The 140,955-nt window shown below is 51.3% G+C and overlaps 4 protein-coding genes and 1 pseudogene across 6 annotated transcripts; 2 read left to right on the forward strand and 3 right to left on the reverse strand.

The window, feature by feature from the left end:
• Nucleotides 1-2,340: 2,340 nt before the first annotated feature.
• Nucleotides 2,341-3,001, forward strand: LOC129151768 (uncharacterized). The gene has a single exon (XM_054727695.1). The coding sequence runs from the start codon at nucleotides 2,903-2,905 to the stop codon at nucleotides 2,999-3,001; it is 99 nt and encodes a 32-aa protein (XP_054583670.1). The 5' UTR covers nucleotides 2,341-2,902.
• A 534-nt stretch (nucleotides 3,002-3,535) lies between these two features.
• Nucleotides 3,536-99,171, forward strand: ABL1 (ABL proto-oncogene 1, non-receptor tyrosine kinase). Of its 3 annotated transcripts, none has more exons than XM_008152514.3 (11): nucleotides 3,536-3,728; nucleotides 71,723-71,896; nucleotides 72,666-72,961; nucleotides 80,233-80,505; nucleotides 87,981-88,065; nucleotides 88,876-89,053; nucleotides 90,759-90,943; nucleotides 92,646-92,798; nucleotides 93,932-94,021; nucleotides 94,385-94,549; nucleotides 95,579-99,171. In XM_008152514.3, the coding sequence occupies exons 1-11, from the start codon at nucleotides 3,593-3,595 to the stop codon at nucleotides 97,291-97,293; spliced, it is 3,450 nt and encodes a 1,149-aa protein (XP_008150736.2). In that variant the 5' UTR covers nucleotides 3,536-3,592; the 3' UTR covers nucleotides 97,294-99,171. The 3 variants fall into 3 exon arrangements, with proteins under 3 accessions (XP_008150736.2, XP_027982876.2, XP_027982875.2); XM_028127074.2 differs by lacking the exon at nucleotides 3,536-3,728 and adding an exon at nucleotides 55,430-55,673; XM_028127075.2 differs by lacking the exon at nucleotides 95,579-99,171 and having other exon boundaries at nucleotides 3,583-3,728; nucleotides 94,115-94,424.
• LOC103296015 (40S ribosomal protein S26-like) lies at nucleotides 44,616-45,021 on the reverse strand (annotated as a pseudogene).
• Nucleotides 99,172-104,146: 4,975 nt separating the features above from the next.
• On the reverse strand, nucleotides 104,147-104,557 carry QRFP (pyroglutamylated RFamide peptide). Its single transcript, XM_008152512.3, has one exon. It carries the CDS (start codon nucleotides 104,555-104,557, stop codon nucleotides 104,147-104,149), a length of 411 nt encoding a protein of 136 aa, XP_008150734.2.
• Nucleotides 104,558-111,397: 6,840 nt separating this feature from the next.
• On the reverse strand, nucleotides 111,398-132,824 carry FIBCD1 (fibrinogen C domain containing 1). The gene is made up of 7 exons (XM_054727435.1): nucleotides 132,753-132,824; nucleotides 125,609-126,088; nucleotides 122,073-122,232; nucleotides 121,539-121,675; nucleotides 113,182-113,278; nucleotides 112,117-112,296; nucleotides 111,398-111,657 (listed from the first exon to the last, which is right to left on the reverse strand). The coding sequence occupies exons 1-7, from the start codon at nucleotides 132,822-132,824 to the stop codon at nucleotides 111,398-111,400; spliced, it is 1,386 nt and encodes a 461-aa protein (XP_054583410.1).
• Between the last annotated feature and the right edge of the window lie 8,131 nt (nucleotides 132,825-140,955).

Consider the following 140,955-nt stretch of genomic DNA (forward strand, 5'->3'; position numbering starts at 1 on the left):
ATTAAAAAGACTTACCTGATTGTCCAACTTTAAACTAGAGAATGAAGAATGAAGATGAGCAGGAAATTGTGAAAACATGAATAGAAATAAAAAGAAAGCAAGTCTCCAAAAAGAAAAATTAGGATGGTACTACTCAGGATGAGATAATCCTATATAATAAAAGGCTAATATGCAACTCAACCGAATGGTGGAATGACTGGTCACTATGACAAGCACTGACCACCAGGTTGCAGACCACGCAGGAGCTGCCCCCTGGTGGTCAGTGCACTCCCCCTGTGGGTTCACCAGGCCTCTAGTGCTGTGGTTCTCAACCTTTTTAATGCCTCGACACTTTAATACAGTTCCTCATGTTGGGGTGACCCCCAACCATAAAATTATTTTCGTTGCTACTTCATAACTGTAATTTTGCTACTGTTATGAATTGTAATGTAAATACCTGTGTTTTCCGATGGTCTTAGGCAACGCTGCTAGCAGTTCTCAACCTGACCATCGGAAAACACAGATATTTACATTACAATTCATAACAGTAGCAAAATTACAGTTATGAAGTAGCAACGAAAAATAATTTTATGGTTGGGGGTCACCACAACATGAGGAACTGTATTAAAGGGTCGCGGCATCAGAAAGGTTGAGAACCACTGCTCTAGTGGGTAAATAAATGAATATGGGTCTTGAAGTTTTAAGAGTGATCTACAAGCCAGGACCAAGTTTGTCAGCCAGATTGTTTTGTGACAGAGCAAAGATAAACCAATTAACATCTGAATATAAATTCTAGCTCTGAATCTGCACAAATTTTTTCTCATGTGCTTCACATTCACTCCCTCCAGGTGACTATTTCTTAAGCCTATGTAAAAACATCATTTCCCAATCCAGCAGAAATATTTCCAAAATACATAACAAGATAATGTATAAGACCTACAATTTGGCTGTGGTTTTCCCCTAATATCAGTGGCAACTTATTAAAAAATCAGTGTCTAATTAGGCCAACAGTTGTTTGATACTGAATGGTACAGTGGAAAACCATGGGTTTTGGAGCAACATCAACTGGACTCAAATCGTGACTGTCACATACTAAGCAAGTGACCTTGAGTAAGTCACGTTTCTGAAGCTTTTCCCAGCTGTATAACGGGGAATATTTCATGCCTCATTGGGCTGTAGTGAGAATTCAATGAGATAATACGGTTTATGAAAAGCATAGCAGTGCCTGGTGTAGAGTAGGCGCTGTGGTGAGTGGATCCTCTTAGAAACGGGTATACAGTTTCTTGGTCAGGTGCACCATGGGAGACATGGAGAGTAAAGAGGAGGGAACCAGGGTGCTTTTTAGTTGTAAAACATGGGTTCTGACAGGTGTGGGTTTGTGTGTGGGTAATTGGGCAGTTCTGTAGGCCTGGTGCCAACAGTCCGCGCCATTTCTCGGCTTACACAGTGGATGTTGAATACCTGTACACCTGTGAAGTGAGGTTTTATGGTAAAGGTTCCGCTCAAGCATCTATGGTTGCGCCTGGCTTAGCCTCCGAGAGGCTCCTGATGCCCCAAAGAAACAATGAATTCTCTAGCAATATGTCGGATGCTTTCCAGTCATTTTTTTTTCGCTAGTTCTAATATTTATGCTTCTTGGGGAAACGGTGGAAATTTAGGGTCGGGGAGTGGGCACCAAAAGCCTTGGTTTCCAGGAGCGAGCCAAATTTTCTCCCTGAAAGAGCCTCAAGGAAGTAATCCAATTCCGGTTCTGGGAAAATCCAAACCATAGTTTTCTACTTGCTTTGGCTCCTCGCGGGTCTTTCAACCCGCGCAGGGGAGAAGTTGGCCAGCCCCGAGCGAGACCGGCTAGAGTCCACCGGCTCCCGGGAGGGTGGGACCGAAACTCAGGAGCCTGGGCAGAGGGCAAGAAGTCGCGGGTGCACGCGGACAGGTGTGTGTAGGGGGGGGCGGGGGGGGGGGGCGGGGGGAGGGATAAGGGACCACAGTTCCCGACATGCCCTGCGGGCTGCGCCGAAAACGGTTGGCTGGGAGCTCTAGCTTTACTGCCCCTATCGGCCAATAGGACGCAGGAGGGAGACATGACCCGGATTCTCGGGGACCAATGGTGAGGCCGGGGAGGCGGGCGCTTCCTTACTATTCACCTTGCCCTCGGAAAAATCCTATTTCAATGGTTGGGCCGGGGCGGGCTCTGGCGGGCAAGGGGAGCTGAGCGGGAAGGTGCGGCGGCGCCGCGAAAACGGCGCCTGGAGGATCCCGGTCCCCGTGAGGCGCGCGCGGGACGTCGCTGGGGGCGGGGCCGGGGGCGGGGCCTGGCCTCGTTGTGGAGCGGCTCGTAATCCATCATGGCGGCCGCGGGGGTCAGTGTCCGTTCCTGAGCAGCGCTGGAGCTGGAGCCGGTTCCCAGGTCCTGCAGCTGAGGAGCGCCGCCGTTGTCCACGGCCCCTACCTGCGGGGGGCGGCTGGGCCCCGCGGCGGAGCTCGGGGGATGTGACTGCCTGGCGGCTGCGGCAACGTCCGGGGCCGGGGGAGGGGGTGTCTCGGGCAGAGACCCCCGGGCTCGGGGCAGCTGAGGCGGCCGGGCCTCCTCCCCCTTTCGCCGCCTCCCCCCTGCGAAGCCCCGCGAGTCTTTCGTCCCTCAGAGCCCTGCGCCGGCTCTGGGACCCTGGGGGTGGTCTCCTTCCCCCCTAGACCTGGGACGCCGGCTTCCTGAGGCGTGGAGGAGCGTCGCCCCGGAGTAAGCCGCCCGCGCCTCGCCCGGCAGCCTCCCTCTCACCCTCCCGCCGCCCCTTCGTCCGACTCCCAGCCCCAAGTTTGGTCTCGGATCCCCCCCACCCCATTCAAATCCCCTCCCTGCTGTCAAGGGGCCTCCCCTTCCCCCCAGGTTGCTCCCGGGAGCCTCTTAATGTCCTGACTTCTCCCAATGTCACCGACGGCCCCCCTCGTCTCAGCGCTGCCAAAAACTTCAATGCAAAGGAAAAGTCTGGACTCGTTTCACAGGCCTTTTAAAAAGCGGACTTAAAAGTTGCTGGCAATGCATTCCTCCTCGTCAGAGCCGAGGGCGCGCTCTCGCTGAAGTCGGGGCGCCCGTGCGTGTCCTTTTCCGGAGAGCAGGGTAGACGAGCAGCCTCGGCAGCTAGTTGGGCAGGAAACCGGTCCGACGATGAAGCAGCAGCCAGGGGGTGGGTGACTGCCCCCGGAGAAGTTCTGGAGCAGCCTCCGGAGACCATCGACACTTCCTCTGTGTGTGGGAACCAGCGCGATGACGAGTATATTCATCTCCTGTGAATCTCTCTGGCTAGGTGTCTCTCCTGGGAAGACATTTGTCGTTTAGCCAGTAAAAGACACTTAACAATCAAGCAACTTTGGGGGGGGGAGCATTGCAATGACTTCAGATTGACAAACTGCAAACATAATCGGACCTCCTGTTTACATAGGTCAGCCTGAAAACGGCTGGCTCCCTCGTGTCCCTTTGTGATTGACCTCAGTTGCCGACTCGCGGACATGCGGTGAATGTGAAATCCCACGTGGACGTGGGCCGTTGTCCTAAGCTCACGGACCATTCTGAAAGATCTGGAACCCTCTTCTGGAAAGGGGTACCTATCCTTACTTTATGGGGCAGCAGCCTGGAAAAGTTCTTGGGGACCAAAGGAGGCCGAGTTTGCCTGCCCTGCACTTCATCAAAGTAGCGGGGAAGAAGGAGTCATCCAGGCACGGGGGGCCACACTGCAATGTGTTCGTGGAACACGGTGAGTGCTTGTCCAGCTTCGTGGTCACATTTTCCCTCCTGGATTCAGCTCAGGGAATGCATGAGGGCGGTGAACAGCAGCACTTGTGTTGGTTCCTTCCTGTTCTACTTAAAACTTCTGTTACTGTAGCTATCTTATTAGCTTCTTTGTAGGAGGAAAAGTTGCGTGGCGAGGGTACGTCGTCATTGAGTATTTTTTTGAGTTACTTCTTTCTTGTCTGACTCTCACCGGCTGTCGGTTGACCTTGGACAAGCCATTTTACTCTAACCGGTTTCCTGAGGAGGTTGGACTTGAGTGCTTTCCCAGGATCCACAGTCCATGATTGTGCTCCAACCCGAGGCGTGGGCTCTTCCCCTCAGGTGCACAGATCCTTGTCTCCTTCATCTGCAGGGAGCTTTTGTCCCGTCCTCCCCCAAAGCTGAAGACTCGCAGGTCCTGGTTGGCACTGATACCCTTGCCCTTCTCAGTCATAAGCACCCACTTGGGAGTCTGTGGGGAAAGTCAAGCAGGGAGCAGCATTCCATGGGAATTGATATCCAGCTTCTCGTTATTTTGCTTTGTACAAGGGGTCATCCTTTCCCATGGACGGAGTGAAAGTTCCCCCTCCACTCTCCCTGTTTCAGATGACATTTAGGGCAAAAAAGTTGTCTTTGACATTTTTATGGACATAGTTGGCGTGTGAGTTCTGACAGTACATGTTACACTGTTCACGTCTAGTAATCCTGTGTGAAGTTTTAAGTAAGGGTCAGCTTAGAAGATGTTTGTAATGGGTGGACCACGAACCAATTAATTAGGGTCCTCTTTGTACACGTGCGGCCTGACATTTTTCAGTCTGGGTACTTTATATTAAAACTAGAGGCCCAATGCACGAAATTTGTGCAAGAGTAGGCCTTCCTTCTCTCTGGTACCCTGGACCGGGGCTTCCCTCCGGCCTGGCCGCCAGCAGGCACCTGGGACCCAGGCTTCCCTCACAGCCCCGGCTTCATCTGGAAGGACATCTGGAAGGATGTTCGGTCTGATTAGCATATTACGCTTTTATTATTATAGATATTGGTTGAGCCCACTGACCCTATAAGCAAAGGTGTGTGCAAGTGGCATATACTTTAAAATTCAACCATAAATACCTCTTAACAATGGATGACTACAATAAACAAAGGTCTCTGTTCATTGAACTTGCATTTGACAGTTGAGGTTTGACTTTCTTACAGAAAAATATTCACCTTATCTAAATGTTCTGGGTACTTGGATTTTACTTTGCCTGAAAACATTTGGTTATATTTTAGCATTGGTTTTAGACAGGCAAATATGGTAATGTGTTATGTTCTGGTGCTTCCCAAATTCAGCATTTGTAAAGTGAATTATTTACATTTTAAAATGCTAGTGAAATAGGAAAATTGGTTCAGACTTTCAGGAGAGCTACGACCAAACTTAGAATTTAAAGTGTACATAGCAATGACCCAGTAAGATCTCACTCTTGGGAAACTGTCCTGGTACGGAACAGTGTAGTCCCTAGATGTTCCTGACATACCCCTTTGGGGGCCCAGGGTTAAAGCTGTTTGCATGTTAACGCAATACCAAGATGTTATTTGTACTCTGCACGAATGGTGCAAAAGTAATGCGTGAATCAGGGCTGTGGTACCTAACGGCTAGTTTACTGGTAGCCATGTATGCATGCTCTGCACCAATAGTTTAAAAAAAAAAGGCTTTCACTTAAGAATGTCCTTGGTGCCGAAACCGGTTTGGCTCAGTGGATAGAGCGTCGGCCTGCGGACTCAAGGGTCCCAGGTTCGATTCCGGTCAAGGGCATGTACCTTGGTTGCGGGCACATCCCCAGTAGGGGGTGTGCAAGAGGCAGCTGATCGATGTTTCTCTCTCATCGATGTTTCTAACTCTCTATCCCTCTCTCTTCCTCTCTGTAAAAAATCAATAAAATATATTTAAAAAAAAAAAAAAAAAAAGAATGTCCTTGGTGAAGTAGCAAAAACTATTAATTTTATTAACTCTTGATCCTTGTGTATATGTGTTTAATATCCTGTGGGATGAAATGGGAAGAATGCATAGCGCTTTTCTGTTGTGTATTGATTATGTCTAGGCAGAGCACTGGGACTGTTTGAGTTGCAATCTGAACTAGTGCTTATATCATGGACTATCCCTTTTACTTGAAACTATGATGAAAAACGACGACTGACAAACGATGGTTATTCAGAATTAACATATAAAGGAGTCTTTCAAAGAAAACAACTGGTAGTATCTGTTGCCAAAGATAAACATTTTAGCTTTCGCCAAAACCGGTTTGGCTCAGTGGATAGAGCATCGGTCTGTGGACTGAAAGGTCCCAGGTTCGATTCCGGTCAAGGGCATGTACATTGGTTGCGGGCACATCCCTGGTAGGGGGCGTGCAGGAGGCAGCTGGTCGATGTTTCTCTCTCATCGATGTTTCTAGCTCTCTATCCCTCTCCCTTCCTCTCTGTAGAAAATCAATAAAATATATTTAAAAAAAAAATTTTAGATTTCCAGCAAAAAATCGATTGTGGAAATAATCTTATTTTGTAGAGATTGGTGGTCCTATTTATAAATGTGGTATTTTGATATCCTCCTATATAATAAAAACTTAATATGTTAAGTGTCCAGTCGACCGGTTGGCTGTTCAACCAATCAAAGCGTAATATGCTAATTATATGCTAAGGCCGCCCAACCCCTTGCTATGACGTGCACTGACCACAGGGGGGCAGACAGTTGACTGGTCAACCAGTTGCTATGATGTGCACTGACCACCAGGGGGCAGATGCTCTGACCAGTAGGTTAGCTTCCTGCTGGGGTCCAGCCGATTAGGACTGAGTGAGATGGGCCAGACACACCCTGGAGCCCTCCCTCGGTCCCTTCCTGACTGGCTAACCTCCTGCATCCCTCCCCAGTCCTGATCGCGCACTGGTGGAGTCCCTTGGCCTGGCCTGCGCCCTCTCGCAATCTGGGACCCCTCGGGGCATGTCGGAGAGCCAGTTTTGGCCCAGTCCCGCAGGCCACGCCCAGGGACCCCACTGGTGCACAAATTCGTGCACCGGGCCTCTAGTCTTATAATGAAATGTGTTATTTGGAAGATCTACATAATTCAGTGAATCACTCTTTTCTAAATGATCAACATATGATATTATAAAATCACATACAGGTAAAAGATTCATTCAAGGTGCAAGATGGACCAATGAATTTTTATGTAACAATACAAAAGTTCGTTGTTACAGTTTTAGATTCTACATTACAGCTAACCTTAGGAACCTACCAGTTACCAAGTTTTGGTGTAGCTTCAAAGAATATCTACAGTTATTTAAAAATAGGTTGAAATAGTTATTTTCCAGTTACAATAAAAACATTTATTTTTAAATGAATAATTAAAAATTTTCAGTTTAAACTTTTAGTATGGTAAATAGTGATGAGATAAGCTATATAAACAAAAACTCGTCAGGGTCCTCAATAATTTTTCAGAGTGTCAAAGAGGCCTTGAGAAAAAAAAAGTTTGCCTTTGCCCTGACCGGTTTGGCTCAGTGGATAGAGCGTCGGCCTGCGGACTCAAGGGTCCCAGGTTCGATTCTGGTCCAGGGCATGTACCTTGGTTGCGGGCATATCCCCCGTGGGGAGTGTGCAGGAGGCAGCTGATCGGTGTTTCTCTCTCATCGATGTTTCTAACTCTCTATCCCTCTCCCTTCCTCTCTGTAAAAAATCAATAAAATATATTTAAAAAACAAAACAACAACAACAACAAAAAAGTTTGCCTTAGCTGGTTTGGCTCAGTGGATAGTGCGTCGGCCTGTTGACTGAACGTTCCCAGGTTCGATTCCGGTCAAGGGCATATGCCGGGGTTGCGGGCTCGATCCCCAGTAGAGAGCATGCAGGAGGCAGCCGATCAATGATTCTCTCTCATCATGGATGTTTCTATCTCTCTCCCCCTTTCCCTTCCTCTCTGAAATCAATAAAAATATATTTTAAAAAAAAGTTTGAGAACTGCTGCTATATAGAGTATATAAAGAGGGCACTAAGGATGTGTATCGACATACTGTAAAGTATTAATATTGAAAGTTGTCCATGTAGTGGCAAAAGGGAATTTGAAGATCAGTCTCCATGGTGTGGCTCTCTCTATGTTTTTATTGATTTCAGAGAGGAAAGGAAAAGGAGAGAGAGGTAGAAACATCAATGATGAGAGGGAATCATTGATTGGCTGCTTCCTGCACGCCCTATGACTGGGAATCGAACCGTGACCTCCTGGTTCATAGGTTGACACTCAACCACTGAGCCATGCTGCCCGGGAACTCATCATGTTTTTGATAGTCTATTGAATATTCTTACCCTTTGGTGTTTGGAGATGGTTTTTTTTTTTTTTAATCATTCCGGTGTGGGTGTGGGGTTTTTTTTGTAAATACAAACAATTATGCATTTATTATATAAAATATAGCATACGATATGTACTGTTCTGTACTTTTTACTTTTTTTGTCTGTCACTCAATATATCCTCAGGATCTCTCAGTATGGGAATATGGGAATCTTAGTTTTTCTTACGGCTGCATCGTACCCCACTTCTTGGAAGTGTCATTGATTTTTCAACTAGTCCCCTCTTTCTGGACATTTGGGTTGTTTCCAACCTTGAGCTGTTACAGTGCTGCAAGAATAACCTTATATCTGTCATTTTAACTTGTGCCAAGTTTAGGTGTGGGAGAGATTGCTAAAAGTGGGAATGCTGGGCTAGAGGGTTAATGCATTTGTAATTTTTATGAGATGTTACTTTGTAGATTAATAGTAGTAGATAGATATTAATATGGATACTGTTTGGTAGATACTACTCCCAAGTTCCCTCCCATCTTGTACTAGGTTATACTCCCATCGCTAGTAATGCACAAGAGCCTAGCCAAGAGAGCGTGTTGTCAAACTTTGGGACTTTTACCAATCTGATAAGAAATAACATCTTAGTATGTTTTTATTTTTTTATTTCTTAGTATGTTTTTAATTAGTAGTTCTCTTATGAATGAGGTTGAGCATTTTTAGTATTTTTAAGGAACACATATATTTATCTTTTTGTGAACCATCTCACCAGGTTCTTTGTGTGCCAGATACGTAAATGGCCCCTTCACCCCTGTGTCTCACAGGAACGCCCCCACCCCAGCCTCTGGAGTGTCCTGATGAGGTCGTTTTCAGCCTGGCTGCACTTCAGGATCTCAGGTCCCACTCCCGGGGATCCACTTAACTGGTCTGGGAGATGCCTGTGCCTCGTTTTTTGTTTTGTTGTTCAGTAAGGAGTGACTTCATTCAAAAGGAAGATCCAAGGCGGGGAGGGACTGTTGCAATAGGGAGAGCACTCTGACCATAAGATGAGGTCTGCAAGTGTCTCAAGTGTCTCCTTGTTTTGTTTTTGTATTTCTCTTTCTCTCTCTCTCTTCTCTCTCTCTACTCTCTCTCTTCTCTCTCTCAACTTTCCCGGTTATTCTTAACAGGCACCTGGGATTGAGCATCACTGGCGTGAGCCAGTCATAGGCATCCTAGACTGACTCAGTCTGAGGGAAATCTAGGCCCTTTCCCCCTTGTGTTGGGCTTGGGGGGGTCTTTGCTTCTGGAGGCCAGCGGAAGCCATGAGGGCAGCTGGCCGGAGGCTGGAGCTGAAACTCTGGGGCTGCGGCAGCCACCTCCCCTCTGGATTTGAGTTAGGTGACGTGATGCATTTCCCTTATTATTTAAGCCATTTTGATTTGGGTTGACTATTATTGCACCACCAGTTTTATCGAAAAAGTAATACTTTTTAACCTAATCAGTTTTCCCACCTCCCATTTTTTGAAAGAAAAGTGGCAGCTTCCATTGACAAATGATATTACCAATTCTTTATATCTGTTTTGCTCTTTAGTTTCATACCACTTTCACACATATTGTTTTGTTTTGTAAAATTGGCAAAATCCTGTTTTATGAAGATAACCTTACTTCTTCCTACCACAGTGAACTAATCATATCCCCAAGGTATATTGTTGGGTGACCTTGTGATAACATCACTTGTTAGAGATAATACGGTATGTGTGTTGCCTTGGAGCACAGTCCTGAGGTAGTGTGTCCTAGTCATTGCTGCTGCCTCTTCTAGGGGATGGACTGGATTGGCCAGTACCACCAGCCCCCCTGCTTCTCCTGGATTTTGGCTTGTTCCTGCAGTTGGCACCTCAAGTTAATGTGCTAAGCCCCAGGCCGTGTTTAAAGAACACAGGACCTGTGGTTTAGGGAGCTTTTATTGTTGCAGACTGCATGCGAGGAAGCCAGAGGCAGAGCTGTAAAGTCTACTGAATGCCAGCCAGTGCTGGTTCTTGCTGCCCAGGGAGCAGAGTGGTGAAAAACTCAGCTCATTTCGAGTCTTCCTTGAAGCCTGCGGTGGCCACTGTTCAAATAGCTTTGACCTCAGAACATGTCCATTCTTGAGGAATGATGGTGGATTAGGAAGAAAACAAAAAAATAAGTCCCAATGCAAAAAATCTCCTACCTACGATAGCCAGAACATTGCCTAAGGCAGTGGTCGGCAACGAGTTTGCCTGTTGACTAATGAGTTTACCGACCACTGGCCTAAGGGGAAAGAAATGTCATGATAGTGTTCGTCTTTCAATTGCCTTTCCTTATCTAGGCTAGTAATAATAACAGGCAACACTTGTTAGTGCTTTCTATATTCAGGCACTGGTGCAGATTTTAAAATTGACTTTTAGAGAGAGAAAAGAAAACATTGATGTGATTTTCCCCGACCTGCGACCTGCGGGGTCTTCTAACGGGGGTACCGAGGCGGCGCACCTAAGAGAATGAGAAACAGACAAGGGACGCAAAGAATGGAGGCAAGACAAAAGGGATTCTGATCAAGCCTCGAAACTTTATTTTTACAGCGTTCCTTATATGTGATTTCTAGAAGGGTGGATGCCTAGGAGGGGTGGGGGCTGACCTAGATAATCGGCTAAAGTCGTAACTATAGATAAAGGGTGTGGCAGTTGAAGGGCGGCTACAGAAGAAATGCTTTGTCCTCAGGCAAGAGGAAGTGGGCCTAGTTTCAGTAACTTACTGAAGGTCAGAGTTAATCCTTTGACCGACTCTTGGTTCCTGACAGTGATAATGAAATATCGATCGGCTGCTTCCTGCATGCCCCCTACTGCAGATCGAGCTTCGAACCTGGGCATGTGCCCTGACCAGGAATCTAACAGGCAACTGTTTCGTGTGTGGGATATGCCCAACTGACTGAGCCACACCAGCCAGGGTCCAGTCACTTTTAAAAAATATATATTTTATTGATTTTTTTACAGAGAGGAAGGGAGAGGGCAAGAGAGTTAGAAACATCGATGAGAGAGAAACATCAATCAGCTGCCTCCTGCACACCCCCCATGGGGGATGTGCCTGAAACCAAGGTACATGCCCTTCGCCGGAATCGAACCCGGGACCCTTGAGTCCACAGGCCGACGCTCTATCCATTGAGCCAAACCGGTTAGAGCAGGGTCCAGTCACTTTTAATATGTTAAGTTATTTAATACAACAACAATTGTAGGTATTTTTAGTAAGGTGCCCTGGCCGGGTAGCTCAGTTGGTTAGAACATCATCCTGATACACCCAGGTTGTGGGCTTGATCCCCAGTCAGGACACATACAAGAATTAACCGGTGAATGCATAATAAGTGGAACAACAAATCGATGTTTGTTTTTTCTCTCCCCCTCTCTCTAAAAATCAATTAAAAGAAAAGTAATAAAAAAAAGTTGTAACATGATATTATGAGTAACTAGAGGCCTCTTCATGAAATTCGTGCACAGGTAGGGTCCCTAGGCCTGGACAGCAATCAGGGCTGATTGGGGCCTTCCTTTGTTCCGCGCTGCCCCCTGGTGGTCAGCACACGTCAGAGAGAGGTCAAACTCCTGGTTGGTCCAACTCCCGAGGGATAATTTGCATATTAGCCTTTTATTATATAGGATAGTAATAGTGATTACTTCCCCCTCCCATTCAAAACAAAATCTATTGTTTAGTGGATACAATCTAAGACAGTGGTTGGCAAACTGCGGCTCGCGAGCCACATGCGACTCTTTGGCCCCTTGAGTGTGGCTCTTCCACAAAATACCATGTGCGGGCGCGCATGTACAGTGCGATTGAAACTTCGTGGCCCACGCGCAGAAGTCGGTTTTCGGCTCTCAAAAGAAATTTCAATCGTCGTACTGTTGATATTTGGCTCTGTTGACTAATGAGTTTTCCGACCACTGATGTAAGGAAAATGTTTTTCTTAGAGAAATGTGATACATTCTTTTTTGGTGATATATGAGCCTTCCAAAGGTCTGGCAGTGAAAACAGAGCTCTTTAATTACAAGAAAAGTGTATTGTTTATGTGATTTGTTAGCACTAAGCCCACTGTGTAACTTTATGTTACTTTGGCTAGGCTATGATGTGTGACATTTAATTAGCATCCTCCTTGGCATTGTCTAATTCATGATTATGCCCTTGTCAGTTAAACTAAATGCATGGTGTTTCCAGAAAAATGTTCAGGGCTTTTTATTTTATTTTTTTAGTTTAATTAAAATATGGGTATAATGCATGGACACAGACAATAGGGTGGTGAAGGCCTGGGGCAGGGTGAGGGCAGTCTAGAAGGGGCCAATGGGAGAAGAAAAGGGTGATATATAATACTTTCAACAATAAAGACCTAAAAAAGTTAGCTACATTATTGCCTGTCTGGTGTGGCTCAGTGGTTGAGCGACAACCTATGAACCAGGAGGTCACGGTTCAATTCTTGCACATGCCCAGTTGCAGACTAGATCACCATTAGAGGGTGTGCAGGAGGCAGCTGATCAATAATTCTCATCATTGATGTTTCTATCTCTTTCTCCCTCTCCCTTCCTCTCTGAAACCAATAAAAATATATTAAGAAATAATAAAATAGCTACATTGTTTTTTATGAAAACAACATACATTTCTGTAAATTATTCAATTAAGGAAGATTTGATTTACAAAGTAATTTGAAGTTCAATTAGCGTAATCAGTGCTGCTTTAATTCCTGTTCAAATGAAAAGTAATCCTCTCCTACTGAAAGTGGACAAGCAAAGTAAGGAAAATGTGGTGGAGGGAGGAGAGCAGGAATACCAGTTACCTGGTTGGAGTGCTTGATTTGCCCGAGACCTATGGCTTGTACCGGAGAGGCAAGACCACAGCTGTCCTCAGGCCTTTCCAAACCAGTGCAGAGGAAAACGAGCAAGAGAAGACCAATGTAGTGAAAGGATGATTGCTTAAGGAAAGGGATAAAGTGGGTTGGTTATATCACAGCTACTTGCCACTGCATAGCACCAGTGAGTGCTGCGGGGCTGTGGTACATCTGGCTCAGACCTTGTCTAGCGGGGAAGTCTTGTGCCTTCACAGACCAATTGTCAGAAGGGAGGAACCTGGTCATTTGCCCCATAGTGTTAATTCTTTGCTGTGGTGCAAGGCTCATTCCTTGGTCCTCCGAGGTTTCAGTGTCCTGTATGTTGTCTGGTTGTCCCTGGTTTTGGCTGAACTCAAAGGATGACCATTGTGAGGAGCACTGATGCTTTTTACCACTTTACGTGCTCCAGCTGTGGTGGGCGTCATTTTGAGGATGTACACTCAGCAGTGAGTCAGATGGGGCGCACACACGGCTTTTCAGTTACTAACCCAGTGCACTTTCCTAATGTGCTTCTGAGAAGTCCTGATGACAGTATTGAAACTTTTTACTGGCTAGAAGTTGAGGCCCATTTCAACAAGAAGGACTTCCCTCTCTTCTGAAGTACGTTAGGAAAACCAGAGGCTGTTGACTCACAGGTGATGAGTTATATATAAATAACCCATCTTAGACATACACCAGGTATCTATAATAATAAAAGCATAATATGCTAATTAGATCGGACATCATTCCGGATGAAGCCGGGGCTGCGAGGGAAGCCCGGATCCCAGGTGCCTGCTGGTGGGCCAGAGGGAAGCCCGGGTTCCAGGTGCTGGAGGGAAGCCAGTGCCGGCAGCCGGGGGAAGGAAGTGCTACTCTTGCATGAATTTCGTGCATCGGGCCTCTAGTTGTGATATATTACTTGCCTAGTATAGCTGCTGTTGGAGTGCTTTCTCTGTGCTAGGCTCTATGCAGAGCCCTTGACATACTATTTTAAAGGTTATGAAATAATGCCAGAGCCCTTTTCTACAATGCAGTCTGTCATTTGAAACCCTCTCGTAGTTCCTATTATGTACAGAAACAGTCTCTATTTTTGTATCCTTATTCCTAAAAAAATTTTAAGTAAGCAAATTACACACACACAGGCACACGCGTGCACATGTGAAAGTTGTGTTTGAAGTTTTGGAGTTGAATGTCTTTGCTTTTATGGAGTCAGAGTGGGCAAGGACAAGGTAAGGTGGTGAGAAGGTACTGTCCCTTCCTTGGAACCTTTTCATTATGTGGTGCCTCGGCAGTTTTATGCTGGCCTGCCTAATAGAGCACCCTGCTGTTAGATTTGCAATTTTCTGTGGAAGGAAAAAAATATCAAACAAACAATAGCAAAGCTCTTCATACCTCCTGTTCTCCCTCCCTTCCTTCTGACATCTATGGGTTCTGATAGGAAATTTTCCATTTCACTCCCGGAGTGAGGGGAAAATGACTTCCACATTTTGGTTTCTAATTCTAAAATTCCCCAGATTTCAGCCTGGATTCTTTGATAACAGACACGAGCTCTTATTCTTTGAAATGCATGTGGAAAAATGTTTATCACTGTTGAAATTTGACATTTTTGATCTCATGGAACTCCAGAATTGATTTTTAAATTTCTACTTGTTTGTGGCTAAAATTATATTTTTAAAAGAGTAGAATGTACTCCCAGCAAATGGAAGATCAAATAAATAAAGAGGACCTGGACCAGTAAGGCTTGACAGTGTGACAGTGTATGTTAAACCAAATCTTCCCAGACTATAGAATAGCAGTTCTTTTGTCCCTTGACAATTTCCTCCTTCTGTGTCTATCTCCCAGTCAAACAGGGAGACAGGCGAGAATCATGGTTTTATATGAATTCACATCCCAGCTTACCACTTCCTAGCAGTGGGACCAGCATTAACTTAGTAGGTATTAGTTGAACACATCCTCTGTGCTACACACTTTGCGAGGTGTGGGGAGTACAGCCAAGTCTTTTTAACCTCTTGAGTCTCTGGTTCCTGATTTACAAAATGGCAATCATAGTGCTTCCTTTGATTGTACAATTGATGAGGGAATTAGATAATGAATAAAATATGTTTAACAGTGCCTGCCACTTCGTTAGCCCCCTAACAAAAAATAATTATTGCCCTAACCAGTTTGGCTCAGTGGATAGAGCATCGGCCTGCGGACTGAAGGGCCCCAGGTTCGATTCCGGTCAAGGGCATGTACCTTGGTTGCGGGCACATCCCCAGTGGGGGGTGTGCAGAAGGCAACTGATCGATGTTTCGCTCTCATTGATGTTTCTAACTCTCTATCCCTCTCCCTTCCTCTGTAAAAAATCAATAAAATATATTTTAACAAAAAATAATTATTGCTGCCATTATCTTACCTAATAATAGACAAACGTGTAAATTGACCGTACCTCTGCTATGCCCACAGCCAATCAGGAGTGAGTATGCAGATTAACCCAACAAAGATGGCGGGTTAATTTGCATATGCAGTTGCGGAGTGGCTGGGCGGGGTAGGGCGCCTGCTATGGGGGCGTGGGGTGGGCAGAGGGAGCTACAGGAGCGGTGTTCCGGCCGGGAGCAGAGGACTTGCAGGCTCCTGGGCGGCCCGGGAGCAAAGCCAGGGGAAGGAAGGCCTATTCTTGCACGAATATCATACAACAGGCCTCTAGTTGTTTATAATTCTAGAATAATATACCTGTCAGTAAGCAGGCTGAAAAGAATTAAACCAGAGGACAATTAAGAAATAAATTCTAGCAATAATACCATTGAGATGAGCAGTTTACCTGCCATAAGGTTGTACAATGTTGATAATTAAGGATTATCCATAAAACCCATGGGTTACATCTCAACTTATGATGACACTGGAATGCAACTATTCAAAAAAAAAAAATTCTAGAGAAACTGCTTGAACTGTCAACACTTTTTTTTAAAAAAGTACTTCCTATAGGGTGGTTGGAGGGTGTGAGCTGTAGAGATCTTCCATCCCTGGGGCATGAACTCAGCACTTCTGATGCTGCCCCTGAGGATTTCCTTGTCTGGGCCTTCAGGCTGTTGGTGCTGTGAGGCAGCAGCCTCTGGCCAGACTCCCCTTTCCTCCTGTAATTGACTATTTCTTTAGGGTGGAGTTATCTAATCTTTAAATCTACTGCACACTTCATTGTTTAGGCTCTTTTGTTAGAGTCTGCATAGGTTTCCTTATGAACCTGTGTGGATTTGTGAAGCAGTTTGATCTGTGATACATTGAGGTTAGTTTGCTGGAGGTAAGTTCTGAGATTTATGTGGCCATCAGTCCAACCTAGAATTACACAGTAAAGCAAACTTTTAATTTTCCCTGGTCGGAAGGAAGGATTCACTGTATGGACAAAAGCCTAAGACTGTTTACTGTTCCACCAGACTATTTGCGTTATTTTTCCTTTATGTTTGTGTGATGGATAATTCTCCTCATGACTTTCTGGGAATCTGTCAATTTAAAGGAATTTAAAGTAAATCTTATGCTGTGCTAGTTATTTGGCGATGGGTTTCCAGGTTCTTGCTATTGGTCTTCCTTCTTATGTCATTTAGCCATGTTATTATTTTTTAAAATTATTATATTTTTAATTGTGTTTAGAGAGAAGAAGGGGAGAGAGAGAGAGAGAGAGAGAGAGAGAGAGAGAGAGAGACATTGATTTGCTGTTCCACCTATTTATGCATTCATTGGTTAAGGATCAAACCCGTAACCTTGGTGCATTAGGACAAGGCTCTAACTAGCTGAGCTACCCAGCCAGGACTATTTATTCCTCTATTGAAGGACATTGGATTGTTTCCAGTTATTGATGATTATGAATAGAGTTGTTGTAAACCTTTGTGTATCATTTTGTGTGAACATAAATTTTCAATTCACTTAGCATATTAGTTTTCTATGGCTGCTGTAAGAAATTACCACGAAGTAGATCGCTTAAAACAGTAGAAATTTCTTTTTCACCGCACTAAAAGCCAGAAGCCTACAATTAGTATCACTGGGGGAAGTCATGGTGTCAGCAGGACCTGCTCCCTCCAGACGCCACCAGCATTCCTTGGCCTGTGACCCCTTCCTCTAACTCACTGGTTCCCAATGTGGGGCACACGCTCCATAGGGGGGGCAATTTGATTTAGAGCCTACCAGGATAATCTTTTTATCTCAAGATCCTGAACTTAATCACACCTGCAAAGACCCCTTTTTGCCATATAAGGTCGCATCACCAGTTCTAGAGCGTGGGGTGAATATATCTTTTGGAGGGCCTTTCAGCCCACCACATGTGCATATTACTACTGGGTCAGGTGATCAGTGTACATTTAATTTTATAAGAAGCTGTCCAGCTATTCTGTAGAGTGACTGTTATTTTACATCCCTACCAGAACCCTTGCATGCCAAAATTAATGGCATCCTTGCCAGAACTTAGTACTATCAGTATTTTTTATTTTAACTGTTCTGGTGGGCACACATTGTGATTTTAATTTGCATTTCCCTGTGGGCTGATGATTTTGACCATCCTGTCTCATGAAAACATTATGCCTTTTAAGTTTCCTTTTTTATTACCTTCATTAGTATGAGGAAGAAAAGAATGAACTGAATCATGGCTAAAAAAGAACATTACTCTTTTACAGTAGAATATTGCCTAACAGCATTGTTATACAGTGTAGTACACATTACAAATCTCTTCTTTCCATTTTATCTTCTTTAATTTCTTCATAAACTTTTGTTTGAGTTAATGATATGCTTGATTCTAATTTAAGAGGTGACTGTTATAGAGCTTTATAATGAGTAATAAAAAATCCCTATCATACTGTTTCTCTTTCAAATTATCTTTTTAAATGAAAAATCTTTAACAAGCCCCCCATGACTGATTACCCCAAGCATGATATGGATGTATCTTTTTGTCTGCTATCAGGCTGCAGTTCACACTGGTTAATGTTGCTGTAGGTCACTTTTAGGGACATTTAACCATCTTTTAGACTAGATTTTAAGCACTAACCATTTATTTTCTCTTGAAGCAGTGATTTATAGTAATAAATTATGCAAAATGCTTTTTTGGTCCTTGATTAAGTCTAACATAGTATCATTTATTACTTGAATTCTTATAGAGTTATGAGGGATAATTACATGAATGCCAATGAGATTAATAATTATCTGAGCACATACCTGGGTTGTAAGTTCCATCCCCAACCCCAGGTCAGGGTACATGCAGGAAGCAACCAATCAATGTTTCTCTCATTTTGATGTTTCTCTCCCCCTCCCTCCCCCCCCCTCTCTCTAAAATCAATGTAAAAAGTATCCCCGGATGAGGATTAACAATAACAAAAAAATCTAGAACAGAGATTTCCTGCTGTACAGCTCATTTTAACGGGAAGGGATTTATTATAGAGTGTTATATAGTAACAGAGCTATTGGAAGGGAGAGGGTTCTGGGTCACACTTCATGAATGACTCCCAAGGCCACTCCACAGACCGGGGCCGCCAAAGAAGCTGTAGCCCTTGGTCATCGGGAAGTTGCCAGCGCTAGAACCATTGCCACAATCAAGAACATCATGTCCTGGCTCCAGAGCACAATAGATGTCCTCCCTGCTGCCACTGGATACCCATGAAGCTAACGCCTGGACACAGGACCCCTAATTCTACCCCTGGAAACCCATGGCTCCACAGCTGGACTTGCCTCTGGCAACAGCAGAAGCAGCAAAAGTGTGCTGTGCTTCTCATCTGCTTGCCGAATCTCATGTGATTGTATCCAGCTGGTGAAACCTACATCACGTCCAAACCCGAGCTGCAGAGAAAATGGGGAGTGTCCTTTTCCACTTTCCAGCCCTGCAATATAAGGACGCCGGGAGGAGGGAATGGATGCTAAGCATCATCCACCTTTTCATCACAGGCTCTTACCCTGACTGTAAGATGTATGCGTGGAATTTAGGGGGTCTTGGACTCCTGGAGCTTTATGTGCCCTTTGTGAATGTGCATGGGACATTTTTCTGTGAAAGGAGCCGATGCTTCCGTTAGATTCTCAAAGGGACAACGACCGGACGGAGGGCAAACGCCATTGCCCAGGTAGTTTCGTGATTAAGCACTCAGATTCGGAGATCAGACAGACCTGGGTTTGAATCCTATCTCTGCTACTTACTTGGTATGAGACCTTGGACAGATTATTTACTTCTCTAAGCCTTAGTTTTCTCATCTTTAAAATGGGGATATTAGTGCTTATCTCCTAGGGTTGTTATGAGGGTGAAGTATAGAATGCACGTATATTAAATGCCTACTATATTGGCTAGCTCAGAATAAATAACCAGTAACTAGTAGTTTCGTTCAGTCATTCTTTAGAAGAAGGTGGCAACATGAAAATTTTGTTGTGCTGCTGCCTCTGTTAAGAATCCCCCCTGGTAACTCCTACGTGTGATAAGCTTATTAAACTTAAGAGGATGTCACTTCTATTCCCACTGTGTCTTGTGCTGACCACTGTAGTATTTATTACACTTTTTCAATACTTGCCTCTCTGTTACTTCCTCTGAAATGTCTTTAGAGGTTGTGCTGCGCCTGTCACATAGTACATGTTCAGTAAATATTAATGAATGAATGAATAGTGAATGGTTAAAAAACTGGGTGATGTTTTTAGCTTGAAGAGGAGACTAAGGGAAGCTGTGTTAGCCATTTGAAAGTATTTAAAGAACTATCATATGTAAAAGGGAATTGGTCTCACTGTGCACTGCTTTGGACGGCAGAATTGGGACTAGTGGATGGAAGTCACAAAATAAGGCATATTGGGGCTCAGTGTGAAAAGAGCTTGCAGACGATGAGCAGTGAAGCAACAGGACGGGTGTCTGGGAGCGCAGTGATTAACCTGTCACTGAGGATATTCAACAGGAGGCAAGATGGAAAGATAGGATCAAACCCCCTGGGTCTCTTCCAACACTCTCAGGACTCTTCCTTTTCTAAGTGCCTTTATTGAATGCACGAGGGAGTGCTTCAGGGCGATTATTGCCCGGGAGAGAGGGTACTTTAGGAGTACTTGGGCTGGGCTATTCTGGGGAGTACATGGGTTATGGCAAGAAAGGCGTATTTGGGCTATTTTAGAGATGACCTTGAGTACCAAGCCACAGATTTTGAAGCTGTTTGGTGGGCATTGGGAGTTATAGATAGTTCCCAGTAGGATATTGGCACTTTGAAAGTATCCCCAGTGCTTAGAACAGTTCTTGGCACATAGTAGATGTTCAGTAAATATTTGTTGAAAAAGCTCATTAAGGATCAGAGTTATGATTTAGCAATATTAATTTGTAATTTGAGTTTAGATTGGGAGTAGAAGGAAAGACGTTTAAATCGGAGGTAAGGAGAGCTTGAAGAAAGGGAGATGCTACCAAGAGCCGTCTTGGATATGGGAGTGACTAGACTGGGCAGAGACGGGGAGGAGGTAAAGATGATTCCATGAACTTCAGTCTGATGACTAGAAATGGGAGTGACATTCACAGAAATTGGGTGATTCTTTGTAGTTCTTCCTTAAGGAGAAGGTGAAGCTTTTTGTTCTGGACATGCTTTAGTAATGGGATTGGGTTGTCAGTTTCCATTCACCCTTTCCCCCCAGTGGGTTGTATTTTTGTGTCACTCACTTATCACTTATTTGTATGTCATTCATGGTTCTCACCATGACTTAGAAGTCTAGGTCTCTAGATAGAATCCACTGTAATGATCAGAATAACTGCCTGGTAGGGCTTATTTCCTGTGGGCTCAGCAGGACACACCTCTTCATATAGCTTTCCTGTTCACACGTAAGGTGTGTGATGTGTTAGCTGTAATAATGTGTAAATTAGGAGGCCCTTTTGATCAGTTCCCGTTTTCCCCATCTTGCATAACCAAAGCCCTGTTTTCTTGAGACCTTGCCGCAGGCCTAGCGCCCCTTTCCCTGGGTTTGTGGGGATTGTGGGATAACGGTAGTGTGTGCAGACACCCGCTCCCAGGCCTCTGCTTGAATGCTGCTCTCTCTGGTCTCCCAGAGCCCTAACGGTCTGTGACCTCCGTCTTAGAGGTCTGCTCCAGCTGGGAAGGTAGTGACCGAGGACAAGGACACTTGCCAGGACGTGTGCCTGTCAGGAGCTTCATTGTGTAGAAAGAACACTGCAGTGTCATGGATAAGTTTTTGTCAAAGCTCAGAAAAGTGATCACACTTCTCATTCATTAAACAGACGACGTGTAAGGATTGTAGTTGTCCCATTATGTACGTCAGTATTTCACAGAAGCACGTCTCTGTGAGAAAGGGGCAACCACGTTTCTTACAAAGAAGAACAGGTTTATCGATGCGAAGGTCAACACACACACATTCGTTTCCCGCTGTAGCCTGCTTCCCAAGTTACACTGGCTTAGAAAAGCAGCTGAATCAGGGAGGCTTCGTGGCTCTCACTTCCTTGTTGTGACTTCTGACAAACTGAGTTAGCACCGAGGCTTTTTCCCATTCCATTCTCCTGAGATAACTGCTTCCCGGGCTTTCTGCATTTGGGTGGGTGTTTTAGTGAATTATTAGTCAAATGAACGATGGACATTCCCCTCAGGTTTCTTACATGCTATTGCAGCAGTCTTTAGATTTCAGGTTAGTGCAGTAGGTCACTTAATTCTTCCCGACTTTTAAAACATTTCACATCTCCCAACACAGTAACGTTGGTGCCTCGATCAGCTGTCTTCCAGCAATGCTGTAAGTGGGCGCTTTTCTCTCCGAGGCCACGGAAACACGTTTCACTCTGACGTTTTCTCTTCGCCTGTGGGAGCATGCTGACAGGGTCTAAGGCAACCCGATAGTGTTTTGCCACAAAAGAAAAGGAGTAAGGGCTGTGGGAGTTGAGAGGAAAGTTGCTGTTTCTGTTGTTGCTGCTTGCCAAGTTAGAGTTCTCTTCGGATGTCTAGAAGAAGCGAAAAGAAACGTTTGTACGCGGTGCCAGCCTGCTGCTGGCCTTTGCAGCGTCAGCAGTGGCCGGCTGCCGTCCTGCTGTGTGGTAACGGATTTGAATCCACTTGACATGATTGTAAGAAGGTTTTGAGGTGAGTGTGTCTGGGAGTGTTTTAACAGGGAGTGAACTCAAAGCTGCTTCTTGCCTTGGGCACATGATTGTGGAATTGGGCATTTGGAGTCCTCCAGGCCCGCAGCCCGGGCAGAGCTGGGCTTCCCCGGTGCTGCTGCTGGGGATGAGGGCAGCTCTGAACACTGGGTGCAAAGGGGACTCACGTCATTTTATTCCGCAGAACTCTCTCCTGAGCCTGCGAGAAGGCAGTGTGGAGCCCTTTGAGGAGCGTGCTTTATAAGTGAAGAAACTGAGGCTGGCTCACGTGTACACGCTCAGAACAGTGAGAACAAGCTGTTCAGGGACAGGCTCTGAGATCAGCCCATTTGGGAAGGGCTCGGTCCTGGAGGAGAGCGCCAGATGGTGGGAAGTGTACAGGCGCCGCTTTCCTGTTGAGAATCTAAACTTCAGGCAGAAAACTGGGGAGCTTGATGAGGGTTCTGAGGAAGCTGAGAAGCTATCGCCCCTCCCAGGCACCCCGCCTGTCCCACCCCCAAGCACTGTATCTTTCCCTCCGGAGTTTTACCTCAGTTCCTTCAACTGTAAAAATGGGACTGATAGTGCCTTCCTTGAAGGGCCGGTGCAATATTGCTTAGATGTTCTGCTGACTTAGATTGAGTACTTCTGAGCGGGATGCTGTGCTGGGTGCTCCGTTTACAGCGTGGCTTCGAAAGCCAGACCTGGGATGGGGTTCTGACTCAGTCTTTACTAGCTTTTCTGACTATAGAGATGTAGTAGTAGCTTTTCTAACTATAGAGATGTAGTAGTAGCTTTTCTAACTATAGAGATGTCGTAGTAGCTTTTCTAACTATAGAGATGTCGTAGTAGCTTTTCTGAAGAGAGATATCGTAGTAGCTTTTCTAACTATAGAGATGTAGTAGTAGCTTTTCTAACTATAGAGATGTAGTAGTAGCTTTTCTAACTATAGAGATGTAGTTGTAGCTTTTCTAACTATAGAGATCTAGTAGTAAATTTTCTAACTATAGAGATGTCGTAGTAGCTTTTCTAACTAGAGATGTAGTAGTAGCTTTTCTAACTATAGAGATGTAGTAGCTTTTCTAACTATAGAGATGTCGTAGTAGCTTTTCTGAAGAGAGATATCGTAGTAGCTTTTCTGACTAGAGAGATGTCGTAGTAGCTTTTCTAACTGTAGAGATGTAGTAGTAGCTTTTCTAACTATAGAGATATCGTAGTAGCTTTTCTGACTATAGAGATGTCGTAGTAGCTTTTCTGACTATAGAGATGTCGTAGTAGCTTTTCTAACTATAGAGATGTCGTAGTAGCTTTTCTAACTATAGAGATGTCGTAGTAGCTTTTCTAACTATAGAGATGTCGTAGTAGCTTTTCTAACTATATATGTCGTGGTAGCTTTTCTAACTATAGATGTCGTAGTAGCTTTTCTAACTGTAGAGATGTCGTAGTAGCTTTTCTAACTATAGAGATGTAGTAGTAGCTTTTCTAACTATAGAGATGTCGTAGTAGCTTTTCTGACTATAGAGATGTAGTAGTAGCTTTTCTGACTATAGAGATGTAGTAGTAAATTTTCTAACTATAGAGATGTAGTAGTAGCTTTTCTGACTATATATGTCGTAGTAGCTTTTCTGAAGAGAGATATCGTAGTAGCTTTTCTAACTATAGAGATGTAGTAGTAGCTTTTCTAACTATAGAGATGTAGTAGTAGCTTTTCTAACTATAGAGATGTAGTAGCTTTTCTAACTATAGAGATGTAGTAGTAGCTTTTCTAACTATAGAGATGTCGTAGTAGCTTTTCTAACTATAGAGATGTCGTAGTAGCTTTTCTAACTATAGAGATGTAGTAGTAGCTTTTCTAACTATAGAGATGTAGTTGTAGCTTTTCTAACTATAGAGATCTAGTAGTAAATTTTCTAACTATAGAGATGTCGTAGTAGCTTTTCTGACTAGAGAGATGTCGTAGTAGCTTTTCTAACTAGAGAGATGTCGTAGTAGCTTTTCTGACTAGAGAGATGTCGTAGTAGCTTTTCTAACTATAGAGATGTCGTAGTAGCTTTTCTAACTGTAGAGATGTCGTAGTACCTTTTCTAACTGTAGAGATGCAGTAGTAGCTTTTCTAACTATAGAGATGTAGTAGTAGCTTTTCTAACTATAGATGTCGTAGTAGCTTTTCTAACTATAGAGATGTCGTAGTAAATTTTCTAACGATATAGCTCTAGTAGTGATCTCAGACAGAATCATACCTATTTCATTGGATTTGGGAGGTTGGCTCAGAGAGGGCATTATCTTGTTCATCAGAGTGGAGGGAAGATGATAAGACACTTTGCAAAGGCTCTCCAGGGCTGAGGAGGCCTGGGGGCAGCTGCACACCTTGCAGGCTCTCCTGTTTCCCAGGATATCAGCCATTTACTCTAATTGTTGAGTGGATGTTGTGTGTCTGGGCTTCTCCTAAGGGTTTGCATGCAGTCTCTTTGCTTAAGCCTCCCTGTAGCCCCACAGGGCCCGCATTCCTAGCCACACTTCTCACCTACACTGGCTTGTCTCAGTGGTGGGCAGGATTGGCGCCCAAGGCTCACCCCCAGGCCATGCTGTGTTTAGTTTCAAAGATTTAACCTGGTGTCACCTTACCTTGGTCATGGAGAGATTGGGGTTAAGTTTGTTATTTCCTTGCCCACAGGATGTCATGTGCTGCACCAAGGATGGACAGTAGCAGTGTTTGGTCTTGTCCCCCTCCTTAGAGTCAGCCCTTTACTGTGGGGACTTTAAGAACTGGACTGTTGTTATCAATTACGATTCCTGTTCCTCTTGGGTTTGTAATAGAAGCCCCTGTCCTGTAATAAGAGGCCTGTTGTTCCTGCATTTCTTTCTGTTCTCTTAACATATAGATCCTTCCAAGTCTTACAAATATCAGGGGCTCTGGGAAGCAGGAAATACTCTGATCTTCTCTAAGTGGCTGTATAACTGATCCTTGTAAAAAGACCTGAAAATACTAGGAAATGACTTTTCTGCTTAAACGTTAGGGTAATAAGTTCTTATTATACTGCTTCTCTACTTTTTAAGGGAGAAAATTTCTCACAAAATTTGGGGGAGCTAAATTTATTTCCCTCCCCTTTTTATGACCATTCATGATCTTTTACATATCATTCAGATCTGATGATTGACTTCTGGATGGGAGGGTGGCATCTGTCCTTTCTCCGACCTGCCAGTCCTTCCCTACCCTGAAGCCTCTCACAGCCTTTTCTCTTTTCTTTGTGAAGGAAAGAGCTCTCTTTTGAAGCATTATTAGGACTAGGAGAACAAGATCAGAATTGCTGAAATACCCTGTTTTAGGCCCCCCCACCCCCTTTTAAAATTCATTGTTAGACATTATGCAGTGAGAACCCATTTACCATTACCAAGCATGAGGGCCTTCCTTCCACATCGCCTCACAGACGCTGCTGCAGTGTGATCAGGAGACTCATCTGTTAATATTCTTTTTCCTCTGAAATAGTTTAAGTCTTCATTTAATGGACTATCCAGCTATTTCTTTAAATTTTTTTTTTTAGTAATGTAAAAGTTATTTTTTTTCCACAAATGAAATTTTATATTTATCTCTGTAAAAGAGATAAATGCTCATTATTCAAAAAGAAAATTCAAAAGTATAGAAAGGGATACTGAAGAAAGTATAAATCATCCACAATCCCACTACTTAGAGATAACTACTGTTTATTTTGTGGCAACCTTTCAGATTTATTTCTCTGCTTATAGCCGCACCCCACTTACACAGAAGGGTTCATATTAGATATGCAGTTTCTGTCCATTTGCTTTAAAAAGCTTACTTAACAATAGGTTGTACACATTTTTCCATGCCGCTGAATGTCGATGGTAATTTTTTATTTTGTGTTGTGTGCATTTTATAGTTCATAGTGATTGTGTATGTTTATGATGATTTTCAAACGAGTAGTATTTACAAAGAAAACAATTCGTGGTAGTTGGGTGCATAGTGTGCTAGGCACTTTATAGGAATCGTCTCATCAAATCCATCACTTCCTCTGGATTTATGCAATACCCTCCTTACTGATATTCCTGCTTTCAGTCTTTCTGCTTCACAACTTCTTTTTCATACAGAAACCTGAATAATCTTTTAGGAATGCAAATGAGATCATATTGCTCCTCTGCTTCAAACCCTGTAGTAGCTTCTTTTTTCACTTTAACTAAAAGCCAGATGCCTAACTGAGGTCTGGCCTGTGTCCCCAGCAGCCCCTCACAGCCACGTTGGCCTATCTTTCTATTCCTTAAATATGACTAATCTGTTTTAACCACAGGGCCTTTGCACTGCTTTCTAGTTCCTCTGCCCTGGGACATTTGGATAATTGGCTCTTTCATTCAGGCTCCAGTTCAAATTGAATTCATGAAAGGCAAACCCTATTATACATATACTTTGTAGAAATTTTTAAAAATTTAGCGAAGTATAGAATAGAATATGTCACTTATAATCTCACCATTCACTCAACATTTTTGAAATTCTTTTCTTACATTTGCTTCAGTTATTCATTCTTGTGACAAAATGTCTGCGATAGATATGGCTGGTGTATTGTACGGGTGTTTGGGGAGGTTGCAGCATTAAATTCTTGCCTTTGTGAGGTCTGTTGGGGCATTCACCCTTCTCTGGAGGAGGTTGCATGATGTAATAGTCAAGAACTCAGACTCTGGAGTCAGATGGCAGGATTCAAAAACTTCGGGAGCTAGTTACTTACACTCTCAGTCTCAGTTTCCCACCAGTGTTAGTATCTGTTTCTGCATGACAAATTGCCTCAAAATGGAGTTGCTCAAAACAGCGAATATGTATTACCTCACAGTGTCTGTGGGCCAGGAATCAGAAGTGGCTTAGCCGGTGGTTCTGGCTTGTGGTCTCCACTGAGATGGCCGTCTAGCTGTCGACTGGGGCTGCAGTCATCTGGCAGCTTGGCTGGGTGGAGGGTCCACCTAAGGGTGGCTCAGTCACAGGGCTGGCAAGGCGGTGCTGGCTGTTGGCAGGAGGCCTTGCTTCCTTGCCTCGCAGACATCTCCACAGGTTGCTGGAGTGTCCCCAGAACAAGAAGCTAAGAGACCACCACAGGCAGAGGCTACATACAATGTCTGTGGCCTAGCGGCAGGAATCCTAAGGACACCGTCATTTCTGCAGTATCCTGCTAGTTCTGCAGGTCCGTGAGGGAGGGGACCGAACTAGTCAGGTGGAAATCCCTGGGGCCATTTAGGATGCTGGCTACTATGCTGGCTGCAGCATCAGTGGTAACACATCCTTGGTTTATAGTGAGGATTCAGTGAGATAATACATATAAAGTGAATGCAAAAAGGCTCTCGAGTAAGCACTCAGATATCTTCGTTTGAATGTGATTGTGTTGTCATTACAGTCACTGCCACCTGCTCCACCAGCACGAGGGGAAAGTGAAGCTAGCATGGAGGGGCAGGAAGACGGCGGGAAAGGCCTCCCCAAGGAGGGGACATTGATGCTGAGAAGACGGGACCTACAAGCAGGCTTTGGAGAAGTTAAGAACATTCCAGGCAAAGGGGCAGTGAATGCGGAGGTCCTGAGTGGCAGGCAGCTGGCTGGAGCAGGGAGAGTGGCAGTGAGGGGGCAGAGGCCAGGAAGCGGTCATCACTGTGTCCTGTAGGGAGATTTCCTTCTCTGGGAGTAGAGCTGGGCTTACCCAGAAACCACAAGAAAATAAGAGCCGAGGGTTCTGGAGTCATTTACCCCGTGAAGTGAGGCTGTGCGCCACAGCTTTCCCAGAACTCTCCGTTGTTTTACTTCGTTCCCACCGGGAGCACACACCTGGGTCTTCTGGGCTTCCCTTTCCCCAAGTCTGTTACTTCCTTTTCAGGGGTGACAGACTTCCTCTTCCTTCGGGGGGTGCTTCTCTTGTTTCACATGCGAATTTCTTTTATTTAGCAGGATCAGATGCTTGTTCTGATGAACGTTATTTGCAGGGTGATGTTTTTATTGTTAAATGTGACTGATATGCTTCTCCTCGGACTTTCTAGGCCGTTCCGAACGTTTTTTCCACCACGACACCACTACCAGCGATGGGTTCGTTTGGTCAGTGCCAGGATTGGGAAAACCGGTCGGCTCTCATGTCCCAGCAGATTTGTGTAACTTGCAAAAATGTCAGCATTTGTTAAAACAGTAAGCCTGTGGCATAAAGAAGAAAGCAAAAGGGGCTTCCCAGGTTTTTTATTTTATGGGTTTTTTTGGTGAGGAAGTTCAAAGCCTTTATCAGCTTCTGAAGGGGTTAGAGGTGCAAGGGGAGGCTTTGATGCAGTTGTGATAGTGCTGTAGGCACCCAGCTGGGGGACACCTGGGTGCTGCTCGCCCACTTCTCTGTGGAGTTCTGACAGGAGGAGGGAGCGCCATACGAAAATGGAGCAGGATGGACACTGAGTCCACATGACAGATGCGGCTGTGCCGTGGTTCAGTCCCCTGGCCCTCTATTGCTGGACGCCAAGTTGTTCGACGTTTTTCTCCCCAGAATCATCTTCATGATCCATTTGTACATTTTTATTATTTCCTTAGGATAAAATTCTACACGTGGGATTTCTGCATCAAAAGAATAGGTTCTGTTAAAAGCCTTTGAACATATTTCTAACTGCCCCTCTGGAAGGAGTATCTAATTAGTCAGTTTATTGTGCTCTGACAATAGCAGATCAGTCTTTATTTATCTTTATCAGGGAAGAAATCCCGTTACTTTGTAGCCTAGAGATGAAATTCAACCCCACAGACCCCGTGTTTCTGATCTGTCTGCTAGGCCCCCAAAGCCCCTTCGCTTTCTTCTTTAGGCCACAGGTTCAGTATTTTAACAAATGCTGACATTTTTGCAAGTTACACAAATCTACTGGGCAGAGTGGACAGGTTTTCCCAGTCCTGGCACTGACCGGACGCATCAGTCGGCAGCAGTGGTGTGGTGGGGAAAGCGTCACCGCAGGCTGACCGGAGGTGAGGAGACTGTCACAGGACGGTCCTGCTCTCCTTCCGAGGGTTTCCCCGCGGAGGGGAAGGTGCAGCCGAGCAGCGGGTGAATTCATCAGGTTGTGTTTGGCAGCATGGAGACCAAGTGGGTGCAGGTCATCGCCCACGACACGTTTCCCAGGGTGTGGAGAGACTGCTGCCCAGGCTTCCGCCTGGGAGGGCCCTGGGGCCATGGCTGGCGTTGGTCGCTCTGAGGAATGTGGCCCGTGGCATTCCACAGACACATACCAAGCACACTTGGCCTCCGCCAGCGCCCTCCACCAGCTTGCTCCCCGTCATGCTGAATAACCAGAGCAGCCCACACGACCACAACATGGAAAGTGAGTCTAGCCAGGCAGGACAGAGGCCTGACTGTGGGCTCAGGGAGAGAAGGGATGATGGTAGACAAACCTCTGAGCAGGGCCCTGAGGAAAGAATGGGAAAACCGCAGTGAATGTGGCCTTCTGACAGGAATCGGAGGGTCGCGTAGGCGGATGACCGGGTGGCGGTGTGAGATGTTGCTCACCAAGGTACAGATGAGAATGTCCCCTCTGGTTATCAAGATGGAGAAGCACAGGTGCTTTCAAGGGCTTTTTCCCCGAGTTAATGGGGTCCCACTAAGCCTGGTCTTCACATTCCAGTCCTGTCCTTTTCTTGATGGCTTAGCCTGTGGCCATGGCATCATCTTCTCAGATGCCCTGCCACCTCCTCTAGGTGTTCTCCTGGATTCCTCCCTTCCCCTCACTCCCCACATCTGACCTCGCAGCAAACGCTCCAGAATAAATGGCAGAGGAAATCAGTACCGCCCTGGCCCTGTGCTCTGCCTGTACATTGCCGTCTGTCCTGACAGATTTCCCAGCCTGGTCTTGTTCCTGTCTGTGTCCGCTCTCCTGCTGCCACGGGAGACCTTTCCTCAGGCATCTACACCAATCTGTTCACTGCCAGGTTCCTTCCAACCAGTACCCATCTCGGTTAGAATGGAATTCCCAGCTTCTCTCCACAGCCTGTGGCCCCGCATGGTCTGAGCCTGGTTTCCCTCTCGGACTTGACTTCCCATCACTCCCTTTGTTTACTGGGGTGCTTTTCCCTGTTAGTGCCTGCCCCAGGCTCTGCCCTGCCTCTGTGGGGTCCTCTTCTACCACATCTTCTGTGCCTGGCTCCTTCACATCATGCAGGCCCCAGCTTCCGTGGCGCCTTTTAGGAAAGTCCTTCCCTGACATCCAGTCCAGAGTACCCACGCTGGCCGAGTACCCACGCCAGCACCACCTCTTTATCTCCTTCCCCGTGTAATTTCTCCACAGCACATGCCATCTGCAATCACCTCACGTATTTATGGATATAGTTGTTTGCTCTCCTGCTGGGATCCGGGCCCCTCAGCGATCCCCTTCTCCTGAAGCCAGGTGGGGAATGTCATGCCACAGGCTGTGTACGGCCTGTGAAATCATTTGGTCTGGCCCTCCCAAGGCATCAGGGTGAGTTCATTACATGTTTAATCAAATAGAGCAGGCTGAGTTTTAAGTTGATAATTTTGTATGGCCCACTGAAAGATGTTAAAAATACTCGAATGGCCCTTGGCAGAAAAAAGATTCCCCACCCCTGTCCTAAAGGCTCACCTGGCCTCAGAGTCCTGGGGAGTCTGACCCCAGATGGGAATATTAACTTTTAGTTCTGGAAGAGCTGCAGGTTGTATGAGAAAGAAACACATTTGATTTCTCAAACCAGCCACAGCATAACTTCCAAAACTGAGTGCATGCCTGTGTGCGTGCGCACGCGCACACACACACACACAGAAATAGGCATCTCTTTTAAACAGAAATGGTCATCTGTATTTGAGCAAAGAAAGTTTCAGACGGAGGAAAACATTAAAATGTAGCTCCTAACAAATTAAACTCAGTCATCAAAATTTAGGCTGAGGGGAACTCTGTAGAACAAATAACTTGGTTTCATTAATGGGTAAATTGAAAGAAAAAAATTAAGTGGAACTTGTAAATTAAAGGAGACATAATTGCAATGTGTGGAACTTATTAAAGTCTGATTCCACACAAACCATAAAAATTGGGAAAGTTCACTTATGAGCTGATTGGGGAACTTTGAACTGACTGCATATTGGATAATATTAAAGATTTATTGTTAATTTTTTAGATGTGATAACCAAAAGAGTCATTATGTTTAACAGTTAGTCTTACAGCCCTGGCTGGGTAGCTCGGTTAATTAGAGCGTCATCCTGATACACCGAGGTTGAGGGTTTGGTCTCTGGTCAGGGCATAGTCAAGAAGCAACCAACGCATGCATAAACAAGTGGGCAGCAAATCCATGTTTCTCTCTCCCTCCCTTCTCTCTCTCTAGAAAATCAATTACAAAAGAAAATAGTCTTTATCTTTTAGAGTCATGTTGAAATATTTCCAAATGAAATGCTGTAATATCAGATATTTGTTTCAGAATAATCTGTGCAGGAGGAGTGAGTGGGGATGTAGGGAAAGCCAATCAGCTATGAGTAGACCAGGTGGGGTGGTACATGGGGGTTCTTGGGGTTCTTAAACTGCTCTCTCTACTTTGAGATATATTTTTTAAATTTCCATAATAATATTTTAAACTAGGAGGTTGTACCTCCAAAACCCTGGTTTTCACATGCCAGCTGTCTGCTGGAGCTGAGTGGCTGCTGCTCTTCTAAGGAGCATTTTCAAAAATGGGAGAACCCTCCCTGTACATTTAATTCATGTGTACAACTGCCCAGTCCCCTCTGAGAGTTAGCTTCCTCTTTTTCTGTTTCCTTCTTTTTTTAAAATATGTTTTTTTGATTTTTCACAGAGAGGAAGGGAGAGGGATAGAGAGTCAGAAACATCGATGAGAGGAACATCGATCAGCTGCCCCTGCACACCTCCCACTGGGGATGTGCCCGCAACCAAGGTACATGCCCCTGACCAGAATCGAGCCGGGGACCCTTCAGTCTGCAGGCTGACGCTCTGTCCACTGAGCCAAACCGGTTAGGGCTTCTGTTTCCTTCTTGATGGAAAGACTGGTGGCAGGATTTACTTGGTTGCTACATTTGTGAACATATAAAATAATTCATGCTTTGCTAAGTCTACAACTTCATGGGAGGCTTGGTGACCTGACCTTTAGGAGCAATGTGGAGCTTATGGAAGACTCATTGGCACGAGCAAAGCCTCCCTACGCTAGAGCCAGTGGGGACTCTCCGTGTGACCTCAGCTCGGTGGGAATGGAGGAGAGGCAGCACCAAGTAGCAGAAATAGGAAGCTTTTACCTGGGACCACCCTGTCTGCTGCCAGGGCTGAGAGCCCCTCTGCAGCCCCCACAGCCCTCCTCAAGTCAGTGTCAACTTGCACTGGTCCAGGGGATTGTTGCTTGTTACAGCCGGTGAAGAAAGGTAGTGAGATGTATGATGGCTATGGTTTTCTGACCTTGGGGGTATTGTGTTCCTGGCAGTGCAGTGTTTGCTGAAGGAACAAATCAGTGCATCTTTCCAAGCCTTGGGGACTTACCTATAACTAGAGGCCTAGTGCACGAAATCGTGCGCGGGTAGGGTCCCTAGGCCTAGCCTGCGATCAGGGTCATCTTTGGCCCGTTCGCCAGACTCCAGTCCCACCCTGCCACCGACCCCCAGTTCCCCTTCGCCATCTGGCAATCTCTCGGAGCCTGCGGGCTGGGGGGCGGGGAACCAAGAGATCGGCCATTCCACCCGCCTGCCAGTCCCCAGTCCCACCCCACCACCGACACCCACCCTGGTTCCCCTTTGCCATCTGGCGATCTATCGGAGCCTGCAGGCTGGCGGGGAGGGACTGAGAGGTGGTCATTGCACCTCATAGTGACTGGTCGATTGGTCGTTCTGGTCGTTGCGCCGTTATGGTCACTGGCCTTTTATTATATAGGATAGACCCACCCCATAGGTCATTGGGAGAATTAAATGAGCACCTCTGTGAAAACCTAACTCAGAGCAATTAAATATTCATTAACAAGGAACGACAAAATTAATTGTGGCCACCATTCTGTGCAATACTCTTAAGTTGAGAACTTTTACCTTTTCACTTAATGCAAGCACTTTATAACTTCTCATTGGCATATCTGGATCGCCAGCAACTCCTGTACTTTGGGGTCATTGGTAAGTAAAATAAGAGTGACTTGAACACGGGCACTGCAGTTCCTCAACAGTTGATCTGATAACCTAGATGGCTACTAAGTGACTGATGGGCAGGCCGTGTATAGAGCGTAGAGATGCTGGACAAAGGGATGATTCACATCTCAGGGCAGGATGAAGCGGGAGGGCTTGAGATTTCATCACGCTACTCAGAATGGTGCACAGTTTAAAACTTAAGAATTGTTTATTTCTGGAATTTTCCATTTAATATTTTCAGACAGTGGTTGACCACAGGTAACTGAAATTACAGAGAGCGAAATCACCAAGAAGGGATGATGCTGTATAACACATGCCTTGGTATCTATGTTGAAAGTGTACTAAAAACATTCACCACGTGGTGGCACTCTTAAAAAAAGGAACAAAAGATTATAGGTCCACACTGAGTTTTAGACATGGAATTGAGTAGAGGCAGCTAGAGTGCCAATTTATATTCTATACAATTGTGCTTCGAGGTTTGGGGGACAAATAAGGAAATCGAGTCCTTTCATTCTATTGGCTCAATAAGTTATGCAGATGTCAGAATATAGAAACATTTGTTCTTTCTTAAGCTCTATGACATATTCATTGTATATTAACTTATACTATATTTTTTAAATGGTCTAGATATTGTCGTTCATAAGCTTGTATGCTTAACAGGGAAAAATACACCTGTAAAAAGAACATCATAGATACTTCTTCACAAATGTTTTAAACATATGTTGCCTGATAATTACAATAGGAAGTACAATTTTAACATTTTTGTGGAACTCTTGATGCACAGCGTACCTGCTTTACTGATTTGAAATGGATACCTCCAAGCAGTTACTGCTGTGACTGGCTGGATTTAGGTTATTTTATCAGAATAACTAAACTATTATCAGGCTGAGTGACCCTTGTGCACCTTTGGAGGGAGAAGAAATATCATACTAATTTCCCTTAAGAATTTTCACTCCTGTATATGTTCATTGATTCATTTGCAGGTTTTTATTGCTTATTCAGACAAGGCATTGTGCTAGAGCTATGGAAGAGTCAAACATGATACTCATTTTCAGGAATCAAATCAAGAAGATGAAACACCCAAACATTCAATTCAAGTGTTAGGCATTATTTGGTTCACATTAATAATATAGGCAAGAAGAATGACAGTGGTTGAGAGGAGAGAGAGATTGCTCCTTACAATGGTGATTGGTCAGGGAGAAATATGGGAGTGGTATTTGGTGGGGGGAAATGAGAGAACATTTGGGCATATGAAGAGCCAGAGTTAATGAGGCCGATTTTCACCCTACCCAAAATATGACTGTTGAAAGGAGTAGTGGGTGCAGGAAAGAGAGACAGGTTCTGAAGGCTTTTCTTAACTATTTCTCATTCATTTTTTATTAATTTTTCTTTGGCAGTCATATTTTAACTACTGAATCTCTTATTTAAAATATACTTTTCATATCAAACCACATTGTTGATTTCTGGAACAGATAATCTTTATGAGTGTCTCTGAGGCTGTGAATTAGGGGAAGTTGTGGGTGGAGTCTCTCTCTTTTTTAATTGTATTTAGTTTCCTGGATTATCTGTTTCCTTCAGGGGGAATCTGTTTGTCTTGGTCATTTTTTGTGATGCTCGAGGCTTTCCTCCAAAGTCTGGTGATCCTGGTTGTCCATCATATTTAAGAAAGTGGGAATAGGAAGGCTGATTGGGAGTTCTGTGTACGTGGGTGGATTATAGATTGCTGCATTTCTGGATTAATGAGTAGGGGAATCAAGACACCCTCTCTCAGGCTTTTACATCGGGGCAGCAACATGCTGCATTGGTGTTTTCCAGACTCGCTGTCTTTCTGCAGGAACGGTCCCTCCTTACCGCGGTAAATGTCGGGGTGTGGAGAGATGGGTCAGGTGTGTGTTTTGGTTGTCTGCCATTTCATATACAATTTATACTCCTCAGTTCTCACCCGTGTCTCCCTCGCACCCTCCATTCCTGGCAGAGGGCTCCCTCTATCGCTGCTCTTTCAAGACTCTCCTCAGTGCATTTCCCCAGGCAGTGCTGCCCCTCCACCTCCAGATTCCAAACATTTGTTGAAATTTCTTGTCCGATGACAGCCTCCTTTCTCTTTCCTTCACTAGCCCTGGGTTTAGACTTTTTATTCCTTTATTGTGATTGAAAGGGTTGCAGGAAGGAGAGGGAATAGCACATGTGCTCAGTCTACCACCTTGTTCCAGAAACCCAGTCATTATTTTAATACCTCTCATGATGGTGGATTACTGCAGATTAAGAAAACAGGCCATTAAGTCAAGCATAGATCAACTCCTAAGTATTGCCTAGAGCTTATTTAGAATTTTTTTTAAAGTTTCTTGCATTTTGGAAATTTGTTATTTTCTCAAAGAAAAAAGGTTTATGGTAAATAGGGAAAAAAACTTTCTAGTTAATTGAGAATTATGATTAAGCAAGATTTAAGAATATCATATATTGATGAGAACTGTGACTTTTATAAAACAAATGTAAGACTTGATTTCTAATACTTGTTCAAGAAACAGCCCCCGGTGTCCTGTGATAACGGCCTTTGGCCTAAGCAGCTACCAGATGAATGAAAGCGGATCTGGAGTGATGGAGTGGCAGTAACAGCACTGGAGATATGTATGCAGTTTGTTAAGATGATTCAAATGGTAGTTATGGTAACAGAGAGCAACAGAGGGAGAGAGAGAGATACTGGGAAAGCAGCAGCACAGTTTGGTAACGGCCATTATTCATAACGGCAAAGTTGTTTACTATAAAAATTCCATCCTTCTTTGCTCTTTGCTGTCCTCCACCATTTTACTTTGTTAGAGCTGGCTGGCTTATAGCCTAGTGCAGTCAGTTTCACCTCTGAAACAAAGTCTGTAAAGTCTCGAGACATATTAAAGACTTTAGTCCCTTACAGTAAGTCCTGAAAGGCCCTTACACTGTTTAACCTTTTATGCTTGGGGAAGGGCAGCTCATACATTTATATGGAGAAGTGGATATGAGGCGGTGCATTTGACAATTAACTGCCTCAACTAGGCAAACATGGCCACTTCAAGAAAAACAATATATATACCATCTGAGTAATATTATGTGGGGAGTTACTTTGTGTTTTTTAAATCCTCACCTACGGATATGTTTTATTGATTTTTTTTTTTTTTTTGAGACAGACAGACAGACAGACATGGGTCAGTTGTCTCCCATACACGCTCTGACCTGAGATCGAACCTAAAACTTAGGTATGTGCCCTGACCGGGAATGGAACCTGCAGCCTTTTGGTGCATGGGACAGCGCTCCAATCCTGAGCCACCAGCCAGGTTACTTTGGGTTTAAAACAGTGTCATACTCTTGATGCTTTTAGGTGGCTAATGTCTTGCTTGGTAAAGATAAAATAGAAATAAGGTGAAGTTGCACTTGATCTTGAGAGATACTTCTGGCAAACTGACATTTAGCTTGTTGGCTAGAGGTTTTATCTTTTCCAGCGGCTCCGCTTTTTGTATTAATAGAGCCCACTCTGCGTCCTGGCACCACGGGTGCCTTTTATCACGTCAGTGTTCTCAGAAGGAACACTGTGGAAGTGACCAGCAGCAAATGTAAGCTGCTTTGAAGAGAGCACACACAGGTTATGTTGGCTCATCCTCCGGCTTTCGGTTGTCCCTTTTACCGGGTAGGAGGGAAGCTGTGGGGCCTTTTGGAAAAGCAGTGGATCAGGTAACACTGAAGTTACCCGGTCTCAGGTCATGCGGGGCCGTATAACTTTATTTGCTTTTATCATGTTGGTGGTGGTCTGGGGTTCTCTGTATCTGACTCATCCCCGAAGGAAACCCTGTAGCTTCCATTTTGGAATTTTGCTCACTCCCTGTCAATACTTCCTCGCTTTAGACCTCACCTGCCATTCTTAGGTGACTGGTTCCCTCCACTTCCCATATCTCATGCTGTCCTCTCCTTGGCGGACAGGGCCTCATCCTCCATGCCTCATCTTACATGTCACTCTCACAGAGACCTTTCCAGTCTTGGTCAGGATTCATCCTTGGTCTGTATTCATTCCTGCTGGCACTCTTTATGGTTACGGTGAGGTCTGTAAGTGTGGCAGGTGTTTAAAGCCTCCCTGCTCCACCAGACAGCAGGGAAGGGCTGTCTGTCTTGGTCAGTCTGCTCTGTCTGCAGTGCCTGCATTGAGCCTGGCACATGCCATGGGCTGATGCTGTTCACTTTGAATGATGGGTGGATGGTCCGCCTTTGCCCGTCCATCAGTTATCCACCCATGCTCACATCTTTGGTGGGTGCACAGGGGGACTGATTGGGTGAGCCATTGGGTGTTGTCTTTATTAGGACTGGGAGAAATGCTGAATTATTTCTGAAAGTGGGGGAGGAGAACATGGGTCATTGAAATCATTTTCCCAATCCCCATAGGGAGATTTCCCTTTTTTCAATAAAAAGATTAGAGGAGGGAACTCCAGAGTGTGGGATATTCAGCACTGGAGAAATTTGAACTCGATTTCTTACTTACTTACACGACCAAGTAAGTCCAGAAGGTAGGTTGGACTCTGAGTTGGCAGAGAAGGTGGATATGCAGTCCTAAAGAGATGAGCAAGTTAAGAAAAGATTGTGAAAAAATGGTCAACCTATATTACCAGTTGGAAAAAGCGAGCAGATCATGATGAAATCAAAGGTGAGGACATTCGCGTTACCTCCTGGTCCTGTGATTCTGTGAATGGGCACCTGGCTGATCTTTGGGCTTCGAAGGCAGCCTTTGCCTGGACATAGTCACAGTCTGTTTTGAAGTTGTGCAGAGAAGCTCACTTGCGTCATTCTGAAGATGCAGTGAGTCAACGCAGTCCCAGGGGAGCAGTAATGGCCTCAAACAGAAACTTGGAATGAAAAATAGCTGTGGTTTTAAAGACATAGTACTTTCTTCCTATGATTTCATTTGGTAATATGAAGATTAATTCACAGAAAACCCTCTTTAATGGCGGACCTTAAACACATGTGGAATGATGGTTTTCCTTCACTCTTCCTATTTAACCTTTTGAAATAGGACATACAGTTAGGTGCTTGGTTTGGGGGCACTCATTAAAATAATTCTCCAGCGTTCACTTGCCATCCACGTTGCCACCCCCCAGCTGCTTTTAGACTTCTCAAAAAATGTCACTATGGCTTTTCCTGGTCTTTCTTGGCCTGCAGTCATATTTACATGCACGGGATTTTCAGTGGAGAAGAATAACCAGAGAAGAACCTTTTCATGTAATTTTAACCATTGACCATATATACTATTTCAGCCTGATTTTTAAATTGATATCTTTTAATAGAATTACAGATAACATCTCACTAAAACAAACATCAAGGGGATTATCCAGATTCTTACTTGAAAATGTCTTATATTAGCAGATTTGCCAGCTTCATTATTATCTGTTAGTGTGTACCAAAAGTACATTATTTTGAGATTAGAGAATTCCCAGTGGAATTTCCCCCTTAACCATCTAAATCTGTATTGCTTATTGCTTTTTTTTTTTTTGCTTTTTTTCTCTGTAGTCTCCTACTAAATAGTGAGGCTTCTGGGCAGGAAATGAAAGAGGAGGAGGCAATATAGAATAATTCAGAATGGCTTTAACACGTTGTGACGTGCATGAGTATATACTCTACTGTGACCCGTGTATGTGTGTGTGTGTGTGTGTGTGTGTGTGTGTGTGTGTAAAGAAAGTCTGAAAAAAGCCTATGAATTAACACATAGCCTTATTATGGAGCATAGTGATGTTTTCTATTTTAATTCCTTTTTGGAAAATGCTTGCAGTGACTTACTAGTGGATGTCATGACCAAGAATGAGTCCTGACCCAGGTTTAAAGACTGGTCATGTAAAGACTGTGGGCTCCAGAGTTTGTGTACCCAGGTTAAATCCTGGCTTCACCCTACCTCACGCTCTGGCTCTGACTCTCCCGAATACCAACGGTGGCCGCACACACCCACCTCCTGGGTCTCTGAGCGGCTGTGAGGAGATACTGACTACAGCTCTTTAAGAGCGAAGGGCCTGTCAGAGCCTTTGTGACTCTCCGCTGTCCTTAAAGATGCTGCGCAGCCGTGTTGGCTTCATGAGAAGTCGTGGAATTTCATTCCCTGAGGATATTGAGAAAGAGAGATTGTACTTGTCAAGAGCACTCATTATTATTTTCTTTCCTTTATTTGTTAATGAAAAATTTTAAACGTATAAAAGGTTGAAAAAACAGTGCAAAGAATCATCAGTATATCCCTCATCTAGATTCATCAACTTTTAACACTTCTACACTTTACGTACAAATACTTTCCTTCTGCCAAACCTCCTAGAAATTGGCTGTAGGCTCACAGCAGCCAAGAACAGGGACATTCTCTTACACCACCACAGCACTGTTAGCGCGCATAAGAAAATGAACATCAGCCCAATAACATTATATAACATGGGATCCATATTCAAAATTCCCCGAGTCTCAGTAACATTTTAAACAGGAACCATCAAAGAATTTAGGATGAACTAGATTGCCTATGAAGTTCATCATAGAGCTAAAGACTCCTGTGAAGTTGAAATTATTAAAATGATGGTGTATCTTTTTGGCCTCCTTAATGTAACCTGCAGAGAACTGACAAGATGAGGTAGAGCTTGTGGTTGCCTGCCCCATGTGAGCCAGGTAGCTGGGCAATCAGCACACCTGCTTCAGAGATTGTATCCTTTACTTTGCCAGTTCATACAGGTTTGTTCTGGTAATAAAACTGGGGACCAGAAAGATACACCTTGACTTGCAAATTCCCAAAGGCTGTCAAGACTCAGCTTAAGCAATGGTGTTTTCTTTTCTTTTTTTGAGAATTTGTCATTTAAAAAAATATATTTTTATTGATTTCAGAGAGGAAGGAAGAGGGAGAGTGAGACAGTAACATCAACGAGAGAGAATCATTGATTGGCTGCCCCTTGCATGCCCCCTACTGGAGATTGAGCTCACAACCTGGGCAGGTGCCCTTGGCCAGAATCAAACCTGGGACCCTTTAGTTCGCTGGCTGATGCTCTATCCACTGAGCCAAACCAGCTAGGGCAAGCAATGACATTTTCTGGTGAAAATGTAGGGCTTACCTCAGAAGTGAACACCCAGGCCTACTTCCTGGGTGGAAATGCTCTCCATAAGCATTGTAAAGCTCTAATTATTAACTAGTATCCAGACTAATTGGAATTTCCTGTAAATGGAATGTCCTTTGTACCCTTCAGGACATTGTTATTATCCTCTCCATGCAATTTAGAAGTTTCAGACTATTTCTTCTGAGAAATAAGTTGAGTTCATAGAAGCTGTATTGTGAAATGTACTTTTTGACTTGAATTTTAGTACTGGGCTTTGCCTGCTCTTAAAAGAGGCAGGTAAACCCAGCTAATGAGTGATGTTTGAAAACTAAGCCATCATTATCCTACAGGTGACATTGGATCATGGTACATTGCTATTTTGTTGATTTAGGTGCTTCAAACCGAAAAGTATGTAACTGCCCTTCAGTCTTTTTTTTTTTTTTTTACCTGCAAGCTTACATCCAAAAGTTAGAATATGTCATAGTCAAGTTCTTTTTTTTCAAGTTTTTAAACTAGCTGATTTATTTTGTTCATTTAGTGAGCTTGGAAAGATTTTTTTTTTAAGGCTTAAGTTTAAGATACCTTAGAATATAAAAATAAGTGTATTTCCTGGCCTGTTCTATCGTTTGAAGGCCAGATTTCATCAAAATAAATGAATCACTGTTTTTTCTTTTTTCATCATCCCCTAATTGGTTTCCAAAATAAAATGATTAATGGCCGAGTTTCTCAATTGTATTGTTTTGATTACAGTCCTACTGGCAGTGCTGGTGATCATTGGGAAATATTTTCAAAATGGGTGATTGTTCCTGACTAGGTCACATGACTTCACCAAGGGTCCCGGATATGTTGCCACTAGGAAGTCTTCAAAGAAGCAAGCAGGCTTTTCTTGTAAGTTAAGGAAAATGATTTTAAATAATGAAAACTTAGTTACGATTAGGGCTCTATTTAAAAAAATATATTTTTATTGATTATAGAGGGAGAGAAGGAGAGAGAAACATCAATGATGAGAGAGAATCATTGTTCGGCTGCCTCCTGCATGCCCCCTACTGGGGATCTAGCCTGCAACTCGGGCATGCACCCTTGATGGGAATCAAACCCGGGACCCTTCAGTCCTCAGGCCGACGCTCTATCCACTAAGCCAAACCAGCTAAGGCAGGCTCTGTTTTTTCTTGAGATGTTTTTAGTTTTCAGAAAGGAAAAAAGTGTACATTTTAGAGTTCCCTAGAGCATATTTTAATTAGTGAAGTTTAGAATTTAGACCATTAGTTTGTATGAAGCATCATCAGGTGACCCTCTGGCAGAATATGCTGATTATTCCTGACTTCAGGCCCCTTTTTCCTGGTACCCTCAAAAAAGTAACTCCCACCCTGGCTGCTGTGGCTCAGTTGGTTGGTTGTCGTCCAGAGCACCCAAAGTTGCTGGTTCAATTCCCAGTCAGGGCACATGCTCAGGTTGCGGGCTCCATCCTTGGTATGAGCATGCAGGAGGCAGAAGATTGATGTTACACTCTCACATCGATGTTTCTCTTTCTCTCTTCCTCTCCCTTTCTCTCAAAAAATCAATAAAAAGCCCTAGCCTGTTTGGCTCAGTGGATAGAGTGTCAGCCTGCAGACCGAAGGGTCCTGGGTTTCCATTGCAGTCAAGGACACATGCTCGGGTTGCGAGCTTGATCCCCAGTAGGGGGCGTGCAGGAGGCAGCCAATCAGTGATTCTGTCTCATCATTGATGTTTCTATTTCTCCCTCTCCCTTTCTCTCTGAAATCAATAAAAGTATATTTTAAAAATCAATTAAAAAAAAAGAAATAAAGTAACTCCCTTCACATTTCTTAAACACTTTGAAGAGTGGCTTGAAGCTTAAAGCTAGTTGGACTAGCGAGGAGGCACCAGGCTTTCTCCCGAGCACCTGCTTTGCACGCAGGCCTTTGGTTCACTGAGGCACTGCTCATTGCCGCGCTGTTCTACAGCTAGCTGGCCACTGAGAATTTCTTATTATGAAGTGGGTGGTTTTAGAATTCCACCTCAGATGGCACCAACCCTTAATGCAGCTGGTTTCACTTAATACGTTTTGTTTAAACAAACCCTGTTCCTGGAAATGGTTTCAGAATAGTCTGTTCCTTGTAGCTGTTCCTTTGCCTTTATTTTTAAAAATGTGTTCCCAACGATATCATCCATGCATGAGCACAGCAGATTCAAAAATTCTGTTTAAGTTATTGCATTTATGAATAGTGTTGGATCTAGATATTATAGATTGATTCTTATTCAGTACCTTACTGATTTAATTTGGTACCTTTATTTTGCAAAATTGACCAAATTCCTTTGTTGTTTAGGTATATCCCCCTTTAAGGGACTCATGCAGAAATCTTCACTGACAAAACAGATAAATTAGGGAATGAGTACTTTTCACTTTGTAAACATGAAAAAAAAATTTTTTTTAACATGAAAAATTTTTAACAAAAAGCCAGGGCTGGGCTAATTATATAATTAATATATTTTCAAATGGAATATACTAGTTCATTTTTATTTCAGGTATGATGACAATATTAAAATTAAATTCAGAAAAAAACTGGATGAAAATACAAAAATAAGGTATTAGTAGTCTCTACTCTGACTTTTCTAAAACAAGCTTGTATTTTTATTTAAAAAATTTTAACGAGCCCTGGCCGGTTTGGCTCAGTGGATAGAGCATCAGCCTGCAGACTGAAGGGTCCCGGGTTCGATTCCAGTCAAGAGCATGTACCTTGGTTGCGGGCACATCCCCAATAGGGGGTGTACAGGAGGCAGCTGATCGATGTTTCTCTCTCATGGATGTTTCTAACTCTCTATCTCTCTCTGTAAAAAATAAATAAAATATATATTTTTAAATAATAAAAATATAACAAATTTTAATGAGAGAACCTTTTAAAAAATAGGAATTTATAAAGCATATATGCAACTCATTAAGAACTTTTTAACATAAACTTTCATTTCGTTATATTGTCATAGGATTTATTCTTGTCTTTGGAGAACTTAGTTTATAAATCATACATTAATTAAAGTGACACTTTGTTTACTGCCTCTTCCTTCCTGGCTGTAAGCTCCCTTCACCTGGAGACCGTGACCACTCTTTGTGCACATCATATAACCTGACACATAGTAGATGTTTAGTAGAAACTTAATGAGTGAATGGATCAATGAATCAGTGAACACTTTTCACTTGGAGTGCAGTATGATGACAATAATAGCAAGCCACGTACATTACTCTTAACTATGTCAGAAACAGTTCTGAGTGCTTTACACACTTTAATTCCGTATTTACTAAGTATGGTGGTGAATACACAGCATTCAATAGCATGCTTGATAACATTTAAATCTTTGTTGCCAAGACCTTTATTTTTTGTGTTTGACAGTTATTTCAGGCATTTTCCACAGGCATATTTTGGCAATAAAATAACACAGGATATTCTTCTACTCCCAGGACGAGTGCATTTGTGATTCCAGGTGCAAATCTCTGTTGCCAGGAGCCATGGACTATTCTCAAATTCAAACACTGCATCAGAGATAAGAGTTGGTGCCTTTTCCTTTTATCCCTCTGTTTTTCTCTCCTTTTTCCCCCTCTGATTGTCTTTTCGTTTTCTTTTTAATATTTTTATTGATTTCAGAGAGAGGAGAGGAAGAGGGAGAGAGACATCGATGTGAGAGAGAAATATCGATCGGTTGCCTCCTGTACCCCTGACTGGGGATCGAATCCACAGCCTAGGCGTGTGCCCTGACCTGCAATTGAACCCGCAGCATTTTGGTGCACCGGATGATGTTCCAATTGATTGGGCCCCGGCCAGGGCTGATTTTCATTTCTTTAGCAGGTCACCACTATCCAGTTCTAGGACAATTCTGTCCTCTAATAAAGATCCCCTTTGCAGTCGATCCCACCCCCAACCCCAGGTAGCCACTCATCTACTGTCCATCTTTATAGATTTGCCTTTTCTGCACATTTCGTATGAGTGGAATCATACAATATGTGCTCTTTTGTAACTGGCTTCTTTCACTTCACAGCATGTTTTTGAGGTTTATCTATATTGTTAACAGCACATGTCAGTACTTTGTTCCTTTTTATTGTTGAATATTATTCCATTCTTTGGAAATACATTTTGTTTATTCATTCGCCAATTGATGGACATTTGTATTATTTCCAATTTTTGGTCCTTATGAATAACTAGAGGCCGGGTGCACGGAATTTGTGCACTCGGGCGGGGGTCCATCAGCCCAGCCTGCACCCTCTCACAGTCCGGGGGCCCTCGGGGGATGTCCTAAGCTGGCAGTTGGACATCCTTAGCGCTGCTGTGGAGGCGGGAGAGGCTACTGCCACCGCCGCTACACTCGCCACTCATGAGCCCGGCTTCTGGCTGAGCGGCACTCTCCCTGTGGGAGCGCACTGACCACCAGAGAGCAGCTCCTGTATTAAGCATCTGCCCCCTGGTGGTCAGCGCACGTCATAGCGACTGGTCGTTCCACCATTCAGTCGAATTGCATATTAGCCTTTTTTTTTTTTTTTTGAAGTACAATTTCCATTTATTTTCCCCCAGAGAACTTTTCATCACTCTTTAAAGACTTAGCTCCTTACATGGGCTTTGGTGGAGGTCGTGGGGCAGCACCCGCAGGCCTAAATCGGGGTGGGGGTGTTCAGTCCTTCCGGGCTTCTCTGCTGTGAATGGCACAGCTCACACAGGAATGCAGCTTCACATGCAGCTTGGGAAGCACATAGGCGTCGAAGACACTCGCTTCGGAGATGTCCCTGACGGCCGCGGCCTCTCCTATGTTTCGAATGACAAACCTCTTAATGGCCTTGTCCTTGGGCACGCACCGGGCGCAGTTGGTGTAACGAATAGGCTGCACACGGCCTCGGCCTTTTTTGGCACGACCGTTATTCCTTCTTTTCTTGGCCATCTTGGAAACGAGGACCCGAGAGAGCTGCATATTAGCCTTTTGTTATATAGGATGGTCCATGTTTTCATTCCTCTAGGGTAGATTCCTAGCAGTGGAACTGCTGGGTCTGGTAGTAAGCTCTCCACATTCTCACCAACACATGGTTTTATCTGTCTTTTTAAATTATAGTTATCCATGTGGCTGTGAAGTGGCATCGCACTGTGGTTTAGTTTCTATTTCTTGAATAACTAACATGCTGAACAATTTTTTATGTGCTTGTTAGCCATTCATATTTCTTACTTGGTGAGATGTCAATTCAGAAATTTTAAATTGGTTTGTGTACTGTCTTATTATTGAGTGGTAAGAGTTCTCTCTCTACCAGGTACGTTATAGAACACATGGGTTTTTAATTTTCCTCACATCAGCACCGGAGACTGTGGAAAGGGGAAGGGGCAATAGTAAGAATAATTAATTTGTACTATTTGCATGTTGTGAGTTGGACACTGGGCTATGTGTTTCACATGGGTTATTTAAACCATTTTGTCATTTTCTAAAGCTTATAGAACGGTTTCATATGCTTGTTCTACAATTAACAGTTTTTCATAGATAAAGAATAGAAATAGTAGATTTGGAGAATTCTTATATTTGTTGCGAGTTAGGACTGGTCTTTTTTTTTTTTAATATACTTTATTGATTTTTTACAGAGAGGAAGGGACAAGGATAGAGAGTTAGAAACATCAATGAGAGAGAAACATCGACCAGCTGCCTTCTGCACACCCCCTACTGGGGATGTGCCCGCAACCAAGGTACATGCCCCTGACCGGAATTGAACCCGGGACCCTCCAGTCCGCAGACGGACGCTCTATCCACTGAGCCAAACCGGTTTCAGCAGGACTGGTCTTTTAATATTATGACTATTAAGACTAAATGGTGATAATACAGATGCTGATTGCCAGTGATTTAAACAAGCTAGATGTTTATTTCTGTCTCCTATGACAGGCTGACATTAGCCAACCTGGATGTGTGGGGGGACTCCACAGGGTGAAACACCTTATATCTTGTTATTCTTTAAAATGCAGTTCTGCTTCAGGATCCAAAGGGCCATTCCAGTGTCCTGACCCCTTGCAGGCAGTGGGAAGTAGAAAAGAGGAGAGGGATCCCATTCCTTTTTTTTTTAATTTAAAATTTTAGTTTTCAATTAGAGTTTACATTCAATATTGTTTTATATTAGTTTCAGGTGTACAGCATGGTGTTTAATACAGTCATAGCTTTACAAAGAGTTCTCCCTGATATTTCCAATACCCACCCTAGCACCATACATAGTTATTACAATATTATTGACTATATTTCCTGTGCTGTACTTTGCATCCCTGTGACTATTCTGTACCTCCCAATTTGTAGTTCTTAATTCCTCTACCTTTTCACACGGCCCCCCAACTCCCTCCTCCTTCTTTGTGTCTGTGAGTCTGTTTCAGTTTTGTTTGTTGGCTTATTTTGTTCTTTAGACTTTACATATAAGTGAAATCATGTGGTATTTGCCTTTCTCTCTCTGACTTATTTCACTTAGCATAATACCCTCTAGGTCCATCCATGCTATCATAATTGGTAAGATTTCATTCTTTCTTATGGCCGAGTAATATTCCATTGTATATGTGTACCACAGCTTTTTTTACCCACTCGTCTCTTGATAGGCACTTGGGTTGCTATATCTTGGCTACTGTAAATAACACTGCAATGAACATAGGGTGCCTGTATTCTTTTGAACCAGTCCAGTGTCTTGGGTTTCTTTGGATACATATCCAGAAGTGGAATCGCTGAGTCATAAGGCAGTTCCATTTGTAATTTTTTGAGGACCTTCCATACTGTTTTCCATAGGGAGGGAGCCCTTTCCTTTTAAGAACCTGACACTGAAGTTCAAGTATCATTTCTACTCACATATTATTGGTTAAACTTAGTCATGTGGTAATGCTCCCATGTAAGAGAGTCTGGGAAATGTGTTCTTTATTCTGAGGCAATGTGTCCATCTGAAACTTAGGGGTTAAGGCCTAAAACCTAAGGTTGAGGGTAAGAGAAGAGAACAGATGTTGGGGGCCATTGTTGGGCTTGAGGGCTCCTGTAACTAGTCTGTGCGGGATACTCATTCATTTTTCATTAAAGAAAGACTAGTTGATATGCAGTTGTTGGCCTAAGCCTTATTAAAGAGTTACTCTACTATTGTCTTTAGAATCACTCTAGAATGTTCTTCATGGTGAAGTAGTCATAAATTATTATTGCTCAGGGAATTTGAAAGTAACTTAGTGATTAAATCTGATTTTGGAGTTGCTGTACTGAGTATAGGTTTTTATATACCAGCTGGTAGGAAGGATGGCAAATAAGAGGACAGCTTCTGCCAGGTCGGCTTGGAAAGCAGAACTCTTGGTTTTGTAGTTTTCTTTTCAAGTGGCTGTTTCCTCCTGCTGTCACCACAGCCACTCACTGAGCAGTTAACGGCAGCCATTCTTCTCTGGTTAATATGTACTTCTGGATTAATATGCCCGATCTGTCGCTGTAGAGAGAAAAGGAGCGTTTAGAGTTGTCATTGCTTCTCTAAGGACAGCAGGCATTTCTAGTAAGTGTGGGCAAGAAACTGTCTGGATCCATTTGTTCTTTGTGTGTTTAAAACCTTGACAACAAAAATTGGTACTAAATGTTTTGAAGAAACAAGCATTAATTTCTAGGTTTCCAGCTCGAGATTCTCAAGTGCCGAGGGAATCCGAACTTGTGCCGCCCTTTTCGGCTGCCCCCGAGATACCTGGGCAAACAGGGCTCCTCCAGAACCTCCTGACCCCGCTGGGTCTCGCACTGTGGGGAGGTTCAGACAGCTTGTTTTCTTTCCCTTCTGGGCCTTCTCTCTGCACTCCCCTCCAGCTGCCTTCCTCCCCACCCCCAGAGTAACGTGATCTCCTAGGCCTGGTCTGCTGCTTTCGCAGATTCTTTTAGTCTTAGAGAAAGAGAGGAAAAGATTAACCATTGGTTTCCCAGTTCAAAGTTAACAAAACCATAAAAGCCAAAAACAGTGTCAGTGTTTGAAAATGAGTGTATAGCTTATAAATAACCAGTGCCTTTATTAATCGTCTGTATTTTAATCGTTTAAAGTACTTAAGGTTACCCTCTTACAAAGATAATAAGAGGCCTTTAGGATTATTGCAACTTTGCTATTTTTGTTTCTTTTGTAAATATCTTAATCTTTATTTAATATTCAGATTAAAAACAAACAAATAAGATTTTTGTGATTTAAAATAAAATTCTGTGGCATTTTTTAAAAAGTTAACCAAAGTAAAGGGACAAAAACAATTCATGAAAACATGCAAAATATCTTAAAGTTGAATTCAAGTACTTAGAGTTTAATAAGAATATCCCAAACTATTTTTGTTCTGTAATATATGTTTATAGCTTAACTTTAAGCTGTGTAACTGGATTTAAGAATTCGGGGTTTGGTTGTTTCTTCACAACAGCAATGTTAAGATTTGAGACCTATAGTTTATAACAAATTTTAAATAGTTTTTCACTCTCTTGCCCTGGCTGGGCTGGTGTGCTCAGTGGTTAGGGTATTGCCTGTGCACCAAAGGGTTGTAGGTTTGATTCCCTGTCAGGGCACATACCTAGGATTGGGGTTTGATTCCGGGGGGCGCATTTGTGAGGCAACCAATGGTGTTTTCCTCTCACATTGATGTCTCTGTTTTTCTCTCTCCCTCTCCCTACTCCCTCCCTCTCTCTCTCTAGTATCATCAGGTGAGGATTAAAAAAAAATGTTTTTCACTCTCACATTCTAAAACTGGTCTTAAGTATGGGTAACTAGTGGGTGTCATATAATGGAAAAATATCTAACAAGGGAGTTTGGAAATCTGGGTTCCATTCCTGACGCTGCCATTAACTTGCTGTGAGACCTTGTGCACGTTATCTAACCTGCCTGTGCTTCAGCTATCTCATTCATAAAATGGGCAAAGTAGATTTTTATTTAAAATTATTAAAGATTGCAGACCTATTTTTTATCACTATTCCCTCCCCAGCTGCACTAAAATTACAGTAAAAAGATTTTTTAAAAAGTGAAAATACATAAGGACTAAAAGAATTCAAAAGGATAAATGGATAAGAGAAGTGAACTCATTTTTAGAAAATGGCAGTCAAAAGCTAGACTTAGCAGAACTGAGGAAGATGAAGTCCAACCTCTTCTGAGAGAGACATTGGTTAGAAGTGAGCCTGTTTGCTTATAAGAACCCGAGGGGAAAATCAGAAATTAGAGGCATTAGTACCATAGAAAGCAGGGGGTGAGGGGCCTGTAATTGAAATCAAAGGGATCAATTGAAAGTCTGTAAAAGGGATGTTCAGATTTTCCACACCCTCCCCAGCCCTGTACAGCCAGATCACCTCTCCTTCCCACCCACGTGAGACTAGAGATTTTATATTGAGAAATTGCTCTATAAAGTCTCTGGACTCAGGGTATTATTGGGCAAGAGGAGATTTTTTTTTAAAGGCTGCACACAATAGTGAGATTCTCAGCCCTCTCCCATTTCCTGCTAGCCAGGGCCCTAACCTATGGGAGATGTAAAGATTCTTTTGGGGGTAGAAAAACCAAATGGGATGGCCCTAGAGAAAAGCCCATTTGGCGATTCCTTAAGTGAATAGCTCACCACCTCCCATCATTAAAGTCCACCAGTTGTCATGCCCATTTCATGCTTGCTTTTTAGTTCCTTACTTGTACATAATAAGTGGACAGCCACGTTTCTCTACACATTAGAGAAAAGTCTCTAATATGATAGATAAAGGGTAAAACAAATTCACAGAAAAAAAAGCAACTTGGTGGAAATAAAGACAATGTAGGAAACAGAAGAATTCAGAACTTTCCTTTGCTAGTCCTCAGAGAGAGAGGTTGCACACATCAAACAAGAGTATGTTGTTAAAAACAGTAGCAATCAGAACAAGAATGAACTCTTTAATACCGAAAACCTTATAGCCAAATTTTAAATTCAACAGAAGACTTGGAAGATAGCCTATCTTGGAAAGTAGAATATAAAGACAAAAACATGGACAATAAGAAACAGGGGCTGCTGTTTTTATTATAAGACTTTTAGCACTATTTGTCTTTTATCCATGTGTATATATTACTTTGATTAAAAAAATAAAAATTAAAAAATATCAAAAGTTAAAAATAATCAATAATATTAGTTTCCTCCTGGAGAAAAATTGTTTAATAGTCATGTTAACATGTTAATTATAAAAATACAATGGAGTCTTACAGTAATGAGATTTGCTAGAAAGTGGATTTACTCAAAGATAGTCAGTGAGAATTGTAGCCCTGGGAATAACCAGGGCACTCACAAACCATCAGTGTTTTTGGAAGACAGTCATATGTGCGGCCTGCACATCCCGTCCTGGGCCTGAAATAGGCCCCGGTAAGATGTGGGGTGTGGAGTTTGTGATTTGCCATAAAGCATAGTTGCAAAACCTTGGCTTTAGGATTAAAAGTAAGACTCTATGGCATTTCGATTTTAGTTGTTACTCCTACCCCGTAGCTAATATTTCTTTCCCTTAACAAAATGAACTGATTTCCTTTTCCCTGGGAAAACCTCCAGACTGCTTTCACTCCCTCAGACTGTGCTTTCTGAATCATTTTCACATATCACATTTGTTAATTTTAGCTCTTAACTTAGTCCCAGTAAGACTTAGACAGGAACACAGACCATCACCTGACATAGTAAGAGCCCTCATTTGGAAATAACAAATAGCTCCTGTTTATTGAGCACTTTCCATACATGATTTCTAACCTTCATAACCCTGTGACATAGCTACTCTTATTACCACCCCCACCCCAATTTTACAGCTGAGAACATTGAGCTGAGAGGTAAAGCCACTCGCCCACACCACCACAGTGAGTGCCCAGTCCAGAGTCATCAGGCCTTTGTGACACTGGCTGGTAAATAGTGCGATCTCACTGACAGTGTGTGACACTTAGAGATGATTGTGTCCTATACAGTAGTGGCAAACATGGGCGTGATTGATGTGCTTTTCTAAGCGGCATCCTCTTTCAGTTGGACACACAGTGGACCCAGAAAGCTAGAGAATCTCGCAGCCTCTCACTGGACTGTGTTTGCAGAATCAAATCAAAGGAAGTGGGTTTTGTTGGCATGTGCATGTGAAATAGCATGCACATATTTCAAGTGTCTGCCCTTTCCCACTAAAATTATTGGCTGGGCTGGAAACAGTGAAAGGGTCAGTCAGATCTGGGATTATTTGGTCCTAAGGGTCCCAAACCAGCCCCCACATCAGATTCACCTACCTGCCTTACACTCCTACCCCATCCTGCTGTTCACAGGTGGAGTTTCAACACCCTGCCTCCTTCTTGGCGTCCTGTCTCCTTCCTCCTTCCCTTGACCCCCTGTCTGCTCCCCCACCCCTTAAAAATAGGACTGAACTCCAAACTTTTAAAAAGTTCAATTTTTTTTATCCTAAAATATTCTTCAGAAAAGAGTCCCCTTTTGGTAACTCTTTCTAGAGTTGTACCTTTCTTAAATTCAGAAATTGCTTTCAAATGAATAAATTGTAGAAATACCTGTTGATATTTGTCTATTCCCAGTGAAAATAAGAAGCAAATCTTTCCTCTTCTAAAACGGCGGTTTTTCAAACTTCAGTACTGTACCCACTCAGCTCATCTAGGGCCTTCAGAGGCAGCGCGCTCCGCACAGTCTGATCCCGGAGTCCTGAACGGAGACCAGTCTGCTTGTCAGCAGTCCCACCGGTGATCTCAGTAAGTTGTCCCTGCACCCTGCTTTGGACACACAGCTCTGTTCATACTTCAATCTAATATAGGACCTTTATTCTTTCCTTCTTACTCTTCTTAATATGTCTTAAAATATTCTGGTTAGCTCTAATTCCCAGAACTATTTTCTTTTAAGACATATTCTTCCAATTTCTGTTTCATCCTCTGGCTTTATACATATTGTCCACTTTTCACTTAAATTGCAAATTATGTGCCATTTTGGAAAATTCAAGGACTTTGGACTTGATTACTTCCTCGCTTTGTATATTTGAACAAGAATATTTCCTCTTTCCCCCTCCTCTCCCAGTTTCCTTACCTGTGGAATGAAATTACATTATACAGTGTCAGAGGATTGCTGTGAGGCTTGTGCCTGGCACGTATTAGGTGCACAGTAAGTGTCTGTCCTTTCCCAAACGGAACGCAGCGTGACAAACAAGTTAAGTAGGTCACAGTCTTTCATTTCTTTGTTGTTGTTGTTGTTGTTTTCTTTATTTTTTTAAGTTAATGCCCTTGAGGCTTAAGATTGCTTAGAGGGAATCCTTGGGCCTTCCTTCAGTATAGTAAGAAGATTGAGGCTCTACTTGCTTGTAACAGAATGCCTTTTGTATCTTGCAAGTGAGTTTCATAAGGATCAACACTGGATCTGGAAAGGATAGTACAGGTTTGATATGGTAGTGTACAGTTTGGTGATAGTTTCAATATTCGTTGTTGCTAATTCAGTTTTGGACACAGTTTGTAAGTTAAGCATTACTCATTTTAAAAAAATATATTTTATTGACTTTTTTACAGAGAGGAAGGGAGAGGGATAGAGAGTTAGAAACATCGGTGAGAGAAAAACATCGATTAGCTGCCTCCTGCACACCCCCTACTGGGGATGTGCCCGCAACCAAGGCACATGCCCTTGACCGGAATCGAACCAGGGACCCTTAAGTCCGCAGGCCGACGCTCTATCCACTGAGCCAAACTGATTAGGGCAAGCATTACTCATTTTAAGAGGATAAAGTCATTTTAGACTCAAGAGCAGAATATTAGTAATAGTCATTAGCTTTTTTAAAATAAACTTACATCCCAATATAAAGCATAGAACATGCAAACAAATATCTGGGCCTATATTAGCTGATAGTATTCAAGGATATGGTTAGAATTGCAAAAATGCCCATTAATGTGTATATAATTCTTGGCATTACTTGCCAATTTGAATATATAGCCTTTTAATATGAAATGCTCTATAATGACAGGCTTTATCATAGTCTGGTCCGAAGCTCTTGAACTTTCCAGAATGGCACCAGAACAGATTATTGTATTTTTCAGCTTGTTTGTACTGGTGTCGCCCTTTTGAATTTTATTTTTGACTTTACACTTGGAGGTTGAAAGGTTTAAGACAACACTCAACAAGTCAGCAGTGGTTTCCTGAAGGCTCTCCAGTGAGGAGTGTCCCCCGATTCTAGATGGCACCCACAGGCACTCTGCTTGTTACCTGTAGCCCTGTGTCTCCGGGTGGCGGGGCCTTCTCAGGTGCTCCTGAGGCCTGACCTGGCACCACAGCACCAACCGCAGGTTCACTCTGTCACAGTAAAAACGTTTTGTACATCGATGAGAATTTATAAAGTTATCGATGCCTTTGCTGAGAACCCCTGTGATATGCACTAGTCACATCCAGTCAGATCTTGAATTTTTATGTGCTCTTTATGGCAGACCTAAATGAAGATCTTCTAACTTAGCCATTCCTGGGTACTGAAGATACCCATGTTTTGGTCATTACCCTGTAGGCCGGAAAGTAAAGCAAATGAATCCAGCGTTGTCTCTGGGCTGATCACCATAGCCAGGATCTCTCAACTAAGGCTTCCTCTGAAACATATACCAACCTTAGTTATCTAACCAAAGATACAGATATTCAAAGCTTTACCTACTTGTAAACTATTTCTGGTCAGGTGTGGCTGTGTATTAATTCACTGGTCAGGAGCCTGATCCTTGGGCCCAGGTAGACCTGGGTTGAGTCCAGCGCTGCCTGTTTCCATATGTAAGACCTTTGGCAAAGTACTTGACCTCACTGAGCTCCGAGAATGGGGAAATAATACCGTTTTCCTTACAGGGTCGTTGTGCAAATGCAGTGTAGTAGTGTGGACAGACCATGCTTTTCACAGATTCTGACACACAGTGAGATCTCAGTGCATGTTAGTTGTGTGTGTGTGTGTGTGTGTGTGTATGTACATATATATACACACATATACATATATGTACATACATATATATATTGATTTGAGAGAGAGAGGAAGGGAGAGAGAGAAACATCGATTTGTTGTTCCACTTACTTTTGCATTCATTGGTTGATTCTTGTATGTGCTCTGATCTGGGATCGAACCTGCAACCTTGGCATATTAGGACGACACTCTAACCAGCTGAGCTACCTGACTAGGGTAATACACGTTAGTGCTTATTATTCATGTGCTCTAAGATATGGACTAACTTAGGTTTTTTGTGTGTGTGTTTTTTAAACAATAGTTTTTATTTTTACAAAGAGGGAAAGAGAAACCTATGTGAGTGTAGCATTGACCAGCTGCTTCCTGCATGATCTCCACCAGGGATCGAGCTTACAACCTGGGCATGTGCTCTGACCTGGAATCAGACCAGCAACCTTGTGGTGCTCAGGATGATGCCCAACCAACTGAACCACACCAGCCAGGACTGGACTAACTTAGTTTTTCTGCCTGTTGCTTTGATACTATTACTAAATTTTGTTTTCTATTGTTACTGATATTTATCTGATTTTTATTAAATTATTTGGTATGATTGGGGACCCTATTGTTTCCTGTTGACCTGGATTTCTGGTTTTATGCCAAGTAACACATTCTTGTGATATGCCATTGTCTCTTATCAGTCCTGACCTGAGTTATACACAGATTTGAGCCCAACACAGCAGTGAACTGGGTTTTAAACAATGGTGCCGTGACACCTGCCGGACAAGGGAAACAGTTCTCTGCGGAAGAAAATGAGGCAAAGCAGGGATGCAGGCCCTGCCTGAGGAGTTCTCGTTGTGGGGACCACATCCCTTGCACATAATCAGAAATTACGTTGGAATGTGAACGCGCACATCTCTTCCTTGTTCCAGCCGTCTCCGAGCCTGAATGTAGGATTTGACGAATGTGTTGCATACTTCTGTTATGTGGGTTCCAGATCTCGATTATTCATTCCTTAACCACCCATTGAGTTTAGCCTTAATCACAGTAAGCTCACTGGATAGAAATGAGACCATTATTGGTAACTCCAAAGGAATTTGCGTTATTCACCAGCGTTCTGGGGACGTGGGGTTTGCCGGGGCGCGGTGGGCCTTAGCAGTGCCGGTTGGGAACTTCTGGTTTCCGAAGTGGCGGAGCACCTGCAGTCTCCCCAGGGGAGCAGCTGGTGCGGCCTGTTTCTTCCGTGGGGTGTGAGGATCGCCTGTGCTCAGATGCTCTGCTTCTAAGAAATCCTGTTGATGTAGAAGTTGGATTGGTTTGGACCGCGGTGATGGTCTAGTTGGCCTGGGCCTTACAACGCCCAGAACGGGTCCGGCGCCGAGGGGGTTAAGTGAAGGCTGTTCGGAGGCGGGGGCGGGCCTCGCGGGCCGGGCTCGGGGCCCTTTGTTAACAGGCGCGTCCGGAGCGGAGACCGAGACCCGGCCGCGGCCAGGGGCGGGCGCGCGGAGCGGCGGGGAGGCCGCATGGCGGGGCCACGGGGGCCCGGGAGGGCGCACGGAGCCAGAGCGACGAGCCGAGCCTGAGCCGCGCCGCGGAAGAGAAGGGGGCGCTGGCCCTCAGGGCTCGGCACGAAAATGTTGGAGATCTGCTTGAAGTTGGTGGGCTGCAAGTCCAAGAAGGGGCTCTCCTCGTCCTCCAGCTGCTACCTGGAAGGTACGCGCCGGGCCCGCGGCGGGAGTGGGGCGCGGCGCCGCGCGGCCGCCAGCCGGGCCTCCTGGGCCTTTCCCGCCTGCGCGCTCCCTCCTCGCTCCCTCTCCTTCCCTCCCTTCCTTTCCTCTCCATCCCCCTTTTCTGGCTCTTTCTCTCGGCAGCCCCTGGCGGTGCCGGCCGGGGGCCGGGGGAAGGGGGCCGGGCGCTGGGCCCCGCGCGCTCCTCGCCCTGGAGAGCCCGCGTCGGGATGGCGGTGTCCAGGGGGCCCAGCCGCGGGCTTCGACCGAAAAAGTTTGGGAAAGCGAACTCTGCGGGCCTGAACGGCCCACAGTGTGGAATTTCCACCGTCAGTTGGAAATTATGTGTCCAAAAGGTCGACCTGTGTTTGTGAAAGATACGGTTTTCGTTAGGTATCCGGCAACGACAAAAGGAGCACGGCTCTACCATTTATGGATACAGAATTCCAAGTGATCTTTCCACTCGCCGGCCCTAACCAAACAGACCGCGAGGAGGTCTCAGACATTCCCGCTCTGTCGATGGAGTAAAGAGAAATCACACCAGATTTAAGAAGGCATTTGAATGAGTCCAGAGCATTTGGGGGAGGGGGAGTAGCCACATGTTAGGTGACTTCAAAAAAGCTGCGAGCCAAGAGCGGTTCACTTTTGCCTTCTTTCCGTTCTGCTCTTTTTCTTATCTAAGCCCTCCCCTCCCCCCTTGCCTGTTGCTTGTCTTCCTTTTCTGTCCCAGTAAGGTGACGGCTGGAAAAAGTGAATTGAGGATGAGTGGTTATCATTTGATAGCTTCAAGATGGATCTGAAATTGATCTGCTTTTCGGCTGGTCATCCAGGCTCTTTGCTTTCAGCTGAAAAGGCTGATTGTACTTCAGCGATGTAATCCTGCTTGCATTTCTCCATCAGTTTCATTGAGGGCTTAAAATAGGAATAGACATGTAAAGCTCATTTTAGAACAAGTAGGTTTTCTACTATCGTGCCAGGAAGTTGTAATGTTTTTCTTTTTAAAATGAAGGGGAAATAAACAGAGGCCTCAATAATTGTCTAAACTATTTTTCTTTTCACTTTTTGATTTGAGGGCCTGCCTAGAATCATATATGTAGCTCAAACCATAAACCCCAATGATATAGGCAAAGCCTGTTTGCCCTTTTTGCCACAGTAGGTGTACCTGGGTCCCTTTTCCCTCTCTGGGATTTGGGGCCTGAGAGAAGGCCCACCCAGATGGAGTGGGCTCACAAAATCTAGCATTAGGAGAGAGATGGTTTATTTGTCCCCTAAAAGTTCATATCTGAACAGCCAAAATCAACTTCAGTTAATACGTGGCTTGTTTTCCAAGTTGCTCAAAATTCTGAACACATTCTCATTTACATCTGTAACGAGTTAGTGTCAGGCATTATCATCTCCATTTTGCAGATGGATGCCTAAGGCTGAGGAGATGAATGGACTTTTGTAACTGCAGAGCTGGAGGAAAAGTTTAGGTCACAGCTGTGACACTGTTTTGTTTTCGTGTGTGGGGCAGTTAATAGTACCTGGCTGGTTTAATTATTCTTTTTGGGGGAGGGGGGGTCTAAAGTGACTTATTCCAGCTTGTCTTGAAATAATGTTGGCTCTCAAGTCTGAAGGAAAAAAAAAAGATTCTGGTACAACAGACGGCTTTAGTTAAGGCTTTATCTGGAAAGCTATCCCTATAGGAATTTTTTATTGTTACTGAGTTTTCCTGATGTCGTTGTTGTGTTTAATTGGGAAAAGTAAATGAAATTATTATTTTGTAGTTGAGAGAATTTAACAGACCTCAGTGATCCTTTCTTAAAGACTGGATGTGCTATTAGTCTCTTGGGAAAAATAGTTGCCAACATCTGGGTAAGTAATCCAGCCTTTCTGTTTTTACTGACATCTAGATCAATCAATCAGTGTTTATTGACAGCCACTGGGGCCCAGTCATCACACGTCATGGAGAGAATTAAGTATGGTCAAGTTTTCCATCCTATCAAAGTAGGGTCAGCTGTAAATGCAACTTGATCATGCATCTACTTTGCTATTCGGGCCTAGCTGTCAAAGCAATTATTAAATGCTTACTGTGTGCCAACCACTGTTTCAACATTCTGTGATTTCATTTGCTTCTCATGATGGCCTTGTGGTTATTTCCATTTTATTGATGAGGAAACTGAGGCACCGAAAGATTAGGAAACTTGTCTAAGGTAACAGAGCTAGCAAGTGGTGGTGCTGGGATTTGAACCCACGCTGTCTGTCTACTCAGCTTTGTGGACTGTGACTGTTTATCTTCTTTGGAACTCTCCGTGGATGTTAAAATGATATCTTCAGAAACTCTAATGCCTCAAAAGGAGGTATTTCTTTCCCTTCTGGAAACCTGATACTGATAAGAACAATTACCTTTAGTCCTTTTGATTCCTCTTTGAAATCAATAAAAACATATTTAAAAAAATAGCTGTACATGACAGCACATTCTAAAAGGGTATTTAGTGAAAGGTAATTCTGTCTCCTGTGCAGTGTCCCTGCCCAGAGGCACTCGGGAGTTTCATCTGTGTCCTCCTAGAACAGCGGTCGCCAGCCTTTCAGACCTCACGGACCACTGGTTGGCGACCGCCGTTCTAGAAGTATTTCATGCATGTAAAAGCATTTATAGCATTTTAATTTTGTTCATCAGCTTTGTGAAAATGTATCTTTATAGCTGCATCGATTTACCATAATCATATCTTTATAATCTTTGGTCTACTTCAAACACTGAACTTGCTGTTACTCCTTACCTGTAGCGATGTGAAAGGAAACATGAACATTAGCCATTTGAATTCACCTTTTCTCCAGTTTACTTTTACTCGTTCATATGTTTGTATTTGCATACATGGTGTATGGATGTTGTACAGGGACATGTAAGCTCTGTGTGGTGGAATAAAAAACTAATGTCTGTGAAGTGAACTCTTGCTGAACTTTCAAATTTTATCTTAAGGGCCCTCCTTTACGCTTCTTGTCAGCAGTTAACTTTCCGGCGAGTGCTTTCTGTGGTCCAGCCACACAGACACACTGGAGTACTTCTGCTTCAGAGATGCTGCACTCTTTCTGAACACGCCCTCCTGAGCTCATCAGCTCTTCTCTTGTTTAGGAACAAAGACAATCCGAGGCGCCTCTGGAGCGGGATAGCCAGCCCGATCCGTTCACTGGGGCTGTTAGAACCACTGGGCTGTTAGAACCACTGGGCTGTTAGAACCACTGGGGCTGTTAGAACCACTGGGCTGTTAGAACCACTGGGCTGTGTTAGAACCACTGGGCTGTTAGAACCACTGGGCTGTTAGAACCACTGGGCTGTTAGAACCACTGGGGCTGTTAGAACCACTGGGGCTGTTAGAACCACTGGGCTGTTAGAACCACTGGGGCTGTTAGAACCACTGGGGCTGTTAGAACCACTGGGGCTGTTAGAACCACTGGGCTGTTAGAACCACTGGGGCTGTTAGAACCACTGGGCTGTTAGAACCACTGGGCTGTGTTAGAACCACTGGGCTGTTAGAACCACTGGGGCTGTTAGAACCACTGGGGCTGTTAGAACCACTGGGCTGTTAGAACCACTGGGCTGTGTTAGAACCACTGGGCTGTTAGAACCACTGGGGCTGTTAGAACCACTGGGGCTGTTAGAACCACTGGGCTGTTAGAACCACTGGGCTGTGTTAGAACCACTGGGCTGTTAGAACCACTGGGCTGTTAGAACCACTGGGCTGTTAGAACCACTGGGGCTGTTAGAACCACTGGGCTGTTAGAACCATTGGGGCTGTTAGAACCACTGGGCTGTTAGAACCACTGGGGCTGTTAGAACCACTGGGCTGTGTTAGAACCACTGGGCTGTTAGAACCACTGGGGCTGTTAGAACCACTGGGCTGTTAGAACCACTGGGGCTGTTAGAACCACTGGGCTGTTAGAACCACTGGGGCTGTTAGAACCACTGGGGCTGTTAGAACCACTGGGGCTGTTAGAACCACTGGGGCTGTTAGAACCACTGGGGCTGTTAGAACCACTGGGGCTGTTAGAACCACTGGGGCTGTTAGAACCACTGGGGCTGTTAGAACCATTGGGGCTGTTAGAACCACTGCGCATTTCTGACGGGAGAGGCCCGGGCACCGAGCACTTCATCCACACCCTCACGTTCTCGTCCCAGTGCTCCGAGGCGTTCAGAGGAGAGGAGGAAGAAGGGCCCCGTTCACTTTGGTGGAAACACTTTTGAATTTTGAGTCAGGAGATCCGCTATTGTCCGACTTCTCTCAGCTTTTCTGTTTCATTACCTCTGAGACAGAACAAGGACCCTCTGTCCAGCTCACCTGAGAGGATGGCTTTGAGAACATATGAGATGATTCAGGTGGAAGTTTTGAAACAAATAAAATGCTTAATATATGTATTGATACCAATACGAGGCTCCTTTGAGATGTCCTTCAGTCCAGAGAGTTTTCTGGCTAGGATATACGTGCTAAGGTCCCATTCTTATAAGGCCCGCAGCTCTGGAGCCAGCCGTGTGGACCCAGGTGCCATCATGCTGCCCAGGGATCTTGGGCACATTGCTTTCTGAGCCTGGGTGTTCTCGTTTCTAAAACAGGCTGAGTAGTTCCTGTCTTGTTGAGTTGGTAGATTCACATGAGAGATTTCATTTAAATTGTTTAGCACAGACCCGGGCATGGAGCAAGATGTTAGCATGTGTTAGATGTTGTTATTTTAAACAAATACTTAGCAGTCTAAAAATGTTGGTGTTGCAAATTTTTCTAATGGCTGAAATATGATAGAATTGAGTTGAACCCATCCATAGTTTCTCTTTTTTTTTTCCTGATAGTTTTTCTTGTTAACAAAACAGTTTGTTTCCAAGTTTGTTTTGATGCATGTAATTAATATTTCCTGTCCTTGGTTTTAAGGAAAAGTATCTTCCCTTCCTCTGATTCTATCTTATTCCCATGGTGAAAATTTTAATTATGGAAGAAAAAATCCTATTGGTTCATGGTTGGCATTTTATTTCTTCTCTCCAGAGGGAGTATGTTCATAGCTCCAAACATGTGAAAGCTAAAAATCTCATACTGCTTACTACCTTGTTGCAAAATAATTTTGCTAGTGTCATTAAACACTGATCCAAAACAGAAACAGGAAAAATTGTCAATTGTTAGGCTTTAAAAATACATAACAATATTGTACAACGTGATGATTATGGTTAACAAATACTGTATTGTATATTCGAAAGTTGCAAAGAATAGGTCTTTATAAAGTTTCTCCTTCCAAGAAAAAAGTTATAGCTATGTGTGGTAATGGATGTTAACTTTTATGATAATCCTTTCACAATATATACATATATCAAATTCTTAACCTTTAACTTATACAATATCATTATACCTTAAAACTGGGAAAATATATGTAACAAGAACTAAAGATCAAATGTGACATTGGAAGAATATATAACTTTCTTCTGTAATGGTGGATTGTAGTAGAACACAGAAGAACAATTTCTAAAACAAATGCTTAAGTTAGTCTTTCTTTTTCGCCTTTTTTTTTTTTTTACAGCAGAAAGTTTTAAACCTGTGACAAAAGCAGACAACATAATGGACTCCCTGGTACTCCTCACCCAGCTGTAATATTACCAACTTCTGGTCCATCTTGTTTGCTTTCCTATTGAAGTTACAGTTCCAAAGCCATTGAATAGCTTTGCTAGTTACTGACTCCTTTTAAAAAAATATTTTTATTGATTTTTTTTATAGAGAGGAAGGGAGAGGGATAGAGAGTTAGAAACACGATGAGAGAGAAACATCGATCAGCTGCCTCCTGAACACCCCCCACTGGGGATGTGCCTGCAACTAAGGTACATGCCCTTGACCAGAATCGAACCTGGGACCCTTCAGTCCACAGGCCGATGCTCTATCCATTGAGCCAAACTGGTTAGGGCTAGTTACTGACTCTTGAGAGTCTAATTTTGTCCTCAGGTAATAAGAGTTGTCCTCCAAAATGGCTTTTCAAGTCCTGTCCTAACCCACACCGTAGGTGATTTGTTATCCTCTCTGTGTTGGGTGGTGGTGATAGGAAAGACAGACACATGAGGCAGAGGAGAAACAGGTGGGAATGAGAGAGGGAAGGGAGGAGAGGAGCAGGAAAGGGAGGGAGAGACGGGGAGATACAAAGAGACTGGGCGACAAAGACAGTAGGCTGGGACAGGAAAGGGAAACCAAGATGAGAGGGAAGGGAGACACAGAGAGAGAGGGGACTGGGGTAGAGGGAGGGTGTCCTGAGAGGAAGAAAAAGCAAGATCATGAGAGAGAGGCAGGGTTGGCAGCTGAGTAGGATCGCTGGAGGGAGGGCCAGGGGAGTAATTTCTCTCTCTGCCGCTGTTTCCTGCCCTCAAATGCAGTAATAATGGAGTTTGCGTAAGAAGGTGGTAGGATTTAGTGCAGATAAAGTGCATGGCACAGTGCTGGTACTCAGTAAGGGATCAATAACACCTATTGTATTGCATTTCGTTGCATAAACTTTAACTTCATTACTCTTAATTTCTCTTTAGAGACCTAATTCTTACCAGTCCTCAAATTTAGCTACTAGCATTGTACATTGAATACCTGAAAATTGAATCTAAAGGCAGGCCATGAATAGAATTAGCCATTGCTTTTAGGAGCCAAAATATCTTCTCTGTTCACGTCCAGCTACTCAGGTTAGCAATAGAAATAATAATGGCTAATGGGACATTCTGGGGAAATTGCCTGCCATTGGGTAACCCCTCTACTTCATTGACTTGGATCTAAACTGACCCAGGAGTCCTGGATGATGCTTTAAAGAAGAGCAGGAGATGAGAAGTGAGTGCTTTCAAACCAGCTCAGGCCTGGCAGGCAGAGCGGAGCCTCTCAGGCTGTTGCGATGGCCTGTGGCAGAAGAAAACCGCTTTTCTCTCCCACAGACAAAAACTGCGTGGAGGGTGGGCCTCTCACCATGCTGTCTGCCTGTTAGGAAGCATCGAGAAATGGACTCGTGTTACACCAAGGTGTGTTTTAGGGTCTTGGCCATACTTTACCTTCCATTAACAAGTATTTACTGCATTTCCTACATCTTCATAAAGGCTTTCCTGGTCAGGGTTCATTTGCTTTTCATCTTTACTATCTACTATTTCTGCTCTTCTGCTGTTAGAGGTTAACAGGTAGTTAAGGTGCACTCTTAAGTGGTGACGCAGTGTTTTTTATCTTGTTGCTAAAGAAGAACAAATGCAGGTGATCCAAGTAGGAGGTAATTTAAATAAACGGGGGGCAGTGCTGTACGTCCTGCATCATGAGGCCAGTGCTGAACACTCTGGAAACGCTTGGTCTCTGCCCAAAAGAAGTCGATGTTTGTGGTGACAGTAACAAGAGAAGTAATTGCCCTGTAGTGCCCGGTACCACACCTGACATTCATACAAAAATGGTCTGCATGCAGTGTGCATTGAGGCCCCTCCCTCCCCGCCCCCGCACCCCCGCACACACACACACACACAGCCCGATCAGGGACTGGGTCCATACTGTTGTTGTCCTGTTGTGCATTTGAGTCCCCGAGGCTCAGAAATGAGCATCTTCCAGATGTGGTGGGCTGAGGTTTGAACAAGGCTTGCCCAGGCTAATGGTACTGCAAGGAACACGGATTCCTTAGGGCGGTAATAGAAACCGACACCAAATACCCAAGTGAGGTGAAGGGTGAGTAAGCCTGAGTGAGAGGCGGTCGGGGGCGGAAGGACAAATCGGATGTTTATAGAGGTGTGAGGTCGGGAGGATGAATTCCAGGGAGAGTACATGGCCCTTGTCAAGGTGCACACAGATGAGGCAGGAACAGGGTTTGCCTGGGGAAACGGCAAGGCATCTGGGGAGGCTGGAGTGGAAAGTAGGGGTCATTGGAGAAGATGGTCCCTGACCAGACCCCCAAGGGCCTCGTGTGCCTGCTTTAGGAGCTCGGACGTCAGCAGTGGTGGCACCAAGAGCAGCCGCAACCACGTTGTGAGGACCTGTCACACGCTAGGAGCAGTGCCTCCCACTTTGTCTGCAAACTGCCCACTACCGTGCAGGCACCTGTTCTTAGGTTGCCATAGGTGCACTGCTAGTGAATGGTGACTGGTGATTGACAGGCAGGGCCGTCACCCAGACATCTAGATGGGATTTTGACAGGAGAGTGAAGTGGTCAGATTTGCAGTTTAGAAGGACCCTTCTGATCTGGGCAGGGTCAGAGGGGGAACCAGACGCAGGTGTGGTGGGGTAAGGAGAGGGCAGGACTGACCGAAGAGATTAGGAGGAAAAGTGGCCAAGATGTGGGTGTGAACTTGATGGGATGAGAGGGAGGGAAGCGGGCACATAGGACAGGTGTTCGGTGTTTTGAAGATGGTGGTTCTCGTTTTACATTGATCTTTGTACTCCATTTCCCGTAACTGTAGACTTTGCAACAGATTCTTAAAAGTCCTTTTTTTTTTTTTTTTTTCATTTTGGTAGAGGGAGGGGATTATAGGGACTGTTTATCTTCAGAAAGGTTAATATGTAGACTGTGAATAGGTTAGGACAGAGAATTTCATTTTCTAAAATGGACTGGCTAGGAACATTACAATGTAAAAAGGTTCCAGGGGAAATATTTAAGCCTTAGGCTAATTTAAATGACTATTTTTTTTTAACTTTTTGCCTTTTAAAGGAGATTTCCTTAGAAAATGGATTAACTTTTTTCCTATAATGTGATAAAACGGCATTATGTAGAAAAGAAAATAGTGTAACTTGGACTTCTCACTAGTTTGTAGCAGCCTTCTTCTTGGCCCCTCCCCCCGGCAGATCACTGGGCTGTACGGAACCGAATCTGAGTGCTGGAGCTGTCAACCGGGAAGGCCCTTGGGTTCTGGCATAGAATTCAGGGTTCTTGTTCTTGGATGGGAAAATACTAAAACTTTATTTTACTAACCTCTAATTGAAAATTAGTATTTCATTTTTAAGAACTTACAAGACAAACTACAGTAATATTAGCAGTACTTGTGACTTTGTCACCAGTAGAAATCAGATATTTTCATGTCATGTAACAGTTTTGATTATTACTTACACTCATCACTACTTTGAACTGAAAGTAGTTACCACTGGATCTTGTTATTTAATGTGTTAATAAAGAAGCATTAATACGTTAATAAAGCATATGCCAAATGCATTAATAAAAAGCACTATCACACAGTTTAAAAAGTTTTGGGGACTATTTCAGTATAGCTGTTTCCCTTTGCAATTCTTCATACTTACTCTCTGCATCTGCAAACTTCATTCTGAGGAGGAGTCCCTGGCATCTCCCCAGGGTCCCCTGCACGCACAGGTAAAGACCCCTTAGTGGCCTTGGTGGTCAGGCTGGCCTTGGATCCCTGTGAGTCCTGCTTCCCTTCTGGGCACGGTCTTGTTCAGGGTCACCCCCTCCCCGGCCCCTCGCCGCTCCTGGCCCTCACTGTCTGTTCCTACACGTCCATCCACAGGGCAGCACTGTCCTCCTGTTGGACTTGTGCAAATTTATTACCGTGTTTCCCCCCCCTGGAGCAGGGCCATGCTGGGATTCCTTCATCGTTACCACTGTGCCATACCCCTGCCCCCGCTGCTGCCACGGTATTTGCGGGTGCTGGGACATTTCTGTTCAGATTGTGAGGTTAATGCCAAGGCTGTATTAGCTAATAAATTTGTTTTTAAAATAAGTTTAACTGCTCTGGCTGAGGGTGTAAATGACAAAATAAAGGGCCATGTAGATGTAGATAAAATTACTTTCATCAAGCTCAAATTGTGGGAAACAATACTTTTCCTCTAAACTCATATTATAAAAAGTTGTGTGAGACTGTTACAAACTGACTTGAGAATAGTCTGAGCATGATCTCATCAGTTGGAACAGAGTAGGAAATAAAACACGAAGCCTTCCCTCTTTTTTGAAGGATCTGTTTTATAGATTTTTAAATTACAGAGATTCCTTGAACTGGAGGATAATAGTGAAGAGCCCCCAAAGGAAACAGGAATAAAGCAACATGGGTGAATAACTGAATGTGAGTAAAAGTAAAGGGAATGCTTATCACACCTGACACACCTGCCCCCTCGCCCCTCCCCACCTCTGACGTGGTGCCGTGCCCTCTGTGGGCAGTAAAGACTGCTTAGGGCAGGGGTCCTCACACTTTTTAAACAGGGGGCCAGTTCACTGTCCCTCAGACCCTTGGAGGGCCGGACTATAGTTTAAAAAAAACTATGAACAAATTCCTATGCACACTGCACATATCTTATTTTGAAGTAAAAAAACAAAACGGCAAAAACACCCGCATGTGGCCCGCGGGCCGCAGTTTGAGGACGCCTGGCTTAGGGCATTGCAGAGGGAACCGTGGCCTTGGGCTCAGCATCAACAGGAAGGCGGGAAGCTTCCAGGGAGGTTTTTCCTGGAGGTGAAGTCTCCCCTCCCCCCGAACTGTGAAGTAGCCTCGCCAGGCGCTGGAGTTCATGAGCCTTTTCCTTCTCTTCTGTTTGCCAGTGGCGGGTTCGGCGGCACAGCCTGGAAGTCTGGACCAGATATGCCATATCAGGGAATCTTTTGTAAACATTTCTGATCAGTGACTCACAACTTTAAGAAAGGATTCTTTTGTATCAAACTACCTAAATTGTACTTTAAAGACCCAACCCATTTTCTTAGAATACTAAGTTAATCATGCACAGGCCAGTGAATTTTGTGGCGTTTCTGAATGTTTGCTATTCTCTTAGTTGGAACCCCAGCTTTCTAGAGGTTTGTAGATGTCATAATTCTTGGTGCTTAAGATGGCTGATTAATTACTTTTCCTGAGTTTTGTTGATGATGGAAACCTTTTCATTAACACCATGGTGAAATAACAATAGACTTCTAAATGTGATGAGAGGCACTTTTGATGATACAAATATTAAATATATTTAAAGTAAATATGACACAGAAAGGATGCTGCAGAAAATGTTCACACACACACACACACACACACACACACACCCCAAAAACCAAGAATAATAGCAGATGCTAAACTTTTATTTCCTGAGATTTAACAATAGCCGAAAGATCCATTGGAAGGACGGAGGAGGGGTGCTGTTTGGGCATCTTTTTTTAATGAAGCCGACTGGCTTCTTTAGGGGTTTAACTTCCTGACAGTGAGACTGACAGAAAGTTCATGTATTAAGCAAGGAAGATTTAAGTACATTCTGCAACTTTGGCCTTGTAAGCTGTAATCATTTTTAAGGTTGACGAGCATAGTTCACTATGAAATGAAGCAAGGAACTTGGCATTTATACATTGTGAGTCAATTTTGACATCAGCCTGGATTGGGAATTGACTGGAAGGTTTTGGGGTTGGACTGTGGCTACGCTTCAGTGTCTCGATCCAGAGGCATGCATGAGCAATACTTCCCTTTGGGCTTTGGCCATTAATTTGTGGAATGGAGCAAGAACTGGAGAGGAAAATGGAGAGACTGCCTTGGATTTCCTCACATCCTGTTGAATCAAAAAAACGGTGGGAGGCCCTTTCCTTCCTGACAAAGGCCTCATCCCTTCACATGAAATTCCCAGCATCTGTCTCCGTGTAAGGGACAGCCCCTCTTTAACCCATACTTTAATCGACGGTCACCCCTGGGTATCTGCGTTCTGCCTATTCCAGGTGTTTTCCAGGCCACTGCCCCTGATTATGTAACTTTCTTTGATCAAATCCAGATGCTGCAGAATGCTTGATAGAAGAGGTCAAATGGCATTTGAAAAGAAAAGCATTACTGTATTCATGACTTTGGTTTAATTTCCTGTATGGGCCTGGCCTGCCAAGGTTGTGTGCTCATGGCCCTGGGGTTGGGACACGAGAGGGAAATGAGCAGATACTTTTTAAGGACAACTTGAGAAGATGCCCTCCTCCCTCAGTGTACCTTTTAATGTTAGATTATCAATTATATAAGCATCAGCTGGCTCCCATTTATAATTTTTTTCTTATTTTTGTAATTGTTTTTCGATGATAAAAACAATCCACATCCAAAATACAGGAAAAATTAAAGAAAATTCTAAATGTTTGTAATTTCACGTACCCTGAATTAACCACTTTTTAACTACTTTTAATGGTACTGTTAACATACAATCCTGAGTTAACTACTGTTCACATTTTAGTGTAGTTCCTTCTGGACTTTTCTCAATTTTCTCCAAAAATATTTTGAACGGCTTTATGAGTATACTAGAGGCCCAGTGCACGAATTTGTGTACGGGTGGGATCTGTCCAGCCCACCCCCATGGGGGCATATTGGGGGCTGGGCCGGCAGGGCAGAGGGGCTGCGGGAGGACTCCAGGGCCTGTCTGGCCCATCTCACGCCAGACCCCAGCAGCAAGCTAACTTACTGGTCAGAGCATCTGCCTCCTGGTAATCAGTGCACGTCATAGCGACTGGTCGACCTGTTGACTGTCTGCTCCCTGGTGGTCAGTGTATGTCATAGTGAGTGGTTTAGCAGCCTTAGCATATCATTAGCATATTATGCTTTGATTGGTTGAATGGCCGACCAGACACTTAGCATACAGGCAGTCCTCGGGTTACATCGTACATCGTTTCATTGTTATGTGGTTACATCGCCATCTCCCATTTATTTATTAAAAAAAAAAGTTCCGTCATTTCAGTGTATGTACACGTGCTTTATGTTTTTTATTATTTATTTATGACAAGTAAAGGTCAGGAATTGTTATCTTTCTTTTAAAATTTTTTAGTTTCACTTCATTACTGCTGTGTCTGTGCTCCATGTGAGTGACGTAGGTGCTTATGTAGGTGGGTTCCAACTTAGGGCGAAAACCGCGTTATGTCGCGCCTTAGGAACGGATCTCTAATGTAGGAACGGATCTCCGACGTAACCCGAGGACCTACTGTTTTAGGCTTCTATTATATAGGATTCTATTTTATGGGTGGGACCACAAACTAACTTACCTTGTGTTGATAAATATTTTGTACTTTTATGTTTTGCTATTTAAAAATCACTCTATATAGATCATTGTGTGGCTCTTGTAGTATAAATTCCTAGAGGTAGGACAAATGTTACAGAATTTTTAAAAGACTCGGTTCATGTTTCCAGTTGGCCTTCTTACACCAAGTACAAGCATAGTATGCGAGTGCCCGTTTCATTGAAGTCTCACACTATTAGCCTCAAGAAAATGTACCAGCCAATTTCATGGAGAATTTGCATCTCTTTGATTACTAGAGGGTTAACCTGCTTTCCATTTTAATGGTAATTTAAGTGTTGTGTGAATTGCTTATTCATGGTTTTTTTAATTTAAATTCTTTATTGTTTAAAGTATTACATAAGTCTCCTTTTCCCCCACTGACCTCTCCCCAGCCACTCCCACCCCCCAGCACATGCCCTCCCCCCACTGTCTGTGTCCATTGGTTGCTGATTCATGGTTTTGGTCTATTTTTCCATAGTGGTGGGATTTGTCTTGTTCTTTTGATATGCAAAAGTTCTTTTATGGTAAGAATCATCCTTTGTCTAATTTACTTAATATAATGATGGTAGACGTTCTTTTTGCTTCCACTTAACTGACTTGCTGAATTGACCCTTGCGCTCAACTACCCTTGCCCTGGCGCAGATACAGGACTGCCACGCCCGTGTCTGCTGTGAGCACTGCTCCTGCCCCCTGGAGTTGCAGCCACACCAAAGCCAGTTGTGTTTCTTTCTGAACTGTTTTGTTGTTGTTTTTTAGATATACTTGTTGTTTTAATTACTTGGTTAATATGAAACCAGTGAAATCCAAATGTGAAAAGGTAATTCTTTCTATGAAAATGAATGCTTTAGACAGACTCAGTAAAGGCAGGTCACTTTTTAAAAATTGCTACAGGACTAGAGGTGAGGTAAGGCACCTGCGGGTAATTGGAAGGGATGTACTGGATTACATAGCAAATGGCTCTGAGTTCTCCGTCCACCTGCAGGAAAGTGGGCTGGAGGTAGACAGTGATAACAGGTAGGACTTACAGAAGAACACAGCTCCCAGCTCTGAGTGCATATCCGCACCGAAAGGCTAGTCCTTGGCCCTATAGCCAAGACACACAAACGGATGCATATTCCAGTAGGGAGTGGAGGTCACATATTTGAATAAAAAATAGTAATTCCCTGCTCTAATGAGCTTTTTGTTGTTGTTAATTGATCAATCCCTCATCACGATGGCACTAAACACACTTTTAGAGCCAGTTTAAATACTCAGCAGGTCGTACCTATACCTAACACATCACTGAGCCTTTTCCACATTCACACCCTCTTCCTTTAAATTATCTGTGTCCCTGTGATTCATAAGATGAAATTACCAAGCATAGTAATGACATAATTTGGGATGCATTCTTTTAGAAAAATGATTCCTGAAGGTTTACTTCAGTCTGTATACAAAAGCTAGAATTGAAAGACCTTCGTTTGTGTTCTGTTGGGTTATTCCAGAGAGTTATTAAAGAATGTCCATTTTTGAAAGTTCTCCAGTCATGTTTCTGGAAGTTTAGCTTAGTCCCTTTAGATGTCCTGGGTGCCTTCAGTGGGTTTTTTGTTTTGTTTTTAAGTGAATGCTGAAGAATCAGGCCTATTCTTGTTTTTGTTGTTCTTAATCCTCACTTGGGAATATTCTTCCATTGATTTTTAGAAAGAGTGGAAGGGAGCGGGAGAGACAGAGAAAGAGAAACAACAATGTGAGAGAGACATCGATTGGTTGCCTCCCACCCATTCCCTAACGAGGGCCAGGGATTGAGCCTGCAGCAGAGATATGTGACCTTGATCGGAATTGAACCCAGGACCCTGAATTCAGTCTGCAGGCTGACGCTCTATCCACCGAGCCAAACCAGCTAGGGCAGGCCTATTCTCGAGATGGGTGTTATTGCCCAAGAAAAGATATTTGGATGTCCTCTAAATCCATAAAGAGGAAAAATTAAAACAGTTTTGTTTGGTTACCATTTGGGTATGGCTTAAGTATGTGGTAGATCTTTCTTTCAAATTAGAATCCCCCCCCCCTTTAAGTTTGATTTCTTATTGTAGTTTTCTTAAAAGAGTGTTCATATTTCATTTCGTAATAACCTTACAACTGTTAAGATCCACTTGGAGGAGATTTGCTGGTTTCAAAGAACCCTTGTGCACATTTGTCATCATCACAGAAATTCTAGAGCGGTTGAGTGTACTTCAAGAAAAAGAAAGGCAGGAAGAAACTTCAGGAGAAAATAATGAATTATTTGACCCTGTAGTGACTAATAGTAAAGTATTAAGAGGTGTTTATTGGTTTTCAACCTTTAGAATCTACCTATAGACAAAGCATGAAAGATTTTGTTATTACAGAAGAGAAGACACGCTAACTTTCACAGGGTAAACGGAAGAGGAAAGAAGGCCCTTTGCAGAGTGAGCAGAGTGAGGAAAGCTGGAAGGAAGGCGAGGATGTTAACACAGCTTGTGAAGTAGATCGTTGAGGGACACTGTCTCTAGCTGGTAGGAAAAGACATAAAGGTGCAAGTCTGTTACTGAAAATACAGAGGTAACCAGTAGTGGCTAGCGCAGGAGAGATGGGGGAGGGACGCAGGGTCTAGTGATACAGCTTACGTTTGGAGAGTTGGAAATGATGGCCAAAAAAAGAGCTGTTGCCTCCAGGTGTAAAGGAGAGTGGATGGAAAATATTTGTTTTTCATGATAAGCCCTTCTGTAATATTTGATTTTGAAATGATGTTTGTAAACTTAAGAACGTTTTAAAGCAAGAAACTTGCCCTCCATACTAGAACATAAGCAGTGGCAGACTTACGAGGATGGATTATTTCCAATTCATTTTGAATTAGTGCATTTAAATGGCTGGAACTACTTGGGAATACCACCTTGGAATGCAAATACTTAGTGTTTTTCACAAGACTTTGGAAAGGAAGAGCCCATTCTTTACACCACCTTTCTTTTAACATGTAAAGTGCACAGGCGTTAAGAAACAAAATAAATTAGGAATGTATAATTTTGGAAATAACATTCTTTTTGCTCATGAGAATAAAATTAATTTTTCCCTAGTTATTTTTTTAAATTTCTTCTATTCCCTGTTTCTCTTCCAGAAGCCCTCCAAAGGCCAGTAGCATCTGACTTCGAGCCCCAAGGTCTGAGCGAAGCAGCTCGTTGGAACTCCAAGGAAAACCTTCTCGCTGGTCCCAGTGAAAATGACCCCAACCTTTTTGTTGCACTGTATGACTTTGTGGCCAGTGGGGATAACACTCTAAGTATCACTAAAGGTAAAAGGGCTGTGGGCAGAGGTGGTAGTTGCAAGAGCCAGAAATTGGGTGAAACTGTGGCTTGATTGTTCAACCCTTTGCTGATTAAAAGAGCAGTTTAAAGTTTGGAATGCAGAGATATCCAAAAAAGAGTCACTTCTCTGGAGAGGAGTTCCAGTGTAGTAGTCCTTCACAGAAGAGCTTTCCTCCTTCTGTACTGAAAAAGATACCGGACCAGACACAGAAAAACACTTAAAAAAGGTTTTTATTGATTTCAGAGAGGAAGGGAGAGAGAAGGATAGAGAGAGAGAAACATCAGTGATGAGAGAGAATCATTGATCAGCTGCCTCCTGCACGTCCCCTACTGGGGATGGAGCCTGAAAACCTTTTATGTGCCCTGGCCTGGAATTGAACCAGTGACCTCTTGGTTCCTGGTCAGTGTTCAACTGCTGAGTCACAACAACCGGGCAAAACACTTTAAAAAAAAAAAGAAAGAAAGAAAAGGTATTTTTTTCCTAAAAAGCTTCTTGTATTAGGGCACTTGAGTAAACAAAACATAATAGATCTCTAAAAACTGAGGCTCTATGTTTATCTCGGTTTTCAGTACAAACAGGAAGCTTCATATAAAATGTACTCTTACACACTTAAAATGCATACATTTATGTGGACTTGTTGAAATGAAGTAGGTATTTAGGAATTTGGGGATTTTTAGTAATCATACAAGACTAAGTGAGAATGAGCGAATTAGCCTATGAAGCTGATGTGTCTGATTTGCTTCTTTTCTTCTAAGGTGAAAAGCTCCGGGTTTTAGGCTACAATCACAACGGGGAGTGGTGTGAAGCCCAAACCAAAAATGGCCAAGGGTGGGTCCCAAGCAACTACATCACACCCGTCAACAGCCTGGAGAAACATTCCTGGTACCATGGGCCGGTGTCCCGCAACGCTGCTGAGTACCTGCTGAGCAGTGGGATCAACGGCAGCTTCCTGGTGCGGGAGAGCGAGAGCAGCCCCGGGCAGAGGTCCATCTCGCTGAGATATGAAGGCAGGGTGTACCACTACAGGATCAACACAGCTTCTGATGGCAAGGTAGGGGCCCCAGCCAGGGGGGCTGACGGGCAGGGGAGGGTGTTATTCTCTGGCCAGGAGAACCCAGAGGTCCTGATGGCTGGGTTGATAGTTATTGCAACAAAACTCAACCAAGAAGGGGTTTGAAGAAGCTTTCCAGTAAACAGCAGGTATCACTTTATTAGCCTTATAAAAGACCCTCTATTGAGGACCAATCACATCCTACATAATAAAAGGGTAATATGTAAATTACCATCACTCCGCTACGCCCACGATTGGGCCAGCGGGAGGTGCAGGGGGCGGGACTCGGGGTGGCCGGGTGGCCGCTTGGGCCGGCGGGACACTGAGCTCAGCGTCTGCGCCATGGCTGTGCTGCGGCACAGAAGGGGCCTCTGGGGCAGCGAGCCCACGTCCTGTCCATCAAAAGCGGGGAGCAAAAGCCGGGGAGCTGGCTGTCTGTCCGCTCCTGCACCAGGCCTTTCGAAAGCCTCCGCCGCGCCAGAAGCTTTCGAAAGGCCTGGTGCACCAGTGGACAGCCAGCCAGTTCCCCCGCGATCGAAAGCGGGGAGCTGTGTGTCCGCTCCAGCACCAGCGGACCCCTGCCATCAAAAGCGGGGAGCAGGCTGCTAGCAGTGTCCGTGGAGCATGCTAGGCTTTGCGGGGCAGTGGATATGGCCTGGATGGCAGGTTAGGCCTAGGGGACCCTACACGTGCATGATTTAATCACGCACTGGGCCTCTAGTGTTGTTATAAGGGCTGGCGTGGTTCTGTCATTGTCCTGCTGGACTTTTGCTGTTAGCAGTTTCATAAGATAAGTGGAATATCTGTTGGGATTCGTACATACCTCTTACATTAAGACTCTTTTTTGTAACAAATCTCTCATGATGGTAATTTATCCTCAGTGAGGAAAGTTTAAATAAAGATGGATATTTTAAAAATCAAAAGCCACCTTAACCTTTTGCACTTGGATGTCGAGTGTGACTTGACACGGTTAGCATCGGTAGCAGCTCTTTTTATACTCTTTGAATGTATCAATAATTTGAAATATAAAAAAATCCAAATAAGTTTGTATGAAAAGAAACTCCAGTTTTTTATTCTACTGCCGCGCTTTGTAAAATCTGGGGTATTTAAAAAATTAAATCCCGAGTAGAATAAAGGAATCGAGAAAAAAGCAAGCGAGTGCAAAGGGTTAATAGCACCTCCCCAAAATAAGTCTGGTCCATAGCCTTCTTTCTATGGATAAAATCATGTGTGTGTCTACACACAGTTGTTATACAAAAATGGGATCACATTATACCCGTAGATTTCCAAACCCAGACTAGTTTTGTAAAGAGGTTGATATACTAGATGGTTTTGTCATCTTCATACAAAGGGTTCTTAGGAGTCCGCCAAGGGAAGAGAGGAATGAACACTTAGCGAATTCCTACTGTGTGCTGGGGCATTTCATCTCTTAGTCAATCTTCAGGACAGATATTGCTGTAATCTGCATTTTTGCATTATGAATGGATGGTCAGAGGGATGACATTTCTTGCCCAAGATTAATGGATGGAACTAGGCTGCAACCCCATTGTCCGCTCAGTCGTTGAGGGTGTAGATAGATGAATTGTGGGGGTGGGTCCAGGTGGTGTATGTATTCTTTAATTATATGTAATACATGCACATGGTTTAAAAAAAATGAATTACAATGAAAAGAAATTTTGTCTCCTAACTTCGTACCCTACCCACAGGCAAACACTGTAACCAGTTTCTTCCAGAGTTACCCGATGTATATATGTTCACATTTGAACAATAAACGATGCATATCGCACAGTGTTGTGCATCTTGCTTTTCTCACCTCACCTGAGAATATGTTCTGGCGATTGTTTAAGGCGGCACATTTAGAGCTGCCATCCTTACGAATGATGCCAGCTGATGGCCCCTCATTTCTTTAAGTCGTCCCTGCTGGTGGTCGGTTAGGTTGTTTTCAGTCTTACCTGGTGCAGTTTGGACAAACACTGCACGGACTACTTTGTGTACAGCGGAGCATATGCAAGTGGTTGCTAGAACTGGTGGAAGGGTATGTGCATATACATTGGTGTGGCTATCACCCACTTGCCTTCTGGGAGATTGTACAAATGTGCTTTCTTACCAGCAGGGTGTAAGAGAGCATGTTTTCCTCACCCTCCTCAGCAGCACACTAGCAGACTTGTAAAAACATCTCCGATTGGTAAAGCTGGTATCTTGTTACATTAATATGCAGGTGTCACATTTTGAATGATTCCTGTGCCTTTTACTAAGTTCATCTTTTCCTACATAGTTGACATACACCAAATTTACATACATGTTTAGGTCTGTTGATCTCTCTCTCTTCTTCCATTAGTCTTTCTGTCCATGTGCAATACCAGACTTTTAATTTGTAGTGCTTCATAATGTTTAATGTCTGGTAGGGCTAGTCCCCTCTTCTTAATCTTTTTAGCATTTTTACGATTATTCTCACACGTTCATTTGTACCATCCATACAAATGTATGTAGTGTATACATATGTATGTATATTTAATGTTCTTACCTGTTCTTTTCGCATGTGTTAAAGTCTTTTGGCCAAAGTCCTGCTGCCAGTTTCTGATGCTTTTCGTCACGGCAGACATCTTGGTGCCAGCACTGTGGTTTGTGTGGCAGACAGCATGGTCGCTGTTGATGTGTGACTAGAGATCAGTCTCATCAGCTTGTTTCTCGGGACTTAGCCCGGATGTGGAGCTAGGTCCTTCCATTCTGCAGATGTAGGCCCCTGGAGGCCTTGCCTTCAGACCACAGGGTGCCTTTTTAATGAGTCAGAACAGCGGAGTGCACCTAACGGAGGTGATTTCCTGCAGCTGACACGTTGCTTCCCATCCGTGCTGCTTATCCGAGGCAGGCCATGCTGCATGGTCATCAGTTGAGGTTTGTATTGAACGGGGTAGTGGTCTCTTCTCCCCGGATGTTTAATCAGCACCCTTGCAGGCAGATGCGGGCAGGCATGATCTAGATGATGATGAAGACACCCTCCGTCTAACAGCTGGTGTGCGCCAGGGGTTCCTTTCCCTCCAGGTGCAGCGCAGGAAACTCATTTGATCAGGCACTGCCCACCACTGAGCAGCTCATCAAAGGCCTCGGCCTCTCACCCTTCTCCCTCCCTGACAAAGACCTCCCTTTAGCTGTTTGCACCTGGAGGCGTCTTGGCCCACAGGGTCATCTGGCAGACCGTCTGCAGAGGCTCCTCTCGGGAGGCCGTGTTGGGTGGGGTCCTGCTCCTGGAATGTGTGGAACAGCATCAGAACAGAGAGGCATCGCGGTGACTCGAGACAGTGTGGCTAGGCACTGACAACGCTGCTCGTGCAGAGCTCTGCTGCAGTCCTTTCTGGATTTCCAAGAAGAAAATGGAAGGTTGGTAGGAGGGACAGGCTGGGGCTGAATAAGTTTAATTCTTGATCTTCAGAAAACAACGGGATTTCAAAGATTCTTCTGTAAGGCTCCAGAGGATTTCTTCTGTCTCCACCCTCTTGGCTCTGATTTGCCTCTCCGTGTTCTGAGCTCTCGGCAGCAGTCGCAGCCAGTCAGCCCAGGGCCACCAGCTCAGGACCCAGAGCCCAGGACTGGGGGGCGGGGGGGCGGTGCTTAGAGCTGGACTCTTGAAAGGGCCACACCAGACTGAGTCACTGCTGTTGCCTTAGTCTGGACAGCTTAAAAATCTTCAGATATCCTGGGACTTGGATGTCATTCTTCCATGCTTCCTCAAAATTTGTAATGCTCTGCCAACACTGTGGAATTAAAGACTGATGTTTATTCACCACCCCCTCCAAATCCTTCTTAGTTCTTCTGGTTGTGTCTTCACGTTACTTCTGTGAGGTGCCCCTGTCAGGTCCCACAATTTCTTATAGCCCTTGATGGATGGAGTCTTTTCGTTGAAGAGATGCCCACTGACACTTACTTTCTCAGTCTGCTGGAGTGGCAGGTTCAGGTTGACAGGAGTGGAATTTGGGCTTAGGCTTTAGCAGAGGTGGCAGGATGGGCCAATGTGTAATCTCTAGACTTTTAAGATTGATGCCCCCTGACAGAGGCTCGGCAGGTGCAGACATCCTGGTGAAAAGCCTGCTAACCTGGCTGACCTCCCCTTGTGGAGGAGCCTGGGAGCATTGTTGAGCACTGCTCAATTACTAAGTGCCGCCTCCTGCTGGTATGTGAGAGGCTCTCAGGGGCAGGGCGCTCCTGGCCGAGAGCCTGGACACAGTACACCTGCGGTGGGACTCCCGGGTCAGGCAGCTCAAGGGCACACAAGGCTAAGCGCTGATGAGCCTGTGAGACGCTGTCAGGAGGAAAGCCGTTCCTGTTGGGTTTCTTTGACAAGCCCTGTCTTTCGGCTTCCTGCTCGATCAGGAAGAGGCCCAGCCCTGGCTGAGCACCCGGAGTGTTTCTGTAACCGGCTGCATAGCTTAATGACATGCCATTCATAATGCTAATTTCACTTTCTTCTCTGCACATGCCATGAATTCCTGATGGAGATAACCCAGTTCACTAGCAAAAGCTGCTAAAAAACTAGAATTAATCAGGGAAGCCAGCAGACTTCTTGACTGTTAGAAGATGGCTGTGCAGTGCATTTAAGGAAGGGTAATTTTAATACTTAATAAGTGTCGGTATATAAATTTTATGTTGAAAGATGAACTGAGTCACAGGGTCTGTAAATTTAATTATTGAAAAGGGTGAAGTTGGTCCATTCATTGAGAGCTCCCATAACTCTGAAGTGTCTAACCGAGGAGCCTGTGAGGGAATCCAATGAGACCGAGAACAAATTCTACATAAACTAGGGCTTGGGGAGCCATTAGCATTCTGGCAATTGAAGGAGCGTGATCTCCGGGTTGGGGAGCACTCCTTCCAAGCTGAGGCGGAGAAATAGAAATGAGCCTGGCTCCCAGGTGACCTGCCTGGGCCGTGCCAGTGATTTCCAAGGTGGGGGATGCTCTGAGTCCAAGGAGTGCCTCCTCGGAATGGCTCTCTCTCTTCTCGCCATTGCTTGGTAGGGAAGGCACTGTACGCTTAGCTGAGCCAAGAGAGGACTTGGAGCATCGCAACCCGAAGTCAAGTATTAGCACGCCTGGCAGACTTTTCCAGAGAGAGGTGGGGCTTTAAGAGCTGACCCCACATCCCATTGGGTCTCTGTGAACTGCACTTGTGTTGGGACTAACACTGATGGATGCTGTGCATGCTGAGGGCAGGCTGACTGCGCTCTCCTGTCCCCTGCAACACGGCATCTGTTCAGGCGCCTGAGCATGTCGCACGGCATGTCCCTAGAGAAGGTCACTTGGAGGCGCTCTCGGGCATAAAATGGGGCCTTCTGGTGGGCCTCCTCCTTACCCTCCAAGGTCCTGCCGTATGGAGGCACCATCTCACAGAGGGACAAGCTCCCCAGGCCTGTGGAGTCTTTCTGGATAATTCCTGAATTGCTCAGAATTTTATCTTTGTAGGGTTGCTACCAAAAGATTGTAAATTATAAACCTGTAAGCTAAGGTTTGCCATTGGCTTGCCTGAGTTTTAACAGTTCCTTTATGTTATCTCCCTAAGCAGCAAAAAAAGAAAATCTCCTTGTTAATGAATCTTATTTAATATTCTGTTGAGGGTTATAGAAGGGATCAACTTGTACTAGTATATTTGTTATTTCTTTCCTTTAAGATATTTTAACTGCCTGGTGTTACAGCATACAGAAAGTAACGGAGCCTACCATAACCAACAGCCAAGTCCCTGGCCCTGCCATGTGTGTTCAGGCTTTTTCTTCCCTTTTCTTCGTTTAATAAGATGTTACAGCTACAGCTGACTGGTCCTGTTCCTCCTCCTCTCTCCTGCCCCAGGCATCATCACTGTTCCAAATCTTCATTCCTCCTTCCCACACCTTTGCAATTTGAGCAAGTCTTACAGACACGTAATCGTGATTTCGAGTATTCTTTCTGCCTTCTTCAGGATCGTGGGCTGGCCTCCGTGAGCCAGTGGATTCAGTTATATGCCTGGAGTCCACATGTTCTGTGGGGGTTTTAATGTGGAATTGATTTCCTCACCACATCACTGAAGCAGAGAAGAAAAAAGATAGCTGTCACCATCCACATGGTTGCCCTCTGTCTCCTTCCTCTGCCTCCCCCATCTCTGTTGTGTCTAGATGAGAACTCCTGGGGGAGCAGCTCCCTGCACAGCTGCTCACCGCTGCACGTATCAGAGAGAGACTCACAAGCACTGGTGTCTGAAAGCCTCCTCCTGACTTCCTGTGGTGGAAAAGCCTGTGCGGCCCTCCAAGGCCTGGCTCTTCCTGAGGAGCACTGACCAGCACCCCACGGGGCACCCACTGCTGGGCCTTGCAGGGCTGGGCCTCTGATGCTTCTTACTCGGCCCAAATCCAGGAAGTAGGAATGAGAAGGACATTTATGCTTCGTTTGGTAATTTTCATCTCTGATCACTGTTTAGTTCTGGATTATATAATTATAGGTAATAATGATAGGTTTTAATAAGCATACTAATCCTATATAATAAAAGGCTAATATACAAATTGTCCCCTCGACTGGGAGTTGGGGAGTTCAACCAGAGGGTGGGGCCAGCTAGCCAACCTCACGCGTCCCCTCCCCGAGCCGGCCTGCCCAGGCAGTCCCCATCGATCGGCCCCCATCAGGGCAGGCTGGCCAGACCCCACCTGTGCACGAATTCGTGCACAGGACCTCTAATTTTTAAATATTTCCTAATCAAGCAATACTTTTAAAAGTTCTACCCTTCACTACTATAATCAGCAACTATTATCAAGTACCTATATTATGTGCTCATTCTTGTTCTCAACATTGGGGATACAGGATAAAAAAGGATATTTCAGGGCTTTGCTCTCATGTAGCTGACATTCTAGTAGGTGGGACAGACAGTCAACAAGCGGATAAGACGGAATTATCAGTTAGTGGTGAGTGTGGTGCAGAGGAGTAAGACGGGATATGATAGTGCTGGGTGATGGCTTTAGATCGGGTGGTCAGGGAAGAGTTTTTGGACATTTACACTGGGCTCAGGATGGCGAGAGAGAACCAGGCATGTACTAGTAAGGGTTAGGTAGGTGGGGGATTTCACTCAGGAAGCAGAGGCAGTGGCCCAGGGGCATTTTGCTGCATCCTTCTGCTTTAGCAAGTAAATGATAGCGTGGGTAGCTCTTGGTCCTGAGTGGAGAGCCCTTTATCTGAGGGTTTGCTGTGCCTACATGAAGGCTCAGCAAAGCTGGTTTATTGGAGTTGGTTTGTCTTTACTCTGTGGGCTCTTTTCCGCAGCTCTACGTCTCCTCCGAGAGCCGCTTCAACACTTTGGCCGAGTTGGTTCATCATCACTCAACGGTGGCCGACGGGCTCATCACCACTCTCCACTACCCAGCCCCCAAACGCAACAAGCCCACTGTCTACGGTGTGTCCCCCAACTACGACAAGTGGGAAATGGAGCGCACGGACATCACCATGAAGCACAAGCTGGGAGGAGGCCAGTACGGGGAGGTGTACGAAGGCGTGTGGAAGAAGTACAGCCTGACGGTGGCCGTGAAGACCTTGAAGGTAGGCCGGGCCCCGCGGGCTGGGAGGCCGGGAGAGCCCTCTGCTGCCCGTGCTCAGTGAGAGGCGGTTCGTCGCCTGCGGGTGTGCAGAGGCCCCTTTCCAGGGGCTCCTGCTGCACACAGGGCCCAGGGGTCCATGGGTGCGAGGAGTTGGCTCCTCAGTCTCTTGTCATCTGTTTCTTTGTACGTTGAGTCATTCTCCTAATCTCAGTGTGTTTCCACATATGGGGAGGGCTGAGAAGTGCTGTGGTTTTTGGTGTAAAAAGATGAGTCATTTGGAGAAGTTTTTTTCATTCTATGGCAAGAGTCTTTTAAAGCCGTGGGTTTCCGTTCTGTTTGTGTGGCATTTGAATCACTTCCTATTGAGAGTTAAGGGAAGGAAGGAAGGAAATAAAAACCTACAGTTTTGAAAGGAGATTTAACCAAAATGCGTTTGACATTTCTGTGGGTTTTTGTTGGCAGCTTTGAAAAGCAAGTGCTATTTGTTTCTTAGCAGGTTCCAGTTCTCTTTATTGTGTGTCCAGACTTCTGGAATTAAGGAGACATTAAGGCTTCTCACTAACGCAGATCCCCTACCCCGCCCCCTTCTTTCTTCTTATCTGTGACTTTCATCCTCTCAGCTAACACACAGTGTTTGGCTGGCCTTTCCAGGCGGTTTGTTTTCCTTTTGAAGTTCTTTGAAAGCTTCAGGATGCCAAGGGAAGGAAGTTTTAATTTGCAGCCTTCTTCCCTATGTGATCCGCGCTTTCCCTATGGTGAGAGTGTCCCCTAGTGGTGACCTGCATGATTTTCACTTGTTTTAAGTGAACTCTGACTGTGTGGAGGGACATGTGCCCAGAAATTGAGAGAGTCAGCCCCTTTTTGTAGCTAAAGGAAAAGAACAGAAACATCCACTGCCGAGAAAACGGACCCAGCTATGTGCACGCTTCTCAAACGGCAGGCAGGCGCACGCAGCGAGACGAAGTGAGACCGTGCAGCCAAAGCGCTCGCCTTTTAGGGACTCCATCCCTCTCCTGATACCCTCCCTCAGAGGCACGGGAAGGCGGAAGTGACGATTCCTGGCTAATAAAAAGGGACGCTTTAGAGAAAAGATCACATTCTTTAGTCCTAGCAACCAAAAGAGCTTCCTGGCTCTATATTAAATGTGACCCCTATATTAAATGTGACCCCTGAGATCTGTCCTGGGGGCAAGACTGGCGTTTATGTGTGTGTGGGGGGGTGGTGTTGTGGTTTGGGGTCACCTTGTGGACTCCTAAGTATTTCCCAGATGGGATTTTTAAAATTTAATAAGCATTTATGAGTTCCTTACTTTTGTTTGCCAGACCCTGCACTTAAAACTGGGGTTGTGAAATAAGTTAGAGGTCTTCACTTCAGGCTAGTCTAGGTAGTTAGAATGGTCTGGTTAGTAGTAGGCATAGGCAGTCTAGTTAGTAGGAGAAATGAGCAAGTATATCCATAATTGTAGTGAGTGTGATGGCGCTATGTCATTTCACAGGAATGAATGGAGGGCTGCCCAGTGAGCTCTGCTCGGTGGGGAGGGAGCTTGAAGGGAATCGGGAGCCGGGGCCATAGTGGAGGAGCAAGCCCTGGCCAAGGGAACAAAGGTCAGGAGAGACAGGTGGAGGGCAGAGAGGGCACAAGCCAGGGGGCTTGAACCCGGCTGAGGCGCTGGGATACTATCCTGGAGGCAGTGGGGCCCCTTGAAGGGCTTGATGCACAGGAATATGATGGTAGGGTTTGTGTTTCACAGGGATGGCTACATTGTGAGCCGAGGAAGAACTAAACCGCCACCGCCCTGCCGCCGACAGACCAGGGAGCACAGAGAGGGGTGCGTGCTTGTGCTGCAGCATCTCCGCTTAGCGCTCAGTTGAGGACTCGGCCCCGGGACACTGGGCCTTGACCTGTTAAAAGCCTGGTGTCACCCACACATTTGCCAGGATTTGCAGAATGAAACGAGGAAGACTGAAAGTACAAAATACTAGATTTCAATCCAGGCAAGACTTGCGTGAAAACTTTAAAAAGAGGTGGAGCTCGTGCGACTTGAAGCTGATCTGTGGTGGTGGTTTCTGGGCAGCTGAAGAAGGGGGTTTCAGAGTAGGGACTCCTGCAACTCGGTGGTGCTGGTAGTTGCTTATGCCAGTGAATCAGAATGATCTGGAATGTACTTCTCTAATGATTCATTTTTAAACTTTATTATATGCTTTTAATGATTTTCCCCCAAGAGCCTTATTATCTTATGGTCCCAAGGTACAGGACCCAGTTGCATGGAGTTCTGTGAGCAGTCACCCCAAGTGGTAGCCATTTAGGGAAAGGAAAATGCATCATCATCTTGAGGGATGTTAACCCAAAACATGGTACTAAGCGACTACTAAATAAATGATCTCTCCCTCTCCCTCACACTGCATAGGACCTCTCTATGTTCCCACTTATCTGATAAGATTAGTGTCAATACTTTGAGCATTTGTCCCCACTGGAGAAGTTGAGGACTTTGAGTGGACTCTAAGTGACAGTAATGGCTGGCATTTACTGAGCTCTCGCCACGTGCCTGGAAGAGTTCCGAGTGCCTTGCATGTAGCATCTCCGTGAAACCTTACAACAGCTTTAAGGAAAGGGTGGTCTATGTCCACCATTTAAACACTGAAAAAACTGAAGCAGAGGGAGGTTACGTCACTGGCCTGGAGCTACACAGTGTGGAGTGGCAGAGCCAGGCTTTACACCCAGACATGCTGCTTCCAAGCCCAGTTACTCTTATATTGGTCACTCGGGCTCTTATCCCCACCTACCATAAAACACACACCCAAACCACGGTTATGCACCTTAACCATCACCTGTCCCCCTCCCCATTCACTTCCCTCATAGACTTAGCCATGATCTGCCTTTCTCTTCAAGATCCCCGGAAAACCTTGCAGCTCTAAGCCAGATGGTCCTCCAAACCAGATGGCCCTCCGCTCAGCGCCTCTTTGTGCCAGACCCCAGGAGGCCCCTAAGTCAGTCTCTTCCCTCATCCCTGTCCTGCCAGATTTGTATTGTTGGCCCCTCAAAGGGCAGAACCAGCAGGGGAGCAAGGCCCTACATTTAACCTTGACTCCTTATTGCACCACCAGGCAGCCTTGGCTCCTGTGCCTCCAGGGCATAAGGAAGACCAGAAGAAAACCGGAGGGAAAAAAGGAGGCACTAGGTTGACCCCTATGGGTGGGAAACTGCAAACACAGCCACGGCCTACTGATGGGCAACTGCTAGTTTGGATTTTGACAGTATTCAGTAGGGCATAGGCTTGACTTGACCCTTGCTAATGGCAGGATGTGCCTAAGAACCGATTGTCAGCTACAAAAAGCCCCAAGTTTCACATGAGTTGTGTTCCAACTTCGTTTCTAAGCCAGTTTTTCCTATGAAATAGTTGTGTAAGTTATAGACTTTGGAAAAGACTACTGTTAGTCTAGTTGGGGTGTTATGATTGAATCATAAGCTAACTAATTTACCATTAAAATAGTGGAACATAATGTTGTTATATGTTGACTTAAAATTATACCCAGTTCTTTACCTATTTTTCCAACAGGTAAGATATGCACAGCCTCCTCCTTGATTTTTGTGTCTTTCCAGAAACAGTCCGCGTGTGCATTACTTTTAACCACGTGGCGGCATGCCATAGACACTGCTCCGTGCCTTCCGTGTCCACTTCACGTACCTTGACGGTTGTTCCTTGTCAGTACACATGAGGTTGTCTCACTTCAGGATGACCAGCCTCAGTGGGCATTTGTGTTCTGTCCAATACTTGACTCTTACAAGCAGTGCCACGGGATGCTCCTTGTTCGCACGTATGGCTGAGTGGCCTGTTGGGTCAGCTCGAGTAGAACTACTGGATCAAGGGCCACGTGCATTTATGGTTGTGACCCTGCTCCCCAGGAGCCCACCCGTTTCACTCTGCCAGCAGTGTTGAGGAAGCGCCTGCTTACTGTCCCCTCCCCAGCTCAGGGTGCTGGGTTTTATATTGCCATCCCCCAGGAACTTGGTTTTATTGGAGAGCTCCGGACATGAGCGGGAGGAAGGGCTCCGGGGCGGCACTGACCTGGGCCAGTCCTCGCAGTGGCCCTCTGGCTTCACGAGGGGCGGTGCACCCGGGGGGCCGCGCGCTGGCGCCCACTGTTGCCGTGCCACACGGCCTTGCAGCGGCGTCGCTTCTGCCTGTGGGGGTACAGCCTAGATCCGGCGGCAGGATGTGGGGTCAGCTCTGGGGCTTCCTCGTGAGGTGGTTTCTTGTGGATGTTTCGCTTGGTTTGTGCCCACCTTCTCAGCTGAGTGAAGAAGCTGGCCCGGCCTTCCAGTGTTTTAACGTGTTGGCCCTGGTCCACCTGATGGGTGAAGGGTGTACTTCCCTGTGGCTGTAACGCTGCTCACCTAACGAACCTGAAATACGTGGAAACTGATCTCTCAGACAGGAGCCCTGGCCCAGGGCCGGGGTCCCCACTCAGGAGGCAGTGAGAGCCCTAAAAGCTGTGCAGAAGCAGGATGTGGAGTTATTTTTATGACGTAGAATACGTACTCTTGGAGGTGAGCCAGTGAGCACACAGATGAAGCTGGTTAGAACATACCTGAGAGATGGTGAGTCTGGGAGAATGTATGTGAGAAAGACAAAAACAGTGTTAAAGAGCCAGCCTGTCTTAGATGCAGTGTATTCAGCCTGCTGCTCAGGAGTGCAGACCAGCTGTCCTTAGAGCCATTAGAGTTCCGCTGGCGGAGTACTGACCGTGGCCTGGGCGCTGCACGGGGCACTGCACGAGGGGCACTGCTGTTCTTTCCTCTTGTGGATGAGAGCACGGCAGCTCGTGAGGGCCTCTGTGTTACCTGCTCTGTAAGTCACGTACCAGGGGTCCACAGTGGCAGAGCCTGGTCGGCAGAACTCGCCAGCCGTCTCTTACCCTCTCGGCCGTGCCAGCCAAAGTTCACGCGCACCTGGGCCGGGCCAGTCAGTCCTTGTGAAGAGGGGCCAGGCGACCCATCTCCCGCCCTAACGGATAAGCCTGAAATTCACACTTTTACTCTCAAAGTGTTGCCTTCACCCTAATTAATCTGAGCAAGTTTCATTTTACTGTGTAAATGGAAGGATTCTCTTCAGAAACATGGTGGGAAGTTTTTAAATAGAATTGAAGGAATGTAAAGGTAGCAGGAGAGCATCAGGGACAGCTCTAGTTTAACAGCGACGGGCAGGATGCCGTTAGCAGTTTCCATTATAAGCTGAACCAGGTCTGATTCCAGCAGAGGGAGACAAGTTCACACTGACCCTCCTCAAAGGAAAAAACACCCAGGATTTATTTGTACTGTCCACACAGGTGCACGCATGTGCTTGAATGAACGAAGAGAGAAAGGCAGACAGAAAGAGAGGAGGGCGCCTTTGAAAGTTGTGTTGTTCTTTGGTGCATGTCCAAGTCTCAGGATCTAGAACACGGTTCTTTTAGAGAAGAGCCAGTAGCTATAAGAGCAAGTGATGTTTCTGAAATTATTTCACTGTGCGTGGATTTTTACATGGCGCTTTAAAATAAAAAAAACTCCGCGTGTCTAGAAAACTTCATGGGAGAGTTATTTTTTTAACATATTGTTGGCCAAGCAAGATTCTTTTTTAAAAAAATTTTATTGTTTAAGGTATTATAAATAGTAGTACATATGTCTCTACCCCCCCCCCCCCCACTGACCTCCCCTACCCCCCCCCCTCCACCCCCAAGCAAGATTCTTAAAGCCCCTGGTCCTACATGAGCAGCATTGAGTCTCCGGTTCTGGCAGGCGTCCGCTCTTTGACATTAGCATGTCAGCTGGTAAATCAGAGCACTTCACGCCCCAGACGGCATGGTCGGCTGAGCATGTTCAGGAGTAGAGAGGACTCAGAAGAATTAAGCAGCTAATGGGGTGGCAGCAGGGATGAGTCCCTTTCACCCAGATAGCTTGACACAGAGACTACCAGCTATGTTTAATTGACATTTAGAGCAGCTCACCATTTTTAAAGAGCAATAAATTGTTCGGAATTTCAGTCTCACAGAGCCCTAACTAAGCGAAGTGATAACGGGCTGACACATAACTCATTGGTCATGCTTCCTTGTAAGCACAGTAGATCAAAGCAAGGAAGCGCTGAGAGAGGCTGGCCCGCCCTCTGCAAGTCTTCCCTAAGGAATGGAGCGGCCAGGTGAGGACGGCAGTCAGATCTTCGTCTCCCAAAGGGGCGGGAGGAATCTAGTTTTCAAGAAGTCACCCCCATCTCCCATGCACTCTTTCTCTTCAGTAAAACTCGAAGTCCATGTTGAAACTTGGAGGGTGGCGTCACGGGCCTTTATAGCCAGGTTCTCACAGCAAACGGACCATGTCATTTACCACCACCTGCTTCCTGTGTTGTGGACAGTGGGTTCTTTAAGTTAAAAAGAGCTTTACCCAACAGAAGCCCAACAAGGCTCTTGTGCAGTAGGGTCTACCGCAGGGCCAGGCGCCGCGGCGCTCCACACTGGCGCCCAGAGCAGTGATTTCACCCCTTTTCATCTCACACATAAACTAATTACTAAATTCAGCACACCGAAAAGCATAAGTTTCTGCCAGTCTGACCCAAAAAAAGGTATAACTTTGATTCATTCACACCAGATAGCTATTTTTGTATTGGTTGTTGTCAGTTTTTTTAATTTGACAATCTAAGGGAAAAGAGGTCTGTGCCCTTGACTAAAGAGTCAGGTATTGCAGGTTTTAAGAATTCTTGCAGCACACAGGTTGAAAATCGCCAGCCCAGACTCAGAATATGTGAGGAAATGCAGAAGTGTCTCTTACATTTGCTCTGGGCATTTGCTGATATCTGTCTCCCCTCGGCATTCGGGTTCTGCGAACTGGCTGCCCTGAGGATGGCTTTAGAATCTGAGTAACTGACCTGGCAGAGCGGTGGCGGCTTCATTCAGAGCCCATGGCACCACACTCTTTAACGTGTCACATGCTGTTTCTGCCCATTGTGAGACGTCGTTCTTCGTGGGTAATCCAGTCTCTTTTGTATCACCAGTCTCTTCTCTTCAGTCAAGGGCACATTTCAGATTCTTTTTTTTCTTTTTTTTTACATTATGCATTTTAGGACCCCTTGAAAACGTGCTGTTCCTTAGGGAACTAGTACCATGTTTGTGGCATTTGCCTGTACACATCTCCCTCCCCCCACAAACTCCACAAGGTGATGGAAACAAGTTTGGTCTGAGCACCAGAAGCAAGTCACCAGCACACACAGGCCAGCCCAGATGTGTTGCCCTGGGGGAAATCCCCAAGTTCAGCCCCAAGGGGGAACTTCGTGGTGCTGTTGAGGGGCTCAGCAGCAGCGGTGGAACCTGTCAGAGCAGTGCGGGGTGAAACTGGTTGGCCAGAGGATGGTTCATCGAAGCTCCAGCTCGTACTGACCATTCACGTCGCACTTTTCCACTCAGACACGTTCCTTGCGGAAATAATTTCACCACTTTTTTTCCCCTGCAGGAGGACACCATGGAGGTGGAAGAGTTCCTGAAAGAAGCCGCAGTAATGAAGGAGATCAAGCACCCTAACCTGGTACAGTTACTTGGTGAGTGTGTGCAATAACCCTCGGGGTGGCGCAGGTGCTGTTAGAGCAGAGGTGAACGGCTGGCGTGAGTTTGATTTGGACATCTGTTCCCTACCAGCATTCAGCCATTGGTAAAGGAGGCCTTTGTGGGATTGTGTGTGTTGGGGGGTTTGTGAAAGAGAGAATGTTACTACTTTAAATTGATACCTAAAAGCATTCAAATCTCAAATTGGCTTCTGAAACTTAAGAATTTTTTTTTGAATTATATTTTTATTGATTTCAGAGAGGAATGGAGAAGGAGAGAGAGAGAGAATCATCAATAATGAGAATCATTGCTCAGCTGCCTCCTGCATGCCCCCTATTGGGGATCTAGCCTGAAACCCCGGCATGTGCCCTGACCGGGAATCAAACTGTGGCCTCCTGGTTCATAGGTTGACCCTCAACCACTGAGCCACACTGGTCTGGCAAAACTTAAGAATTTTTAACGTTTCTTCCCTGAAGTGATTCTGTAAGTAGACATAGCCATCAGACATAACCATTGAGGGTAAACTAAGGATGATTTTTAGGCCATTTGACGTGGGCCTGGCCTTGGCTCCTGAACTCACTGCTAGCCTCTTCCTGTAAGGTCATTGGCTTGAGAGGAAGACAAGAGCGTGGGCATGTCCCTCCCACAGCAGCACAGTCTCAGTCACAGGTGCTTGGAGCCGTATTAGGAGCGGGAGCAGAGTCAGCATCCATGTCAGAAGCATCTCCGTCAGTGCCAGTCCGTTCTGACATTGGTTCAGTTGGGAGGAGAGCAGCATCCTGAAGCCCTCGCTGTCTTGTTGGCAGGGGTCTGCACCCGGGAGCCCCCGTTCTATATAATCACGGAGTTCATGACCTATGGGAACCTGCTGGATTACCTGAGAGAGTGTAACCGGCAGGAGGTGAATGCAGTGGTGCTGCTGTACATGGCCACTCAGATCTCATCAGCCATGGAGTACCTGGAGAAGAAAAACTTCATCCACAGGTAGGAGCCTGGCCCCCAGCCTCCCCTCCCCACAGAGCCAGGCAGTGAGCGGGGCTTGGGCATCCTTCTAGAAAGGCCCAGCCTCTCATGTTAGTGCCGGCAACACTTGAAACAAAGGCGAACACTGAGTCCTGACACTGCCGGCTTCGGTGTGCGGAAGGCCGGGCCTAAGAAACACCTCACTTTGGAACCATTTGGAACTAAGTAGAACATTAAATGATTCATAAAAGGCGTCCTTCCGAGTCGGCACAGCTCCCTCTGAAGTGGAGGCTCGTTGTTCCTCCAGGCCCGGTGCGTCCTGATGACCTGCTCCTGAGGCAGTGGGCGTTGCTTTTGCACACATTTGCGGTAATAGCCAGTGCGTGGGTCTTGTTTCTGCGTGGGGTGGTTTTCCCCCTCCCGTCTCCTTATTATCACTTGAGTCTCCACTTAAGTTGCTGTCATCTGGGTCAGCGATGTTCCCACAATTGTCAGAATTGTGTGTCTGTGGTTCTAAACGAGGCGCCTTTGCTGTGTTAAAGCCCGGAGTGCTTTGACCTTCAGGTGAGCCACAATTACCTCGGTCTTCGCATTCTTCCGTGGTGGAAGTGGCCTCCTAGCAGAGACAGCCAGTGCCGGACAGAGCCTGATGGCTTTGCCGGAGGCTTTATGCAGGATGTTCTCCACGCCACCGGGGTGACCTTTCCTACCCAATTAACTGGAGGATGAAACCTGCACGTGAGATTCACAGTGAGGAACAGAGGAGCATGTGTGAAGTGCTGCGCTTCCTTGTACGACAGATTTTCTGTGCTCCACGAGACCCTGATTCAGATGCGCCTGTCACTCAAGAATGTGAACCCTCTGAGGCTGCAAATTGAGATTTCCTGACTTCTGGTTTGCCTTGCACAGCAAGGTCCATTCCCTCTTCATTCAAGCAAACTTAGAATCCTTTACCAAAATCCTGCTAGGCACAACTCTTCTGTATTTCATTTCCCTCTGGTTGCTGATGATGACGCTGTCCTATGCAGCCATGGCTTTAGCTGCTGCCTCGGCTCATTGCTCCATTCCTGTTTGCCTTGTGATTTCATGGCTAATGTCCTTGAACCAAAGATTAGACTCCTACTCCCTGGTAGAATCAGGAGGCAAGAGGAAGCCAATATACGGAGAGAAGTTTCGGGATACGTTTGGATAAGCATCAGAAAGAAAGAGGAAAGTAGGAAACAGTCCAGGCAAAGGATGCCATGGGCTTTATTTTATTTTGTCCTACCAAGTCTGGACAGCACAAGCGGAGACTCGCTCTGCTGTAAGTTTCTCGAGGACTGGCCTGTGTTTTTGTTCCTGGCATAGGGCAGTGACAACCGGACAGACACTTAGGTGACACTTACTGTTCTCTAGGCACCAGGTGAAGCAGTTTTCACAGAATGAATTATCACAACCACCCTCAGAAGTAGGCGCTGTGATTATCCTTTTCATTGATGAATGAGGTCACTGAGTCCCAGCGTAGTGACCTTGCTCCAGGTCACAGGGCCAGGGCCGCGCCAGTGCCCCCTGCTGCCTCTCACCATGTTGGGAGCCCAGGTGGTGCTGCGGGCCGGGCACTGCTCCCCGGTGGGAGTTCATGTGAGTTTCCCGGGGACCAGTCTCCCTTTTTCCATTGTCGGTGGTGGATTTGTGAGGCTGGAAAGCCAGCCGGGACCTCTCATGGGTGAACTCTTTCCTTTCCCAGAGATCTTGCTGCCCGAAACTGCCTGGTAGGGGAAAACCACTTGGTGAAGGTGGCTGATTTCGGCCTGAGCAGGTTAATGACGGGGGACACGTACACAGCCCACGCCGGGGCCAAATTCCCGATCAAGTGGACCGCGCCCGAAAGCCTGGCCTACAACAAGTTCTCCATCAAGTCCGACGTCTGGGGTAAGGGCCCCTCAGCTCCCTCCTCGCCCGCCCAGGGTGTGGCTGCTTTCCTGTTTTGTTTGTTTGTTTTATTTTTCTCCTCTTGCTTTTTCACTGCCTCTTTCTTGCTCTTTTGCCCCTCCCCCCATTATTTAATTCTCTTTTTTGCTTGTTTCTTTTTCATTTAAAAGTCGTTTTTTCCCTGTTCTCTCTTCAAAATGAAGTAAAAATGAGCTTTTTCTTCCAAAATAATTGAGGTTAACTTACCCTTCATCTTCATTCTAAGTTTGCTGCTTCGTTTTGGGGCACCTAGCCAGCCCTGCAGGGAGTGCTCTGTAGTTTGGTTTGGGCTTTCAGTAGGCTTCTGCCCTCTGAAGCCTCATGTGACAGTATTGTACTTTTACTTTTTTAAAGAACTCCTGGTGGCAAATTGTAAGCACACCCTAAAGAAGACAGAGTTGCCTAATGAGCGCCGCTGCCCCATCCCCCAGCTTACTGCTCATCACCTCCTGGTGCTCTTGCATCTTCTGTGCCCCGCCCACTCCACCGACCCTTATTTTGAAGCAAATTCCAGGCATCTTATTACTTTGTCCATAAGTATTTCAGTATGAGGCTCTTAAAGATGGCATTTTCGTTCTCATAACTACAGTGTCCCCCTCCAAAAATTGACAGTAACTTCCAAATATTATCAAATATCCAGTTAGTGTACAACTTCCCCATTAAATCATAAAAGTCACACTTTTTGCCCTGGCCAGTGTCCTCAGTGGTTAGAGCGTTGGCCTGTGCACCAAAGTCTCGAGTTCGATTCCTGGTCAAGGGCAAGAACCTGCGTTGCGGGTTTGCTGTTATTTTCCTTATTGATACTCAGGCTGTCTCCTCTTTGGCTGTGGGAACGTCACATGGCTCCTCGTCCCTTTGACACGACCCTTGTAGCTTTCGATAGCGCCTGTGATATTTCCACACATTCCCGGCCCTAGACCTGAGCCACGCATTTCTCTAGGGAGGAGTCAGTTCTGCTTCCTTTAACGGGATTGGGAATGTCAAGGCTGTACTCAGGGCCTGCAAAACTTTCAAAGATTTTGAATATATTTTTATTGGTTTCAGAGAGGAAGGGAGAGGGAGAGAAAGATAGAAACATCTGTGATGAGAGAGAATCACTGATCGGCTGTCTCCCGCACGCCCCACACTAGGGATTGAGCCCATAACCCGGGCATGGGCCCTGACCAGGAATTGAACCTTGACCTCCTGGTTCATAGGTCGATACTCACCTACTAAGCCATGCTGGTGGAGCAAAGATTTTGTAAGGTTCTTGAGAGTTGGAAGGGACCTTAGAGAGATCTCATACTCCAGTAAGGAGAGGCGGCCTGGCTGAAGCACAGAGCTAGTTGTCACAGAGCTAGGAGTAGAAATGGCCTCCTGACATCTAGCCCTAGATCCCTTCCACACATATCCCCGCAGGGTGGTCACGTTACCTCCAAGACCCTGGAGGGGCTCATCGCCGCAGCCCTCTTCTCTCCTTCAGCGTGTTCTGGTCTGTGGGGGTGAGTGAACTGGAAGCTTCATTCTGTCCTGGGCAGTTAGGAATTCAGAGCCTGGTAAAATGTCAGTGCCTGGCCTGTTTTTGAAGGTGTAGCTTCTGATTCTACACAGGTAACCAGTTGTAAATGTAGAATACTTAAAGTCGGCACGTTTCAAATAACCTTTCTTATTCCTTTTCCCCTAGCATTTGGAGTACTGCTTTGGGAGATTGCTACCTATGGCATGTCGCCCTACCCGGGAATTGACCTGTCCCAGGTGTATGAGCTGCTAGAGAAAGACTATCGAATGGAGCGCCCGGAAGGCTGCCCAGAGAAGGTCTACGAACTCATGCGAGCATGTGAGCCTTCCCCTGCCAGTTCTAAAAATTACATGTGGGCTCTGTAAAGCATTCCACTGCGGGAGTACGTATGTAAAGCAATGAATGAACTAATTTGATACATATTTTTGCAGACTTTTTTTTTTTCTCTTTAGTTTTTCTCTATCCCTTTATGTGTGAGGGTTTTTTGTTCTTGTTTTAATACAAAATTGGGATTGATGCATACCAAACTTGGATTTCTTTTCAATAAATACAAACTCCTGGGCCTACCTTGACACATCTGTTGTAGTAGGTAGACACTCCAGGGGACGTTTACCTGGTTGGTTTTATTATATATATATAAAACCATTCCTGCAACTTTCTTTGCACTTAGCAGTGTGACAGACAAATCTTTCCACGTCCATAATTTGGAGATGTCTCTCCTCTCCTCCCCCCCCCCCCCCACTTAATTTTATCTAGCTGTTTAGCATCCCATTAGGTGACTTATTCAGTCCTCTTTTCATGAACATGTGGTTGTTTTACACATTTGTTTGGGATTTTTCCATAAGCAAGGCTGGTGTGAGCACCCACACACACACTTCTGCATTGTACTGGTATTGCTAAACGTTGAACTGTTGGCTCAGAGAGCTGTGTGCATTTTAAGTTTTGATAGATTTTGCCAAATTGTTTTTCAAAAAAAGTTGTACCAGCTTATACTCCCACCAGAAGTGTATGTGAGTGACTCTACATCCTCACCCTGATCAGTCCTTCATCCTCATTTTAATCTCGTGGACTAGCATTTCTTTACTAATGAGGGTTTTGGACTTTGATAACGTGAAGTAAGGGTAAAGTAGAAGGCGGCCTATTTGGTTTAGTCATTCTGTGCACTTGCTAGAGTGGGGTTGGGAGAAAAATATTTGTAAATGCAGTTCCGGCCGTCAACATCTCTCTGGGGTTTTACAATCCATATGCCTGCCAGTATCTGCAGTCTTTTTAAATTCTTAATGTCTAATAGGACACAATGGCCTTCATCACTTAACTTGTCACACCAAAAGATGGATAGCAGGAGTGGAATACTTCTTCCAATTCTAGACTTTTCCTTGAGAATTGCTAGCCACACACTTGTTACTGTTAGCAAGGCCTCCTGGGTGGTCTGACTCCTCTCATCTGTCCAGGTTGGCAGTGGAATCCCTCTGACCGGCCCTCCTTTGCTGAAATCCACCAGGCCTTTGAAACAATGTTTCAGGAGTCCAGCATATCCGATGGTAAAGTGCCCGACCTTGGGGTGCCTGCCTGCCGTGGGTGAAAGGTTGGGGTAGGAGGGGTGGTTGTAGGGGACTCCAGCCCTGGTCCTTTAGTTCACTTCCAGGGAGAAGTGCACGGGCCAACAAGCTATCTGAGACCAGAAAGCTGGACAGAAGTGTTGAGTGTGGAGCTCTGTCCTTCGTAGCCATGCAGAATTCTGAAAACTGAGTGTGGTTTCCTTATCATTTTTATGTCTTTTCTGTAAATGTGTGTAGATGACCTCTGTTACTTTAAAAAGAAAAAGAAAACCAACATCCAAAATGACCCCATACTAATGGCTGCTGGTTTGTGTGTGTGTTTGTTGTTTTTCTGGTGGTTCTTAGAAGTGGAAAAGGAACTGGGGAAAAAAGGCATGCGAGGGGTTGCAGGTACTCTGCTGCAGGCCCCAGAGCTGCCCACCAAGACAAGAACCTCCAGGAGAGCCACGGAACACAAAGACGTCACCGACCTGCCTGAGACGCCCCACTCCAAGGGCCCGGGAGAGCCTGGTATGTCGTCCCTGCCCCATCCCCACTGGAGGCCCAGGGCCAGTGTGGCATGTGGGACGCAGTGAGTGGAACCTGCACAGAAGGGCAGGCAAATCCCATGTTAGTAACCCGGCGTTGAAAGGGGGGTGCTCCTCTCCCGAAGCACACATCCCCCACCCCCGTGAACCATCGGCTGCCATTGGCCTCAGCAGTTAGGTCAGTCAGAGAGGCAGAGGTGCTCTGAAACCTGAGGAAGAAGCCCGCCTTTTCACGTGTCGCTCACAGCTGTGGTCCAGAGCGAGCGTCCTGTCTGGACTCTGAGAAGCGGGAGGGAGATGGGAGTGGCTCAGGAGGATTCTCAGTGTTGTCAGGGGCTGATCTGGTGCCTCCTGTGTGCCAGGCTCTGTTCGCAGCCAGGCTGCTCTGATGTAGCCGTTGTCCCCCTGTCCCCAACCCCAGAAGTCTGGGTCCTCCTGCAGACCAGCGGAACGAAAGTGCCGGAGGTGGGCCAGCATCTGGCTTGTAAGGGATGCTCTGATGGATCACAGACCAAGTGGGAAGGGACGGGGGAAGCTGGCAATGTGGGATGTTTTGCCCCAGCAGGACCTATAGAGCCATGATTCCCACGTTTTTTTGTGTTGTTTTTTTTGGGGGGGGCTTTTTTGTTTTTAGTGTTTTTATTGATTCTAGAGAGATAGGAAAGGAGAGGGAGAGAGAAACATCTATATGAGAGAGACATCGATTGGTTGCCTCCCGCATGCACCCCATCTGGGGTCAGGGATCAAACCTGCAACCCAGGTTCGTGCCCTTGACCGGAATCGAGCCTGCAACCCTCTGGTGCGCAGGCCGATGCTCTAACCACTGAGAATGCCAGCCAGGGCATACCCTCCGTTCTACCGATGAGAACGCTGAGCATGAGCAAAGGAAGTAACTTGCCTAGGCCTTCCTGAGCCCAGAGCCCAGAGCTCAGAGTAGGAGGCTAGCTGGGGGTTTCCTGCCCACTCGGGAGTCTTTAGTTTGGGCTTGTGGAACCTTCCCCATGTGTTTCAGATCCTCTGGACCACGAGCCTGCTGTGTCTCCATTGCTCCCTCGAAAAGAACGAGGTGCCCAGGATGGTTGCCTGAATGAAGATGAACGCCTTCTCCCCAAAGACAAAAAGACCAATTTGTTCAGCGCCTTGATCAAGAAGAAGAAGAAAACGGCCCCAACCCCTCCCAAACGCAGCAGCTCCTTCCGGGAGACGGACGGCCAGCCAGAGCGCAGGGGGGCCGGGGAGGAAGAGGGCCGTGACATCAGCAACGGGACGCCTGCTCTCTCACCCTCGGACACAGCCGAGCCGGCCAAGTCCCCAAAGCCCAGCAGTGGGGCTGGTGTCCCCAACGGAGCCTTCCGGGAGGCGGGAGGCGCAGGCTTCCGGTCCCCCCACCTGTGGAAGGCCAGCACGCTGACCAGCAGCCGATTGGCAGCCAGCGAAGAGGAGGGTGGCAGCAGCGCCAGCAAGCGCTTCCTGAGGTCCTGCTCTGCCTCCTGCGTGCCCCACGGGGCCAAGGACACCGAGTGGCGGTCAGTGACGCTGCCCCGGGACCTGCAGTCCTCGGGGAGGCAGTTTGACTCGTCCGCTCTTGGAGGGCACAAACGCGAGAAGCCAGCCCTGCCTCGGAAGCGGGCAAGTGAGGCCAGGTCTGACCAGGTGGCCAGAGGCACGGTGACGCCCCCACCAAGGCTGGTGACAAAGATGGAGGAGTTGGCTGATGAGGTTTTCAAAGACACGGCCGAGTCCAGCCCGGGCTCCAGCCCGCCCAGTCTGACGCCAAAGCTTCTCCGCAGGCAGGTTGTGGCGGTTCCTTCCTCTGGTTTGCCCCACAGGGAAGAGGCCGGGAAGTCCAGCGCCGTGGGGACGCCTGCCGCAGCTGAGCCAGTGCCCGCCACCAGCAGAGCAGGGCCAGGTGCATCTGGAGGGACCGGCAAGGCCCCCGCAGAGGAATCGCGAATGAGGAGGCACAAGCCCTCCTCCGAGTCCCCGGGGAGAGACAAAGGGAAGTTGTCCAAGCTCAAGCCTGCCCCGCCGCCCCCACTGCCGGCTTCTGTTGGGAAAGCCGGGAGGCCCTCTCCGAGCCCGAGCCAGGAAGCAGCCGGGGAGGCAGGCGCCAGCGGGAAAGCAAAATCCACGGCTGTGGTTGTGGATGCCGTCAACAGTGACGCTGCCAAACCCAGCCCGCTGGGAGAGGGCGTCAAAAAGCCCGTGCTCCTGTCCATGCCAAAGCCTCCGTCATCCACCAAGCCAGCGGGGACCCCGACCAGCCCGGTCCCCACTCCCTCCACTTTGCCATCAGCGTCCTCCGCCCTGGCAGGGGACCAGCTGTCCTCCACCGCCTTCATCCCTCTCATATCGACCCGCGTGTCTCTTCGGAAAACCCGCCAACCTCCCGAGCGCATCGCCAGTGGCACCATCACCAAGGGTGTGGTCCTGGACAGCACCGAGGCCCTGTGCCTTGCCATCTCCAAGAACTCGGAGCAGATGGCCAGCCACAGCGCCGTGCTAGAAGCCGGCAAAAACCTCTACACATTCTGTGTGAGCTACGTGGACTCCATCCAGCAAATGAGGAACAAATTCGCTTTCCGCGAGGCCATCAACAAACTGGAGAATAACCTCCGGGAGCTTCAGATCTGCCCGGCAACCGCGGGGAGTGGCCCGGCGGCCACTCAGGACTTCAGCAAACTCCTCAGCTCCGTGAAAGAGATCAGTGACATCGTACAGAGGTAGCAGGAGCCAGGCGTCAGGCCAGCCAGAGCCGCCTGCAGCGTGTGAGGGCTCCCGTGCCCGTGACGGTGGCTGACACAGGACCTGTGAGCTGGGACCTTGGCCCAGGAGCTGAGGGCCACCATGGAGTACCGCCCTACTACCTACATTGTGCACCCACTGTCCTGCACTTCCTCCTCCTCAGCCCGCCCGCTGAGCCTCTCCGTCAGAGTTCTGTCTGTGGGTTCCCGCCTGGTGGACTGCAGTCGGCACACCAGCCCTTCCCCACGGGGCTTCCGGACTGCCCTTCAGGCCAGCTGTGAAGGTGGGTGAGCGCGTCCTCTCTGTTTTTCTTTCTGGGGGATTTCCTCTGGCTATGCCTTCGCCTCCATTTTCCCCAAAAAGAAGTGCCCTGAACGGGAGCTCCGTCGCCAGGCCTTGGGAACTGTTGCCTTCACTCACCTGGTGGAGGGAGCCTGTACCCTCATCCTCCTCGTACCTCTCGTGCTTAAGACACGTTTCCAGCACTGCATCCTGGGAAGCTCTGCCAGCGGTCACTCGGCCTGCGCTGCTGCCGGGGCTGGGCCCTCACCATTTCCTCACGTGAAGGACAGCTCTCATTTGGGGGGTACAACAGGTGCTAACACAAGCCAGCCTTTGGGTCGCAGGAAGGAGGGGGACTGTCCTGTCACCCTGCTGCGTGTCCTCGAGCCCAGTCCCAGCTCTCCTGTGGCATGCACTGCCAATTCTGGGTGCAAAGCCCGAGGCTGAAGGGGAGCAGGGTCGCTGTCCAGCATGCAGGGCCAGGGGCAGGGCAGAGGGGTGGCTTGTTGTGCGAACACTGGTGCTGAGATGGCCCGGGCCCCGGCCTAGGCCGGTCTTCGGTGGCCCAGTGTTACCTTCCTTTTGAACTTGCAGGTGCCCGAAAAAGGCACTTGACCTTGATTTCTGACTGATCTCCATTCCCTCCCTTGTACTCCCCTAAGACAAAGTAGATTCTTGCAGGACTTTCTCCTTGGTGACAAGCCAGTCTTCAGTTTTCTGGAGTTCTTGAAGCATTTCACAGCTCTGCTCTCAGCACAGCCGGGACAGACGTGGGCACCGGCACACAGACAGGAGGAGCAGGACTGGGCCACAAAGCCCCACGAGTGTGGGCTGCACCCTCCTGGGCAAATGTCTTACTTAATGACCACGAGCAACACGTAGCCATCAGGGAGGAAGGAAGCCACAAAGAAACGACACCCTAGAGCGTCTCGAAGAGCATGTGTGCCGTCATCTCCCCCTGGGCTGCCCAGGACCAGGCTCGGGGCAGGGGCCCAGGTCTCCTTGACCGTGACCTAGAGCAGCTACTGAGGAGTGGGCAGGCACCTGCTTGGGTCTTACTCCAGGCCAGAAGCAACCCTTGGAGAAACCAGGAGAGACCCACCTTCTGCTCCCCACACCTGCCCGTGACCTCACACAGGCCGTTTTTACACTAATCACCCAGACTTGTATCTTATTTCTCTGGATTGTTTGATACTGTTCTCACAGCGCATCACCTCTGTGCCCCCTCAGACGGCTGTTCCACAGGCTGAGGGAGGTGCTAGCATACCGCCAGCGGCCTTGCAGACGAAGCAAACCGACCCACCGGTCCCTCGCCTCCTGTTTCCGGGAGGCACTGGCCTCTTTCTTCACGTGACGTGCCACTATATTTTGCATTTATCCTTTGGTATTACACTCGTGTAGACTGCTCTTTTATAAATGACATGTAAATAGTTTTCCACTCCCCTCCCTTCTCCAGTGCCTATGGGTTCTCTCTCTTGTTTTTGGTCCAGTACATTTGTTTCTGTGTATGACTCTGTTTTTTGAATCCACATCTCTCCTCCGTAGTATTTTTTAAATAAATGTTTACATTAGAATGTGCGTGGATTGCCTTGGTCTGTAACTTCCCTGTCGTCCAGAGCTGCGGTGCGTGTCGGTGGGAGGGCGCCCTTGCTTTCTGGAAGGGCTGGAGGCTCCGTGTGGGGTTTTGTGGAGCAGAGTGATGGCAGGGTCACAGCAGGATGCTGCAGCCTGTGTCCCCCTCGCCGTTCTCAGGCACTCGCCCTGCCCTCGCCTCGAGCCCTTCCTGCGCCCCGGACACTTCCTTGCCAGCAGCCCAGCTCTTGTCAGTGCACTCCTGGTGCGGGCCACTGCTGACTGGCATGGGCAAGGAAGACCAGCCCAGGGGCTGTGCCAGCTGTCAGCCGCCACAGCGTCACGGAAATGGGAGGATGTGATGCCCCAATTCCCTGCTGACCTGAGAGTAAATCCCTCCGCTGGTGCCCTCTCCCCTCGCCTTTGAACTCACCTTCTGCCACTGCCCTCGGCCCCGAAACACCCCTGGCTGTGTTCACCACGCCAGGTGCCATTGCTCTGTGCGTCTGAGGACAAGCAGGGCGTGCTGGCCTGCCAGGGCATGGAAGTACCACCCTGGGCCCTGCCTTGGCCTCTCCCAGCCCCCAGCCAGGGGCTGTGGGGGGCGGCGCTGGCTTTTCTCATCTGGGTCTCCATCTGACACCCGCTGACAGCCAGGAAGTGGGAATGAGCGGCGCCCTGTGGTAATGATACTGATTAAGCCAGCAGGCTTGTCAGGGGTGCGGATCCTGCTCACCCGGCACAGTGACGAGTGAACCTCTTCCCCCGAGGCCTCGGGCGCAGGACGGGTGGCGCGCCACGTGGTGGAGGTGAAGACGCCGCCGGGCACGGGTTTGCTGGAAGCCACCTGCGCGTGCGCAAGCTGAGGTCAGGTCTCTGCCCTCGCTTCACTGAGGCAAAGGCCGCGTCCCGGCGGCAGAGCCTGTGAGGGGTGGAACCATCACGGCACCAGCTCGCCTGGTCCAGCTTCTCCGCGGGTATGAGTGACAGCTCTCCGGTCTGAAAGGGCGGGATGGTTACGACGGCAGCCTCCGTGTCAGACGTGGACTGGCCGCGGAATTGACACAGCAGCCTCTTAGACGGTGTTGTAAGACCCTTCTCCCAAGTAAGACTCTTCCTTGTGTAGCACCTGAACTTAAACTTGGGCCTGAACTTGTTTGTGTCACAGAACCCCCTGGGAGCTAATGCACTCGGACTCTAGCCCGGGAGAAACGCACACACGTGCGCACACCGCAGTTTTCAGGTCATTGTGAGCTCTGCCCTCGAAGTCCAGAACCAGGAGGACCCAAAGGCCGACCCTGCCCACAGGGCCAACGCTGCTGCTGCTGTAATAACAATAGGAGCCTAAAGCGTCAGCTTCAGGATAGCACATTGCGGTGTGTTCCTGTAGTGGAATGTTCTGGAGCAATGAGAGAGCTCGGCGCTGCCACACCACAAACGTAATGTTGAGCAGAGGTAGCCACTCGAACTGGTGATGCCGGCGCTTTCATCTCCTAAATGGGCATGGCTCATCTGTGGGCTGGTGTTTGGTGCCAGGAGGGAGGTACCTGAGGGAGGGGTCATGCCAGGCTCGAGCACAGGCGGTGCTCCGCCTAGAGGGGTGAGGGGTGCTGGCTGCGGGGTGTCCTTGGGGAAAATCCCTCAAGCTGGACGCTGCCCGCTGGAGCCTTCTCCGTGTGTGGTGTTCCCGTGGGCGCTTTCTTACTATGGCAGCCACGCGAGCACTTCGCTGCTTACAGGTGTGCCCTTTGTTACCACGGGTAGCCCTCGCCCCCGTTTCTGTGAGGGAGGCTCTGTCACTGCTCCTTGGAGGGGTGCGGAAGCTGAGCCTCAGAGATGGGAAGCAGCTCGCCCAAGGTCACACAGCATGTGCGGCTGAGCGCTGCTGGGCCAGGTCTCATGTTCTGACGGTGCAGATGGCCACAGCACGACGCGCAGAGACCCGTGCTCCGGGCCAGGCTCCTCCCTCCCTCCCTCCCTCCCTCCCTCCCTCCCGCCCGCGTGGAAGAGAAGCACGGTAGTTAGGAATCAGCTCACCCAAGTCCTTGGGTTTCAGGATGTTTTATAGGAGGGGTTCCCACATGGGGTGCCCCGGGAAATCGGTTTCCAGGCGTCTTGGCGCAGAAGACACTAGGTGGGACGAGCCTGCCCGCCCACCGAGTCCCTGTCCGAGCCTGCCCGCAGCCCGGTGTCACCCGGCACCGTGGGCGGGCCCCAGCGCCCCGCGCGGAGGGTCACAGCGCCCCATCGGGGAACGTGTCACGCAGCGTCTTTGGCCCCGGGGCCCGTTGGGACGAGGTGGGCCCTTGTCCACTCCGGCCGCTGCCTGATGGCTTCCTGCCCCCACGAGCCGCTGCTTCTCCTAAGCGTTTCCATGACTGTTTCAAACACGTAGGAAATACAGACGGAAATATTCCCCACCCAGGTTTACAGCTAAATAAGTGCCTTTAGATCTGCTCCCAAGAGGAAGACTTGTTTGCGTTTTAAGTGAACTTGGTGAACGGTGCCCGCTGCGCGGGGAGCCTGCGCTGGAGGAGAGGCCGCCCCGGAGCGCACTCTGCTTCCAGAGCTGTCTGCCACGGGCCTGTCCGCCCGCTCGTCTGGGGAGGACCTTCCCCACCAGGAGAGAGCGGCGGGCGGGGAGTAGCGTGGGAGGCCCCACACCTCGACAGAGCCCGTGGGGTCGAGTGGGCTGGGTTAGAGGAGATTTAGCCAAATGGGTTGGGAGTGGCTGTAACGTGCGAATGCCCTTAGCAGCTGGGCTGTTCAGGGTCATTGGGTGCGAATGCCCCGGGCTGGAAGGGTAGCCCTGTTGCTGATGTCTGTGTAAGGATGAGAGCCTAGTGACAGGACCCCCATACCTTTGAAGGGCTCCCTCTCCCCTTCACCTCTGCTCTGCCCATCGAGGTTCCTCTAATCTGACCCCACAGGATCGTCGCAGCCTTGGTGACCTCCAAGGCTAACCATTAGTGACCCCGGGGGTGGCTCTTCTTTGAAGGTGTGCGTTTTCAGATTCTCAGGGTGGGGATTAGCCAGCGAGGGCCGGCCAGGGGACCTTGCTGCCCCGGCCTTCGGTCTGTCTCACCTGATCGCGGGAGCACGCCCCTGGTTCCTGTGTGTGTGTGAATGAGCGGGTGGTGATCCAGGTTGCTGTCGCCCACCCCGCCTTGGCCGAGTGGGAACGCGCACCCAGGTGAGACGGCCCATCTGCCGCCCTGTGACAGGGTCTGAGCGCCGGAGGTGTCCTCTATGGACACACGATTGTTTTCTTGAGGTTTGTCCTCCGTGGCCTGAGGGCTGAGTGTTTGCCTGTTACCAACAGACAAAGACCGTGTGTGTGTGTGTGTGTGTGTGTGTGTGTGTGTGTGTGTGTTCCATCCCCATCGGACCGTTACGTCAGCAGGAGGAATCCTGGATCGCCCCTCCGTGGACATGGTGGGGTGAGAGGACCATGCGCCTCCCACGCTTGGTCTGGTCCCTCACAGCCGCCCTGAGCCCCAGGGCACCTGGGCCGGGCAGCGGGGAGAAGCATGAGGAGCGCCAGGGGCGGCCGCTCGCCGCGGCCTAAGGTGATGCTCTGCCTGCTGCGTGCCCATCCCGTTTTACCACCCAGTTCGCCCCACTCGGCGCCGGTGGCTCAGAGCCGTGCACCCCTCGGTGCAGTGGCTCTCTGGCTGCCGAGGACGGAGCGCTGCTGCTGGGGAATGCAAGTCACTAATAGACTGGAAAACACTGCGAAATGCGCCGCGGTGCGAGCTGGATCCAGCCCAGCGTGGTGCTAAAAGGCTAATAAAAATCCACCAATTAATTGTGACAGCTCAGTGGAAAATTATTCAGTTGCGAACAGGGGCGAGCAGCAGCTCCAAAGGAGGAAGGGAGATGTTGCCATGGTAACATCAATACAGGTCTTCCCAGCAGTTGGAGCAGCCCTGGAGTGAGAAGCGTCAGACTGCAGAGTCTGACAAGACAGGGGGGGCGGGGGGCGGGGGGGCGGGAGGGGGTAACACACCAGAGCAGTGTTCGTAGCCCCAGGCCGGCCGCCCCTCTGCACGGAACAGGCTTCCCGGGCAGAGAGCTGCCACAGAGCGCTCCTGGCTCGGAGGAAACCAGGGAGGGGCGGCCAAGCACAGGAGGAGATGCACCCCGCATGTGTTCCCTCCCCCTCTGGCCACGGCCATTTTACCAACAGCCAATTAGGGGGGTGCTGGGAGGTGTGCGGGCACCGGCAGCCCAGGAAAGCCCAGTTCCCGGGCACAGAGGGCCTGGAGGCGAGAGGCAGGCAAGCTTCCCCTCAGCGTCTGCGGTTGTTACAGCTTTTATTTAAAAGGCCCACACACCACATTTCGTAGTCGGAGCATTTGCAATGCAGCCTTGCTGTAGCAAAAACGTATTTCTCGTTCATCCCCCAAGAGACACTTGACAAAGACGGTGCCACCGAGCAGGGCGGTCCTCAGGAGGGCGGGCAGCTGGTTCGAAGGGCCTCGAACCGCAGCAGGGTTCTTGCCGGAGGGAACTTGTGTTCAAGGGTGAAGAACGAGATCGCATCTTGAACTTGCAGAGCCACACTCGACCCAGTGAAATGCACTCCTCCGCCATCGCACTTGGATGTCAGCTCCAGACATCGCTATGGGGACTGTCAAAACTTCGATTACCCCACTGTGATCAGTCTCCTACCTGCAGCTCGCAGCCCGCGCAGCCCGCTGCCCGTCCATGTGCACGACCACCAGGGCCGAGGGCCCTCAGAACCGCCGCAGGGAGGCGCCGAGACAGACCCCCGGCAGCGGCTGCAGGGGGCAGCTTGCTTTTGGCCCCCTCCTTTAGGACACCACGCAGGTTTTTGCTTCAGCAAAGTTGGAAATCAAAAGCACCACCGCCTACCCAGTCCTACGGCTAATCATTCACGATAGCAATACGCCCCTTTGCAGGGTCTCTGCGGCGGGGAGGGGCCGAGGAGCCACATGGGCAGGCCGCCCCGGGCCCGTCACCGCCGGCCGAAGCGGAAGCTGAAGCCGCCTTTCTTCCTGCTGTAGCCGCTGAGCTCCCCGGCCAGCGTGCCTAACGGGCTACCGGCCTTCTCGCCGTCGGCCAGGAGGAAGCCGGCGGCCCCGCGGCCCTCATCCTGCCTCCCGAACCGGAGCCCGAAGCCGGCCCGCGCTCGGCCCGACACCTGCAGCTCCTTGGCCGTGACCAGCAGGGCGTGTGGGCGGGGCGCTCTCGGCCACGGAGGGGGGCCCCACGGCAAGTGGACCGCGCGTCCCCCGGCCAGGTGGGCCCAGCTCATCTCGCCTCCAGTGCCGCCCGGGGTGTCCACGGGCGCTTCTCTGTCCAGGAGAGGGAAGCAGGCGCCCAGCGGCAGGAGCAGCAGGCAGGACAGGAAGTGGGGGTGCGCCATCTGGCCCGGAGGAAAGAGGGAAAGTTACCGGCGGCTCACGTGGCCCCCGCACGGCGCTGGTCCGCTGCTTCCCAGGCCCGGGCAGCCCGCCGAGGCCTCGGCTGGGGCTCCGCCGGGCCCAGCTTGCGAGCAGCGGGAAGAAGTGTCACTGCGTCGGGGGACCGGGCCTGTACTCCGTGGCAGGTGGAGGCGCTGGCGGCACCCATGGGCTGGTCTCCCTCTCCTGCCATCTCTGGGTTTGACGGCAGAACCGCGAGGGCCTCATCCCACCGCGGCCGGAGGGGCCCGCAGCAGCACACAGGCCGCCCCGGAGAGCTGCGCACATTTGGGTTCATTTTTCTCTTATAACAATTACTGGCTCTCGAGCCGTATCATCTCAGCCACGGAGCGGAGTTCATGGCACAATCTCTCGGTTTCAACTTGGTAATGAATGGGTCCAGCGAAACTGTTCAGCTGGGACACTGCTAATGACTCCAACTCGGAAACCAGCTGCTCCCCAAAGCAGGAAGCGGATTTGATGAGCCCGGTCCAACTCGGATACCCACCTGGAGGGGGGCGTGTAAGGTGGCTGGGGCGCCAGTGGTCCCCCCTTCATCTTCACAATAAACCTCACTTTAGGCACTGTCATTTCCATTTTCCACCGAGAAAACGGTCAGAAAGGCTGGGAGATTGTGCCAGGTCACAGCCAGAGAATGAAGGGCTCCGACTCGTGGCCTGTGGGCTGTGGCCTGTGGGCGTTGCTTTCCGTCCACGGCTGAGACTGCCCTTACCACCACCCCCCCTCCCGGTTTTCCGTACCCCTTTTCCGGGAGGCAGCAGGCCCACACCGGTGACTGGCCCCATCTCACAGCGTTACCTGTGACAGCGGGGGGCAAGCCCACGTCTAACGGGGCTGGGCTGAGGAACTGCTGCATGGGTGGTGATACGAGGGGGGTTTGAACCCCGATTAGAACTTCCCGACATGCCCCTGCCTCGGCCGTGACTGCTCGTTCCCTCGCAAAGGAAGCCTTTTGGGTGATGACCGTGGGAGTCAGGTTGGCTGCCTCGCGGAGAACCGAGGCTGGAATAGAGCCGGATGGGAGAGGACACCCCGGCTCCCGGTGCTCCCCCAGACATCCGGAGTGAGCTCAGCGAGCAAGCCTTACAGAAGTCACAAAGCAGCCCTCCTCCGCCCCAAGCCAGCCCTCCTCGGCGTCTCCCCCGCCCGCCTGGGAGCCCCTCCCTCGGGCCTGGGCGGACCCCCTCCCACAGGAAGCACTGCTACAGCTGCTGGAGCTGGAGGCGCCCTGAATGGCGGATGGATGCGCGTGGGGATGGCCTGGGCCTCAGGAAGGGGGACCTCTCAGTGCCCAGAAGGAAGTGGCCCTTCTCAGCTTTGGGGGTCACGGACCCTTTTAAGAACCTGGTGGAAGGTTGGGACACTCGCCACCGGAAATTGGGCCCCAACTTCCAGGGTGTGGCAGGAAGAGCCTGGGGTGGGAGCCCCGGGCAAGTGCGCTCTCGCTCTCCGGCCGCAGGGTGAGGGCCCCGACCCCCTGCCTGGCCTGAGGGGGTCCTGCGGGAGCGGGGCTGTACTCACCGCTGCGGGTGCTCCCAGGAGGCTGCCGGGCTCCGGTGCGGGGTGCCGGCCTCCCTGCCTTATGTAGCTCTGCGGGACTTGCCGCCGGCGCTCTGATTGCCGCACATTCCTGGCCCTGGGATTCCATTGGGGACGCTGGGGTGGGGGGGCAGTGTGCACTGCATTGACGAAAGACCCGACACGGCTGTGGTGACGAGCCCCTCCTTGGGCGGAGAGTGGGCGGCAGCACTAACTGAATCGGGGCACAGGCCTCGATCCCTGCAGGAGGCGGTGGTGCCCCCCTAAGGACCCGGCCACCCGCCTTGGTCAGCTCCTGGCTGTCCCGAGAAGCTACGCCTCGCACACCTGCCGCCTGGCCGCTCCCTGGGATTCAGGCGCCCGGGAACCCAGATGGTCCCGCTCGTTAGGTGCGAGTTGCTGGTGCCACAGTTCACCGGCTCTGGAGCCCCGGGGAGTCGGTGCCCGGAGGCTGAGCCAGGAGGGGGAGCCCCATGAGAGGGAGCGCCCGCACCTCTGGGCCGGAGGGGCTGCTCGGAGGGGCTGGCCCGGGTGTGTGTGTCCGTGTGTGCGCACACTTGACCTCCCTCGTTAGCGCTGGTCGGTCATGACCCTGGGTGCTGGTTAAAGATGGGGTGCAGCCTGTGGTGAGTCCCTAACTCGCTGTGAGGCCTTGGGCCAGACACTTGGCCCTCCCTGGGCCTCAGTCCCCCCAGCTGTGCTCTTCAGAGTCCTCGGGACAGCTGCGGCGGGGCGGGGGGGGGGTGGGGGGGGTCAGACCCGGGGGCACCTCCCCGCCCAGGAGGAAAGCTCCCAGGCTGAGACCAGGGGCTCAGGGCGAGGTTCTGCAGTGAGGACGGCCGCTCGCTGGGGTCCCTTCAGGACTGGGGCCGGGAACGGGAACTCTGGGATGTGGCCTCCGGAAGTCCAGAGTGTTGGGCACAGGTTTGGGGTGGGGCCAGTTTGGGGGAGACATGAGGAGGCCCCCATATGGCCCACTGATTCCTCAGCCCAGCCTCAGCCTCCACCCGGTAGAGGTGCCTGGAGCCAAGTCTGATGCCGGATTTAGTGCCAAATTTAGGGTTTTCCTAGGTACCCCAGAGCACCTGCCCAAAGAGGGTTTTCCAGTGCACTTCCTGGTCCTCAGAGCCTGGAAACTAGCCCCCCACTCGAGCAGCTGGGGGGTGACAACTGTGACACTTTCTACCACCCCGAGACTCAGGGCCTCCAGCAGTGGGCGGGGGGCAGGGTGGGGTCGCCTGCAGCTGGGTCTCAGGACGTCGCCCTTCCGGGCTCAGGGCAAAGGGGGCGCCACAGCACTGGGAGAGGGGGCTCCTGGGAAGCCATCGGAGGAGGGTCGGGCACATCTAGGAGGTCCACACTGACCCGCTGTCCTCGCTTCCCTAAGTGAGGGCTGAGATGGGCCAGGTCAGGGCCTGGCGGGCGACAGCCTGGTGCTGCCGAGCCCGGGCCCCGCTCGGCTCTCAGATCGCTCCCTCTCAGCCCTACATGAGCCCCGAGAACTGGGTCCACGCCTGCCCAGCCACGCACCAGCTGTGGCCTCAGCACCTGCTGTCACTTTCTGAGCCTCCGCTTCTCCCTGACGCGGTAACAGTGATGCCCACATCCTGAGGGTCGTGAGCTACACGAGGCAGGGGAGGCGGCGGCTGCTGGTGTTCAGGAGCCTGGACGGTGCCCTCTCTGTGGCCCGGCCTTCCAGGGGTGCTGGCTCCTCCTGCCACGGGCACCCCTCCCGTCTGTGTTGGGCACTGTGCGTGGCTAAACCACACGCACCCGTCAGCCCTGAGAACCCGTGACTGAATCACTGAACCTTCCCAGGTGGCCCCGTGAACGGAGCCAGAGCAGCATCCTGACGGGGGAACGGCCGCCGGGAAGGGACCGAGCTGGGCAAGGCTGTCACCCGGGCCGTGTGGCCTGGCTCATCCCCAGGCTCCCTGTGGGCCGATACAGAGCTGCCTGAGCGGCAGGACTGTGCTTGTTGGCCGAGGGCACGGGAGGGGCCGTGTTCCTGCCCCGCGGGGACGAGCACCCACTGGGTGAGCGGCAGTCGGGGCCCGGACCCACTCGGGCCTCCCACGCAGGCACCCGGTAAGTCCTGGCTTTTATTGCATAAGCTCAGGGGACTGTTTTGTCTTTAAGCCTCCAATTGACGTATGAATAAGTAGCCATTAGGGGCTGTTCTTAATAAACACTCGCAGCTCCTCCGGACTCCAGCCCCAGCCACAAGGGACCCATGGGGATCACGTCACCCTGGGGACCCTGATGGGACGCACAGGGAGAGCAGCCCGGGCTCACCCCGACGCCCAGCCCCCGGGCCCACGCTGTCTGGGAAGTGGTGCCGGCCCCACCTCGCGCTCCCGTGTGGGCGGGCGCCGAGCAGGCCCAGAGGCGAGGCCCGAGCCAGGTCACACAGACTTTATTAGAGACGGGCACACACCAGGCTTCGTCCGTCGGCAGCTCTGCCGGCCCTCAGGCTCCCTCCCACCCCCTCAGCCACCCTGTGGTCAGGGGCAGGTCAGGGCCAGCCCCCCGCTGCCCACCCCCAAGGCCCACAGGTCAGACCTCAGCCCCAGGTTTGCCGGGTCCTGCCAGCTGCCTGGCCCACTGGAGATTGGGAACGGCCCTCTCCCTGCAAGCAGATGCAGAAACTGAGGCCCGGGTGCCTCGGCCACGTGGACCAGGACCTTGTGTCCTTTGTTCTGGGGTCAGCGTGTCCGCTAACGTGTCCTCCTGCCAGCACATTGCTCCTCAAACTCCACAAGACAATTTGCGGGTCTCGCTCGAGTCCCCCTGGCACAGCAGATGCAAACGGCAGTTCCTGTTGACACCCCTCGCCGGTTCTCAGAACCCCGGGGGACAGGCCTCCCGGCTCCCGGGTCTCTGGCCCCAGCCAGGCCAGCCAGAGGCCTGTGCGCTGCGGGAGCCAGTGCGGGTGGGGGGCCAGGAAGAGGTGGGCGCTGGCGATACCACTTCTCCCCCAAGACGAACGTAAAACCCGTTTACACGCGGCTGCAGAGGCAGATGCACGTGAGAACCGCTCCCAGCGCTGTCCCTGTCGCCTGCTGACCGCCGAGGTCGCCAGGGTGGGACCCAGGTCCGGCCACCCTCGGGCCTCGGAGCTCAGGCCAGCTGGTGGCTCCGGCTTAACTCAGGTGCATCCAGAGTCCGGAAGGCGAGGCCCGAGGCCGCTGGCGACTCCCCAGAGCCTGTCTGTGCTCGAGGAGGAACAGGCAGAATCGGGGGGCGGGGGGGCTTGTGGGCACTGCCTCCGGGTCCCAGCGTGGGCATCCCTTTCCTGTGGGCTCCTCTCGTCGGAGGAGGAAGGAACGGGGCAGGTGACATGGGATAGCAGGGCCGCAGGCTCCCCACCATCAAACGGGGCTCTAACGCGGCGACCACAGTCCTGGGTGATCTGCACACGTCTGTCTGTCTGTCAGCCTCAGGTCCCGGTGGAGCTGCCCCCTCCACTGCCTCTCCCAGCGCCTGCCTTCCGGTGGTCACTCCCGTGTGGCCACCTGCTGACGCCACAGCGTGGGCTCCTCCAGGCCCGGGCCCTGGCCTGCCTCGCTCACGGCAGCCTCCTGGCCAAGTGGGTGTGCGGGGCCCGTCTGCTCAGCACAGCCTTGAAGGGGTGCCCTCCGGGGAGGGGGGCGCTGGCCTGCTGTCCCCACCACGATGGGCTTCATGCCCATGCAGCCAGCGCTTGGCCAGGCCGTGCTCCCTGGTGATGCCAGGCCTGGGCTGGGCGTGGGGCTGGTGCTCTGGAGCTGGGAGGGTGGGAGTCTCCGGGCTGGCCGCCCTCACCCATCCCTCTGCCAGGCCCTGGCGAGCCCCCGGGCCTCCTGAACATCCCTCACCAGGCGTCTGTTTGATGACAGATCAGAAAGCGCCTGGCACTCTCTCCACAGCGGCTGGCTCGGCGAGGCTGGCCGCGGGGCCATTTCCAGGCTGGGCTGCTGGGGAGGGGCTCCCGACTCCAGCACTCGGGGTCCCCTCCACCTTTGCTCCTTGGCTGGAGGCCCCACAGCCTGTGGTGGTATGTGTGTGGGGAGGCGGGGGCGGGGGGCGGGGAGGCTGGCTCTCTATATCCAGAGGATGGGAAAGGGGGCCAGCAGAGGGTTCGCTTCAAGTCGAGTGTGGCCCTCCTGTCCCCCATCCCTGGTCCTGCCCGTCTCTGAGCTGCTCTGTCATTGGTCACACCGGCTGTAAGCCCGTCTCTGCTCTGAGCTGAGGGCCCAGAGGCGGGACTTGGTCTTGGCGAGCACCAGGGTGGGCCTTGGCCACAGCAGATGTCCAACAAACCTGTGCTGACCTGAGGTGGCAGCGCGAATGGTCACCAGCAGGGGGCGGCCTCCCCCGCCATGGCAGTCTCTGGGCAGATGGGGAAACAGCCACCAAACGCCTCCAAGTCCCGCTCCACCCTCCAGGCCTGGCCCTCAGGAGCCGGATCCTGGAGTCCCTGGAAGTTGGGGTGCTACAGCCCCTCCCCGTCCATGCCCGGACCAGTGGTTTGGGGCCTGTCCCTCCTCCCACCAGCAGGAGAAGGGAGTGGGGCAGGGCTCCCGCTTCCCCAGAAAGGCAAGAGGCTGGGCACAGCAGCGAAGGGCACTGGGGACCCCCCAGGCCTGCAGGGACATGGGGTGGCTGGGTGGGGACCTCAGGGCACCGGCCTCAGCCATCTTGGGGCATGAGTTCTGGCAGGCACTGAGCCAGAGCTTGGCCTGGGCACGGTGGGTGGCCGCCAGCACATGGCCATGGGCACCCTCAGCACCAGCTGCTCCCCAGGGCTCCTGGGGGAGAGGGGGGATCTCCAGGTACCATGGAAACGAGGGAGGGGGGAGGGAGGATCAGCGGAGGCTGGCTCCGAACCCCCGTCAGATCCAAGCATTCCTCTGTCTGCGGGGGGTGGGGGTTGCGGCTCCAGGGGTGCTGTCCCCTCCTCCCTGTGCCCCCAAACGCTGGGTGTTTGGACTGGCAAAGTGGAGGGGCTGCTGGGAGCGCGTGGCGGGCTCCTGGCCCGGGGAAGACGGACAGCCCAGCAGCCAGAGTCTGGGCAGGTGGAATTGTGGGCCGTTTGCCCAGCGCTGCATCCAAGGCCAATGGCAAATGGGGGGCAGGGACGGGGTGCAGGTGATGTGCGGGGGCTTGGTGTCGGGGTTGGCCTGGTCCCCCCAGGCAAGAGACCAGGACGGCGGAGGTGGGGCGTGGGGGGAGTGCGGGCCGGGGCGGGGGGCCGGGGCGGGCTAGCGGTCCTCCCGCACCGGCCGGATCTTCATCTCGGAGAACTTGAGCGAGTACTGCCAGCCGGTCCAGGACGACCACTCGACGCCGTCGGCGTAGGAGGCGTGCGCGCCGCGCAGGTACTGCCCGTTGAGGTTGGACGTGTGGCAGTTGCGGTACCACCAGGCGCCGCGGTAGAAGGCGGCGCAGTTGTTGTCCGAGTGGTCGCTGTCGCGGTCCTTGGTGGTGAACCGCATGCCGCTGTGCTTCAGCAGGGAGTCCCCTGTGCGGGCGCACGGCTCAGGCAGGCGGGCGTCCGCGGCCCCGTGTGCGCGATGCACCCCCCCCCCCCCGCATGCGCGTGCACACACGTACACACGTGCCCCACGTTTACACGCGGTGTCCACGCAGCTCCCAGGAGCCCACGGCGCCCCGTCCCTGGGTCTGGGCAGCCTCTCCCTCCTCACACGCCCCTCCTTGCTCTCTGGCCTCTGCCTCAGAGGAGGACCCAGCCCCGAGGACGGCGGCCGCCTCACTCCGAGGCCACCGGGGCCCGCACCCCAGGGGCCGCTTGTCTGCACAGGGAGCACTCCAGCCTGGGATGCGGCCCCGGGGGGGAAGGAGGCGAGGAGGGGAGGGGAGGGGAAGGGAGGGAGAGGAGGGGAGGGGAGGGGCGGCGCGGGACCTTGCCTGCAGGACCTCCCTGTCCTCCCGGCGGGGAGCCCGGCGGCTGGAGCCCTACCTGCGGTGCCCGAGTAGTCGGCCACGGTGAGCGGGTAGCCGTCGTCCTCGGGGTCCACGGAGCGCAGGCCCACCCCGAAGCGCCCGTAGCGGGCGTAGGCCGTGCCGTTGTCGAAGTCCTCCAGGTCCACGTGCAGCTCGTAGGCCGCCTGGGCCGTCAGCGCGTGGAGCCTCTTGAGCCCTGGAGTCGGGGAGAGAAGGGGGCGCTGAGGAGGTGACCCCCCGAGGGAACTGGGGAGGAACAGGAGCTCAGCTCGTGGTTGGAGACAGAAAGGGACAACCGCGGGGCTGGGTCTGTACACAGTAGGCGCTCAGTGAGGGATGAGAGGAGGAGGGTGTCTGTGTCTCCTGCTGCCCCAGATGCCTGCGGGAGGCTGAGCGGGCAGGTGTGCTGGGGGACGTGCGAGGGAGGTCACGCCAAGGACGGACGTGCCGTCCCGATGCCGTGTGCGTGTTACTATGTCCCAGCACCCATGGTGGTGACGGCTCAGGGGCCGGTGTCTTGTTGGAACTGGATGGCGGTGATGGCCTCACAACGCTGAGTACGTATGAACTGCTGAGCTGTGCACCCTGACCCCGTGAAATACATCTCAAGAAACACCCCGAACCACCCTGCCCGTGGGGGTCCGGCACCAAAGGGTCAGGGGTTCGATTCCTGGTCCGGGCACATGCCTGGTTTCGGGGTTGGTCCCCAGTAGGGGGCATGCAGGAGGCAGCCCATCCATGTTTCTCTCTCTCCCTCTCCCTTCCTCTCTCTAGAATCAGTAAAAACATTTAAGAATTTTTTTTTTAAATCTCACCTGGAGCCACAACCGCCCCCAGATATCTAGGGCCTCAGTTCTGTGATTTAAATGGATGTTACTCTTTAGAATTCTAATATGTTAGATATTCAAAATGTAAAACACTGAGTTTGAAGGTACAGAGTAAATGATAGTAGTAATCACGTGGACCTCAACTTTTGGAGGCAGCCGTGGGAGGCGGGTGGCTGCCATGGGGGGCCAGGCCTGGAGCACCCCCAGCTGGCTGCTCTGGGGGGAGGTCACCGTGGCGGGCGGCAGGGGCTCACCTAGCCAGTGCTCCCCCGTGAGCCTGCCGAAGCCGTCGCGGTACGCCGCCCAGCCGCGGAAGAAGTTCACGGAGCCGTCCTCGCGCCGCTGAAACACCTGCAAGGGAGGTGGGGATGGAGCTCTGGCGCCTGCCACCCCGGCCCCCAGGTCCGGCCCCTGCCCCCGTCCCCTGCCCTGCTGTCCGCCTCCTCTCACCGTCTGCGCGCGCGCACACACACACCCACACACACACACACACACACGCGTGGCCCCCAGAGCTCCTGCTCTTAAACCTCAGCCGTCCCCGCCGCCCCCATGCCCCGGGCAGGGAGGGGTCAGCGGGGGCCTGGGGAACCGCAGCGAGCCCAGCACCTCGGGGGAGGATGGGGGTGCGCAGCCGCGGGGCTGTGACTCGGTGCCGGGTGAGCAGCCGGCGGCTTCTGTGCCTCATGTAATAACATTCCCGGTTTGGGAGTCGCCAGTCCCATCGGTTAAATTGCTTTGAAATAAGTACCAGGCTGGCCCCGGCCAGAGCCGCCCGAGTGCGCACAGACCCGCTGACAGGCCCTTCCCGCCGCCCCCACGCCCACGTTTCTGTCTAACAAGCCTTTTGCTCCTCGTTTGCCGAGGCCGCGGCCTGGCCACGGACCCTCCCTCTGGGGGTGAGGTTTGGCTGCGGAGACAGCGACCTGCCGGTGTCATTACTAAGCAGCCTGATTTCAGCCGCCGAACGGAACCGCCAGGTGCAGGTCTGTCCCTGGGGGACCCCTCTGCCTCCGCATTTGGGCAGCTCTGACGTCAGGCAGTGGGAGAGAGGGGACCCCTGAAACCTGGCCCAGCCCTGACATGTGACCGTGGTCAGAGGGCCGACTCTGCGGAAGGAAACCCACCAGGCTCCCAGGATCTGAGGCTGGAGGGGTATTGACAGCTGCAGATTGCTACCCTGAGCACGCCCGCCCCGCCACTGAAAGGCCTAATCCAGGCAGCAGCTCAGGGGCTCCCCTCCCCCCTCCCCCGTTCCCCCAGGAGAAGGAGGCAGCCTGCTTCTGTGTGTGTGTGTGTGTGTGGTGTGGGGGGGGGGGGGGGGGAGTATCTGAAGGAGGAATGGGAATTGGTGCCGGACCTGGGCTCCAGAGCACCAGGGAGTTACTCCCCTCCGGAGCCTCAGTTTCCTCATCTGTAGAATGGGATCCTAACCGCACCTCCCGCACAGGCTGTGGCCGTTCACTGAGGAAAAGCAGGGCCTGGCACATCGGTCCTAGGTAAATGCCCTGGAGACAGCGGCCCCGCCATGGCAGGGTCTCCTCTCCTCCCCTCTGCCTCCTTCCTTCCAGAGCTGGGCCCTGTACCCTCTCATCCCTGAGCTGCCCCCCGGGGGGCTGCCCCAGGCCCCTTCCATTCACATGTTCTGCCGTGCACCTCTGCACCAGGTGCCAGCTGGGGAAACTGAGTCAGGGCCCTTAGGGCAGAGGAACAGGGGAAGCCTAGGCTCTGGGGACCCCCAGGCAGGAAGCAGGACTGATCTGAGGGGCGAGGAGGGAGGGACCCCAGGATGGCCCGGAGGAGGGACAGGCTGCTGGCCACGTTTCCCCTCTGGGCCTCACTTCCTCACCCACCGAGAAGCCTGCCTCCCAAGGCCTCAGCTAGGAGTTAACGGCACAGCGGCTGGTATTATTATTGCCATTGTTGTTGTTTTCCTGTTACTCCCATTCGGAAGTAGGAACTGCAGAAGCGGCTCGACGTGCTGACCCGGGAGGTGCACTCTGCGTGTGACACACGCTCCCTGGTGCCGCTGCCCGGAACGGGAGCTTCCCGGAGGACACCTGCCCCTCCTGGGAGGGCCGGGCTCGGTGTTTCCTACCCTGTTTTACTCTGTTCCACTCTCTCTGGCTGAAACAGCGATGCTGGTCACAGCCCGTTACATGGGTTTCACCGCCGGCCAACGCATCCGACCCGGTGCCGCCCGTTGCCATGGGCTGTCCTCATCCCTTGATGCGATCACATGACCGAGCGCGCCGGGCCGGGCTGGGCTGTGACTCGGAGCCCGGCCTCGCCCTGGAGCCGACTCCAGCGCCACGTGCCGGCCAGTGCCAAGTGTGCCAGCCGTCCGCGGGCCCCCGGGCGCCCGGGTGTGCTGGGAGGTTTCCTCCAAGCTCAGGGCGGACTGCAGCTGCGGCTTCCGTTCCAGGGACACCGGATGGCAGGACGTCACCACGCCCAGGCCTCCAGCGCAGAGCACGGGTCAGCCCCAAGGCAGACGGAGAGGGCAGTGGGCAAGGAATCGGGCCCCCTCCCCTCCTCTGCCGCCCACGGGACATGGGTCCCGCTTAAGGAAAAGAGGGGGAAATGTAGGGAAACAAAATAATTATTCATTTTGAGGCGAAACATCCATGGGCCCAGCTCCTGGGGCACCTCCGTGGCGTCCGGCTGCGAAGCGATGGACGGGGAGCCGCTGGCGGCGGGGCCTCCTGGGCAGGTGCCGCGCGTGGGCACAGACAGCGCCGTTTCCTCGGTGCGAGTCTCTGAAGCCAGCCGCCGTGCCTTCCAAGTGCCGCCGCCGCCGCCGAGGGGACTCGGCCAGGAGCGGCCACGTGCTCCTGCAGATGGTGCTGCCGGTTCAAAGGGAGGACTGCGCTGGGCGGCGGGAGGACGGGGGACGGAGGACGGGGCTGGCTGTCCCTGTTCGTCAGGCCGGCTCCGGGGGTCCGGCTCACGCTCCCCAGGTCCGGGTCCTGCCGGGGTCCCTCCCTCACCTGCGGGTTTTCCTCGGTGCCAGAGCGGGCGGCGGCCGGAGCGCTGGAGCCTGGTTCTGTGGTCACCCCGCACGCACGGGCAGGCCCACAGCCCCCCTCCCCTCAGGCGGGAGGGGGTTCGTGCTCCCATTTCCCATCAGGCAGGTAAGAAAACGAAGGTGTGGAGAGGGGCGGTGACCTCTGCAGCGTTGGGGTGCCTCGAGGCTGGGGTGCTGGACCCACTGAGGCCGGAAGAGGGGGCTGATGGTGCACAAATACAGACCGAGGGGTGCCCTGAGGTCGAGGGGATGGGACACTGCACCCCCACCTGTGAGCCCCCCTGGCCCTCATCGCAGAACCGGGCCAGCCCGGCTCCACGTCTAGCCTGCTCCCTCCCCGACCCGGGCTGGCCCGGGAGGCCCCGTTTCTATCCGGACTCCAGGTAACGGGCGCGCAGCGTGGCCATCTGAGTCCCGGCTTGTGAGAGGGCTGCTGTCCCGGCCCCGTGCCGTGTCCCCAGGCTCACGGGTGACCCTGGCCCTCGGACAGCTCAGAGCCCAGGAGACATGGACGCACAAGCCAGCGGTTCAGGGAGAGCCACCTGGGTCGTGGCGGGTTCCCAACCTGGCAGGTTCCTTCCATCTTTGGGCCTCACTCTCCTCACCTGTAAAGTGGGGGTGCGGCAGCCCCTGCTCACAGGGTCTGGTGACGGTTAGCTGTGCTGGCTGACACACAGCGCCCCGTCATGGTGACAGCTGTGGCTGAATGTGCTGGCAGCGCAGAGGACGGCGGCCCCGACTGGGGTTGGGAGCGGCCCAGGAGGGCTTCCCGGAGGAGGAGGTGCTCGGCGGAAAGGCGGATGAGCAGGTCTGGGCAGGCGGTCAGAGCTGCTGAGGCCCAACGGGTGGGCACTGGCGGGTCCCAACCCTAGAAGACTGGGGGGGGGGGGTCTGCCACCTTAGGAGGGTCCGCAGGAGGCACATCCGGGATTTCCCTAGACTCTGAGGAAGCCGCTGTGGAAACCACGTCCTGGCGGCACTGTGCTGGGGTGTCGCTGTGGCGGCCACCGGCCTCTGATTCTGGGGGGCGGGGAGGGGAGGCTGTGGAGAGGCGGATTCTCGTTTCTGAAGAACAAAGACCGCAGATGCGCGAGTGAACGCAGCCCTTCAAAGGCGGCCCCTGGGGAGGCTCTGCCCGCGTTCCTGGGACGCAGCTGCTGCTCCGTCCTGTCTGGGCACCTGGGGGCCTTCCCCAACCCGGCTCTGCCTCTCCCAGGACGTGTGACCTCAGAGACGTCACAGCCCTCTGAGCCTCAGTTTCCTTCTATACAAAGGCAGGGATGCAGGCGGCACACAGTAGGTCTAACTAGCATCTCCTCCCGCCCCTTCAGAACCCGCTGCGAGCAGAGCCCGCCCGCCTTGTTTTTGACTGAAAATGGCCCCCCCCCGGGCTTGGCTCCCCTCCACGCTTCCCAGGCTTGGCAGCCAGCGCCTGGCACACACCACTCCGCTGCCACTTAGCAAGTGCCAGGCACCGGCCAGGCCTCCGCGGGCACCACCCGGCTACCTTAGACGTCTGAAATGCCCCACTGCTCTGGGCGGAGGCAGGTCGGTCAAGGGCAGGTGGGGGTGTTGTCACGGCCACGGTGAGGCTCCAGGACTCCCCGGAGCAATGTGCAGGGTGCATCCGGGGGACACAGGGGCCCACTGATGTCACAGCAGGTTCCCTGGGCCGCAGCCTCCCGGACAGGAGGACCGGCCGCAGCCGCAGTCCGGCCGCAGCCCTGGGGGCTCAGGCTGGGGCCGGGCCAGCACCGCTGGGGCAGCTCATCTCTCCCCGAGCTGATCCCCCTGCCAGCTGGATGGCTGATGGCTCCTTTGATGTTCTCTAAGCCCAGGAAGGATTTGCCGCCCAGCCCCCCGCCCGCCTGGGCCGCTCAGGCAGAAGGGAACGGGGCTCAGTGGGAGGGGAAGGGAGGGTTTCTCCCTCCGTGGAGCCACTCGGGGGCTCTGAGCGATGGCCTCGCACAGCACAAAATGCCTGCAGAGTGGCCACCGCGCAGAGCGGGCTCTGGGCCGCTGGGCTCTGGCGCTGGGGCCCTGCAGGGGCTGAGATGGGAGGTGTCTGCGGTGGGAGATGCTAGGCGGGACCCGAATGAGTTCTGGGGCCCCGGCGGGTAATTTTGCAAAGACGAGGGCATCGCCATCGGGCCCGGGTGGCAGCGCCCGACAGGCAGACCTCCTTGAGGGCAGGCTGTGCCTTTCAACCACCCAGACCCCCCCAGGCCCCGAGCATGGCCGCTGGGCCCAGGCCTGTGGGGAGGCTGAGCCAGACGAGAGGGCCACCCGGCCGGCCAAAGAGGAGGGGACGCCCCAAGAGGGGTGTGACCCTTCCAGGCCCACACGGCGAGGGGCGGGGAGCTGGGAACCAGTTCTGTCCGGTGCTTCACCTTCCGAGCGAGGAAATTCAGCCTCTATTTATTCGCATCGTCCCCTCGGGTCCCTGGTCACCCCCCTCCGGCCCCTCACAGGGGAGCAGCCTGCAAAGGACTCTGTGTCTCCCCACCGTGAACCTCGCTATACCATCCCCATTTCACAGATGAGAAAAGCGAGGCTTAGAGAGGTGACGTCACACTGCCGGAAGATGCCAGGAATCGCTCATTTGGCAAGAACTTAGAGCACACTGACCACGTGCAGCCCTGAGCGACAGCGGCCACCAGAATATGGGTGGCTGCCGTGGTGCCCAAACCCGGCTGGGCCCAGACAGGAAACACATGTGACGGTGCCAAGGAGCAGGAGGGGTGGACGCGCGGTCAGGAGGCCTCCCAAAGGACAGGGTGGCTGAGCTGGGCCCAGCGAGGGAGGCCCGAGCCCAGGGTTCCGGTTAGCGGGGAAGGGGGGGTCCTTCCTGCCTTCCCCCCTCTTTTTCTGGGGCAGGGCTGGGGGTATGTGCTCACACCAGGCACAGACGTGGCCTTGATGTGTGTGGCCTAGGCCGCTGTGGCCTTCCGTGGCGCGGAGGCTGGGACTCAGCCAGAGCAGCGGCCACATCGGCTGAAAGGCCACCTTGAGGCGTGCATCCATCTGCCCCCGTGGCCCTCCCACCCCAAGGAGCCGGCCTGGCCTCCTTCCCACGTGGCGGCTCCCACTCGGCAGCAGGGGTCCCGGGCCCACGGAATTCCTGCTCCTGGACCGGCTCCCACCCATAGCGCACCTCAGCCCGCGGTGCCGGGTCCTCCCTCCTGCCCTCAGGAGGAAGCCCGCCTCCCTACCCTCTCCCCCACCCCCGCCTGCCTCCGCCTCATCTCATCTCCCCGGAAGCGCCATACCCCAGCCACCGAGGTCCCAGAACAAGCCCCCCACTCCCTGCTGGCCCCCCACGCGTGTTCCCTTCGCCTGGGACACTGTGCCTGCCTCATCCCCCAGCCAGGGCCCCATCCCGGAGCCTCTCCTGCGCCCCAGGCTGGGCTCCCCCTGCCCCAGCCCTGCAGCTGAGTCCAGCTCCCCCAGGCCAGGAGCTCGCTGCTGACCCCTGGCCAGTGGCGGAGGCGTGATCAGTGCGATCAGTGCGTGTGTGACCGTCAGCCCCCCGGCTGCGGGAGGCTGGGTGTGCCCAGCTGGCTGCTCATTGCTGGGTGCCCTTGGGCAAAGCCCTTGCCCTCTCTGAGGCCGCCCGGCCAGCTGGCCGGGGTTGGAGGGGCGGCGGGCGGGGTGGGGCCGCGGCTCATACACCGAGAAGCACCTCTTAGGCGGCCGGCGGCTGAGCCCCCTCGCTGCCCCCCTCGCTACCCGGCTCCGGGAGGCAGGCTTGGTTGGCGTGTCCGGCCCCAGCGCCCTGCCCCCCAGGAGAGCCCCAGGGCGGCTGCTGGACACGGAGCCTGATGAGGAGGGATGTGTCGGCGGCCAGCCCCTCCCACCAACAATGGCTTCTGGAACAGGGGCGATCCTGACAGACGCCCAGAGGGATGGGGAAAGTGTTTCTGACAGAAGCCCAAATGGTTATTAACGTTTATGGTGCAAGAGCATCCGGGTGTCTGAGTGGGAGGCCGAGGCCCGCTTCCCCGCCTCCCCTCTGAGGCCCGAAGCGGCCCAGGATCTGCCCCCTCCCGCCCAGGATCTGCCCCCTCCCGCCCAGGATCTGCCCCCTCCCGCCCAGGATCTGCCCCCTCCCGCCCAGGAACGGCCCCCTCCCGTCCAGGATCTGCCCCCTCCCGCCCAGGATCTGCCCCCTCCCGCCCAGGATCTGCCCCCTCCCGCCCAGGATCTGCCCCCTCCCGCCCAGGAACGGCCCCCTCCCCCCCCAGGATCTGCCCCCTCCCGCCCAGGATCTGCCCCCTCCCGCCCAGGATCTGCCCCCTCCCGCCCAGGAACGGCCCCCTCCCCCCCAGGATCTGCCCCCTCCCGCCCAGGAACTGCCCCCTCCCGCCCAGGAATGGCCCCCTCCCGCCCAGGATCTGCCCCCTCCCACTTAGGAATGGCCCCCTCCTGCGTGACCATCCGCCCTGTCCTGAGTGCCCGCCGGGAGGCTGGCTCGGTGCAGGGAGCGAGGACACGGCTCGGGCGGCGTCTGGTCTTTCATTACGTCTGTCCTGACCTTAACTCTGATTTTCGGGCTCCGGCTGGAAGTCGGTGCGGCTCTTCCCGCTGAGGGTCCCAGCGGCAAACACCGTAACTCAGCCGCTCTGAGTCAGGAAAGCAAAGCGCTCTCAGCCGATGGGTCCAGCGCGTTCACTAGCAAACCTCTCCACGGAGCTCGAGGAGGCGCCGAGGTCTGTCTGTCTGTCTGTCTGTCTGGGCCTGCGGGGAGCCTCGGCGCTCTCCCTCAGGTGCCTAATGCCCCCCCACATGGCACCCTGAGGCAGTGGGGTTCTCGCCCCGTGACCCTGGCTGGGCCGGGGCCTCTGTTCCTGGCCGGGCGGCCCCAGCTGGTTCCCGGCCGGCCTCTCTCCAGTGCACCCTTCCCGCTCAATCAGCCTCGCGCTGCGTGTAGGTAAGGCCTCGAGTGAGGCAGGCGGGCGTCCCCACTTCACAGCCGAAGAATCAGAGGCCCAGAGAACAGGGAACTCGCCCGCGATCCACAGCAGGACAGAGCCCGCCAGGCCTGAGCTCCGGGGCAAGGACCACGCCCCGCCTCTGGCAACAGTCCCGGCCCTGCCCGCCCGGACCCTTCATGGCTCCCACGTCCCACCCAGGCAGGACCCAGAGGCGCGAGGAAGCAGGATGGCCCCTCGCCAGGGGACCCCAGTCTCTCTCCCAGCGGCCTCGTCCCCTTTAATCTCCTTCGCGCGCGAGGATGACGCGAAGGAAGGTCAGCGTCCACACACACCGCCCTGGACTCGCGTTAGCAACAGGCGCCGGTTCGGGGTTCACCCGGGACCCAGCCGCGCCCTCCCTGCTGGGACACGCCGCCCTGGGAGGCTCCTCGGACCGGCGGCAGGTCAGGGTCTGTCGTCTGCCCCGAGGTCAGCTCCCCACCTCCACGCGCAGGTGTCCGCGGCGGGGAGCCCCTGGGGGGGCGTACAGGCGGGGCTGTGGGGCTGGAAGGTACTGGGCAGGGCCGGGCCAAGGGTGGGAGGCCGCTCAGAGCACCGGGTCAGGGCCTTGGTCACCCCAGCGGCCCCGTCGGGAAGGGAGCCGGACACTCACCGTCCAGCCGCCGCCGTCCGTGCGCATGTCGCAGTAGACCTGGAAGCCGGCGGGGTCGTGCGTGGGGAACACGGAGTACACGCCGTCCTCCTGCCGCCCACTCAGGAGGACGTCCAGGCAGTCGCGGGGCCGAGCGCCTGAGACGGGGACGTCGTCAGGGTGGCTGTCCGCTGCCAGGGCCCCCCCCCCCCCCCCCCCCCCCCCCGTCCCGGGGCCTCTGACTTGTCTGTCCCCCTGGTGTCATTGGGCTCCGGAGCCCCCGCCTCAGGGTCAGACCTTGGCTCGGCCACTCCCTGGGTGGGTTTGGGTGAGTGAGCAACCTCTGAGCCTCGCTTTCCTCACCTGGAAAATGGGCACAATGGGCCCTGGTGGGGCTGGGGGAGGGCTCAGCAGGGGCGCGGCTGGGGCCCCCGGTGCTGCCGGCAGCAGGAGGTCCTTGGCAAATGGAGCCGGTTTCCTTATCCGTGCGGCCAGTGGGGGATGATTGGGGGGGAGCAGGAGGAACAGAGCTGGGCACCAGGTCACCCCACTCACCGTTGGGGCAGCCCCGGGGCCGCGATCCCCGGGCAGGCGCCCTCTGAAGGTCGGCCTTGACCCGGGGCCGGCTCAGCCCCCGGTCCCTGTGCAGGGCGTCCAGGACGTCGCTGACCAAGTTCACCAGGTGAGCCAGGTGGCCTTGGCTCTCGGAGAGCAGCTGTGGAGCACAGGGGTGGTCAGAGGGGGCAGGGCTGGGACACAGCAGGACATGACACCTGCCGGCAGCAATGCCCTGGCCCATCCCAGGCGGTCAGGGCCCAGGTGGAGCTGTGGAGGCAGCGCCTGGCCTCGGGCGAAGCTGGGCTCCGACCCGACTCGCCCATCTCCCAGTTGTGCGACTGGACTGTGCACGGAGCCTTGAAACCAGCCACCAGGGCCTCCCCGGCCCAGACGCTACGGGACTGCTGGTGACTGTGGAACGCCCGGCCCAGGGGGGCGCCCACGGCAGGGGACTCAGGACTGGGCGCCTCTTACGTGAATTCTTAAGGCACCTTCCAGGTCCCCAAATCCCCCACCCCACATCTCCTCTGATCTCCGCAAGGCCTGGAAGGCAGAGGGCTGGATCCGCACACAATAGGGGGACCCTGGACGCCCCCCCGCCCACTGCACCCCACTAGCCTTCCTTTGACTTCATGGCTCTCTGATGTCCAGCACCTCCCCTCACCCACAGCGCTGCCAGGAGGGAGGACTGGAGTTGTCCTCTTCCCACAAATGGGGAAACTGAGGTCCAGAAGGAGAGGCCCCTGATGGAGAATGACCTCAGGCCACGTCCCCGACACTGTGCGGGGGGGGGGGGGGGGCCCAGGGTGAGGGCAGTGGCTGGGCCCGGGCTCCGGGGCTGATTCTGGGTTTTGACTCAGGACCTGGGAGTGCGGCTGACGCTCCCCGACCTCAGCTCCCCGCTCTGTGAGCCAGAGTAACGGGACCGTGTCTCCGGGTTCGTGGCAGCCTGTGTCGGGGCCTGAGGCTCAGCTGGTGTTCTCCGTGTGCTCCCCACTGCCCACGCCCCCTTCCCACGCCCGAGGCCCAGGGGGTGCAGCTCAGGGCAGGGCTGTCCCGGGACCTCAGTGGGGCCTGCTGCGCCAAGGGTGTGGGGTCTGTCGCCTACCCTCCCCGGCTCCAGGAGGCTGCAGGGCCCGGGCAGGGTGGCCAGCGCCCAGCCAGAGGGGAGGAGCCTGTCACTGCCGGATTACAGCGTTGGAGGAAGGAACTAGAAGCACACTGGCCGGCAGTTTACGGAATGTGATCCCGCTCATCCGTCCGGAAGCAGGGCCTGCAAAGCTTTCATTTGCTGTCAGTTTCTCCTCTGCAGAGCGGGCGATTCAGGGAGGGCCGAGGCCTGGGGGAGTGATGGGGCTGGGCAGGCGGGGCTGCGGGCAAGGTCTCTCCCCAGGCGTTAGTGCAGAGGGATGGGGCCAGCCCCTGGGGGTGGGGGTGGAGGAGCAGGGGGTGTGGGGGGCAGAGATCACCCGGCTCATTGGTTACGTCCCTAGGGTTCTGCCCCTGTTTCTCAGACGACACAAACTCATGAGAAATTCAGGCACGACCACTCTTGCTAACAGGCAGGGAAGCCCTCGGTTTAGGCCAGAAAATGATTAGAGTTAAAACGTACAAATAAACATGCCCCGAATTAAAGGGGAAAGTCGGTCCCTGCTGGCTGAGCCGCACGGATGCGTAGAGGAGGACTCGCGGCTTTTAGCGGCAGTGAAATCAGTCGCTGGCAGCCCTTAGAGCTGAGCCTAAGGGAGCCTCAGCCTGCCCCTCCCTAGAATGGGGCCATGGCCCCGCCTCCTGCCCCTTAGAACACGGGTGGGCCTAGCACACGGCGGTCCGTCACTACTGTGTGAAGGGGTTTCCAGTCGGGGCTCCCGTGGCTGCAACCTCAGCTATTCCCCCGTGACCAGGAAGATGCCTGTGCGCAGGGCCGGGGCCGGGGGTGGGTGTCAGGGGCTCTGGCGCCCTGCCAGGTGAGGGCTGTGCTCGCCCCATTTTACAGGTGAGGAGACCCACCGGGGCGGGCACCTGACATGCCCAGGCCCCACAGCTGGGACTTGACCCTGAGAGCCGGACCTCCCGGGCCAGGGGCCTCAGTCGTGTGCGCGGGTCCCCTGGTGCGTCTGGGCTGTGCTGTGGGGACCTGGGAGTTTGGGGTGCAGCCCCGGGTGTGCCTTTTCACAGCGGCTCTGGCAGTTCTGAGGGGGCGAGGGCCCTGCTTTGAGAAACCTGGTGCGGGCTGACCGGCTGAGGTCCTGGGAGCGTGGGGAGGAGCTGGGAGCCAGGCGACGTGCTCCGCAGGGTACACGGCCTCTGAACCCCCCTGGGTCCTGGGAGATGCGTCACATCAAACGTGGCTTCGAGGACCTGTCGGAGGGGCCCACGCCTCCTGGGCCCAGGAAATCCGCCCGTCTCCCACGAGCGCTCCGGCCTCTCAGGTGGGCGGAACGTCCCGTCCCGAAGGTGAGGCGTTAGCGGGCCAGGCCTGGCTGACCAGGGCCAAGCCACATGGAGAGCAAGGTGGGGGACCCAGATCACCCAGAATTCTGGAGGCCCCCCGAGCCCTCCTGATGGGGGCAGGATGTGCAGAGGGCTGCAGTGGCAAGGCAGCTGAGCACCCCACCCCTCACCCGGGAGGGGAAGCCGCCTTCCCATCAGTCACCCGGGCAGGGTGGCGAGGACTAATTCCTCCAGCTGCAGCCTGGGGGGAGGAAGAGACCACTGCTCGGGTGCTGTGGGGTGACCGCACGCCTGCTCAGCCCAGTGTCCGGACGGGGCTGGGGCTGTTGTCGGGGGCGGGGCTTGTCTCCTAGGCTCTAAGGAGGGCGACAGGATGCAGGCAGAGGCTGGGCCAGATGCCAGAGGTCAGAGGCCAGGACTGACCTGGCCACTGTACCTGGGGGAACCCCTGCCCCGTTCCGGGCCTGCTTTTCCCAATGAAAGTGGTGGGAGACCAGTGAGAGGCCCCTAAACCCCGGTCCTAGGCGGGAAGGTCCTGCTGAGCTCCAGGCGGTCAGCACTGGGAACCCTCCCCGCAGCTCTCCTGGTCAGTGCTGCTGGGGCCTGGCTTGGCCCGGGGGTGTGGTGGGCAGGCTGGGGGGATGCTGGGCCCCTCACGGTCCCTCCTTCCCTGGACAGCTGGGCAGTGAATGGGGTAGATCTGAGGAGTGAATGCAGCTCTCTCTGGCCATGTGGCACCACCGGGAGAGGGCTTGCCACTGACCTTGAACCTCAATTTGCTACTGAAGGTCATGATCAGCCTCCCCAGCATCTTACCTGCACTGAGCCCCTGGGAGGCCCCACAAGCCCTGACTGCTGGGTGTCAGGGGGCCACACGGATATCCGGGACCGCTGTGTGGCCTTGGACAAGAGGCAAACCTCTCTGAGCCTTGTCTGCAGGAATAGCCACAGCCCCTGGCCCCAGGGCACCGGGGGAATCAGTGAGGCCGTGGGCATTCCGTGCCCAGCACAGGGCTAGCACACAGTAGTAATAACCCCATCCTCCCGCCAAGCCCTCAAGCTGCGACCCTGCCCCTTACCTGGAGGAGGTGGGCCTGCTCGCCCTGCAGGGCACTGAGGCCCTGGCCCAGCGCGCCGTGGCTTTTCCGCAGCCCCGCGCACTCCGCCTGCAGCTCCGAGGCCCGGGCCAGCAGCCGGGGCAGCTGGTCAGCCAGCGTGTCCAGCAGCTCCCGGTCCTGTTCGCCCACCAGCTGTGGCTCGGCCTGGCGCTCGGTCAGCGCCTGCAGCACGGAGGCCTGGGCGCCCTCCAGGCGGGCGAAGCCGTCGGCAAGGTCGGGGCAGCGCGGGTCGATGAGGATGCTGAGGCGTGAGCTGTCCGCTCTCTCCACGGTGACCAGGGCGCTGTTGGCCCCCGCCGGCCCCGTGCTGACCACGGGCGGGAGGGCCGTGCCAGGCGCGTGCGTGTGGTTCAGGAAGAGCACGGCCCCGGTGACGGCCACGGCCAGCAGCACCGCCAGGGAGAGCAGCACCGTGCACAGCACGCAGCCACAGCTCGGCCGCTGCACAGGCACACGACACAGGGACAGACAGACGGACGGACAGGAGAGAGAAGAGGCAGCATCAGGGCAGACCTGGGCCTGCAGCTCCGCCCCGTGGGGAGGACCCGGCAGCCCCAGGTCGGGGCCTCTGGACAAGGCTCAGGGGTGCCCTTCTTGGGGGGAGCCACAGACAGAGATGAGAGACAGAGACAGACACCCAAAGACAGAGCAGGAGCGAGAGATGCCGGGGCACAGAGCTGGAGAGGATGGAAAGGGAAACCGAGGCAGAACCCATGCAGAGGGTGACCCTGCCCTGCCGCTGGCCCCGCCCCGTCCCCCTCAGCCGGCTCAGGGCAGGACCGTCCTCCCCAGCGAGCCCTCGGGGTCTGCACAGGCTGGAGGGGAGCGCTCCCACTCGGCAGCCAGCCAGGCTGGGCTGTCCCCACGCTGCCATTTCCTGTGGGGTGACCTTGGACGACAGACCTCACCTCGCGGAGCCTCGGTGTCCTCACCTGTAAAATGGGGGCAATGATGACATGCCCCGCCCTGCCCCGCCCCTGGGCACCTGCCCTACACTCAGGGAGGGAGAGCTGTGACCGTCGCTCTGCCACGGCGGACTGAGCGGGCGCCCACCCCTGAAGCTCCCTTTCAACCTGGAGCACCCACATCCCGAGTCCCAAAGCCTGTGCAGGCCCGTGAGGCTGCCATGAGTCCCAGCACCCCCTCTCCCCATCCCTGAGTCCTCCTTTCCCACCCGCAACCCCACCCCTGCTCTCCACAGAGCAGGCCCCCAGCAGGATAAACAGAATAAACACCCGGGGCAGAGAGCCACTGAGGGGGGAAAGGGCTGGGGCGACAGGGCAGCTGTGACTCCCAGGCCAGGAGAAGGATGGAGGCGGCGGGCGGGTAAGAACTTGAACTGGGTTCTGGACGCGGCAAGGGGGGGGGGGGAGCCCTGGCCACAAAGGAAGCCGGGACCCAGTGCAGCTGGCACTCACGGCAGCACCGAGGCCCAGTGGCAAACCCAGACTCACTGGACCGAACCAACCTGTCACGGCCCAAAGGGAGCTCGGAGAACGCCACCGAGCATTTGCCGCACGGGGAAACCGAGACCCAGAGAGGGCAAGGGGCTTGCCCAGGGTCACACAGCAAATTAGAAGCAGAGCTCGGACTAGACCCCCAGCCTCCTGCCCCCTAAAGACTAACTGTCCCCCCATTCTCAGCTTTCTGGATTCGGTGCTTCTTTAAATGAGTGAGTGCACGAGGCGCGTGGCCCGCTCCCGGCGCGATGGGCTCGGGCAGCGAACACCAGTGGCTTTTCCTGCCTCCTGCTCAGCGGCACGGAGCGGCGGGAAGCGCCTGGTGTTTATTTCCCGCCCGAAGTGGTACTTCTGTTTTCCACATTTTCACAGCTCTGACGTTGGGGTGCATCTTACAACTGTCACCGACAGCTTGCTTGCTTGCTTAGTGACACGTAAGGTAGTGCGTCCTCTCACATCACACAACAGCGCTCCCTGTGAGGAGACGTGGTAGAGCAAACCGCCTCTTCGCCACAGATGCACACGCTGCACGGACTCCTGAGCGCGCTGCGGCCCCGGGGGAGGCTGGGCCCGGGAGGGGGGGGCGGTGGCCGCTGGCACGCAGACCCCAGGAAGCCACCTGCGTTATTGGCGAGCTGAGGGAGAGAATTCCTCAGCCCAGCGACTTCCAGCCGGTGTGGCACAAGAATTCTGAAAACATGCACTACCTGGCTGTTTGGTCAGGGGCACTGACCTTTCCCCCCTTGGATTGTCAAAAAAGAAAGAAAAAGACAACACAACAGTAGCTGTCCGGTGTGAATGGCCTGTCTTGACCCAGACATGTGTAGGTCATATAATAGCGTTGCATCTATTGGTCACGTCGAATAATAAGGTTGTGTGTGATTGGTTAATTCTTGGTACTAGAAATCCTTATGTACAAGTATAGGCACCTGACTTTTTTAAAGAGTCACTTTGGAGCAAAAAGGATAGGTAATTACTGTACCATGTTTGTGTATGTGTGTAAATCAATCAAAATTATACCCATTTTTTGGTCAGATCAGCAAAAAACACTCCCAAGCCCCAGGTCCCTGGCCAGAAGGCAGGGTCGTGAGGAGAGGAGGGGCTCGGGAAAGCTGCGGGGTCCCCAGGGCAGGGCAGCAATGGGGCTTGGAGGTGAAACAGGCCACTCAGCAGGGAGAATTCGTCTTCCGAGTGGAAGTGAAATGTGGCGTCGGGGCCTCACGGGCCCCCCTCGCCTCCCTCTGCTGCTCACCGCAGACAGCAGTGCTGCGCGCTCTATCGGCGGCGTTGATGGCCGTGCCAAGGAACCTGCCCGAGGTAACGTGGGGGCTTTGGGCCTGAGCACCCAACCCAGTGTGCCGCGGGGCGCAGCCTGGGAGCCAGCCTTGGCCGCGGGGGAGCGGGCAACACCCTGCAGGCTGCCAGGCGGGGGGTGGGGGCACACAGGCCCCCCCTTCCATGGTGAGGAGCAGGAGACCGGGCAGGAGAGGAGCCCGGGTTCAAGGCTTCCTGCTGCCCCAACCGGAGGGACATGGTTTTGTCCCATGTGGCCCCCGTGCCAGCTTGCCCACGGCCAGGCTGCCCTGGGAGTCCCGGCGAGGGGAGGACGAGATGGGCTCATGCCAGGGAGGCAGGGAGCCCCAGAGGTGCCTCAACTGCGGTGGCACCTGTCCCGCTGCCTCCTCTGAGTCCCAGCCTCCGGAGGTGGACATGGGGTCCGGCAGAGGGAGGAGGGCTCCCAGGAAGGGCCTCGCAGCCCGGCCTGTCCAGCCGCCTCCGCCTGCTTCCTTGTTACCTAAGGGAACGGGTGACGGCTGCGCCTGGTGGACCGAGCCAGGCTCCGGGACCACGGGAGGAAGGAGGGGGTCTTGCTCCGGGAGACGCCGGGAGGCCGAGACCAGGCCCAGCGCCCCAGCCCCTGAGCGACAGCGGCCACCAGACGATGGGTGGCTGCCGAGGCACCCAAACCCGGCTGGGCCCAGACAGGAAACACATGTGACGGTGCCAAGGAGCAGGAGGGGGGGCGCGCGGTCAGGAGGCCTCCCAAAGGACAGGGTGGCTGAGCTGGGCCCAGCGAGGGAGGCCCGAGCGTCTTTTCGGGGCCCCGCCCACCCCACTTTGTGATGACACCTGTCTGTGAGTTTGTTCCCGCCCCGCCGCCCCGCAGACTGAGCCCCCGAGGCAGTTTCCCGGCGGCCTCTCCTGGTGAATGAAATGCAGCAGGGTTTAGGTTAGACACCAGGAAGAACTTCTCAATGAGAATCTTTTTTTTCTTTCCGGAGTGTTTTTAGAAAATTTGGAAGTATTCAGAGAATTGCCTGCGTAGGTCAGAGGTGGACGCCCTGTGGGGTGCGGCTTGGCTGGGGGGCTACTCAGAAACAAGCCCCCTCCCCGGGAGATGGCTCCATGGTGACCTGCTGGCCCCCCCACACCAGGGCGAGAAGAATCGTGCTACTTCCACATCCTTTCATCTGAGCCACCCGAGCTCCTGGCAAATATTCCACCATCATCTCCTGCCCGGAGGCTAATGAAGTCGCATCTTGGCCAAGGTCACCCAGCAAAGCAGGGGCTGAGGCAGATGGGGGACAGAGCTGGCAGCGGGTGCTGTGCGTCTGGGAACCACGCAGCCGGGACGCTGGAGCCGGCTCCCCGGGAATTACACGACGGCCGCGCAGGCTGAGCGGAGAAAGGACAGCCAGCCCTCCTCCCTTCGTCTTCCCCCCGAGGCTCGTTGGCGCCTGGGAGGACCCAGGTTTGGATCCCGGCTCCAGCTCTCTTAGCCTCAGTTTCCTCATCTGTCAAATGGGCCAATCATCCCTGCCGCCAACCTGCCAGGGTGGCTGTGACTAAGGAATGAGAGCTGTGGAGGAGGGGCCGGCTGGCTCGGACCGTGGCACTGGCATGACTTCTCCCAGAGAAGGGGCCGCATTACAGAGCTCAGGCAGGCCCGGCTGCGGGAGCTGGGAGGTCAGGTCACGTTCCCGGTGGCAGAGGGGTGATCCGGACACGGACAGTTTGCCGAAGGCGACAGGCTGCTGTGAGAACCACCCTCCTGGAGGGTGCACAGCGCTTTACTGTTTGCAAAAACACACCATGACTTCACGTGACCCTCCCAGCAGCCCTCAGGAAGCCAGGGGGGCGCAGGGATGGTGGGTCCATTTTACAGACGGTAAAGTCCAGACCCGGAGAGGGGGAGTCACTGAGCCAGGCTCACACAGCACGCCCATGGCTGAGAGGGACTAGGAGGAGGGCCCCAGGGAACAGGCCTGGAGGGAGCAGGGCCATAAAGGCTCTCCCTTTCTTTTTTTTTAAAAAAAATATATATTTAAAATTGATTTTAGAGAGAGGGGAAGGGAGAGATAGAAACATCGATGAGAGAGAAACATCGATCGGCTGCCTCCTGCACGCCCCCTACTGGGGATCCAGCCAGCAACCCGGGCATGTGCCCTGACTGGGATTCGAACCAGTGACCTCTTGGTTCATGGGACGAAGCTCAACCATTGGGCCACCCTGGCCAGGCAGGGCTCTCCCTTCGACAATCACAGGAAAGGCCTCGCCTCTTATCCGAAGCTTCAGACAAGCCTGGAGCGGGCACAGTGCACAGCCGTCTACGCTGGGGCGCGAAGGAGCTGCAGGTGAGGCAGTGTTTGATACCGGCCCAGGCCCCCCGGGCCACAGCCCTCAGCTGCCTCTGATGGCAAAGGGCCGACAGCTGGACCCGGGCCTGGCACAGCTGGAGCAGGTGTCCCCAAGGAGCAGCAGAGGGAGGCGAGGGGGGCCCGCGAGGGCCCGACGCCACATTTCACAGATCCCTCAGAAGCCACGTCCCTTTGAGACCCAGCAGCCCTGGCTGGCTCCTCTCCCGCAGCTCCTCCTGGCCAAGGCTTCATGCCGTTCAATTCAACAAATATCCCGCAGCTCCCAACCTGAGCTGCCCAAAGGGCAGGAGCCTGGGCCCAGGGGGAGACCCCAGGATGGGGACCCAGAAGGAGCATGTGTCCTAAGGGAGCTCCTGATAGAGGAGAGACTCAGAGCTAGGGCACGAGGCAGTGAGGTAAAGGCAGCTGAGCAGCAACAGGCAAAATACCACTGGGCATCAGGGAGGGCTTCCTGAAGGAGGAGGCATGTGGTAGGTATTCCCTAAGGGAAGGGTTCTGTGTGTGTGTGTGCGCACGTGTGTGTGTGTTGGGGAGCTAGGTGCAGCCAACAAGATGAGACAACAAAGGTTTGGACATGGACAGCCTCGTGTGGGACCAGGGGTTGGCAAATGACCGGTAAGGGGGCTAATAAAAAGGAAGAATGGGCCAGGCTGGGGTGGCCTTGATGGACAAGTCTGGAAGGTAAGACTATTGTTGCTAAGAGGGAGAGAGTCAGACTTCAGCAAGTGAAGACTATCTGGGGATGGCCGGGGTGTGGACCTGACCTAGCAGGGCACAGACCACCCAGGAGGCACGGGACCCTCGGGTCAGGCCTGGCTTCTGAGCCCTGCTCTCCCGCTAACGTGCTCTGTGACTGCCTCTGCCACTCTGAGCCACCGGCCCCGTGTGACTGGGCAATGTGCGTCCCTGCCTGGTCCCAGGCTGCTGTGGGGAGGGAGCTTTGCAAACTGTAGAGGGCGGCCCCACACCAGACAGAATGCGCGGCTGCTGCTGCCCACAGTGAGGGGCCTGGCCGCCCCTGCCGCCCCCCGCCTGCCGCGCACACACGAACTGTTCCTTCCCCAGTGACATCTGTCTGGGAGAAATTTGAAATTTAAAACGGGCAACCCCATTAATTCCTCTCCTTGGTGAGCGGGCCTCATCTCCCCGTCCTGCCCCAGTCTCATGGCGGCCTGGCCTGGGGCAGCCCCAGGGCTGTGCCTCCCCACAGCTCCCCCGTCTCCAGCCCCTCTCTGACCCGCCTGGGCTCTGCCCCCACCTCTCCCGGTGCCCAGCCCCGGCCCCCTCCAGGCCTGCCCACGTCCACTGCCCCCGAGGGCACAGCAGGGAGGGTGGGCTGGACAGACCCGGCGCCCACAGGCCCTGGTTGGAGCCCAGCAGAGCTGTGTGGCCGCAGCAGGGCAGCCTCTGAGCCTTGCTCTCCGCTGCAAAGCTGGGGGCTCACCGGCAGCCTTCCCCCAGGAGGCAGACACTTACTGACCCTCTGCTGTGTGTGTGTGCGGGGAGGGGAGCTACCGTGTGAGCATTCGGAGGAGATGGGTGTGTGTGGGGGGGCAAGTCTTGGTCCTGAGGCTCAGGTTACCGTGCCAGGCACCTGGCACAGGGTGGCACTCAGCTCAGTAAGTGGTTAAGACGCCCTTGTAGAGGCGATGAAACAGACTCAGTGAGAGGTCACTCAGCCAACTACAGGGCAGGTCCCATTGTGAACTTAAAGGTCTCCCGGACACACACGCGCACACTGGGGGCTCCGATGGAGGCACAAGGGGGCCCTCCTGCAGGGGTACTGCCCCATCCCCAACCCCAACTTCAATCCTCCTCTGGAGGAGAAGGAAAGGAGGGCGCCCACCCTTCCCCAGGCCTCCGAGCCTCGCGGGGATGCCCCCCAAACTCCACCCGGGGTGTTGGGCGTCCATCATCCCGCCAGTCGGAGCGGCCACCGCCCGGGCCCGGGGGTGTCCCCACGCCCCTGGCCTGCACCTACCCTACCTGAGGCTTGTCGCGCGGCTGGTCCTCAAGTTGAGACGCGCCGCCCATGGTCTTCCACCGCTCCTGGAGCATCCCCGCGGGACCAGGACGGGCGGCTGCCGGCTGCGCGGAGCGGCTGCCGAGCGCAAAGGATCCGAGGTGGGCGCGGGCTCGGGGCGCCTCCTGCCCGCCGATTCCCGCCTCCGTGCCCCGCGCGGGGCGGCCGGGGCCAGCGGGAGAGCGTTTGCAGGTGTGTGTGCACGGTGTGTGTGCACGGTGTGTGTGCACGGTGTGTGTGCACGGTGTGTGTGCACGGTGTGTGTGCACGGTGTGTGTTGCGGGTGAGAGCGGGAGCGCGAGAGCCGCCCGCCTGCCCGCCGCTCCGCGCCCGCACCTCCCCAGCGCGCTCCTCTGCCTCCGCCCTCCTCCTCCCTCCTCCCTCCTCCTCAATCTCCGCGTGTTTTCTTTTTTTTTTTTTGGTCTCGGACTCTCTGCTTTTTATTGCTCCCCGGTCTCCCTCTCTCTCAGACACAGACACACACACTCACACTCACACACACCCCGCAGGCTGCGGCGGTTACATCCCACCCCTCGAGGCCCGGATAAAGGAGGCGGAACGGGCCCAGCGGGAGGGCAGACGCGCCGCAGGCAGCCCGGCCCTCGCCCGCCCACGGGGGGACCTGAGCGCCCCCTCGCAAACTTCCGCCCAGGCCGGACTGGCGCCAACCGGCCGTGCGCCCGGCGCGGTGCCCGGCTGGTCCCGTGGGCGCCCTCGCCCGGCCGTCGGGCGTCCCCCGGGAGCGCTCTCTGAGGGCGCGAGGCGCACCCCGAGGCCCGGGCTTCGGGGAGGAGGCGCGGCGCGGCCACCGGGTCCCTCCCGCTGCGGGAACACGAGGTCTCGTTCCGGGCCCGGGAGTCTCCGGCCACCGGGGACCAGCCCTTGGGGACCCTAGCGCGCGCGGTCGGCCCTGGGGGCGTCTCGGCCGAGCCTCAGACCTGCGTCCGGGCGAGCAGGGCCTCCCGACGCCTCCGAGCTCAGGCGCCTGCGGCCCGAGCGGGGGTCCCCGCCGCCACGACAGCAGCCCGTGCCGCGGTGGCGGGTGCGAGCCGACCCGCGCTCTGCCCGCGCTCCCGGCCCATCGCCCGCGCCCCCCAGCGCGCCCCGCGCCGTCTCAGCCGCCGCCGCCTCCTCCTCTGCGGGGCCGGAGGGCCCTTCCTGGTCGCCCCCTCGCGCCAGCAGCGCTTTTAAAAGCCCGGCGTCCGCGGGGAGGTGATTGACAAGCCCTCCATTTGCCTCGTTAACGAGCTGCTATTGTGGCTTCTGACCGGGGGCCGCCCACGCGCCCAAAGCCGGTCCGGCCCCGGGGAGCCAGGCCGACTGCCCCTCCCCCGCCCCCGCCGGTGGCCCCTTCTCTACGGCTCCCCCAACTGCAGAATAGACCCCCGTCTCGCCCCCACTTCTCCCCAAAGTTGTTTTCCGGCTCCCGGGGCGTCTTGGCCCGCCACGCTGTTCCCTGGCACCGTCTTCGTCTCTCCCCCACTGGCTGCCAGTCTGTCGTCCCATCCTGGTCCCGCTCCGCGGTCCTCTGCGCGCCCCACACTGGCGGACCGGCTGCCAGGGGGTGGGGGCTGCGCTCTGGGCCGGAGAGCGGGGGCGGAAGGGGGTACTGTGTGCCTCATGCCATCTGAGTGGCTGTCATTCACCCCCTGGAAGCTGCGTTCACAGCCCACCCCACCGGCTGTTGTCCGCCGCCTCGGCCTGTCCTTCGGAGGCTGCCCTGCGGCTCGCCTGCAGCCTGGCTGCCCTGCCCACGGGAGGCTGCCCCGCCAGCTGGCCAGGACCCCATAGCGCTGGCTGGGTCAGGGGACCCGTGTGGAACCCTGGCCCCTGGCTCTTTCTGGGCCCCGTGCCCGTGGGTTAAAGGGGCTGGCAGGTGACGTAGAGGGTCATTAGGGCAGAGAAGTGTGGCGGGAGGCACAAGGCCCTGGCTGTGTGGCCTGGGGCCAGCTCCTCTGCCTCTCTGAGCCTCGGTTTCCCCATGTGTACCAGAGGGTTAGCAGCACCCTCTTCAGGAGGGCTCCTGGGACGTTCTGAGAGTGCGTGGGAGCCCCTGAGCAGGGTTCAGACTCTCCCGCTGTGACCTGGGCAGCTTTCCTGTCCTGGCCAGCCTCAGTTTCCTCATTGAACAAGAAATCGCAACCTCCCCCTCTCAGTGGGGAACTGGGAGGTTGCAGGCATGCGGACTTCCTCTCTGTGATTCCAGTTTGAGGAGGACAGGGCGTGAACTCCAGCCCTGACCGTGCACAGACGGAAGAGCGGCCTGAGGGAGACAGACCTGAGATTCTGAGTGATGTGGGGGTGAGTGGGAGCTGGGGGGGGCAGGCTGAAGGGGAGGGTCCTAGGGGCCAACAGAGGTTCTGAGCATGTGCTCCAGGGAAGGCATCCTGAAAAGGGGCATGAGCCAGAACACGCACAAAAGCGGGACCTCTGGAAGTTAGGGAGGAAGGCATTGTGGGCGGTGAAGCCGCAGAGCAAAGGCTGAGCATGAAAAACAAACAAACAAATAAAAAAAACAAAGCCGAGATTGGAGTGACCAAGGGCGCTGGCGGCAGGATCCCCCGCTGCAGGAGGGCAGCTGGACAGGTAAGCGGGGGCCACCTAGCGGCTGCTCCTGGCACTGTGTGCTGTCAGGTTGTCTCCCCTGGTCAGCCTCAGGTTCCTCCCTTTCCTGCCTGCGGGGTGCCGTGAACGCGTGTCTGGGCGGTCTTCACCCATCACCCTCCCCCCCAGCTCAGCACCCAGAGGAAGAGTCAGGCCTGGGGCAGCTTTAGCGTGAGCCCACGGGCGTGTGGGCAGCGCTTTGCACGCGACACTTGTCTGACACTCTCGGGGCATTTTCTGGGAAGAGGCACCGGCCACCCTGTCTGTTCATTGGCCCTGAGGTCAATGTGAGGAAAAGCTCAGCTGACCCCACAGAGGGAACGGGGTCCCACCCGCTGACTTCTTTTTGCCAAAGCTGTTGGCCCAGAGCCCAGGGAAGGGCCCAGGGTGCCCAGCTGGCCAGGAGGAACGGGACTCCAGCCCAAGACAAGGCATTCAGGGACCCACTGGGACCTCAGGGGAGCGGGAACCAGGACCTCGGGGCTGCCCTGGCACCCCTGCCCACTCCCCCTCCTTCCCTGGCTCACCGATTCTGTGTTCCCACTTTTCCTGCCTATGGCCACCTAGACATGTGGCCCACCAACACGTTTCGTTTCAACCCCAGAGAGGTCTGCGATCCATCCTGCTGATCCTTTAGAGCCAGGACAGGTCCATCATAGGTCATCAGCTGGCCAGAGGTGCCCACCACAGCTGTGAGGGTCCTGTGCAGGCATCTCCCTTGGCAGGGCAGGGGCACAGGGCGGGCAGTGAGGCGTGCCAGCTTTGGAGGGATGGAGAAGAAGAGAGGCAATGAAGGAGACGGAAGGAGTGGCCGGGGGTGTCAAATGACAGCATTCAGGGTGCCTGCCCTTCGACTGGCTGTGATCTGCTGAGCATCACCCCTACACTCAGCCCTGTGCTAGGCACCCTGCATCCTCCCAGCCACCTTTGTAAGAGGGAGGGATGGTTCTCCCCATTTCATGGACGAGAAACTGACTCGGACAGGTAAGTTACATAACGTGGGTAATGGTGCCATCAGTAAACTGATATAATTAATAGCTACCATTCGGAAAGCATTTTCCGTGTGCTGGTTACCTTTCATTAACGATATATCTATTTCATGCCATCTTCGCTGAAAACCTGTGGGTGTTATTCATATCCTCATTTTATAGAGGAGGCGACTGAAGCTCAGAGAGGTTAAGTAACTTGGTCAAGGTCACACAGCAACGGGTGGGGCCAGAATTGGAAGCCTGATCTCGGCGTGGCCAGAGCCCGTGGCTCTTTCTCGCTGGCCTCCTTCCTCTTGGCTGGCTGGAACTGGGCCTGAGCCACTCCGTGCGCTGCAGAGCCGGTGTGCAGCGGGGCTCGGGGAATGTTGAGTGTGCTTGTCTCCGGGGCCCTGGGGGACGAGCTGCAGGAGGCGGGGCCCTCTGGCCCTCGGCCACTCAGCCCCTGCCCTGCACTGGGAGGGCCCTCGGCGCTCTCCGCAAAGCCGTCTCAACTGAACGCTGACAGACGCATTTATCATTAAAAATAAATTTGTCTGGCCTCCGTGGCGTGGAAAGCGACTGCGCCGTGATTCAGTGGGCTTGTCAGCCTCGCTGTTAGGCACGGGGAGCGGAGCGGCTGGGCGGTCTCCAGTGCCAGCGCCTCGATTTCTGCAGCTGGAGCCAGACATGTACGGCGGGCTGACATTTAATTTAGCATCCAACATACCTTGACACAAACCCATAATACAAAGGCGGGGGTGGCTGGGGGGCTGCCAAGCCCAGCGCGGGGGACGGGGTGGGGGGGCGGGGAGTCCAAGTGGCAGGATGGATTTCTTTCCTTCTTATTTTTTATTTTGCTTTGTCAACACTGAGTGGGGCTGACAGACGAGAGGCCGCGCTCGGAGGAGAATTAGCACGGAGTGACTGCATGTGTGTGAGCGTGTGAGCGCTTTCTGTGTGTTCGCGCTGCGCACGGGCGGTGGGTCTGCGCCCCGGTCCACTGGGCCGCGGTGTGTGGCATCTTGTGGCGCGTCCGTCAGATGGTACCAGGGAAACACGTGCCAAGGCCGGGTCCAGCAGGCTAGGACTGGACCCGGAGCGGGATAACTCAACCGGATGGTCGAGCCAGCACTGCCCATTGGTCTTTGCGTCCCCGGCCTCCCCACAGCTCCCCCGACACTTAGTAACACAGAGCAGGAGGGAAGGAGCGATGGGAACAGCCGGAGCGCAGCTCTGGATTGTGATTCAGCAGCACCGTGAGGCAGTGGGCTTGTCAGCAGGCGGACTAGCTGGGTGTGAGAAGCTGAGGACGGGAGGGCAGGACCCAGGAGGGAGGCAAGGATCCCAGGGGGCAAGGAGGCAAAAGCAGCCGGGAGGGGTGGGGCTGAGGGGGTGGGAGAGGAGCAGAGGGAGCGAGAGAGGGAGAGACGGAGCCCGCCCAGCCCCGCCCTCCGTCCTGGCTGGGAGCCCGTGGTCAGCCCGGCAGGGAATGCGGGGGCAGGTGACTTGGGCTTGAGCGGGTTAGCTGTCATTTCACAGAAGCCTACCGCGTGCCAGGCACCCTGCAGGCAACTTGGACTTTGTCATTGAAATGTTCAGGAGGACCCAGAGGCGGCTGCTGTGATTATCCCATTTCACAGACAAAGAAACAACTCAGGTTTGTGAAGGTCAACTCTCCTGCTCAAGGTTATACATCGCATAGACACAGCGCGGGCGGTGGGTCTGCGCCCCCGCCCACTGGGCAGAGAGCCACGATTCTTGGCTCTGCTCGGGACCGGAATTGCTGGGTGATGGGTGGGGAAGAAGTTAAACTTTATGAGAAGCAACCCAACTGCTTTCCAGTGTGGCAGCACCGCTTGAATTGGAGCCCCGCAATCTGATTCCTGAGCCCACAGCTGCAGAACTGGGGGGCCTCCACTCCGATAACACTCGGGTTACAGTGTTTGCTGTGAATGGAAGAGACCGGGCGTAGGAAAAAAAGTCCTAAGTGTGGCCACACCCCAACCTCCACGTGGCCGAACTTTCAAATCTGGCGTGTCCGTCCCCATCCTCCTCCTGTGTTCTGTGCGCCGGGAGGCACGCCCGCCGCCGGAGGTCCCGGGTGCCAGCCCGTCGCCCGTGTCTCCTAGGCTCTCCCTCTCGGGCGGCTCCTCGAGGCTTGTCGCTGCGGGTCCGGCATGTTCAGGGCCCAGTGTCCTCCCGGGAGGAGGGGCGTTCCTTTCCGCTGGGATCTGACGACGCTCCACACGTGCCCCCCCCCCCACGCCCTCCTGGGCTCATCGAATCCATCCAACCCGCGTCCTCGGAGGACAGGCCGTGGCTGTTCAGCGGTGGCCGCGACGGTGCCTCCTTTTCCCGCCGTGGGGTTTCCCCTGTCCGCCTTCTCCACGCAGCTTCTCCGTCCCCTTCCCATTTCCGGACCCTGTTGAGTTCCCTCTTTTGTTTTCGTTTAACTATCATTGAAAAGGATGTTTGGCTCTAGCTGGTTTGGCTCAGTGGATAGAACGTCGCCTGTGGACTGGAGGGTCCCGGGTTCAATTGCTGGTCAGGGCACATGCCCAGGTTGCGGGCTCGATCCCCGGTAGGGGGCCTGCAGAAGGCAGCTGATCAATGATCCTCTCATCATTGATGTTTCTGTCTTCTCTCTCTCCCTCTCCCCATCCTCTCTGAAATCAATAAAAACCTATTTTTTTTTTTTAAAGAAAAGGATGTTTGTTATAGTATATTTAATTCTTGTAAGTTTTTGTTAGTATCTCGTCTACCATATTATTGAAAATAAATCCTTATTCTCTCATGTCTATTTTCCTTTTTTTTAACTTTAAGAAATAATGAAAGTCTAACTTATATACACTGAGTGGCCAGATTATTATGATCTCTGAACGCATAATAATCTGGCCATTCAGTGTATATAAATATAAATAAAATATAAATAAATATGAATATATATATATATGTGTATATATATATATATATATATATATATCAATCAGAGGCCCAGTGCATGAATTCGTGCATGGGTGGGGTCCAGCCAGCCTGGCCAGGGGGAGGGGACATGGGCGGTTGGCCAGCCTGCCTGCTGGTCGAGGGGACAATTTGCATATTAGCCTTTTATTATATAGGATGTACACTGAGTGTCCAGATTATTATGTGTTCAGAGATCATCATAACCTGGCCACTCAGTGTATAGTCAAATGCACAGATCTTAAGGGCATTTGAGTTTCTACCGCCAGGCACAGCCCAGAGGTACCCACCGTTCTGATTCCTGTCACCACAGCTCCCTTTGCCTTGTCTTGAACTTGACCTAACACGGCGATGTGGTGTGTCCTCTTCGGGGTCTGACTTCTTCCCCTCGGCGTTAGGCTGCGGAGACCCATCCACGTCGTGGTGCGTATGGGTAGTTTGTTCTTTTTCCTGCCAATAGTATTCCGTTTGCGGCTGCGCACAGTTTGTTTAGCGTTCTCCTGTTGGTGGACATTTGGGCTGTTAGAACAGTGTTGGTGTGAATGTTTGTACACACGGCCTGGCGCACACATGGACACGTTTCTCGGCTCTCGGCTCAGGACTGGAATTGCTGGGTGACAGGGCGGGAATAAGTTAAACTTCATGAGAAGCAACCCAACTGCTTTCCAGTGCGGCAGCACCGCGTGACACCCCACTCTCACGCGTGGGGTGCAGGTGGCGCATGTCTCACACCTGGCTTTCTCCCCGTGTTCCTTTGGGTGCCGAGGAGTGTAATGGTGGCACTGGTGTGCCTTCCAGGAACCCCTGTCACTCACTCACTCAGTTCATTCATTCATTCATTCATTTACTCACTCACTCACTCATTCCACAAACACTCACTGCAGCCCCAGCTCCCCCAGTCCATCCGGCTCTCAGGCTGGGCGGGGCAGCCTGTCTCCAAGTGCAGCTCTACCCACAGCTGTGTCCTCCCTTCCTATCACACCTGCCAATCACCGTCCATCTATTTCCCAGTCCACCCTTCCCCACTTTTCCAATTCCAACCACCTGGCTCCCAACATCACGACCGAAGGGCGGTGCTTTTATAAAAAGCAGACCAATTGCTTCCTGGGGCGTTGCATCACCTGATCCCCTAACCCCGTGGTCGGCAAACTGTGGCTCTCGAGCCACATGCGGCTCTTTGGCCCCTTGAGTGTGGCTCTTCCACAAAATACCACGGCCTGGGCGAGTCTATTTTGAAGAAGTGGCATTAGAAGAAGTTAAGTTTAAAAAATTTGGCTCTCAAAAGAAATTTCAATCGTTGTCCTGTTGATATTTGGCTCTGTTGGCTAAGGAGTTTGCCGACCACTGCTCTAGCCCCACTGGCAGTGAGGGACAGGAGAAACCCCAAGCCCAACTCTTCAGGAGAGCAAGATGCTCATTCATTCGCAGGGAAGGTTTCTCCTCAGCATCTTCCTTCCCTCGCAGGTGGATTCTTTTTCTCTTCTGCTCCTCCATCTGGCCCTGCCTTCCCGGGGGCGCGGCCTTGAGGGCGGGCGGGGCTCCAGGTGCCTTCCATCTGATGCTGCCGTTCCTGGAGTGGCAGGGGAGGCTGGACAGAGCGGGCCTGGCAGGCAGACAGGCGTGGGCAGTGCCC

Source organism: Eptesicus fuscus, chromosome 15, assembly GCF_027574615.1.
Source record: "Eptesicus fuscus isolate TK198812 chromosome 15, DD_ASM_mEF_20220401, whole genome shotgun sequence".
In the NCBI taxonomy this organism is placed as follows: Eukaryota; Metazoa; Chordata; class Mammalia; order Chiroptera; family Vespertilionidae; genus Eptesicus; species Eptesicus fuscus.

Coding starts and splice junctions, on each gene's coding strand:
- FIBCD1 (XM_054727435.1), bottom strand. CDS start 132,824: ATGCTCCAGGAGCGGTGGAAGACCATGGGCGGCGCGTCTCAACTTGAG. Junction 121,676..122,072: donor GCCCCGGGGCTGCCCCAACG/GTGAGTGGGGTG, acceptor TCCCCGTCTCAG/GCGCTCGGCCCCGCGACTGC. Junction 111,658..112,116: donor CGACTACTCGGGCACCGCAG/GTAGGGCTCCAG, acceptor GCGCCCGCACAG/GGGACTCCCTGCTGAAGCAC.
- QRFP (XM_008152512.3), bottom strand. CDS start 104,557: ATGGCGCACCCCCACTTCCTGTCCTGCCTGCTGCTCCTGCCGCTGGGC.
- LOC129151768 (XM_054727695.1), top strand. CDS start 2,903: ATGTCACCGACGGCCCCCCTCGTCTCAGCGCTGCCAAAAACTTCAATG.
- ABL1 (XM_008152514.3), top strand. CDS start 3,593: ATGGGGCAGCAGCCTGGAAAAGTTCTTGGGGACCAAAGGAGGCCGAGT. Junction 72,962..80,232: donor ACACAGCTTCTGATGGCAAG/GTAGGGGCCCCA, acceptor TCTTTTCCGCAG/CTCTACGTCTCCTCCGAGAG. Junction 80,506..87,980: donor TGGCCGTGAAGACCTTGAAG/GTAGGCCGGGCC, acceptor TTTCCCCTGCAG/GAGGACACCATGGAGGTGGA.